The sequence below is a fragment of the Opisthocomus hoazin genome, chromosome W, assembly GCF_030867145.1.
Source record: "Opisthocomus hoazin isolate bOpiHoa1 chromosome W, bOpiHoa1.hap1, whole genome shotgun sequence".
Taxonomy (NCBI): domain Eukaryota; kingdom Metazoa; phylum Chordata; class Aves; order Opisthocomiformes; family Opisthocomidae; genus Opisthocomus; species Opisthocomus hoazin.
In genome coordinates, this window is record NC_134453.1 from 45,908,728 (window position 1) to 46,047,582 (window position 138,855).

Consider the following 138,855-nt stretch of genomic DNA (forward strand, 5'->3'; position numbering starts at 1 on the left):
CAACAATACCATTTGCTTGGGGGTAGTACGGAGTATGGAATACCCACCGAATTCCTTCTTCTTTTGCCCAGTCTTGTACCACTGTAGCTGTAAAGTGTGATCCCTTGTCACTTTGAATCTCCTCAGGAAGGGGGAGTGTGCTGAACCATTCCTTCAGGCTGTGAACTGTGTTATCTCCAGTTGCAGCCAAGACAGCTGTTGCCATGGTAATTCCTGAAACAACTTCCACCCCTTCTAATATATGTTTTTTACCCCCTGAGGGTCGCAATGGACCTATGTAATCAATTTGCCAGGTGTGCCACAGTGTTTTTTTATTTCGGATGTGCATGGGAGGTGCCTTACTTGGATGATCTTTATGAAGTCGCAGGCGACACTGTGAACAGGCAGTGACCACTTGTTCACACAGTTTTGTTGACACAGGCCATCCCCGGGCTATGCCTTCCCGATACAAATCAGCTCGGCCAGTGTGCCCTCGTTTTACATGTAACCATTCAAGTAAACGTTCCCATTCTAATTCATCACTTACAATATCAATTTTGTGTAGCCGTGCAAGGCTATCAACTTGTTGATTGAACTGGGCAGCAATAGAGGCTGATCGATCATGCCCTTTCACCCAACCAATGTGCAGTATCCTTTGTTCTCCTATTTTTAGCAATTGTTTCCAGCTGTCAGTTTGCCAGACTGGGACTCTATTTACCTGCCAGTCGTTGGCTGCCCAGTGGCTCACCCACTCGGTAGCTCCTTTAAAAACAGCATATGAGTCAGTGTAAATATAGTCAGCACCGTGTTGTGCAGCTAGTAAGACTGCCCTAAGCTCCCCCACTTGTGCACTTCCTTTACCTGTTTCGCTGACCCATTCTCCCGTGGCCACTTCCAGTGCCACTGCATTATAATTCCACTCATTATTTTGCCTGTAGGATGATGCATCAGTGAACCATACCCCTTCGAGGTTGCTGGTTTCTGTTAGAGGAAGCGCCTCCCGAATTGGAGATGGTTTGCTTGGAGGAGTTTGGAACAGCGAAGTACTATCTATATCTTTTTGCAGTTTAGACACTTTAGTGCTGCCCTCTGTAATAGGCATAATGTCATGGATGCTTTCCAGATAGGCATACCACTTACGGACCGTGGGCTTTTGGGCAATGCCAGCAGGCAGCACCGTCCCTTTACAGATCGTGTCTAGGAGGCGGAAAGGTCCTCGAATGATTACACTCTGGTTTTTTCTTATTTGTTCCACTCGCTTTACAGCTCGTACCAGAGACAATAGTCCCTTTTCCAGATCTGAGTATCGCGATTCAGTATCATTAAAGGACTTTGAACTGAACTCAAGTGGACGCTCAGGCCCTTCAGGTCCTTTTTGCCAAACATTACAGTGAGAACCGTGTTCACTAAATCCCCATTCCACATGAATTGGATCAGAGGGATGTACAGGACCTAGCTGCTGAAATAGTCTCAATTCTTTTACCAGTGTCTCCAGGGCATTAGAATGTTGATTTGTCCACTCCCATGATTTCTTTTTTCGCAGTAAATTGTAAAGGGGTCGAGCAATGATAGAAAATCCAGGGACATGTTTACGCCAGTATACTAAAGTTCCTAAAACTTGTTGCAATTCCTTAACATTAGAGGGATCCTGTCCCTGTTGTATTTTCTCCAGTGTGTCAGGAGGGATAGATAAGGCTCCTTTGATCCACCAGACCCCTAGGAATTGAACTTCCTGTGCTGGTCCCTGACACTTGGATGGGGGAATTTCCAGACCCAAGGTTGTTAATTGCAATGTCACATCATCCATAGCCTGTTTAACAGTGTCAAATTGTTCCCCTCCAATCAAAAGATCATCTATATATTGATATATAGTAACGTCTGATGGAATAGGAATTCCACTCAGTGTTTTAGCTAAAGCATTGTGAGCAATGGTGAGGGAATGTTTATATCCCTGAGGCAGCCTGTTAAAGGTGTATGGTATCCCTTTCCAGGTAAAAGCAAATTGGGCTTTATCATGTTCCTGGAGTGGAACCATAAAAAACATATCTTTTACATCTAAAGTTGCCATCCATGTGTGAGATGCTCCCTGTATCTGAGTTACTAATTCTGCAATGCTCGGTACAGCTGCAGTTAAAGGTGCAGTGTTGGCCTTTAATCGCCTGTAATCAATCATGAGTCTCCACTGCCCATTTGGTTTTTTTACTGGCCAGACAGGGGAATTATAGGGTGAGTGTGTATGAGTGATGATGCCTCGGTTTTCTAAGTCTTTTACCACCCCGTCAATACCCGATTGCGCAGCTGCTGGTAAGGTGTACTGTTTTGTGTTAGTAATTTTTGATGGTGGTAAAGATATGGACATTCCTAATAAATTAATTTTTTTAGGCTCATTCTGTTTAATTTCTCGCCCAGCAAAACTCCAAACTGAACCATCAGGGAGTTTCCACACTCTGCCATACAACAAATCAAATCCCAAAATATTAGTGTTAGCAGCACCGACCAATACTTCAGTGCGGGTTAATCTTTGTTCGCCCGGGAGCCACAGGGTAATTTTTGCTGTAGGGCATTTCCTTATGACTCCATCAATGCCTGTAACTTTTACTTTACGGCGACCAGGTTTTACATTTAAGCATGTTGCAGTCTCCTTGGTGATTACCGAAATTTGAGCACCCGTATCAATGAGAAAATCTACAAAAACTTTCTTTGGTCCCACCGGGATGGCAATGACAGGTTCGGGAGGTGTATCAGAGAGCCACTGTATAGCTAGTACCCGCCGAGGAAGGAGGCTCACAGCCCTCCCCGGGGATATGCGTTTTTTGCCTGAGGGTCTGTTAGATCAATTAGCTCCTGCTGTGAGGCAGAGGGTGCAGTGATAAAAGTTGCTTTGTTTTCTGCCGGCTGACCTGTCTTTGCTGAATTAAGCTTATGGCTTAACGACTGTACCAGAATTTTTAGGTCAGTCGTGGATATACCAATCAGTAGATGCCGTGGCACCCCAATAGCTCGAGCTTTACGCCAGAGCTCGTTACGCTCCGTATCAAATTTTAATTTGCATTCGGGCTTAGCCTTAGGGCTGTGAATCTGGTGAAGTCGCCGAGGTGGCGGATCAGATAACTGTGAGGATCTGATCCATCCCATCCTGCGCCCGTAGTTTACTATATCTTGTACAAATTCACTCCAAGTGATTACTTGATTTTGAGCTTGGTCCTGATCCTGATCCTGCCCTCGACATGGACGTCGGCCTTGTCTGGGGCGAGCGACTTGAAGTCGATCTTGTATATTGGCCACATATGTTTTTAAACTGTCTGGGAGGCCTCGGATCAGTGGAGTTAATCTTGCCGGATCTATAGAGGCTAACATTGGGGATCTTATTAACACATCCTGCTCATGCATTGCTTGTATGCAGGCAGCCTTTTGCACAGATGTCACCAAATCAGAGAACCCTGAGGTTTTTATAACAGAAGGTTCTCCTCTGTCATGTGGGTCTATGCCACCAGCCCAATAAGCAGCTCGCATAGTTAATGAATAATTATGATTACCTGGAGTGGTAGTTAGGAATACTCCAGGACCCCAGTAGCCTCCTGCTTCTTCCTCATTTAAGAGGATTCGATCTCCCCCGGTAAGGGAGTCTCAACACACATATTCCGTCTCGGATTCCTCTGGACGCCTGGAATATTTTCCCTGCAATTTTGCCAATTCAGCAGGAGACCATGGAATGGTTCGTACAGTAGTACGAGCCTGTTCTCCACCCTCATCGGTGGTTTCTGTTTTAATCAATGGTTGAATAGGTATAGGTTCTGGGGCCAAATCATAATCAGAATTTTCCTCCAGTTCACTATTGTCATCACTGTCCCAAATGTCTCCATCCCACGTCTCGGGATCCGCATATTGTGTTAATTTGTGGACTTGTTTAGCTGAGACAGAGGACGGTATCGGGTTTAATGAGAGATTTAATTTTTCTTCTAAATGTTTTTCTCGCCTATTGGCCCAAAACAATTGCGATTTAAGGTAACCGATTTCACCTTTTAGGGTGTCGATTTGTGTCTCAAATTTCTTTTGACTTTCCTTTTCAAAAGTCAGTGAAGTTTTTAACACTTCATTTTCTGATTTTAGTGCAGCATATTCTACATCTGCAATTTTTTCAGGTGGTGGGGACTCTTTCTTTCTGCGCGCAAGATAGGCAAGCCCCTAATACAGCACAAATAAATTTTTTGCCTTTAGTGCCTTTGACCTTTTGTTCACTTAAACACTGTTTTATACGTTCTACCACTTTATCCTCATCTTTCCAGAATTTCTGGGCCCATTCAATTCCTGCTTGTGAAGGTGCACACTTATATGTTTGTAGCAGTTTATCCATGGCAATCCTGCCGACTACGCCAATTTTTTTTTACTGTCGCGTTAAAGGGGGGGGGGTAAGGGGAGTCTGATATTCAACTAGCCTGCCAGAGCCCTTGCAAGGACTTTCACTGAAACAGTTTCGCAAAGTTGAAACAATAGGTAATTTATTCAAGCGACAGGTATCACAGATTGGGAATTGCCGTTGATAAATTCACTGTCTACAAAAGTCGAGCTCAAAGTAATAGTTTAGCGCTTTAGTTAACAATGTGTTCCTGGGGATACGTCTGACAAAGTCAGAGGCGCGACTCTTACCAAAAAGGCGTCCCTTCTTGGGGGGGGAAGAGAGGTTCAGGCCCGTCGACCGGTCCGTCAGGTGAGGTTCTCGCTTGGCTCCTCCTCCCAAAGAGAGTTTTCACGTGCCAATTTTTATATGTTTGGAAATCTTTTTGCGAGGTGGGACTAAGTCAATTATTGTGTATCGATTGGCTCTTGGCATGGAATGTGGTGTTGTCAGAAGCGGGACTCAGCAGTGTGACACGCCTTCAGAGCGGGCATCTTGGTATGTGTATTCGGGGGCCATCTGTGCTTTGTCCAAAGCAATCTCTGAAGCAATCTCTGGCTGCGCAGCCTCCACTGCGCCCCACAGATCACTGAGTTTACAGTGATGGGCTATCCCCCCTTACTTTTGTCTGATAAGATAAGCACCAGTTATTTACTTCCTTTGTTAGCTCTTCGGCTCTTGACAACCTCGGTCCGTTTGTCTTTTGTCTTGCATTCGACAAGTCCAGCAAGGCCATCGATTACACTGCCAAAGCAGGGTCACCTACAGCAGGCTGCACAGGACCTTGTCCGGGCGGGTCTTGAATATCTCCAGAGAAGGAGACTCCACAACCTCCCTGGGCAGCCTGTTCCAGTGCTCCGTCACCCTCAGAGGGAAGAAGTTCTTCCTCATGTTCAGACGGAACTTCCTGTGCTTCAGTTTGTGCCCACTGCCCCTTGTCCTGTCACTGGGCACCACTGAAAAGAGCTTGGCCCCATCCTCCTGACACCCACCCTTCAGATATTTGTAAGCATTTATAAGGTCCCCTTACAGCCTTCTCTTCTTCAGGCTGAACAAGCCCAGTTCCCTCAGCCTCTCCACGTAGGAGAGATGTTCCAGTCCCCTCATCATCCTTGTAGCCCTCCGCTGGACTCTCTCCAGTAGCTCTTCATCTTTCTTGAACTGGGGAGCCCAGAACTGGACACAGTACTCCAGATGAGGCCTCACCATGGCAGTGTAGAGGGGAAGGAGAACCTCCCTCGTCCTGCTGGCCACACTCTTCTTGATGCACCCCAGGATCCCATTGGCTTTCTTGGCAGCCAGGGCACACTGCTGGCTCATGGTTAACCTGTCGTCCACCAGGACACCCAGGTCCCTCTCTGCAGAGCGGCTCTCCAGCAGGTCCACCCCAAGTCTGTACTGATGCATGGGGTTGTTCCTCCCCAGGTGCAGGACCCTGCATTTGCCTTTGTTGAACCTCATCAGGTTCCTCTCTGCCCAGCTTTCCAGCCTGTCCAGGTCACGCTGAATGGCAGCACAGCCTTCCGGTGTATCTACCACTCCTCCCAGTTTGGTGTCATCACCAAACTTGCTGAGGGTACATTCTAACTCTTCATCCAGGTCATTGATGAAGAAGTTGAACAAGGCTGGGCCCAGTACTGACCCCTGGGGGACACCACTAGTTACCAGCCTCCAACTAGACTCAGTGCCACTGACGACAACCCTCTGAGTTCTGCCATTCAGCCAGTTCTCAATCCACCCCACCGACCACTCATCCAGCCCATACTTCCTGAGCTTCCCTAGGAGGATATTATGGGAGACTGTGTTGAAAGCCTTGCTGAAGTCTAGGCAGACAACATCTACAGCTCTCCCTTCATCTACCCAGCCAGTCATGCCATCGTAGAAAGCTATCAGATTGGTCAGGCATGATTTCCCCTTGGTGAATCCATGCTGACTACTCCTGATAAGCTTCTTTTCCTCCATTTGCTTGATGATGGCCTCCAGGATAAGCTGCTCCATCACCTTTCCCGGGATGGAGGTGAGGCTGACCGGCCGGTAATTCCCTGGGTCCTCCTTCTTGCCCTTTTTGAAGATTGGAGTGACATTGGCCTTTCTCCAGTCCTCGGGCACCTCTCCTGTCCTCCAGGACCTCTCAAAGATGATGGAGAGTGGCTCAGCAATGACATCCGCCAGCTCCCTCAGCACTCGTGGGTGCATTCCATCGGGGCCCATGGATTTGGGGACGTCCAGATCGCTTAAGTGATCCCTCACACAGTCCCCCTCGACCAAGGGAAAGTCATCCTCTCTGTGGGCTTCTTCTCTTACCTCCGGGGCCTGGGATTCCTGAGGGCCTGCCTTGGCACTGAAGACTGAAGCAAAGAAGGCATTCAGTAGCTCTGTCTTCTCTGCATCCTCCGTCACCAGGACACCCGCCTCATTCAGCAGCGGCCCCACATTGTCCCTAGCCTTCCTTTTGCTGCTGATGTAGTTGAAGAAGCCCTTCTTGTTGTTTTTGACATCCCTTGCCAGCTTCAATTCCAGGTGGGCCTTGGCCTTCCTCATCGCATCCCTGCATGCTCTGACCATATTTCTGTACTCTTCCCAAGTGGCCTGCCCCTCTTTCCACATTCCATGAACCTTTCTCTTCCACCTGATCTCCGCTAGAAGCTCCTTGTTCAACCATGCAGGTCTCCTGCCTCCTTTGCTCGATTTCTTTCCCAGGGGGATGCACCGCTCCTGAGCATGGAGGAAGTGATGTTTAAAGAGCGACCAGCACTCTTGGACCCCCCTGCCTTTGAGAGCCCTGGCCCATGGGATTCCTCCCAGTAGCTGCTTGAAGAGGCCAAAGTTAGCTCTCCTAAAGTCCAAGGTTGTGATACTGCTTATCGCCCTGCTTCCTCCACACAGGATCCTGAACTCGACCATTCCATGGTCACTGCAGCCGAGTCTACCTCCGACCTTCACATCCTCCACCAGTCCCTTTTTGTTTGTTAGTACAAGGTGCAGCAGGGCGCCTTTCCTTGTTGGTTCCTCCACCACTTGCATCAGAAAGTTATCATCGATGCTCTGTAGGAACCTCCTGGATTGCGCCTGCCTAGCTTTATGGTCTTCCCAGCTGATGTCAGGGTTGTTCAAGTCCCCCATGAGAACCAGGGCCTGTGACTGTGAGGCTGCTTGTAGCTGCCTGTAGAAGGCCTCATCAACCTCCGCCTCCTGGTCAGGTGGCCTGTAGTACACACCCACTGTAATGTCACCCATGTGAGCCTGTCCCTTAATTCTAACCCATAAGCTCTCAATTCGTTCCTCATTTGCCCCCAGGCCAAGCTCAATGCATTCCAGTTGCTCCCTCACATATAGAGCAACTCCACCACCTCTCCTTGTTGGCCTGTCTTTCCTAAAGAGTCTGTAGCCATCCATGACAGCATGCCAGTCATGCAAGTTGTCCCACCACGTTTCTGTGATGGCAACCAAGTCGTAGCCGTCCTGCTGTATAACGGCTTCCAGCTCCTCCTGTTTATTGCCCATGCTACGTGCGTTGGTATAGACACACTTGAGCTGGGCTGTCAGTGTCACCCCTGACCCTGGCACACCAAGCCTATGCTCATCCCTAGTGAGCTGGGCGATGTCCCCTTCCCCCTTCAAACCTAGTTTAAAGCCCTCTCAATGAGCCCTGCCAGCTCATGGCCAAGAATCCTTTTTCCCCTTTGAGATAGCTGCAATGCACCTGTCGCCAGCAGGTCTGGTGCTGTGTACACCTCCCCATGATCAAAGAAGCCAAAATTCCACTGATGGCACCAGTCCCTGAGCCACCTGTTAACCAGGTGAGTTTTCCTGCCCCTTTCAGTGCTCTTCCCTGCCACTATGACAAGTACCCTCCTTTTTTTCTTAGCCGAGGCAGTTGTAATACGTGGGGTGACTGACTAATGCTAGGCAACCCCCTGGATGGAGCTTCACCTTCACCCACATCCTCTGTGACCGGTCCCTAACATTCCAGAACCCTGTATCTGTTGCTTAAGGGCAACTGGGCAGGTGAGGGAGGCTGGGAGGGGATTCGCTTGCCACCCTGAGCAGGGACCCGTTTCCATTTCACCCCATCTCTTCGGTCCCCTCTTTCTACTCGGTGGCAAGAGGGTAGGGGGTCCTCTGCTTCTCGTGGAGCCGCTTCCTGCTGCCTCAGCCTCAGGGAGGGCAGGGTGCGGCTCCACCAGTCAATCTCCCTCTCACACTCCCAGATGCTCCTTAACCTCTCCACTTCCTCCTTCAGCTCTGCCACCAGGCTGAGCAGGTCATTCACCTGCTCGCACCGAACACAGCAGTTGTCTCTGCTGTCCTCCGATACAAGTGCCCGGCTCAGGCACTCCCTGCAGCCAGAGACCGGGACAGCTGTGTCCTTGCGTGGGGCCTCCGTCTGGTTCCCCACACTCCTTCTAGTAACAGCTTTCCCACGGGTAGCAACCATAGTTAGAATATCTCCTGGATGGGCGATGCCCGCTACTTGAGTAGCCAGAAGGGAGGGTTGCACCCTGCCCGCTCGCCTTCCCTGCGCGAACTGCCGCGCCGCTCCCTGGTTGCTGCGCTGGCTCTATTTGCCGGCTCTGTTCGCCCGCGCTCCCTGGGGGCTGCTGTTATACATGAGGGTGTTTAGCCGCTGTCACACTCGGCTCCGCCCCCGCTGAGTCAGAGCTGACGCTTGTTGGCACCTCCCGCTTTCCTGTCCGGGGGAGGGTGGGGAGGGGGCTGGAGTCTGCTCTCTCGGCGCTTTTACCGCCTCGCCGCTGCGGTTTTGCCACTGCAGAAAGGGTCCCTCGGCGTGAGCCTCTGCTCCAGAGCCCTTCACCTTCAGTAGCTTCACCCTTGAAGAGGAGCTAACAGACTGAGAAAAGGGGAACATCCAGCCCAGAAGGCACCAAAAGCTGGAGGATTGCCAAAGAAGCATGAAGTCAACAAAGATCTAGGGTAACTAGGAAAAAGGTAAAGGCGGCAGGGGGAGACCACAACCACCGACTCAATTCAGAACCAGAAAGAGTGCACCGCCCCAGCTTGTCACCGAAAATCCGGGAATAAAACCTCGTAACACAAATGTAGTGTTAAAAGGCAGGCATTCTTTATTGCAGCGCTGGATGCACGGGGGATAATTCCACCGAACGTGCATACCCCATACCTTTTCCATATAGTTTATATAGATCAAAATATACATATTTATTAGGTTACATAACTTATCCCTTTCATAGTAAAATTAGTTCATTTTCATACACTCCTCCCACCCGCGCTTGTGCAGTGCCTCTTAGTGGTGGTCGTCAGGGGTCCCAAGATGAAGGCTCGTCCTCTTCATCACAGTGTCCGCTGGTTGACCCCAGCTTCTGCAAATGCGCAGTCCTCTTCTGGCTCTTGTCCCGTAGTTAGGTCGCTGTAACTAGGTCGCTGTAGCTAGGTCGCCTTGACTGGCTCTAGGCGACCGCTAACATTCCAGGTGGGAAACATGGGACTTTTTGTTTCAGTTAATTTAGACAATAGATAAAAACCACAAACACACCTGCAACCATAGTAATGCTATTTCTATTAAAAATCCCCTTCACTTGATGTGCAGAAAGCAGACTCCACAATCTGTAAGACTGTAAAGTAGGTATGTTTATTCGGTGCCGGGCAGCATGGGGGGTAGTCCCACCAAAGTCGTGCGCGCCGAACAGCAACGTGTCTCTTCAATTTATACAATCAAATATTACATATACATTAGATTTCCCAATACACCTATACATATGCATCTATCCTCATTGCATATCAAAATCAGTTCCGAGAAATAATTTCCATAGACTCCTCCCAGTTGCACTTGCGCAGTGCCTCCTGGTGGTGGTCGTCGTGGGTCCCAAGATGAAGGCCCATCCTCTTCATCACGGTGTCTGCTGATTGATCTTTGTTTCTGCGCAAACTCAGTTCTCCCCTGGCTCCCATCCATACAGCAGGGTTGGTCTTGACCGGTTCTAGGCGACTCCCAGCCCCTATCAGGAACTAACCCCTTTGTATGGAGATGCAAGACTCTCTGCTTCAGTTAATTTAGACAATAGATAAGCACTATCAGTTTTTTAAATGCACAGCAACTATTAGGTAATGCCACTTCTATTAAAATCCCTTTTAACCCCTTCCTTCAGTCCCCCCTTTTCAAAAAAGTTAGTAAATTCTTTTACTATTCTTAATTCTATTATAGTACATCATTATTCAGCATCTTTTCAAAATACTTATTGGACTCCAGCTTTCATCGTAATTGGTTTCTTTTCCATTTACTATAAGCATCTCCCATACTCTTGCAACGCCAAAGGCTACACTTCTCGAGCTTTAGCCGTCCTGGTCAGGAATGCTTCCGGCCAACTTGAAAAGGTATCAGTTAATACCAATAGATATCGGTACCCCCCTTTTCCTGGGAGTTCAGTGAAATCAATTTGCCATTGCTGCCCCGGCCCATTACCTTTTCCAATCTGACCCATTTATGGTTTAGGGTTATTTTTCAGATTAGTCTGGAGGCAAAGATCACACTGCTGAGTCACTTGTCTCACCGTGGTGTATAAGTTTCTGGCCACGATTTCTCTAAATGTTTGTACAGAGCTTTTGTCCCCCAGTGCTTTTTTATGTTCTTTCTTTATCGAATGTCATATCAGACAGAAGGGAATGATTAGTTTTCCCTGCGGGGTTTGAGCCCACCCTTCCTCATTATATGACTCTTCTAGATCTGTGAGAAGTTTCTGGTGTTCCTCAGTACATTCTGGCTTACCTTTTAGGGAGATTCGTCCATCAGGGATTAAAGCCCTTTCAGTTCTTACCTCTGTTTTAGCCACCTGTTTTGCCTTTCTGTACACCAGCTCGTTTCCTTTTTCCAATTTTGAGCTCACTTTCTGGTGCGCCTTAATATGCATGATTGCCACTTTCTCGGGGAGTTGAACTGCCTCCAGTAGTTTCAGAATTTCTTCTGCATGTTTGATGTTTTTCCCCTGAGAGTTCAATAGTCCTTTTTTCTTCTAGATCGCTCCATGCGCATACACAACTCCAAAGGCATACCTCGAGTCTGTGTATATATTCACAACTTTGTCTTGGGCCAATTCCAAGGCACGGGTTAAAGCAATTATCTCTGCCTTTTGCGCAGAGGTGTTTATGGGAAAAGGTCTTGACTCTACTATTTCTTGACTGGTGGTAACAGCGTACCCCGCATGTCTCTTACCACTCAGAACATAGCTGCTTCCCTCTGTGAACCAGTTTTCTCCATTTTCCATACGGCTGTCTCTCAAATCCGGGCGACTTGCATAGGTTGCTTCAATGGTCTCCAAGCAGTCATGATGCACTGGTTCTCCTGTGTTTCCGCTGAGAAAGGAAGCTGGATTGACAATGTTAGTAACTATAATCTCCATATCATCCTGCTCTACCAGTATAGCCTGATATCTCAGGAATCTTTGTGGAGAAAGCCAGTGTCCTCCTTTTGCCTCCAATACTGTGGATACCGTGTGGGACACCAAGACAGTCATTTTCTGGCCCAAGGTAAATTTTCGGGCTTCCTGTATATTTAATATTAAAGCTGCAACTGCTCGCAGGCATCCAGGCCAACCCTTCGCAGTTGCATCCAGTTGTTTGGAGAGACAGGCAACTGCTCGTCGATATGGACCCAGATCTTGTGCTAGTATCCCCAGAGCAATCCCCTGCTTTTCGTGAGAGAAAAGGAAAAACGGCTTACTGACATCTGGGAGCCCTAGGGCAAGGGCCGACATCAGAGCCTTTTTCAGTAGTTCAAAGGCTTGCATGGTCTCCTTGTTCCATTTAAGGTGATTTTGTCCAGTAGCTGTTAGTGCATATAGTGGTTTAAAAAGTAGTTCATAATTATAAATCCACAGCCGGCACCACCCGGTCATTCTCAAGAAAGTCCGTAGCTCTTTCACTGTCGGAGGTCTCTGAGTTTGGCATATTGCCTCTTTACGGGCCTGTCCCAAAGTTCTTTGTCCAGCACTAATCTCATAGCCCAAGTAAATCACCTCGCGCTGCATTATCTGGGCCTTCTTTTTAGATACCCGGTACCTTTGGAGCCCCAAGAAATTTAGTAGACTCACCGTCCAAGTGATACAACCGTCTTCTGTTTTGGTGGCAATCAGGATGTCATCCACATGCTGTAGTAATTTCCCTTCTTCAGACGGTGTCGCGGAGGATGAACCGGACTCGACACGACGATCAATGTGATCAGGTACAAGCCATTTATTAGCCCCAGATAGCTCACATTTATATTCCCCATTACATACGTGGCGATCTCCCATTGGCAATAATCAAATTAAATCACATAGCAACCCGATTATGATTGGTGTGCATTACTTGTTCACGCGCTGTGCTCGTGGCCTTCTTGCAGGTGGCAAGTTCCGCTTCAGTATCCTGGACTGATTTTCTTTGCATTCATTTCCTTGTTTATACCACCGTTTGTCCTCTAGATGCCCTTGCGGCCTTATGCTAAGACTCTGCGGCCTTATGCTAAGGCTTCATGGCCTCATAGAGAAAATGCTGGATTGCTCACATGTCCCCAGTCCTTTAATGCTTCATCCTCCACAAATCCCCCTTCTTTGTTTTGAGCAATCCAGGCCTGGTTGAAGACCTTAAGCATCAATTTCTTTATACAGCTTAAAGCACAACCTACAATTCCTAAACACACAATAATTGCTACCAAAATAACAATACCTTGTTTAACTAATTCCCTTATCCTCGGCCAGCGGCTTCTCCTGAACTCTGGACTTCTCAAGCCATAGATTACGCTTCAAGAACTGCCACAATCTCCCTTTCGGCTGTCGGGAATGTATCCTCCCACCATAGCCTAACAGAGCTTCCTGTATGGGTAGAGCATGCCTCAACCACCATTCCAAATCTGCTGCTTTGACTGGTATACTGATGTCCTGCGGCTCTTCCCCTGTTATTTCCACTATCCTCGTCCTACCTTTTCTGATTAGCTCTCCCACAGCTTCTGATCGTGTCTGTGTACTAGTCTTTGGCTGCACACTTAAAAACACCCATTCTAGTATGTAAAATAGATCATCGCCCCTAATAGGCTTGTCAGTGGCAAAATCAGGACTATTCAACGATGCTGTACAGGAATGAGTCTCCCCCTTCTTGTTTTACCACTGACAAACAAGGGCATATGGTGACTCTGCAGGGTTACAAATAAGCAAGGAAACAGGTAGGGTTAGCAGTTGCCTAGCAGTCCAAGCTGTTTGAAGCTTCTGTACGATGTGTTGCAAAGCTGCTTGCTGCGTCTGTGATAGGGTGACTGCTGTGCTGGGATGCGAGCCACGTAGTAGTAATGTCAATGGTGCAATGTCAGCATTGGAAATACCAGCACAGTTGCGCACCCACTGGATATCTCCAAGTAAAGCCTGTACATCAGTCAACGTGCGCAAATTTGTCGCTAACTCCACCTTTTGTGGTTGGATCTTAGCGTCAGAGATGCGCCACCCCAAATACTTCCATGGTGCAGATTGCTGAACCTTTTCCGGGGCAATAACAAGGCCCTTGCTGTCTAAAACAGTACTCAGCTGTGTCAAGGAATCGTCATTGAACGCTTCCTGTTGACAGCAGAGGATGTCATCCATATAATGATAAATGATTGTATTCGGCCATTGCTCCCTGAGTGGAGCTAAGGCCCAAGCCACATAAAGTTGACACAGCGTGGGTGAGTTTGTCATGCCTTGTGGCAAGACAACCCACTCATATCGCTCTGAAGGTGCTGCTTTGTTGGTTACCAGTATCGAAAAGGCAAACCGTTGAGTGTCTCGCAGATGTAAAGGTATAGTGAAAAAACAGTCTTTTAGGTCAACAATGATCACGTGCCAACCCGACGGAAGCATAGCAGGTGATGGCATTCCAGGCTGTACGGCTCCCATGGGTTGCATCTGCTCATTAATCTTATGTAGGTCGTGTAAGAGGCGCCATTTGCCGCTCTTTTTCGGAATGACGAAAATGGGGGTATTCCATGGGCTGACTGAAGGCTTGATGTGGCCTGCAGCGAGTTGTTCTGCTACCAATTGCCTTGTTATTTGCAGTCGCTCTTCTGCCATGGGCCACTGGTCAACCCACACGGGTTCGTTGGAAAGCCAGGTTAGCGGTGGGTTGGGCGACTGCTCGCCAGTGCCCATAACTAAAAAGGGGTAGTAGTTAGTACAACTCCAATTTGACTCAAAATGTCGCGCCCAATTAGGGCTGAAAGAGTTTCGGGCAGCTGCATGACATAGACCTTTAAACTGACCTCCTGCCCTTCAGGAAAAGTTATTTGCACAGGGTATTGGCTCATCATGGGAGCGGAGTGTCCCCCCACACCTGCGATAGCCGTTGTGGGAACATTTAGTGGCCACTCCTCCGGCCAAACACCCGTATTTACGATTGTCATCCATTAACCTGTACCACAGGACAGGCTAAGGCTTGTGTAGCTCTCATAATGGTGGCAACGGTCCACTGTCCATCTAGGATGGCATCCCTTATAACACCGCTCCAGCGGGTAGGTGTGATCGGTGTCAGAGGCCCAGCTAAACATCTCGGAGAGGAAGCCTCATTTTCCCGGTGGGGGGGGTTGGTAACGATTGACATATGCTGGAACTGCAAGCTCATGTCTTGAAGATGCTGCAAAACTAACTGCAAAAGATCGCACGCTTTTTTTCCTTGCAATTCGCTCTGGCCGCCATCAGAGGGCGTCGGGAGTGGAGACACCTCGCTGGAAGATGGCGGGGTGGATAGAGAGGAGGGGCCGATGTTGCAGGCCGCGCCCCAGGAGGGGCCAATGTCGTAAGCCACGCCCCTTCTCCCTCCCCCTGTGGGGGTGGTACTAGCCGCAGAGGAGGGGCCGATGTTGCAGGCTGCACCCCAGGAGGGGCCGATGTTGTAAGCCGCGCCCCTTCTCCCTCCCCCTCTGGGGGTGGTACTAGCCGTTCCTCCCCTCTTCCAGAAGACAGTCACACTTCTGCACCCAACTCCTCCCCGTTCCCCGGGGGCAGTCGTACTCCCGCGTCCGGCTCGCATTTCGAGTTGATCTCTCTGGCAGCAACTTCTGGTGGGCCACCCCCATCTGCGCCCGGACCGGAACCGCACTCCGCACTCGCCTGAATCTCGGCAATTGTGTTACAAGTGATCCCAGTCATCCCTCTAACGGCAGGTAGCCCGAAAACCCGTGATAATGTCCCAGGCTTAGGCGCGTGATCTTTCCCGGGCTCCGGAGCTAGCATCTGAGCTGCAGCACACGCCACCTCTCGTTCAGCTTTCATGACTTTTAAGGTCTGTAATACTGTTCGCCAGAGCTTGCGAACGGCTTTTATCTCCTTTTCCTCCTTGTCCTCCCCCGTTATTGTCCTTTCCCACATCGTCTCTCCTAACTCTTGCCATTCCGAGACGGAAAACAGTAGCGGGGTATCCGCAAAGTGACCCCATCGTTGCCCCAGTTTAATCAACTTCATGAGTTGCTTTGCCATTGCGTCTATTCCTCTCTTAGAGAGAATACCGACTAGCAACGTTGCCGCAGCATCCACTTCCATGCCTGTGACCACGGCTTCCATGTTAAAATTTAGCTGCGCCAGGCAGCCCCAGTGTGGCTCGAAAATTCCTGGGAGTCGGCCGTCCGTGTCTGCCCTGCGCATTCGCACCCAGGCAGGACCCTCCCAGCCGTTGTTCCCACGCCCCCTCTCTAGCTGCTCACCGCAGACCGAGGGACTCCTGCAGGGAAACTGTCCATCCGCTGCTACCAAATGTTGGCGTGGGTTACGGATCTGTTGTAACGATGTGACCCCAATATGAGTGTGATCGTTCATCTTTATTAGTCAGCAAAAACAAGGTTTATATAGCAAAACTATTACAGCATCTGAATGGTTAAACCCCCAATCCATATATAGGCAAAACTACTGCAACTCGTTGCGATTGGTGCAGAGCTGCATCTCGAAGTGAAAACAGTACTGTGGCAGGAAACAACAGCGTGGCAGGAAGGAAGTGACAGTGTGGCAGGAAACGGTGATGTTCCCCCTGCTCCAGTGTCCCGAGCTCGTTGCTCTGCCTTCCCAGCAGGGTTCCGTGTCAGCCGCTCCCAAGGCTCACTTCCGGATCGGAACCTGGGTTGCTCAACGGCACCAAACTATGTCCACTCTCGTCCAGCCAGGACTCCACATGTTCCTTTTTCAGAGATGTCAGTAAAGTATAGGGATTGGCTACTACTGGGTGTATATCTTGAACTATCTGATTTATAGCTCTTAAATCCTGGACTGGTTGATATTCCTTTCCTCCAGATTTCCTTACCGGTAATATAGGAGTTTTATATTCTGACTCGCATTCTACCAAAAGTCCATACTTTAAAAATTTCGTGATTAACCCCTTCAATCCTTTTCGAGCCTCGCACTTAATAGGATATTGTTTTTGTCTTACCGGTTTGGATCCAGGTTTCAAGGTCACTTTTACCGGTTCTGCTGATTTGGACCATCCTGGAACTTCATTTGCCCAAACCAAGGGAATTACTGCATTATGCACCTCTTCTGGAATTTGCTCTTCCTTAAAAGAATCCTGTAACATAAACACTCTTGCCTCTACGGCTTTTGATTCTGGTATTAATAATTCAATTTCCCTCTTTTTAGAAGTTATTTTGTGCCTCTAATTTGCTTAATAAATCTCATCCTAACAAAGGCAACGGACATTCAGGCATATATAGAAACTGGTGAGTTACCCACTGTTTTCCCAATCTAAATTTCACCAGCTTTAAGAAAGGTTAATTTTCTTTTTACCCTGTCGCACCAACAACATCTACTGATTTATGACTACATTTCCCTTTACATGTGTTCAATACTGAATAAGTAGCCCCTGTATTTATTAAAAATTTTACTTCCTCATTCCCTAGCTTCTCGGAGAGGGGCTTGGAGGGGAGCCAGTTCAGCCACTACCCGCTCCGTTCTTCTCCGTGTCCTTCCTGAAATCGGGCTGAATCCCCCTGCCCCCCCCCCTCCCATAGGAGAAGCAGAAGGACTATCAGCCTCCAAATTTTGATCTTCTTGACCATTTCCCCATCTCCGGTGAGGCACAACCATTAGTTTAACAGCATCTTCCTCAAGTCCATATTTTAAACACCTTTTACCAATACTACAAGCAGAACAACATTTTTAAAAGTCCTCTTCAGATTTCTCTTTCTTTAAAACCATCACGCTAGCATTTTGTGGATGTATCCCACACTGCTTCTGCCACTCCGGATGATTTCTCAGTGTGAAAAACAGATCTGCATATATTATGTCATTTACCTTCCCTTTTACAAAACAACACTAATTGCAAGATGGTGTTACAACGCAGTGTCCCACTCCCTGGTCATTTTTCCCACTTTCCAATGTATACATTGGCCACCGATGATTGCAGTACTCAATCAATTGCTTCCGAGTCCCAAGGAGGGACTGGTGGAGGATGTGAAGGTCGGAGGTAGACTCGGCTGCAGTGACCATGAAATGGTCGAGTTCAGGATCCTGCGTGGAGGAAGCAGGGCGATAAGCAGGATCAAAACCTTGGACCTCAGGAGGGCTAACTTTGGCCTCTTCAAGCAGCTACTTGGAGGAATCCCGTGGGTCAGGGCTCTCGAAGGCAGGGGGGTCCAAGAGTGCTGGTCGCTCTTTAAACATCACTTCCTCCATGCTCAGGAGCGGTGCATCCCCCTGGGAAAGAAATCGAGCAAAGGAGGCAGGAGACCAGCGTGGTTAAACAAGGAGATCAGGTGAAAGAGAAAGGTCCATGGAATGTGGAAAGAGGGACAGGCCACTTGGGAAGAGTACAGCAATGTGGCCAGAGCAAGCAGAGATGCGACGAGGAAGGCCAAAGCCCACCTGGAACTGAATCTGGCAAGGGATGTCAAAAACAACAAGAAGGGCTTCTTCAACTACATCAGCAGCAAAAGGAAGGCTAGGGACAACGTGGGGCCGCTGCTGAATGAGGCGGGTGTCCTGGTGACGGAGGATGCAGAGAAGGCAGAGCTACTGAATGCCTTCTTTACTTCAGTCTTCAGTGCCAAGGCAGGCCCTCAGGAATCCCAGGCCCCGGAGGTAAGAGAAGCAGCCCACAGAGAGGATGACTTTCCCTTGGTCGAGGGGGACTGTGTGAGGGATCACTTAAGCAATCTGGACATCCACAAATCCATGGGCCCCGATGGAATGCACCCACGAGTGCTGAGGGAGCTGGCGGATGTCATTGCTGAGCCACTCTCCATCATCTTTGAGAGGTCCTGGAGGACAGGAGAGGTGCCCGAGGACTGGAGAAAGGCCAATGTCACTCCAGTCTTCAAAAAGGGCAAGAAGGAGGACCCAGGGAACTACAGGCCGGTCAGCCTCACCTCCATCCCGGGAAAGGTGATGGAGCAGCTTATCCTGGAGGCCATCATGAAGCAAGTGGAGGACAAGAAGGTTATCAGGAGTAGTCAGCATGGATTCACCAAGGGGAAATCATGCCTGACCAATCTGATAGCTTTCTACAATGACATGACTGGCTGGGTAGATGAAGGGAGAGCCGTGGATGTTGTCTGCCTAGACTTCAGCAAGGCTTTCGACACAGTCTCCCATAATATCCTCCTAGGGAAGCTGAGGAAGTATGAGCTAGATGAGTGGTCGGTGGGGTGGATTGAGAACTGGCTGAATGGCAGAGCTCAGAGGGTTGTCATCAGCGGCGCTGAGTCTAGTTGCAGGCTGGTAACAAGTGGTGTCCCCCAGGGGTCAGTACTGGGCCCAGCCTTGTTCAACTTCTTCATCAATGACCTGGATGAAGAGTTAGAATGTACCCTCAGCAAGTTTGCTGATGACACCAAACTGGGAGGAGTGGTGGATACACCGGAAGGCTGTGCTGCCATTCAGCGTGACCTGGACAGGCTGGAAAGTTGGGCAGAGAGAAACCTGATGAGGTTCAACAAAGGCAAATGCAGGGTCCTGCACCTGGGGAGGAACAACCTCATGCACCAGTACAGGCTTGGGGCGGACCTGCTGGGAAGTAGCTCTGCGGAGAGGGACCTGGGGGTCCTGGTGGATGACAGATTAACCATGGGCCAGCAGTGTGCCCTGGCTGCCAAGAAGGCCAATGGGATCCTGGGGTGCATCAAGAAGAGTGTGGCCAGCAGGACAAGGGAGGTTCTCCTTCCCCTCTACACTGCCCTGGTGAGGCCTCATCTGGAGTACTGTGTCCAGTTCTGGGCTCCCCAGTTCAAGAAAGATGAAGAGCTACTGGAGAGAGTCCAGTGGAGGGCTACAAGGATGGTGAGGGGACTGGAGCATCTCCCCTACGAGGAGAGGCTGAGGGAGCTGGGCTTGTTCAGCCTGAAGAAGAGAAGGCTGAGAGGGGACCTAATGAATGCTTATAAATATCTGAAGGGTGGGTGTCAGGAGGATGGGGCCAAGCTCTTTTCAGTGGTGCCCAGCGACAGGACAAGGGGCAATGGGCACAAACTGAGGCACAGGAAGTTCCGTCTGAACATGAGGAAGAACTTCTTCCCTCTGAGGGTGATGGAGCACTGGAACAGGCTGCCCAGGGAGGTTGTGGAGTCTCCTTCTCTGGAGATATTCATGTTAACATGGCATAAATATCTAGTAAGATATTGTACCACCCCCAGAGGGGGAGGGAGAAGGGGCGCGGCTTACAACATCGGCCCCTCCTGGGGCGCAGCCTGCAGCATCGGCCCCTCCTCTGCGGCTAGTACCACCCTCACAGGGGGAGGGAGAAGGGGCGGGGCTTACAACATCGGCCCCTCCTGGGGCGTGGCCTGCAACATCGGCCCCTCCTCTCTATCCACCCCTGCCGTCTTCCAGTGAGGCGTCTCCACTCCCAATGCCCTCTGATGGCAGCCAGAATGAATTGCAAGGAAAAAAAAGCATGCGATCTGTTGCAGTCAGTTTTGCAGCATCTTCAAGACAAGAGCTTGCAGTTCCAGCATATGTCAATCGTTACCAACCCCCCCCACCGGGAAAATGAGGCTTCCTCTCCGAGATGTTTAGCTGGGCCTCTGGCACGGATCACACCTGCCCGCTGGAGCGGTGTTATAAGGGATGCCATCCTAGATGGACAGTGGAACGTTGCCACCATTATGAGAGCTACACAAGCCTTAGCCTGTCCTGTGGTACAGGTTAATGGATGACAATCGTAAATACGGGTGATTGGCCGGAGGAGTGGCAACTAAGTTACCACCTGAAGAAAGCCGTGAGCAGGGGCTGGGTCCAACAGACCCTGAGCAGGAATCAGGTCTGTTTCCCCCCCCCGGCTCGCTGGAGAATGGGACAGTCACTGAGAAAAGGAGCGAAGGCTCCATTAAAGAATTTTTTACAGTGAAGTTTGAAAGAACAAAGTCTTGCAGTTTAAAATCCCTGAGGAAATCATTACTTGGAAATCAGTGCATACAGCTTTAAATGCTCTAAAACTTACAGAGACTATCTTAGAAGCAGCTGTTATTCCTCTGTCCTTATCTCAAAAGCAAGGACAGAGCAGCAGTCTGTTGAAATTTAACCCTACATACGACGAAATTCCTACCGAACATGAGAAATGCGGGAAGTAAATCTGCCAGAACCTGACGGTCCTTTGAATCCAGGGGAGTGGGAAGTGGGGTGTAAAAATCCGGCATCCCGAAAGTGCACGACAGGGTCTCTCGACAGCAATTGGTGTACCCGACCTGAGATCAAAACGAGGTGAATTCCAACATAAAAATGCACAGTCCCTCAGACGCTGTACAGCCACCGCGCCAGCAGTCACCGCATCGGACGGGTCAGCAAGCCTTACACCCGGTGGGGCACATGGCTCCCCCCGGGCAACCGGCGGCACGGTTCCCCCCCACCCTCCCCCTTTCCTCCCCCCCCCTTCCCTTGATCCCAGCGCACCGGCCCGTCCCGGCCAGCCCAGAAGCGGCGCGGCGAGAACCATCTTTCTGACATTCAAGGACTTGGTTAGAAAAAATGTATACAATTCAATTACTGCAGTAGAATTCCTTGTGAACAAACAGCTGGACTTTATTATCTTTCCAAGGTTCAGATGGTCTATCTAGATGATGTTATTCACTCTGCTGAAAGGTGAAAATATTGACTTTACAGCTGAAGATTTGTCCCCTCTATTTACTTTGTTAAAAGGGACTCAGATTTATTATTTTCCTGAAGATCAATGACAAAAGCAAAAACTGTTTTACAAAAGATTTCAGATAGAATTGCAATTGCCTTTACCTCCAGAATTAATGTCGAATTGCCAACAAATTTGTATATCATTTATGAAGGTTTTGTTTTACAGCCTTACCCTCTTTTCGATCAGTGGTGTGTTAACACGCAGGAGTTGAAGATTCTGGAATGAATCTTTTTGTCTCATACTCCCATGAAAACATTGACTTCAAAGGTACACATCATAGTGTCCTTAATAGCACAAGGTTGGAATCACTGTCAGCAAGTTGATACTGTTTGCCTGCTGCTGGCTAAAGATGACTTTGTGGCATTAAACAGTGAATCCTTATCACTGCAAACCGCTCTAGCTGATTATTTAAATAACATACGTTATACCCTTCCACAACATAAGCTGTTACATGCCCTCTCTCAAATTTCCTTGCAGCCAAAAAACCGATGTGTTTCTGTTCCTATTAAAGGAGCATGAACAGTGTTTCGGAAACAAACAAATTCATCAGATTAGCAATCATCTATTTTAGTCGCTGAAGGATCCACACAAATTTTTAAGCTATCAGCGGCCTTGCACGTCTTTGAATTGTTTTCGACTGAACCACTCAATGTTGTCACAGATTCTGCATATGTTGTGAATATTGTTCAACACATTGCAGATGCAATTGCTATTGAAATTAGAAAATCGTGTACGTGCATATTTTATAATGCATATATAGTTACATACTACTCTACTAAAACCAATAACTGAAGAAAAAGTTGTAGCAGATAAATTGACAATGGCAGCAGTACTGCCACACAGTTTCAAGCAAGCCCGATTATCTCATGACTTCTTTCATCAAAATGCCTCTTCCTTGCATAAACAATTTGCTTTGCCCCAGGGGCAAGCCACAGAAAATGTTCATGCATGTCCTGACTGTCAATGTATTACACCCGTACCATCGTGTGCAGGAGTGAACCCTCGTGGTTTACGAGCTGATGAGTTGTGGCAAAGTGATGTTACACATATATCAACATTTGGTCGACTGCATTGTGTACATGTTAATGTGGATACTTTCTCAGGATTTCTGGTAGCCACGGCACATACGGGAGAAAAGGAACGTTTCACGGACAGTTTCTGTTTTCCGACAGGACTGGGGTATACAACATGTTACAGGTATACAACATTCTTCTACTGCACAAGCCATTGTCGAAAGTGTCCACGGGACCCTCAAAGCTATGCTAAATAAACAAAAAAGGGGGAATCCTATGGGCAGTGTTACCCCACAGGAACAGTTAATGTACTTAATTTTTAAAATCGTTCTGATGATCAATGATTTACAACAGCAGCTGACCGTCAATTCGGGATGGTCCCTCCATTTGTGGTTCGACCAAAGGTATGGTATAAAGAATTTGGGGAATCGCAATGGACAAGTCCTGTAGAACTAATAACGTGGGGAAGAGGGTATGCGTGTGTCCTTCTTTCAACAGGCCCTCGATGGTTACCGGCAAAATATGTGAAGCTATATCATGAGCTGAAAGAACGTAACACAGAATCCGATGCCAGAGGTGACCACGCTCACTCTCAGGGAGCAACCTCTGACATGGAAGCAGAAGAGATCCACTCTGGATGATCCTATTACACAGGGAACACTGAAAAAATTGCAGCAAATGCAAGTACTCTGATGGCTGCAGTGGGTGCACCACCCACACCAATTAATACATTCCTTGCATATTTGGCAATTATCTCCCACAACAGCTTTTGTATAACGAAGCAATCTTGGAGGACACGGTATACGTGATTTTAGAACTGCGTCTGCACAAGAGCAAAGGTCAACTAGCAGACACCGTGAGGAAAAGTACAAACCTTCATCTGAGGGCTCCTGACAACTGCCTAGAGGTGCCAATATGCATGTACAAAAGACATTAATATATATATAAAAAAAAAAAAAGGGAGAAATGGAGAATGATAAGTACTTTGCAGAAATGTAGTGATTATGTATGTTAACATGGCATAAATATCTAGTAAGAGAGTCTTTTCGGTACACACATTTGAGTAGAACTATTCCCTGTGCATTCAGTACTGCAGTAAAGAATGCCTGCTTTCTAGAACTCCAACATTAAGTTTTAGAAAGTTAATTATTTTGCTGCTTTCTAGTAATAGATTTTGGGTACCCAGGTAGGATGCTGCTCTTGAACTTCAATGGTCCGAGGGATTGCAGGACCTCCAGCCGGCACCGAGGGATTCTCGGGGAGAACCTCTGATCACTGGACCAAAAAGTTCTGAGCATGAACAATTAATAAGGCAAAGGCATTCTTCCAGTATTGTTTCTTGTTGCCTATTTGTTAGTCATAGTAAAAGTTTCACAGCATTGAGCTATATCCCTCATGAGAAGGGAAAGCTTCCTTTCTAATCCTGAATTGAAAAGAGAGTACTCTTCCTGAAACTGAAGCTTGGGAATTTGTCTGTTAAATGTTGAATATTATTGTAAGTCCTGTCTTTGCAATATTTGGATTTATGCTGAAAACTTGGTGTGCCTGTGTGTGTGTGTGTGGTCGCGACCATGGACGTGTGATTTTATGTTACTGTGTTTGTATTTCTGTGATCTGATGGATTTATTTGGTTTCTGTGATCTAACAGATTTGTCTGGACTAAGTAACTGCTTTGTGTCTCTGGTTTGCTAAGTTCTGCAGGTATTGACTATTTCTGGTTTTTGACTTTAGATTTTTGTATTTGGACTCTGATTTATCAGGATTTCGGAAGCATTTGGTGCAGCAGGGTATAGATGTGGTGATGTTTGCAGCTTTATGCTTTTATGTACATTAATTTTAGCCTATATAGTTAATGAGTCATAGTTGTAGATACATTGATCTTAACCTAGGTGATTAATATCAATAGCCAATACTAAATGTTATGGATGTTTGTATAGGTGATAAGTATACCTATAACCCAAGTGCAAATTTACTGAGCTCATATTATTGATACACTGCTATTTCGATGCCTAACGCGATGAGATGCATCCCCTCCCATTGACAATAATGATACGTTGTGGTCAAGCGGTACTTTAGTCCCACCATCCACACAGGAAGAAAATTGGATACAAGTAAATCCAGCAAGAAAATAGAATACAAGTAAATCAATCTACACCCATATGCTAGGTAACAGATTTACCATCAGTATGTATCATTCTCAAGTTAATTTAATCTTTCTTTATATCCAGCAGGTTGTGGTATGCACTTCACATCTCTATGTCTTCAATTAGCATTTGTGTTCTTATATCTGTTAGTATTGTAGTTTGTGTGGGCCTCTGAAAAAGTGGTAGCAAGCTGAAGACCAAAATTATGTCAGCTCTCATCATCAGCAGCAACCTCATCAACTATACCTGGCTTGCTCAAAAAAACAAAAAGGGGGAATTGTGGAGTCCTGGCTGGACGAGAGGGGACATAGTTTGGTGCTGTTGAGCAACCCAGGCTTGGTAATGGAGATAGACCTTGAAAGTAGCGAACACGGAACACTGCTACAGAAGTAGAGTGGCGAACACGGAACGCTGGGCAGAGAAGCAAGCCAGTGTTACCACAAAAGTCTTGCAATCCCTGCTAGAAGATCAGAGTAGTCTACGACATGCAGTATTGCAAAATAGAGCCACAATTGATTTTTTACTGCTGGCCCAGGGACATGGCTGTGAAGATTTTGAAGGCATGTGCTGTATGAACTTGTCCGATCATAGTAAGTCCATCCACAAGCAATTACAATGGCTCGAACAGCACGCCAATCAAATACAACAAAACCAGGGATTTTTTGATGGATTTCTCACCTTGCTCTTTGGTAATCTGCCTGCTTGGCTTAACAGTTTAATTGTAGAAATTTTGCGCATATGTATCGTGTTACTTGCTGTTGGAGTTATAATATGTATTTGCTTTAGCTGTCTTAAAAGGGCTCTCTCCAAGATGACGAAGCAAACCTGGCTTGCTCAAAAACAAGAAGGGGGAATTGTGGAGTCCTGGCTGGACGAGAGGGGACATAATTTGGTGCGTTGAGCAACCCAGGTTCCGATCCGGAAGTGAGCCTTGGGAGCGGCTGATACGGAACCCTGCTGGGAAGGCAGAGCGACGAGCTCGGGACACTGGAGCAGGGGGAACATCACCGTTTCCTGCCACACTGTCACTTCCTTCCTGCCACGTTGTTGTTTCCTGCCACAGTACTGTTTTCACTTCGAGATGCAGCTCTGCACCAATCGCAACGAGTTGCAGTAGTTTTGCCTATATATGGATTGGGGGTTTAACCATTCAGATGCTGTAATAGTTTTGCTATATAAACCTTGTTTTTGCTGACTAATAAAGGTGAACGATCATACTCATATTGGGGTCACATCGTTACAACGGATCCGTAACCCACGCCAACAGCTTGTAACCTACCTTTCATTAATTCTATCAATTTATTTAGGACGCAAGGTCCAAAGGTTAGAGTATTAACAAGATCAAAGGTCCAGCAATGGTTGATAGCAGTGTAGTCAACCAAGGAGAATAACTGAACCACGACTCATACCACCCTTGTTGAGCTTCTCTTTCCCTCTTGCGTTTCTCAAGACCTTCCCGCAGTTTAGCCATAGTGTCTCGTACTACCCCTGTGTGGTCAGCATAAAAGCAGCACTCTTCCCCTACAGCAGCACAGAGTCCCCCTTGCTGTAGAAAAAGAATATCCATTCCCCTTCTATTTTGTAACACTACCTCTGATAGTGAAGTTAGAGACTTTTCTAATGCGGTAATTGACTTTTCTATTCGTTCCAAATCCTCGTCTACCGCTGCTCTCAGGGAGTTGAAACCTTGTTGTTGTTGGATAAGAGACGTTATTCCCATCCCCGCCCCCACTGCCCCAATACCCAACAATGTCGCTATTGTAATAGCAGTTATGGGCTCCCTCTTTATGATAGGATGTACTTGTACATCCCAATGATCATAAACTACTTTCTCTGAATGATATAATATTCTTGGGACAATGATAACTTGGATGCAATATTCGCTAGAAGCATTAAACACCTTTAGGGATACACACGGAGTAAGGCCTGTTCTTGAGCATATCCACCAGGTCCCTTCCGAGGGAATGACCCACATCTCACTAGTTTTCCCTGTTGTGGGAAGGAAAGAGCTGCAAAGTCTTCGTTTTGGTCCCCGTATGTTGCCTATGCAGGCTCCTGTTCCAGAGACGTGTTGCATGGCTATTCCCTTCTTCCTGTCTCCCCAGGAGCACTGGGGAGGTGCGTTTTTAGTGCTAAAATTATATGTACTATTTACCCCTATTGCCTCATAGAAAGGGGGTTCTATATCATAACATAACCAGCACTTATCAGTTAATTCAGGATTGGTTCTATTCAGGGTATCATATGTAGCTTGCATTACTTTCCAAAGAGGAGGGTCCTCCTTCCCACCGGTAGGGGGTGTTATAGAAAAGTATGCTGGGAGGTTACAATAACCTCTCCCTGGGTTGGAACTTGGACACCAATAATTAGCCCTTACATTGGGTAATAACATCCCCCCATAATGTGGGTACGACTGGATGCATCGTTCTCCTAAAGTAGGCCCTAATAAGTTGCAGTTTGTGACAACAAATGTGGGAGCTCAAGGGGTGGTATTTGTATGAATAACTTTTGAGTCTTCCATACGGGCTAAAGTCCATCGAAAAGGTTGGTGACCAGCCCCTGATCTTACAACAATAAACTTACATCCAAATAAGAGCAATGTTACCCAAATATGGACTGCTGGTGGGGGCCTTGGGGAAGTCCAAATCTGGAAGGAGGCCAATTCCCTTGTACTTGCGGCTTGGGGCGCGGTAGAGTGGTTTAGACTCCTTCCCTTTCTGTCCCTTATAGGGTCACCCTGTGAGGGACCGGTTCCACATCCCACCTTACATGCATCTCTGCCTCCTTCGCCTACTCCAGTGCCTGGAGCAGCGAGGTTAGTCATCTTCTCGGCAGCAGCCGCAGTCTTCAGGAATGGGTTTTCCGGACCTCCTGGGGCCTGAACAGGTCCACACGCTTTTGTCAGCAGGGCCCTGAGGACAATAAACGAAATCCGGGAAAATGGAGCTCTAGGGTTGTTGGATCCACCCCTGCCCTTTTGGGTTCCTCTCGAATAGGAGGTGTAATAACAATTCCCCAGTGAATGCTCCCACCCTTGATCTTACCTCAGTTAGTCCCTTCTCCCCTGTGGTTGTTCCCACTAGCAGTCTCCTTTAAATAGTCTTAATACTCCGCTTGGCTTGCTTCCACACGAACCTGGCAGTACATTTATTACACAGGCTGTAAAGATTTCAGAAACAACAGCATTTTGTCATGCAGTACAAGTTACAAATTGCTTACAGAAGTGTGTGCATAAGCCCTAAGTGAGGAGGCTTGCTATTCCATCTAATGTGGATAAATGAGGAAACATTTACACTTTATATTTTATCAAAACTACTAATTGCCTACTGTGTTGAGAAAGCAGACAGCAACCCTTAGCTTTCCATTAGTTGGAGGTTATGTAATTATGTAAATATTTACAATATTACCTTCATAATCAAACTGTTTATTAACAGAAATAATGTCATTTCAGAAAGTGTTGAAACTTCCATACAATAGTCAGCCATTTCGGCGAAGCCACTGAAGGCGAAGGGCTCTGGAGCAGAGGCTCGCAGCGAAGGACCCTTTCTGAAGTGGCAAAACCGCAGCGGCGAGGACACAAAAGCACCAGGAGAGAGGAGACCCCAGACCCTCCCCCTCCCAAGCAGGAAAGAGGGAGGTGCCAACGAGCGGCAGCTCTGACTCAGCGTGGGCGGGGTCAAGTGTGACAGTGGCCAAACCCCCTCACGTACAAGAACAGCCCCTAGGGAGCGTGGGGGAACAGGGCCGTTAAACAGGGGCAGCGCATCAGCCAAGGAGCGGCGCAGCAGTTTGCGCGGCAGTTCACGCAGGGAACGCGTGCAGGGAAGGCGTGCGGGCAGGGTGCAGTCCCCCGTCCTGGCTACTCAAGTAGTGGGCATCGGCCTTCCAGGAGATATTCTAGCCATGGTTTCCACCCACGGGAAAGCTGTTGCCAGAAGGAGCGTGGGGACCCAGACAGAGGTCCTGCACAAGCACACAGGTGCCCAGGTCTCTGGCTGCAGAGAGTGCCTGAGCCTGGCGCTCATACCGGCGGACAGCAGAGACAACGGCTGTGTTCGGTGCGAGCAGGTGAATAACCTGCTCAGCCTGGTGGCAGAGCTGAAAGAGGAAGTGGAGAGGTTAAGGAATATCAGGGAGTGGTGAGAGGGAGATCGACTGGTGAAGCCACACCCTGCCCTCCCTGAGGCAGAGGCAGCAGGAGGCGGGGGCTCCACAAGAAGCAGAGGACCCCCTACCCTCGTGCCAAAAAGCAGAAAGAGAGGACCTGACAGACAGGGGGGAATGGAAATGGGTCCCTGCTTGGGGGGGCAAGCGAATCCCTTCCCGGCCTCCCTCACCTGCCCACTTGTCCTTAAGCAACAGATACGGGGCTCTGGAATGTGAGGGACTGGCAAATGAGGATGTGGGTGAAGGTCCATCCAGGGGGTTGCCTAGGACGAGTCATTCAGCCCCACGTATTACGACTGCCTCGGCTAAGAAAAAAAGGAGGGTAATTGTCATAGGTGATTCCCTTCTGAGGGGAACAGAGGGCCCGACATGCCGACCGCACCCATCCCACAGGGAAGTCTGCTGCCTCCCTGGGGCCCGGGTTAGGGATGTTGCTAGGAAGCTCCCTGGTCTGGTGCGGCCTTCTGATTATTACCCACTGTTGGTAATGCAGGTTGGCAGTGATGAGATCACAGAGAGAAGTCCCAAGGCCATCAAAAGGGGCTTCAGGGCACTGGGGTGACTGGTTAAAGGATCAGGGGCGCAGGTGGTGTTTTCCTCCATCCCATCAGTGGCAGGGAACAGCACTGAAAGGGGCAGGAAAACTCACCTGGTCAACAGGTGGCTCAGGGACTGGTGCCATCAGTGGAATTTTGGTTTCTTTGATCATGGGGAGGTGTATACAGCACCGGGCCTGCTGGCGACAGACGGAGTCCAGCTGTCTCAAAGGGGAAAAAGGATTCTTGGCCACGAGCTGGCGGGGCTCATTGAGAGGGCTTTAAACTAGGTTTGAAGGGGGAAGGGGACATCGCCCAGCTCACTAGGGATGAGCCCAGGCTTGGCGTGCCAGGGTCAGGGGGGAGATCGACAGCCCAGCTCAAGTGCATCTACACCAATGCATGTAGCATGGGCAATAAACAGGAGGAGCTGGAAACCATTGTACAGCAGGATAGCTACGACTTGGTTGCCATCACAGAAATGTGGTGGGACAGCTCGCATGACTGGCATGCTGTCATGGATGGCTACAGACTCTTTAGGAAAGACAGGCCAACAAGGAGAGGTGGTGGAGTTGCTCTATATGTGAGGGAGCAACTGGAATGCATTGAGCTTGGCCTGGGGGCAGATGAGGAACGAATTGAGAGCTTATGGGTTAGAATTAAGGGACAGCCTCATATGGGTGATGTTATTGTGGGTGTGTACTGCAGGCCACCTGACCAGGAGGAGGAAGTTGATGAGGCCTTCTGCAAGCAGCTGCAAGCAGCCTCACAGTCACAGGCCCTGGTTCTCATGGGGGACTTGAACCACCCTGACATCAGCTGGGAAGACCATACAGCTAGGCAGGCGCAATCCAGGAGGTTCCTGCAGAGCATCGATGATAACTTTCTAATGCAAGTGGTGGAGGAACCAACAAGGAGAGGTGCTTTGCTGGACCTTGTAATAACAAACAAGGAGGGACTGGTGGAGGATGTGAAGGTCGGAGGTAGACTCGGCTACAGTGACCATGAAATGGTCGAGTTCAGGATCCTGCGTGGAGGAAGCAGGGCGACAAGTAGGATCACAACCTTGGACTTTAGGAGAGCTAACTTTGGCCTCTTCAAGCAGCTACTTGGAGGAATCCCGTGGGTCAGGGCTCTCGAAGGCAGGAGGGTCCAAGAGTGCTGGTCGCTCTTTAAACATCGCTTCCTCCACGCTCAGGATCTGTGCATCCCCCTGAGAAAGAAATCCAGAAAAGGAGGCAGGAGACCTGCATGGATGAACAAGGAGCTTCTAGCGGAGATCAGGTGGAAGAGAAAGGTCCATGGAATGTGGAAAGAGGGCCAGGCCACTTGGGAAGAGTACAGGAATGTGGTCAGAGCATGCAGGGATGCAACGAGGAAGGCCAAGGCCCACCTGGAGTTGAAGCTGGCAAGGGATGTCAAAGACAACAAGAAGGGCTTCTTCAACTACATCAGCAGCAAACAGAAGACTAGGGATAATGTGGGGACCACTGCTGAATGAGGCGGGTGTCCTGGTGACGGAGGATGCAGAGAAGGCAGAGCTACTGAATGCCGCCTCTGCTTCAGTCTTCAGTGCCAAGGCAGGCCCTTAGGAATCCCAGGCCCTGGAGGTAAGAGAGGAATCCCACAGAGAGGATGACTTTCCCTTGGTCGAGGAGGACTGCGTGAGGGATCGCTTAAGCAATCTGGATGCCCACAAATCCATGGGCCTCGATGGAACATCCTCCTTGGGAAGCTCAGGAAGTGTGGGCTGGATGAGTGGTCAGTGAGTTGGACTGAGAACTGGCTGAATGGCAGAGCTCAGAGGGTTACCATCAGCGGCACTGAGTCTAGTTGGAGGCCTGTAACTAGTGGTGTCCCCCAGGGGTCAGTACTGGGCCCAGTCTTGTTCAACTTCTTCATCAATGACCTGGATGAAGAGTTAGAATGTACCCTCAGCAAGTCTGCTTATGACACAAAACTGGGAGGAGTGGTGATAGAGTGGACTGTAAGAAACATGAAACTATAACAAAAAAGCTTTAATATTTTCTATTTTTTTGTAGTCTTTAGTACTTTAACTTGTATTCCTGCATGCATAGTGATCCAACAATGTAACTGTTACACTAATCCCTGTTTTCTTATTAAGGAATGTAGTGGAAGGACATGGGCACATGCTATCACTTAGTCGTTAGACAAAATAATTAAGTGAAACAAAAGTGGTCTTGATTCTCAGAAAATAATTGGGATAAGTGTGGGATAAAAGAGACTCCTAAATAATTCTACTCCAGACAGCTTGGCCTTGGTGAAGGAAGGGGTTAAAAGGGATATTAACAGAAGTGGCATTACCTAATAGTTGCTGTGCATTTAAAAAACTGATAGTGCTTATCTATTGTCTAAATTAACTGAAGCAGAGAGTCTTGCATCTCCATACAAAGGGGTTAGTTCCTGATAGGGGCTGGGAGTCGCCTAGAACCGGTCAAGACCGACCTTGCTGTATGGATGGGAGCCAGGAGAGAACTGAGTTTGCACAGAAACAAAGGTCAATCAGCGGACACCGTGATGAAGAGGATGGGCCTTCATCTTGGGACCCACGACGACCACCACTAGGAGGCACTGCGCAAGTGCAACTGGGAGGAGTCTATGGAAATGGAACTGATTTTGATATGCAATGAGGATAGATGCATGTGTATAGGTGTATTGGGAAATCTAATGTATATGTAATATTTGATTGTATAAATTGAAGAGACACGTTGCTGCTTGGCGCGCACGACTTTGGTGGGACTACCCCCCCGTGCTGCCCGGCGCCGAATAAACATACCTACTTTACAATCTTACAGATTGTGGAGTCTGCTTTCCGCATGTCATTGGGAGGGCAAATGCGCCAAGCTACAGAGATAAGGAGGCACCAAGAGAGCAACAAGAGTAGAGCCAAACAACCTGAAGGACGTGATATACGTGATCCTAGAACTCACTTTGCGCAGAAACAAACATCAATCAGTGAACAGCGTGATGAAGAGGATGGGCCTTCATCTTGGGACCCCCGAAGACCATCCAAAGATGCTAACAGACATGCGTGAAAGATATTTACATATGCTAATTAGTTCTTAGAAATATAATGAATATTTACATATGTGATTGTATTTAACCTGAAGCAACAGGGTGTCTGGTGCGCATGTTTGGAGGAGAAATCCCCCGTGTGCCCGGTGCCACAATAAAGAATACCTGCTTAACAGTATACATTGTACTGTTAGGTTTTTCCTACCGGATCTTCGAATCAGTGGTGGATACAGCAGAAGGCTGTGCTGCCATTCAGTGAGACCTGGACAGGCTGGAGAGTTGGGCGCAGAGGAACCTGATGAAGTTCAACAAGGGCAAGTGCAGGGTCCTGCACCTGGGGAGGAACAACCCCATGCACCAGTACAGGCTTGGGGCAGACCTGCTGGAGAGCAGCTCTGCAGAGAGGGACCTGGGTGTCCTGGTGGACGACAAGTTGACCATGAGCCAGCAGTGTGCCCTGGCTGCCAAGAAGGCTAATGGGATCCTGGGGTGCATTAGGAGGAGTGTGGCCAGCAGGACGAGGGAGGTTCTCCTTCCCCTCTACTCTGCCCTGGTGAGGCCCCATCTGGAGTACTCTGTCCAGTTCTGGGCTCCCCAGTTCAAGAAGGATGAAGAGCTACTGGAGAGAGTCCAGCGGAGGGCTACAAGGATGATGAGGGGACTGAAACATCTCCCCTACGAGGAGAGGCTAAGGGAGCTGGGCTTGTTCAGCCTGAAGAAGAGAAGGCTGCGAGGGGACCTTATAAATGCCTACAAATATCTGAAGGGTGGGTGTCAGGAGGATGGGGCCAGACTTTTTTCAGTGGTGCCCAGTGACAGGACAAGGGGCAATGGGCACAAACTGAGGCACAGGAAGTTCCATCTGAACATGAGGAAGAACGTCTTCCCTCTGAGGGTGACGGAGCCCTGGAACAGGCTGCCCAGGGAGGTTGTGGAGTCTCCTTCTCTGGAGATATTCAAGACCTGCCTGAACAAGGTCCTGTGCAGCCTGCTGTAAGTGACCCTGCTTTGGCAGGGGGGTTGGACTAGATGACCCACAGAGGTCCCTTCCAACCCCTAACATACTGTGATACCGTGATACTGTAAATGAATTAAGAAAAATTTGGAACTTGACTAAATAAAAGTGCTGTGACATAAGTCACTTCACTTTATGAATGTATCATTTTTAAAACAATGAGTACAGCATGTATGTGGTGGGTTGACCTTGGGTGGATACCAGTCGCCTATCAAGCTGCTCTATCACTCTCCCTCCTCAAATGGACAAGGTGAGAAAAATACAACAAACGGCCTGTGGGTCGAGAGAAAGACAGGGAGATCACTTGCCAATTACTGTCATGGGCAAAACAGACTTGACTTGGGGAAATTAGTTTAATTTATTACCAATCAAATCAGAGTAGGATAATGAGAAATAAAACCAAGTCTTAAAACACCTTCCCCCAACCCCTCCCTTCTTCCCGGGCTCAACTTCACTCCTGATTTTCTCTACCTCCTCCCCTTTCAAGCAGCACAGTGGGACAGGGAATGGGCTGTTGCGTCCTGCCTATGGGGGAGGGGGGGAAATGATTCAGATTTTGTGAATCCCCTCAGGCTAAATTAAGGTGAAATTACACCAAATGATCAATTCAAGCATTTTATTTATAGCAGAGATAGCTTGGAAAACATGGAAAGCATTGTCAACATGGGTTCTTATAAAAAATGTCTATCTATAAGAGAGAGAGTAAAGAAAAGAGAAGAAAAGAAAGAGGGACAAGAAAAAAGGTATATCACTACCCTAGGATCCCGTGATGACGACAGGCGTGGCATCCTCTGGTGGCGGACGTGCCAGGCTCTTTGCATGTGTGTCTTTTATCACCCAAACTCCGCCCTTAGTGACACCTCTTAACGACTCATATGGCAATTCTTCTAGAAAGTTCATGATCTTCTGTGCAGGCACCAGTGGGGGGAAGACAGCCCGATGGGTCTCTTAGGTCTCAAGCCCCTTCCTCAAATGCACTTTATATGACCTCTGCCCATATTTGGGTAAGGCAGATCATAACACAGAACTGCGCATCCTCCGATCCGCCCTCCCCATCCTGTGTTACCTTCCTCCTTTGCAGCATGCTGTTGCTGGGCAGACCCCCCACTGCAGGTGGGTGCTGTCCTGCCTGCTCAGGACAGTCATTTGAAGGACTACCCTGGGGCTGTGGCAGCTATTTTACCATAGTGTTTGAGGCATTAATACATATTAACCCTTTCAGTCTCTGACATGGGGGTTGCAGTCAGTTCATCTCACGTTCTTTCTGCTGCTTCTTCCTCCTCACACTCTTCCCTTGCTCCAGCATGGGGTCCCTCCCACGGGAGAAAGTCCTCCATGAACTTCTCCTACGTGGTCTTTCCCATGGGCTGAAGTTCTTCATGAACTGCTCCAGGGTCGGTCCTTTCTAAGTGTCCTTTCCACAGGGTGCAGTTCTTCAGGAACAGACTGCTCCAGCATGGGTCCCCCACAGGGTCACAAGTCCTGCCAGAAGCCTGCTCCAGTGTGGGCTCACCATGGGGTCACAGCCTCCTTTGGGTATCGCCCTGCTCCAGCGTGGGGTCCTCCACAGACTGCAGGTGGATATCTGCTCCACCATGGACCTCCATGGGCTGCAGGGGGACAGCCTGCCTCACCATGGTCTTTACCAGGGGCTGCAGGGGAATCTCTGCTCCTGTGCCTGGAGCACCTCCTCCCCCTCCTTCTTCATTGACCTTGGTGGCTGCAGAGTTGTTTCTCACATATTCTCACTCCTCTCATCTGGCTCCTGTTGCGCAGCAGTTTTTTCCCCTTCTTAACTATGTTATCACATAGGCGGTACCACTGTCACTGATGGGCTCGGTCTTGGCCAGCGGTGGGTCCGTCTTGGAGCTGGCTGGCACTGGCTCTATTGGACACAGGGGAAGCCTCTAGCAGCTTCTCACAGAAGCCACCCCTGCAGTCCCCCCACTACCAAAACTTTGCCATGCAAACCCAGGAAAATGTAACATACTCCGTTGTTTGTGGGGGATTTGATAGCATGTTATGAGCCAGCAGATTTGATATTGTCTTGAAATTGTCCAACGGAGATTTTAAGATACCATGTCTGTCATCTTTTCTTCTGCTTTCTTTTAAATGCAGGAGCAGTTGCTAAAAGTTTTGGTTGAGATTATTAATTTTTTTTTCCTGTGCTGCTTTTTTGTTAAATTCTATTCAACAAATAGGTTTTCTTCAACTGCTGTATTTTGATTTTTTTTCTAATCATAAAGCAATGCAAAAATTAAGACATCAATGAATTATTTCTGGGTTATTGAAACCCTGTTTTTTCAAACAGAGGAAATAGATAGATCTTGCTTACTAGTTAAAAGGAAGTTTAACTAGTGACCTTCTTGTGAAATACTCACATTTTTATAATGCCAAAGTACAGGCAGAGTTGGCCAGTTGGCTGGAATTATCTGGGTATGAGTTATATTATGCTAGTGAGAATGTCAAAATACAAGGAAACATGTCTAAGCTAAGATTCACTGAACTGTGTTAACGATATATTCCATGTTGGCTTATTCAGTTAAAGAAAAAAAAAACCCCACCACCTCACAACCCCTCCCCCCAAAACTCAACCCCCCCAAACCCTAAAAACCCCACTCTAGCAATTTATTCTCCAATCTGCATATAAAGCAGTGCATTATTAAAAAAAAACACCAAAACACTCTTTTTGTCATGTTCTGTGATGCAAATTCTTTATTATGCAAAAATTTCCTATTTTGCAAACACATAATTCCTTAAAATATTCAGACTTAGCTTTTGAGTCAGCTGCATAGTAACTGTCAATAGCATAATATGACAGTAAGAAAACTTGCTCTTTGCACAACCTGTTTCCTTGCACAACTTGGTTATGGGCACTCAGTTGTGCTTTGGATTCATGTGATTCATCTGTTGTCAGTTCCCAGTTGTGACATTTAGCAGAAAGCTGCATCTCCTACTGCTACTTGGTATGTTGCGATTACTTTGTATAACCAAGACTCCCTTGAGGTTTGAGCAGTTTGATTCAACGAACATTTTTATAATTTTAAGGTCAAGTGGACCTAAATTCTTTCCTGCTTCGTCTTTCTTAAGTGTAACATGTATTGAGTCTTTTGTTCACATATGCATCTGAGTGTTCACAAAGGTGCTTTAAATTTTGCTAGTGATCAAAAAAGGCAGGTGTTTTGCTTACCAAAGAGTTCTCTGAACTTGATTGACAGTGTGCAGAACAGAAATGCTTGTGTTCAGTTCAGGTTCTTCCAAAACCTATTGCAGAGTGCTGGGTGGTATTTGTGCCTTTTTCATTTTTCCTTCTTTAAACTTCAGAGATTAATTCTTCTCAAATATTTGGTTGTTTTCTTGGTTTTAAATTATAATGTTTATGTTGTGAGTATTGGAGGCCGAAGTGAGCCTAACTGGGAATGAGTGGCAAAAGCACCCCATCGTGACTGCTTTACTTTGCTTTATGCATGCATCTTTTGCAATGAATCACATGCTCGCTGGTGGGGTGGTGTGAGAAGCAGAAAAGGCCTTGGCTCTGTGTAAGCACTGCTCAGCAATAACAAAAACATCCCTGTGTTATCAGCACTGTTTTCAGCACAAATCCAAAACATAACCCCATACTAGCTACTATGAAGAAAACTCTATCCAAGCCAAAACCAGCACAGATATATATTATATGAAAAGTTCTTATTTGTTCATATTAATCACTTTTAAAATGTTAGTTTCTTAATTTTCTTTCAGTTATCTTTGTGGTTTTGAATAATCAAGAGATGAGGAAAAATTTAAGTCTACAGTTTTTACTATTCAGAACAAAGAAATGCTTTGATATTTGAGTGAAAGGCTATTGGTATGTATTAATCAGGAGGAGAATAATATTGTGTCTTTGCATTCATTATCACCCTTACATTATACTGTTTGTTATTAGAGGAGTGTTGTGGTTTAATCCCAGCTGGCAACTACGACCACGCAGCCGCTCGCTCGCTCCTCCTTACCTCCCAGTGGGATGGGGAGGAGAATAGAAAAAAAAAACCAGACAACTTGTGGGTTGAGATAAAGACAGTTTAATAGGAAAGCAAAGGCTGAGATGATGATGATGATGATAATAATAATAATAATAATATATAAAACATGTGATGTACAATGCAATTGCTCACCACCCAATGAACGATACCCAGCTCGTCCTCGAGCGGCAGTCACTGCCCCCCAGGCCAACTCCCCCAGCTTATATACTGAGCATGATGTCATATGGAATAGAATATCCCCTTTGGCCAGTTTGGGTCAGCTGTCCTGTCTGTGTCCCCTCCCAGCTTCCCATGCACCTGGCAGGCCAGGCCAGTATGAGAAGCTGAAAAGTCCTTCACTGCCTAGCAAAAACTATCAACATTGTTTTCATCCCAAATCCAAAACACATCACTATACCAGCTACCAGAAAGAAAATTAACTGTATACCAGCCGAAACCAGGACAAGGAGAATATCTGAAAGAAATTTGAAATGCAGCTCAGACCACTGTGCAAATCTTTTCAAACCTTCACAGAATCACAGAATCACAGAATCACAGAATCACAGAATAGTAGGGGTTGGAAGGGACCTCTGTGGGTCATCTAGTCCAACCCCCCCGCCGAAGCAGGGTCACCTACAGCAGGCTGCACAGGACCTTGTCCAGGCGGGTCTTGAATATCTCCAGAGAAGGAGACTCCACAACCTCCCTGGGCAGCCTGTTCCAGTGCTCCGTCACCCTCAGAGAGAAGAAGTTCCTCCTCATGTTCAGACGGAACTTCCTGTGCCTCAGTTTGTGCCCATTACCCCTTGTCCTGTCACTGGGCACCACTGAAAAGAGCTTGGCCCCATCCTCCTGACACCCACCCTTCAGATATTTGTAGGCATTTATAAGGTCCCCTCGCAGCCTTCTCTTCTTCAGGCTGAACAAGCCCAGTTCCCTCAACCTCTCCTCGTAGTGGAGATGCTCCAGTCCCCTCACCATCCTTGTAGCCCTCCGCTGGACTCTCTCCAGTAGCTCTTCATCCTTCTTGAACTGGGGAGCCCAGAACTGGACACAGTACTCCAGATGGGGCCTCACCAGGGCAGTGTAGAGGGGAAGGAGAACCTCCCTTGTCCTGCTGGCCACACTCTTCTTGATGCACCCCAGGATCCCATTGGCCTTCTTGGCAGCCAGGGCACACTGCTGGCTCATAGTTAACCTGTCGTCCACCAGGACACCCAGGTCCCTCTCCGCAGAGCGGCTCTCCAGCAGGTCCACCCCAAGCCTGTACTGGTGCATGAGGTTGTTCCTCCCCAGGTGCAGGACCCTGCACTTGCCCTTGTTGAACCTCATCAGGTTCCTCTCTGCCCAACTCTCCAGCCTATCCAGGTCACGCTGAATGGCAGCACAGCCTTCTGGTGTATCTACCACAGCTCCCAGTTTGGTGTCGTCAGCAAACTTGCTGAGGGTACATTCTAACTCTTCATCCAGGTCGTTGATGAAGAAGTTAAACAAGACTGGGCCCAGTACTGACCCCTGGGGGACACCACTTGTCACCAGCCTCCAACTAGACTCAGCGCCGCTGATGACAACCCTCTGAGTTCTGCCATTCAGCCAGTTCTCTATCCACTTCACCGACCACTCATCCAGCCCACACTTCCTGAGCTTCCCCAGGAGGATATCATGGGAGACTGTGTCGAAAGCCTTGCTGAAGTCAAGGTAGATAACATCCACAGCTCTCCCTTCGTCTACCCAGCCAGTCATGTCATCGTAGAAAGCTATCAGATTGGTCAGGCATGATTTCCCCTTGGTGAATCCATGCTGACTACTCCTGATAACCTTCTTTTCTTCCATAAGTATTTTTTCTGTCTGTATTCTTTTATAGAATTTTCCCCCCTTTGTTGTCATCTTTGTAGAACTTTATTTTTCATTGTCTTCCTTTCTACACATACCTGTATACAGCCTCTCTCTGCAAGTATGGTCTCCTACATATATAGGTATTGTAGTATATGTGTCCATAGGAAATCAGTATCAATATGGCATGGATGTTGCTTATGTTTATTAATATTACTTAGATCAGCTTTCGTTTCATCCTAAAATTATTAACAAACTGAGAGACAACCATACATGCAGACAGATGTGTGTTGTATTGAAATGTAGACCCTTTTGCAAAACTGATGGTGATAATACTATGTAAATTAAAAAAAAAAAGTAGGCATTATGTCCATTGTAGGTGCTTTTGCTTTGTTTTTGCAGTGTTAGAATTGTACAAATGGGATTATTTCAACTTGAAATTATAACGTTGCTCAAATCCTTGTTGTTTCTGCTGACATCTTGAAAATGATGTGCTTTTTTGCTCAAGTACATGCTTCAAAACCTGCAAAAGTGTTCCAGATATCATATATACTTTCCTAAGTTGTGCATCAAATGTGGTTTGTTTTATTATCCCTTTATTTTTATCTTTAAGGCTCAAGAGCGATCAGAGAGTGGAGAACTGGCATTTATTAAGCAACTAGTCCAAAAATTCCTAATAGTTATTGCTCGTCCTGCTTGCTTACTGGAATGCCTGGTAAGTCCATGCTTACTTTAAGTAGGTTTTTCACTTGTTAGTGTAGGAAAATTTCTGGGTTAGCATTCAAAGCCCTTTACAATTGTTTTTTTGAACCATGTCAAACAACTGGGCAGGGCTTCACTGTTGGTAGGATCATTTTTGCTTTTATTTTAGGAACATGGGACTGGCAGGGAACCTCCTGCAGTTGTGTTTGGTTCCCTGCTGTTGCAAATACTATGTTATAGGATCTCTTTCATCAACTGAGGAAGCTGCAGTTTGAAACCAGTTGGGTTTTCCTGTTGTTTTGTTAGACTTTGCTATTGTCTTGGGAAGACTGCTCCGTAATCGTAATTGCTTGATGGTTTTCCTGTTGTTGTTGTTGTTGTTGTTCTTCTTCTTCTTCCAAGTTTCATAATTTGTGATGCTTCGTCCTTCCCTTCCATGCTTGATAGCTCTCTCCCACCCACTCCTGCCCTCAGTCTCATCATTGTCTGTCTTTTAGCCTCGTAATTCAGGTTCTCTCCTGGTGACCTATTTGCACATTAGTTCATTCTCCCTAAGTACTGTTTTATAGCTACCTAGTCCAAATCTTCATTCACTTAGTTCCCATTTTCTGCCCCTGGGATTTTATCCTAGGTTACTTCTTCTGCCTTATCGTGCTTCAAGTAGAGCTGCTGTGCATCCTGTATCCCTCCTTTTGCTGGGCCTGCTGATGCGAGTGGAAGGACAGTATTGCGAAGCCAGGAGATGAGCTCTGTCTCTTAGTGTTCTGGTGTTTAGTTGCTTCCAGCTGTTTAGCTTTACAGAGCAGCAATTGCAGAGAAAGCCAGCACAGCTGCCTTGGAGTGTTCTTACTTCATATGGGATTTTTAAGAGATTTATGCTGGAATATAACAACTCTGTACAGTACATTTCTTCAGAGGCAGGTAACTTGAACAAATTTAGGCAGATTGTCACAAAAGAACACATTTCTCATGCAAGAAAGTGTTAAGCCTGCCCCATAAAGGTCACTGGAATAATTTGATCTTACAGAAACAATATTGTTGTCTTTCCATAGCTTCCCCCTGGAAACTTTTGAATAATATTGGCTGATATTTTAGAATGTCTGTCTGAAATAGATACTAGGTATGGAAAACTTCAGCCTCTTTAAGAAACTTTGTAGCATTATTCATCTGAATAAAGCTTTTGCAGTTTCATATGTGCCAAGAGCTACTGCCAAATATTGAAAGATTTTCTCCATTTGCACATGGAAAATGAAACGCAAAGTTGGAAAATAAATTCTTTGTTTCTAATTATTTGCATGTGTGTGTATATATGCATATGTGCATATATACACACACATATTCATATGAATAAAAGCATCTGTTTTGAAATTACCTTGACTTTACTAGCAAGTGGAGGAGAAGCTGTATATCTGCCACTGCTGCAGGTAAGATGATGATGTTTTCGTGATGAAGGCGGATAGGAAGTCTTGACACACATAATCACATTGTTGTGTTCTTCAGTGCCAAGGAGTAATATATAAGAGATACAGCTAGGAACAGCATGTCAGATGAGGAGAGTAAGGCTAAAACAGCATATAATGCCTAGTTACTGAATACAGATTTTTAGGCAGTTTAGCAACATCCTGAGACTTTGGGCTAAACAAGAAAGTTTGGGCAGTTCACAGGTTTGTGGTAAATCCATTGGAGTAGGCCGGAGATGATGAAAATTGTTTCATGATGTTGAATTCCCAAGTCCTGGGTAACCTGAGGAGCTAGGACAGGAGCCTTGTGACCTAGCAGGCAGACTAAAGCCCCAGGGAATTATAGCAGGCCAAGAAATGATCTGCAGGGAAGCTAACCATCTTAGCAGCCTTGCCTGGCTTCTGCGGAAATTTTTGACAGAACTGACTTGCTCCAGAAAAAAGTCTGTTTTGTTGCATCAGTGTTTCATAACTCTGACTGGCTCTCCTTCTATTAAACATTGGACCTGTTGTGATCTATGGTTGGCAAGAATATCTTGAAGAATGTAATGGCCATGTGAGAGATGTTTTGGTATAAATTCATACCAGAAGATAGAGAAAGTCTGTTTTCAAAAAAAACAACCAACAAACAACAAACCTTTTAATCTTTCTTGTTCCTTTCAATGCTTTCCTATTTTTATCATTTGTTAAGGTAGTAAAATAAACTTATTTCCAAGGGACTTAAAGGATAGGCAGGGCTTTGAGATGCGGGGTTTTTTTGTTTTGTTTTGTTTGGGGTTTTTTACCTCTTTGAGGCTTGCCTTTTAGGCATGGTGTAAATGATAACATTTGAACTTCGTTGCTCCAATTGTTCCAAATCTAGAAATGAAACATCCTCCTTTGGGAATCAGAAAATGGGAACTAAGTGAATGAAGATTTGGACTAGGTAGCTATAAAACAGTACTTAGGGAGAATGAACTAATGCGCAAATAGGTCACCAGGAGAGAACCTGAATTACGAGGCTAAAAGACAGACAACCCGCTTAAGTTGTATTTTTGGCAATACAGATTTGTTGGTATTGAACTCGGATATCGGATATCTTGGATACTGGCTTGTTAACATACCCATCAGGCATCATAAAACTGACAAATGAGTGTGAATGTAAGTTAACTGGTGAATGAATGAGTTACTGAAAGGCGGTGTAGTTGAAAAGTGGGGGTGAGAGGGGAAAAAAAACAAAAAAAAACCCAAAACACCAAAACCTTGACAACTGCACATTTCACCATGAACATCTTCTTCTCCTAAATTCCTTTATCTGCGACCAGAATATTAATTGTGACATTTGTGGAACTGGTCAGAGCGGGACAGAAGGGGACGACAGGTTAAAATTGTTAAGGTAATCTGTAGAAAGCTAACATAAGTATAGAATCAACAAAGTAAAACGAGGGACATTCTGGCTGAATGGCAGAACTCAGAGGGTTGTCATCAGCGGCTCTGAGTCTAGTTGGAGGCTGGTAATAAGTGGTGTCCCCCAGGGGTCAGTACTGGGCCCAGTCTTGTTCAACTTCTTCATCAACGACCTGGATGAAGAGTTAGAATGTACCCTCAGCAAGTTTGCTGATGACACCAAACTGGGAGGTGTGGTGGATACACCGGAAGGCTGTGCTGCCACTCAGCGTGACCTGGATAGGCTGGAAAGCTGGGCAGAGAGGAACCTGATGAGGTTCAACAAAGGCAAATGCAGGGTCCTGCACCTGGGGAGGAACAACCTCATGCACCAGTACAGGCTTGGGGCGGACCTGCTGGAGTGCAGCTCTGCGGAGAGGGACCTGGGTGTCCTGGTGGACGACAGGTTAACCATGAGCCAGCAGTGTGCCCTGGCTGCCAAGAAAGCCAATGGGATCCTGGGGTGCATCAAGAAGAGTGTGGCCAGCAGGACAAGGGAGGTTCTCCTTCCCCTCTACACTGCCCTGGTGAGGCCCCATCTGGAGTACTGTGTCCAGTTCTGGGCTCCCCAGTTCAAGAAAGATGAAGAGCTACTGGAGAGAGTCCAGCGGAGGGCTACAAGGATGATGAGGGGACTGGAACATCTCTCCTACGAGGAGAGGCTGAGGGAGCTGGGCTTGTTCAGCCTGAAGAAGAGAAGGCTGCGAGGGGACCTAATAAATGCTTATAAATATCTGAAGGGTGGGTGTCAGGAGGATGGGGCCAAGCTCTTTTCAGTGGTGCCCAGTGACAGGACAAGGGGTAATGGGCACAAACTGAAGCACAGGAAGTTCCATCTGAACATGAGGAAGAACTTCTTCCCTCTGAGGGTGACGGAGCACTGGAACAGGCTGCCCAGGGAGGTTGTGGAGTCTTCTTCTCTGGAGATATTCAAGACCCGCCTGGACAAGGTCCTGTGCAGCCTGCTGTAGGTGACCCTGCTTCGTCAGGAGGGTTGGACTAGATGACCCACAGAGGTCCTTTCCAACCCCTACTATTCTGTGATTCTGTGATTCTGTGAAGCAGTGGTATTTTAAAGAAAAGCCCCTTAGGATATATCCTAGCACATTGGAAAGATTGTATGACTGTGTATGAAACCTCTGTGTGAGTGATAAACAAGTCAAAAAAAAAAAAAAAAGGATAAAAAAGAAAAAAAACACGTATGTTTGGTACATTCTGCTTATTTCTGGTTTTTGACTTGGGACTGTTATATTTAAACTCTGATTCATCGGGGCTGTGCTTTATGATTTCTTAAGTATCAGTGCAGGGTCTTCCCGGGGGGGGGGGGGGGGGGGGGGAATTTTGAGAAAGTCTCTCCTGGGATGTATATTGAAACATTGGGAAAAGTAGGGGGAGACCTCCACTCGACAACAGCTTAATACTGTATGGGGTTTGATTTGTTTAAAGAAACATTAGCATGATTTAGGAATTGAATTGGGAATTCGGGAATTGGTTTTTAAAATATTGTGAGGTTACAAGTTCTCTAGTTATTTGGCATTGATCAATCATTTCTGGACTCTGGTTTTGGTGTATGTATTAAATATACTGTATATATTGTTTAAAATGAGCTCTATGTGTATATATATATATAAACATTAGCTGAAGTAGTTTGCCTGTATATATTGTTGTATTGGAGTGATACACAGTTTGTAAACAGAAGGCTTTTAAAAGATCCCTTCTAGGATGCGTGTGCGTGTGTGTTGTGTTAACCAATTGATGGAAAAGTTGAGAAGTTATTTTATTGTAACATGAGCTTCGGAGGGAGGTGATCCCCTCACAAGGAAACAATTGAATTATGATACACTGTTACAATTGATGCGGTTTTGTAGACAATCAGAAAGTATAGGAGATGAAAAGTTTAACGTGGTATTGAGGAAAAAAAAACAAAGGAAAACCCCTCTGGATTTTATGAAGGGTTGTGTAAAGTGATTAGAACAGAAAGGTATCAGGTTACAAGCTTCTTTGCTAGCTGCTACTCTAAATGAAGAAAGAAAAAATGAAAAAAAAAAAGCAAAAGAGTTCTTAGAAGTTGAGAGACAGAAAGATGGAATGAAAAAGGGGGGAAACAAGGTAACTTTTTACAGTATGGACTACTAGTGTAATGTGAGTCAGAATACAATACTCCTATATCACAGGTAAAAAAAAAAAAAAAACAACAAAAAAAACCCTGATGGAACTTATCGGACAGCACAGGATTTAAGAAAAGTGAATAAGATTGTTAAGGACATACACCCTGTGGTAGCTAATCCCTATACTTTACTTACTAAATTACAAGATAATCAAGTATGGTTTACAATATTGGATTTAAAGGATGCATTCTTCTGTCTGCCTTTAGCCAAAGAAAGTCAGAATTTATTTGCATTTGAGTGGGAAAATCCTACCACGGGTAGAAAAACCCAGCTTGCCTGGACAGTGTTACCCCAAGGTTTTAAGAATAGCCCAACAATCTTTGGAAATCAACTAGCACAAGAACTTGAAGCATGGAACCCTCCCTCCAGAGATGGAACCCTTTTACAGTATGTAGATGATTTATTAATAGCAACTGAAACAAAAGCTGACTGTATACAGAGGACTATCAGTTTGTTAAAGTTTTTGGGATTAAATGGGTATCGAGTCTCTCAACAGAAAGCTCAGATGGTGCGGCAACGGGTAACCTACCTTGGATACAAGCTGTCTGGAGGACAAAGAGAACTAGGAACAGAACGGAAAGAGGCCATCTGCAGGACTCCCCTCCCTCAGATGGTAAAAGAGCTCAGGACCTTTCTGGGAATGACAGGTTGGTGCCAGTTATGGATTTATAATTACGGAATAATAGTGAGACCCTTGTATGAACTTTTGAAAGACAACCCCACTCGACTGATCTGGTCCAAAGAAGCTGAAAATGCATTTAAGACACTTAAGAAAGAACTAATGAAGGCCCCAGCTCTGGGCCTGCCCGATGTTACTAAACCCTTCTGGCTGTTTTCTTATGAGAGACAAGGCATAGCTCTGGGGGTCCTAGCTCAACGGCTGGGACCCTACAAAAGAGCTATGGCCTATTTTTCTAAACATCTGGATGAAGTAGGCAAAGGATGGCCAGGATGTCTGTGAGCTGTGGCAGTGGTGGTCTTGAATATTCAGGAAGCCCGAAAATTTACCTTGGGCCAAAAGATCACAGTGCTGGTCTCACACACGGAGTATCAGCTGTACTGGAACAAAAAGGGAAACACTGGCCTTCCCTGTCCCGATTTCTGCAACACCAGGCCATTTTGATTGAATCAGATGATATTAATATTGTAGTAACTAATATTACGAACCCAGCTTCTTTTCTCAGCAGGTCAATCTCTGAACCATTGGTACATGATTGCTTGGAAAACATAGAGACTGTGTACTCCAGCAGACCAGATTTGAAAGAGGAACCCCTGGAACATGCACAGGACTCCTGGTTCACAGATGGAAGAGGCTTTGTCCGACAAGGTATTCGAAAGGCCAGGTACGCAGTGACAACAACAGACGAAGTAGTTGAGTCTCAATCACTACCTCCTGGAACATCAGCTCAAAAGGCTGAAATTATTGCCCTAACTAAAGCTCTGGAGTTAACGAAAGAAAAAAGGATAAATATACGGACAGATTCCAAATATGCTTTTGGACTTGTCCGTGCTCATGAGACAATTTGGAAGGAGCGAGGACTACTAACTGCGCAAGGGAAGCAGATTAAATACACTGAGGAAATCCTTCGCCTATCAGAAGCTGTTCAACTACCAATGAAAGTTGCCATCATGCCCTGCCGAGGACACCTGAAGGGTAACACTGACCAGGAAAGAGGTAACAGGTTGGCTGACTATGAAGCTAAACAGGCAGCAGAGAGAATGCAAGAGATTTTGGCCCCAATTGCAGATAATAGAAATAGAAACCTGAATGACCAAAAAATATTGAGTATTCTAAAGCTGATGAAGAATTAATAGAGGGATTAGGAGGACAAGTTCCATCCCAGGGATGGGCTTACTCAAGTGATGGCAGAATTATAATCCCTGCTAAACAGATATGGGGGGTGGTTAAAGAAGAACACAATAGGACACATTGGGGAGCGGACTCCCTGTATACCTTTTTAAATCAGAAATTAATAGGGAAAAATTTGTATACTACAGTCTGACAAATAACCCAACAATGTGAAACATGTTTAAAAACTAACCCAAATACAGGTAACTGGGTACAATTAGGAAGTATTGGGAAAGGAAGTGTACCGGGAGACCATTGTTTCTCTGAACTGCCAAGAAATGGAGGGTACAAGTACTTATCAGTACTTACGGATACCTTTTCAGGTTGGCCAGAAGCATTCCCTTGTAGAACAAACAAAGCAAGGGAAGTAACTAAGGTATTATTAAATGAAATAATACCTTGATTTGGTGTACCAACAATTATCTCCTCAGATAGGGGGACACATTTTTGTGCAGAAGTAGTGCAACAGGTCAGCAAACTGTTAGGAATCGGTTGGAAGTTACATATGCCCTACAGACCACAAGCCAGTGGGCAAGTAGAAAAGAGGAACCACATGATAAAACAACAGATAGCAAAAATATGCTTAGGATATGCCAGCAGGCTCCCCTCGCTCGGCAACCGGTGGCACAGCCCATCCCCGCCGTCCCCACCCCCGGCGCACCCACCCCACCTGGCCCAACCCAGAAGCGGCTCAGCGAGAACCATCTTCCTTACATTCAAGCCCTTGGTTGGAAAAAGTGTATACAGCTCAATTACTGCAGTAGAATTCCTTGTGGACAAACAGCTGGACTTTATTATCTTTCCAGGGTTCAGATGACCTTTCTAGATGATGTTGTTCACTCGTTGAAAGGTGAAAATATTGGCATCATGACTGAAGAGTTGTCCCCTCTATTTACCTTGTTAAAAGGGGACTCAGATTTGTTATTTTCCCAAATATTGACGCCAAAAGCAAAAACTGTCTTACAAAAAGTTTCAGATAAAATTGCAATTGCCTTTACCTCCAGAATTAATGTGAAGTTACCAATAAATCTGTATATAATGTATATTTTTTTCCAGCTCTGTGCTCTTTTAGGTCAGTTGTGTGATAACGCGCAGGAGTTGAAGACTGGAATGGGTCTTTTTGTCTCATACGTCCATGAAAACATTAACCACAAAGGTAGACATGATAGTGTCCTTAATAGCACAAGGTCAGAATCATTGTCAGCAATTGACAGGACGTGATCCTGATGCTATTTACCTGCCGCTGGCTACAGACGACTTTGTGGTATTAACTAGAGAAACCTTATCGCTGAAAGCCACTCTAGCTGATTATGATACTAATATATGCTAATGAGTTCTCAAAAAAAAAAAAGGGAATGATACGGTACACACATTTAGGTGGAACTGTCCCATGTGCATCTGGCGCTGCAGTAGCGAGTGCCTGCTTTCTAGGGCTCCAGGGTTAAGTTTTGGAGAGTGAATTATTTTGCTGCTTTCTGGTAATAGATTTTGGGTACCCAGGTAGGACCCTGCTCTTGAACATCAATGGTCCGAAGGATTGCAGGACCTCTGGCTGGCACCGAGGGATTCTCGGGGAGAACCTCCGATCCCTGGACCGAAAAGTTCTGAGCAGGGACCATTAATAAGGTATAGGCACTCTTCCATTGTTGTTTCTTGCTGCCTGCCAGTTAGTTGTGGCGAAGGCTTCGTGGTGTTGGGCTGGGTCCCCGGGGACAGGGGAAAGTGCCCTTCCTAAAACAGAACTGAAAAGAAAGTACTCTTCCTGAAACCGAGGCTCGGGAATTTGTCTGTTAGATGTTGAATATTATTGTAAGTCCTTTTCTGTTCATAAGTCTTTGTAATATTTGGATATATGTTGAAAACTCAGTGTGCCTGTGCGTGTGCGGTCACAACTATAATGTGTGGTTTTATGTGTTTGTTGTCATAGTGTTTGTATTTCTGTGATCTGATGGATTTATTTGGTTTCTGTGATCTAACAGATGTGTCTGGACTAAGCAACTGTTTTGTGTCTTCTGGTTTGGTAAGTTCTGCAGGTATTGATTATTTCTGGTTTTTGACTTCAGACTGTTGTATTTGGACTCTGATTTCTCGGGGCTGCGGAATATATGGGGTGATGTTTGCAGACTTATGCTTTTATGTACATTGATTTTAGCCTATATAGTTAATGAGTCATGCTTCTAGATACATTGATCTTAGCCTAGGTGATTAATATGAATAGCAAATACTAACTGTTATGGATGCTTGTATGTGTGATGAGTATACCTATAACCCAAGTGCAAATTTATTGAGCTTATATCATTGATCCACCATTATTTTGACCCCTGACATGGTGGGATGCATCCCCTCCAATTGGCAATAATGATATGTTGTGGTCAGGCGGTGCTTGGGTCCCACCATCCACACAGGAAGAAAACTGGATGCAAGTAAATCAATCTACACCCATATGTTAGATAACAGATTTGCCATCAATATGTACCATACTCAGTCTAATTTGACCCTTCTTTACACTCAGCAGGTTATGGTATGCACTTCACATCTATATGTCTCTTCATTATCATTTGTGTTCTTATGTTTGTTTTTAGTGTTGCACTGTGGCGGGGCTGTTACTTGACCACAATGCCAATAGTGATGCTTACGCATGTCAATGTAGCGCTTGCTTTAAATTCATTAAATAAGAACAGGGAAGATGTAGAGGAATGGGACAAAAGCAGATTGCTGTAATAAACAGAAGAGAAAAATGCTGAAGTAAACAGGACTTGTGGATGTGCTGAAAGAGCTGAGTACATGATAAGGAGCTAAAAAACAGAGGTTGTGTACTGTCAGCCAGTGCATGGACAGTGCGTGATAAGCAACCTTATTGGCTGACCTGGCGTATGATATGACTACGGATTGGACAGAAGTAGAATAGAGACCCTCGTGCAAATAGCTGCCTTACCGGGATAGAAATTTCCCAGGGAACTAACGTCCGGGTAAAGATATATAAAGCACTGCTTGCAAAATAAACTTTGTCTCACTTGCACCACAAGCTGAGTTCGTGCCATCATATGCCACACTTGGAGATGCCTTAAAAGTTATTAGACAAGTACTACAGATGGGACAGCATGTTTAACTATTCCAGAAAATTGTCACCTCTCAGGTTTCCTGTTCTTCATTTAGTTTTGTTCTTATGATAGTTTAAAATGAAATTTTAAATCTTTGTTTCTAGAAATAGCTCAGCTAGCTAACTGTTACGATGGGACAGCAGAAACTCTGGAAATGGATGAATCAATAAGTGTAAGTTTTACTGTTATGGTACTGCTTTTGCTGAATATGAGCAAGGAAAAATAAATGTGTTGGGTGTCTCCCATCCATCATCGTCCATCCATCCCTCCCCCCCGCCTTGTATTTTCTCTCAATATGTGTAAATGGATTGAATGGAACAGTGGTTAATCCTCAGACTAACACCATGGTGCTCAGCAGACAGAAGGCTTGCAGAAAAAATTATAACAAAACTTTCCTACATATTGCAATATCTTAAGCTTCCATGAAGTTAGTGTTCACCATGTGGAGAATGTTTTGCCACAAATTCTACCACTTCTTCCTTTATTTCTGTTTAATTAATGTATTTTCATTTTAGAAGGACATTGAAATCCTTTAATAAAAAATAAAGTATTTTAAACAGATTTTAAGACAGTCCATTTACAGAGGCAGCTAATGATCAAATTAAGAGTTTGAACAGATCCAGTGAAGAGATGAGGAAGAAATGAGCAAGTTAGCAAATAGCCTGGATTCAGAAAGTTAGTTTGCTATCTGGAGGATTGTGCATTGTTCTTCTTAATCTGTGTTTGGAAATATTTTACTACAGTAATGGGTATCATACAGTAATATTTTGTCAGACGCTTGTTCAGGTTGGCAAAAGAAAAATGAGTTGGAGGAGTTGATTAGGCTGAATACTGTAGGCTTAAATGCCCTCGATTTAAATTCTTGTTTTTAAAAGTTGATTCTTATACACTGGATTTCAGTCAGCAGAGTAAATGCAGTTCTGTCAATTCAGTGTCAATTCTCAGTGCAAGTGGATAGAAAAAGCAAGTGCAATTTTGGTGGATGCATAGGTAATTCAGTGGTGCTTTACAGGCATTTACAAATGTTGGTAGAGTTTAAAATATAAGCATGGAGTATCTGTTAAACTACTTTTGATATGCTAAAAAAAACAAAAAAAAAAGACATCATCCTCTGGTAAATGTCATATTATCTTGACATAATTTCTGATTTTCTGGAAAAATGTCACCTATAAAGGCTTCCAGAGTTGTGACATGAAGGATGTTTCTTACTCTGCTGCTTTCGTTCATCTGCATTTAAAATACTGTATTAGGCCTGAGTGTTATTTAGTGGAAGGATACTGACAAATTGGAGAAAAGTCAGAAAGAATAACTAAGAGGCTTAATGGAAGTGCTGAAGTGCTTAGGAGAATCTAAGGTGGAAAATGGCTTAGCAATAGCTTAAGAAACTGTAACTGTAAAGTCATTTGTGTTGTACAAATGTTGAAGAAATAAAGGAAGGATAATGCAGTGTAATAAAGGAACATAACTGGGGGAGGTGATGAAATTAAATTGGTAAAGAAAAATATAGGATGAATATTTGGAAACATTTTCTCATAAGTGTAGTTATGGAATAAATACACATGGGAAGTTGCAGGAAGCATAACTTAAAAGTAAAGCAAAGGACCATTCAAAATCATCATAAATATGCAATTAGGAAGAAATGGCAGGCAAGTGGGCTAAGCAATTTAATAAATCTCTCTGCTCCTGTGTAATTCATTCCATTGACCTATTCACTAATCTTCTTGCACCGAATTATTTCTTTAGCAAGCATTTCATTGAAAATGTTCCAACCAGGACTACTTTCAACCTTAACTATTACCAAAGTGCCTAGAAAGGATCACAGAACTTTTCGAAGATTTGGAAAACATCTTGAAAAGGATCTTGTGGGTTTGGAATACTGAATTTGGAAGTCCCATCCCCTCATCAGTCATCCCCCCTCCCCACCCCTCAATTCTATTTTGCACTTAGATCTTCAACATTAATTAAAAATTAAAGCTAGCAAAATGTTGTACAGTACTCAGGACAACTCCATTTTGAAAATATGCTGGTATACAAGTAGGTGAATGTGGCCTCTGTAATGGTACAATTATTGTATTTTTATCTTCCATATTTTTCTCTTTCATTTTGTGTCTCTTTTCACAGTTCATCCTAAGTTATATCACAGTCTATCCTAACATTAGTTAGAAATGTACAAAATTTTATTTGAATGAACGAGAGCTTATCTACACTTTGTTACTACCAGGCTGTACTGACAGAGTCATGGGAAAATGGGAAAGCAATGCCCAATGAATGCCTGGTGGGATTCACAGAAGTGCATAACTCTATATAGGAATTGCCAGTAACTCCTTTACCAGAAGCCTTTGTCTCTGCTGTAACCCTAACATGTAGATGAGTGGACAGATAGTTATGGTATAACAGATATCTTTTTGATGAAAAAGTAGCTTTGCTTCCTGAACTCCTTTGGTCCCTCACTGTGCTAGCTGTGTGGCTAACTGGCTAGAGTTTTTAGCTGGTTCATCAGGGTGTGACAGCCTGGTGATAGCTGGTTTTTTTTGTTTGTTTTTTATTTTTCCCTGACTTTGAAAAAAATACTGTATTAATTTGTTCTTTCTCCTCTTTTACTTTGCAGAGCTCAAATACCTCACTGAAGCTGCAGAGGAAACCTCAGGAAAGTGATTTTGAAACAATTAAACTGATTAGTAATGGAGCTTATGGGTGAGTAATCCATGAGTGCAACAGCTCTTTTGCATTTTATTTTTGCATAACTTCCCATTGTTTCTTATTGCAGGGATGATTACGTGAGGGAGTTTGTTTTCACTGCTGCTTCTTTAATTCTGCTTTCCTGTTTTGTTGCTAAGACTTGAAGTTCACAAGAAAAACTTTTTGGAAAGCCTGTTAGCCAATAATGAATTACTGTGTACTGTATTAAATTAAAATACTAAATATTACATCATACAGATTTTTCAGAAGTAGGTATCATGTAATGCCAAAGATGAAATCTGAATAAACCAAAAGGCATATTTAAAGCCACCTTTATAATACTGGAAGCAGCCTATGTTTGTGGAAATATGAAACAGAACAAAACTGCATCTGTAGGGAGACAGACTGTTAAAAATGAGTGCTTACTTGACCTAAAAATAATAGTGAAATGGAAACAAATCTCCTTAAGTAGGGCTGCACTCTTTTGTTGCTTCTCCATGGACACTCTTCTATCCTCAAATTTTACCCAGTTATCTTTTAAGGAATTGCTGTTCCTTGGCTAGTTTCCGAGTACTTGGAAAGCATGCAACGTACTGCCCAGTGGTTTGTGAGTCATCTGGAGATATCATGGAAGACCAAAAGAAAATTGTGTTAGCCCAGGCCTTAAGTGAACATGAAATGTTTTCTGGAAGTACTGAACAGGGATTGTGTCTACCAGCAGACACAAGTCTGTCTTCAGTCTCCTTTTCTGATCATATACTATCTATTAGACCCTTGATTGGCTCCTTATCTGCACTGAAATGTATTAAGACAGGAACTGTTGATCTAACCTGCAGGACGAGGAGAAATGTATTGGTTCAAAAAAGAGGGGTTTCCATCTTGAGGTGAGGAGCCCATCACCAAATGAGGCTGTGTCACAGCACAGCAGTGAAGGAGAGGGCTGTGCTGCTTTCCAGCACGGACCCCATTAGACTGACTCAACTCTGCGCTGCCTCTGCTAGAGGTAGGTAGCAGCAGCAACCTGATAGGACTAAGCACTTTTTGAAGAGACCCTGGACATGGAAGAGAAAGCACCTCCAATCTACCCACTGGAGTTTTGTATGCCTTTTTAATGGCCTGAGGATGATGGGCACATTAATGTCTCCTCTGATCAGATTTAGTTAAAGGTAACCCTGAGCTCTTGATGGAACAGGAGGCATTTAGTACTGCCTGGTATTGTTGGTCATGATAGCTTGTGTACAGGCTATTACTTGTGTCCAGACCTGCTTACATAGCTCAGCAAAAAGCCTGAAGGAAATAGTATAATTTGCATTAAAGTTATGTAAATATCCAAATACAACTTCTCAGTATTCAACCTCTCCACAATTCATTTTCTCAGAATTTCTCTCTAGGCAAACTCATTACTTACCATATGCCAGCTTCTCCCAATTACCCCAGGACTTGAAAAGTCTTTCTTCCAACAGTAGCTGCTGCTCCCCTCCCTGGCTGCATCCCTTTCTCCTTCCCTTGGCAGATGCTTAGTCCCTTCCCTTCTCCCTTTCATCTCCTACCCAGTTTCCTCTGTCTTACTGGAGGAGGATAAGAACTGTGTGGGCTCAGTCCCTGTCAGAGAAAAGGGTGTATGAGTCAGTGCACCTGCCCAGCTTCCCAGAAGTTTGAGTATGCTGGGGGATGGGGAAAGGAGGGAGTGGCTGCAGAAGGGCATGCTGCAACCAGCAGCACGAGGCCAGCTACCAGAAGTCAGAGGTGTCGCCTTCGTTGGCGTGGCGACCTGGTTCAGGGACGGCTCGGCGACCCACCCCTCGGCCGCTCGGGTCATCAGCACGCAGACACCAATGTGGTGGACGGCAAATGGCGTTTATTGATAAATAACACAGCGTTATATAGCCTAGGTTTACAGCATCTCTTCCGTCTGCTTACTTCACGGGTTAAACGCTATTGGCTATTAGGACGGGGGGGGGACACTACCTTTCCGTACAGCGCGACATCTTCAGACCACCAAGCCTTAACTACCCACACAGAGGTTCAGTAGGCCTGTGGTTCTTGCTCCATAGGTATTACAACCAAAAGGAGCCCTGATGAGCCATGTCAGGGTTTAGCCCCGGCCGGCAACAAAGAACCACATGGCCGCTCTATCACCCCTCCCCCCGATGGGGCAGGGAGGAGAATTGGAAGAAAAAGGCAAAACTCATGGGTGGGGATAAGGGCAGTTTAAAAGAACAGCAAAGGAAGTGAACAGTAACAACAATAATACTGATAGAAAGAATATTCAAAAGCAAGGGAATACATAGGGCAATTTTCTCACTGCCCAACGCACTCCTGAGCAATGATTAACCTCCTCCTGGCCAGCTCCCCCCTTCAAAACTGAGCATGATGTCACATGATATCAAATACCCTGTTTGTCTGGCCAGTTTGGGTCAGCCTTCTCAGCTGTGTCCCCCTCCTGGCTTCTTGTGAAAATTAACCCTATCTCAGCTGAACCCAGGAAAAGCCATTAGGAAATATAGACTGGAGACAACTATCCATTTGAAACAAGAGACAAGTAAGGATCTGAAAAGGTAGAAAAGAAAGGATGAAAAGCGAAGGCCTTCTATGGTATGTATGATGTAGTCATGTAGGATTTTTTTCTCAAAAAATAAAGTTTAAAAGGGAACACATCATGACTCCCTAAATACTTTTTAATCCAACTACAAAATAGAGTACAATTAAGTAATAATAGCTGTTCCATCTGTGAATAAAAAGCAGTAAACTGCCCCATAGGCGTTTATTGCAAGTATAAGCAGCTGAAATAAAAGTTATTTTTGTTATGCTACAAGGATTTTTTTTTCCTCTTCCATGTTTTTCTAGGCCATTAATTTTTTGAAATAACTTAAACATGTGAATTCTGCCTGTGCTTCTTTGATTTATTCTCACAAATACATCAGTGGGCATATTTTGTGCTCCGACTTATTAAAGATTTAGTATGCTATTGTAATATTTTATTTATTTTGAGGATATAATGGAGGGTTTCATTCTGAACCAATTTAAAAAAAAACCCATACATTCTGATGTCTGATTTTGCTGTGGTGTTTTTGTCTTCGTTAGTGAAATGGAAAGCTTTGCTTGACAGGGTAATTGCTGGTCTTGGCATGCTGTAGCATAGAGTGTTCAGATATGTTAAACTTGATAAGTTTAAATATAAACTGTTGGTTTTGTGAAGGTTTGAGTAAATATCTTAGCAGTTCTCTGCTTTTAATTGGTTGAGTAAACTCATTTGTAGTGCAATGAAATGACTATGTGGTAGATGACATGGTAGGCTTTTGGGAGTGGCTAGGAATATACAATAAGTTTAACAAGCTGTGAATTGGTGAACATGTAGGATGCTGGCCAAGTCATTAATGGTTTCACAAGCTGTCTATCTGTCTTCTTTCAGCCAGCCAAAACTTTTCATACTTCCCAAATGTTAAACTTTTACTGGAATCACAGCAACATTTTTCCATATCGCAGCTTCCAAGTGGTAGCAGGTAGTAGTAGTCCATCTCTTCAAGTTGGCATCAGCCTGCTTTCTTGAACCAGCCCAACAAAATAAAGATTACATTTGATTTCAGGGGAGCAAGTGATGTTAGTTCAGTTGTTCTTCACTAAGGTGTAGCTAACTATCTGCTTAAAGCAAATACATAATACCACTTTTGCATCTGCCTGGAATGCTTTTAGTTCTACAAAGATGGTAATGTCAATGTGTACATGTCATACTGGCTAATGGTGTCATGTGATAAATTTAATAACTCTCAGAGGCAGCGTTGGCTTGAGCACATGCTGTCCCTAACCTGTGAGTACTCATTGCTGTCCCTTCTCCACCTGACTGACAGTACTTGCTCCTGTGTAGTTGCATTGGGAATGGGACTAAGAAAGTTACCCAGCTGCAGAATAAAACCCTGTCAATCAATCAGATTAATTCTTAATCAGCCTGGAAACCACCAGTTCAGAAGTGGAAGGGGTTGGGGAGAGCAGCTTTATAGGTTCACTTAAGTAGCACCACCTCTGGTCAAATAAACTGCATTCCTTCTTTTCCGTTTACTCTTGTGGGGGACTGGTCTATACAGAGTAAGGCTTTGATTCCTAGAAGCCTATGACTTTAAAGACTGGCTTAAAAAGTAGAGGCTGGCAATTTCTGTGCTAGGGAATATATATTTATCATTCATTGTGGACTTAATCAAAATGGTGAACTTTGAACTCATGGACTTTATTGCCCTTAGTGAGCCTCCCTTTCCAGTACAGCGCAGGCCTAGTTCCTTATCTTTCTTCTGTAGCTAATATATGTGTGAGGATCTAATATTTGCAGCTAATGCAATCCTCTCGGTGGTAGAGAAAGGTTGTTACTGTGTTGAAAGTCTCAAATTCTGTCCTTCCTGAATGTACAGCATGCTACAAACTGGTGAGGAACTCAATTTCTCAAGTGTTTCTTTTGAAAATATGGAACAGTTCTTACTGAGTTTCCCATAGGAAATCCGGACAGCAGTTTCATCATTTTGCACCTGTGTTTACTAGCTGCTGTAAAGATAGAAGTTGCTACTGTTAGATATGGAGAAGTGGTTTTATTCGCCAAAATCTATGTGAAGTACTGAAACAACTAGGGCTAGTACCAGTTGTGAGAGAAGAATCATGGCCATCATGTTTTCTTCATATGGCCAGCATCTCATTTGCTGCTAGGCAGACTAGGATAAGTCTGAAATGTTGCTGAGAGGAGGCTGTGTGCATTGTCCTGGGGCTCAGAAGACCCCACACTGCACTGGATGCTCATGTTAGGAGTGCTGCAGTGCTTTAGACAGCATTTCCCCCACCCGCAAATCTGATCTGGTCATGGGCATTGTCTAGCTAGGAGGTGGTGCAGTGTTGCTTGTAAATTCTGATCTTAAATAACTATCTGTAAACTTTACCATATTTCCATAACATAAATTACAGCCTTGAAAATGGCTCACTACACTGGAGACAACATTAGACATAACTCCAGGGCAGTACAGAATTCAGCAGTCTCTTCTCAGGAAATTGCTTGTGAAAATGAAGCATCTTCCTGGTTAGCTGCTGTAGCTTTTAAACAGCAAGTACAGTACCTACATTTCCACAAGAAGTTCAAGGTCCTTTGACAAACTAGAGAATTGGGTCAAAGCAAGCAACACAGCTGGATTAGCCTGAATGTAGACTAGATTGTAAAATGGCTCTAAAAGTTGAAGTTACTGAAGAGCTGTACACTAGGCCTGAAGCCTGTAAGTAACTTAGAGAAAAAATAGGAATCTTGGTTGAGGGACAGATTGCATAACAGTTAAGTTGGAGCAATTCAGGAACCCAGTTAAATGTTTTCGCATTTTTTTTTTTGGTCATCTTAACACGTGTGTTGCGGCGGGATCTAGGACTCGACCAATATGATCCATAACAGTCAACTTTATTAGCAGAGAATCTGGATTATATAGACAGCACTCGGTACAGCACTCGGTTATGATTGGTCACTATTCATAGAGCATCTATTGATAGAACACCTGTTTACCCGCAGCTGGCCTTGGAGCATCTGTTTATCCACAGCCGGCCTCTTGATGGCCTTGAGGCCTGTGCTGCTACAGACCGATCAAGTCCATATTCAGAGTGTCTGGGTTGCTCACAATATGTCCCTGTTCTTCCAGAAATCCCACACATGTGCACAGTGTTTTGTATTTGTGCTTAGCTAAAGGTATTTTAGAGATACTTTTTCAAGTTGAGATTTATGTTGGAAGTGGAAGAAGGTGATGTTTGGATAATGCCTTAGTTTATGATTTTCTTTATTTGTCTTGAAAAGTAAACTTGCTTTGTTGAAATACAGCATCCATACAATATAGAACACTTGTGCACCTGTTGAGATCCATACAGTAAAATCAGAGGATGTTTTGGAAATCTCTTGTTGCCATGTTATGAAAACAGAAAGGGGGAGGTAGGAAAGCAAATTCTTTTTTTGAAAACATAGGAGGTTGCAGCAACACCACTCTGTGTCTTTGCAGGCAGGGAGGGCATAGCACTGTCATTGAATGGATTGACAGGGCAATCAGATGTTCTGGATGTTCTTAACACATTGCTTTTGTGTTAAATGAATCCTCAAATTTATGATTGTCTTTATAATGTACTGAAAATCGTAAGCTGCATTTGAAGATCAAGGCCAAGAAACTGGTAGTGAGGTATTGTGCTCTCTTAAAAGCACGTATAAAACAGAGATAAACTTCCGCCTAATGCTCTAGCTGTAACATTCTGTAAAGTAAAGAACAGAGAGAGATGTGGGAAAGTGGACCTGTAGGGGAAAAAGAAAAGGTGCAAGTTCAATGCCAGGATTAGGAGAATGTAGCAAGATGACAGCTTTGAGAAGAAGAGTGAAGGGAAACTGGAAGGCCATCACAATCTACATGATAATTTATTATACAATAACAAACAGAAGCATACTTCAAAGATGGCAAATTGGGGTTCAAAATTACCCAAGACAAAGTTATTATGCGCCAGAGCTCACTGAGGTTGTTCCCATAATTTTCCTTCAAAGTTCAGCCTCTTCAGTGTCTCAGCAGATGTGAGCTTTACTCCAGGTTTTCCATTTAGATTAAGTTGAAGCCCCACTTCTGTGCAGAAACATGGAAGATTTCCTGTTTCTCTCTTCTTTTTTTTTTTTTTTTTTAAATGTCTAGGCAATTTACATCTTTCTTTAACTGTTTCTCTTTGGGAAGATTTCCTTTTCTATCTATAAATTCTAATATGATCTTTCGAATTGTGGAAGCTGAGAACACAAGTGTCGCAGGCAGTCCTGGGCGCAGTTGTTGCAATGTGCTTAGTTTAGTGTACTGGTAGGCTGGGGAAATGGCATCACTGCTGCAAACTGGGAGCGTCCTGGAGGACGAAAGGAGGTCTTCTGCAGGAATAATGTGCTGCTGTCTAGGACATAGGGTTTTTTCTAAAGCATAAATGCTTTTTGCTCAGGTTACTGTGATATACAGCAGAGGATGTGAATAAGTAATGATAGACATTTTTATACATTGAAGATAATTTAAAATCACTTTGTATAGTGCAGTGTATGCATCTATAAACATGAGAGAGACAATTGTATTGCAGTTGTCTTGTGAGTTTGGTACACTTGAACTAAACAATTTTTTTCTGAGGAATTGTGGATAACTGAATCCTAGTGAAAATTTATACAATTACCTGCCTGTGACTATAAGACTGGAGAATACAGCTTAAAGAGCTGGGGAAACATAACCAGCATGTCCCACGTATTTACTGGATTGGATAGTTCTTAGAACTTACTAGTTCTTCATCTTTAAATAAGGTAGTAATGACCTTACAGATCCACGTGATCGTGCTGTAATAATATCCTCTGGTTAATATCTGCCTTTCAAGAGTTCATCTTGACATGCTCTCCAAATTAAAACTCTGAGAAAGATCCACATACCAAATGCTCGGCCAGTCCTCAGTTCATTCATATAACTTTTTTTTTTTTTTTTTTTTTTAAAGATTGAAGCTTTAGGCACCTGAAGGGCTGAAGGGCTTCCTTTTCTGCATGCCAGGAGCGTACAAGGGGACTGAAATAAGGAAAAGAAAAGATGAGATTAAGAAGCTAAGACTGACTGACAGGAGATAGCAACAAGAGAGGGGAAAACCAGAATGTAAAGGAAAGAAAAGCAAAGGAAAAAAGTTGTAAGGAAGGGGTGAAGAGAGAAATGAGTACGAGGGGAGCAGAAGGAAGAGGTGCAGGATGAAAGGTGTGAAACCAGCAGGGAGGAGTAATGGAGCTGAATAACTCTGTCTTTATTCCAGCTTGGGAGGGGCAAGAGGGAGTGAGACTTAGTAGGATGTACTAAGGGTGGGGTTTGTCTTTGGGTTTTGCCCAAGGTGGTTTTTCCCCTACTTTCATAATGGTGTAATGTCTCTTACCTGCCCTACCCTCAGACAAGAACAAAGGATTAATGAAAGCTTTTGGAATCAGTAAGAGAAACTTTCTTGTCTAGAAAAAGTTTTCCTCCACAAAGGAAAGCAGAAACAGTATTGATGTTTTTTGGTGTCTGTAACTTCGGTAGCTGTGTGAAGACCTTCATAAAAACGGTAAGGCAAGAACTGCTTTTTGTGTTTAAATAATTGTATGCTGATAATAGGACCTCATGGGGGCAACAAATTGAATTTAAAAACTACATAATTGAGTCCCATTTTTTTCCCTTCTATTTTCTCCTTTTTGTCCCTTCTTTCCATAAACACTCACTACTGTGGTAATTATATACTGGAGATGCTATAAGCATTAAATGCTACAAAGTAGATTTCAAGCGAGGCAAACATTTTCAGGATTTGCCACAAGGGATTTTGAGAAATGCAGCAGTCATGTCCTGTGTCAGTGTTTCGTGGCAGAGTGATTCTTTCTCCTGAGCCTTGAAAGTAAGAAGGCTTGCCCACATGAGGTTTTCTTTCACTTTGCTTCCCCCACTGCCTTGACTTATCTAACCAAGCTTATAGGAAACTTTGTACCCGGTACACCAGTGGAAATTCTGCATGTCAAGATACATCTTAATCCCACATTACGACGCAGTTAATGCAGTGGTCTTTGTTTCGGATTACCTACTGGTGACCTATGCCTGATATGGATCAGTGTTGATGTCAGGTACTGCACAAGTATAGAAAATTTTGTACCTGACAATGAGGGAGCCACCCCATTGAGCAACCTCTGAACAACCTTCATGAGAAATCTGTGACGTTTTAAAATCCCCTGGACCAGAGTCTGAGTCATAATTACCTGACAGCACACTTACAGAACAAACATTTGTCAGAATGATTTATAACACTGTGCCATAGCTGGGGTTTGCATTTAAATCTGTGCCGATGGATACGTCCAAAATCGGTCTGAGCTGAGAGAGTTTGCTGTATCTGTTGGAGGGGGCATTTGCTAACATTTGTTTGTTTTGGTTTTTGGAGGGAGGGAGGCTGGTTTTTTTTCTAATTTGTGTACTAATTTGTTTTGACTCAGACTTATCCGGGTTATGAAACAAAATGAGGTCTGGAGCCATTCTCTAATGTGAAAGACTGGTCAACTACATTAGATTAAACCCAAGTCTTTTGTATAATATTTGTACAGTGTTTTTTATTGATATATTTATTTATTTGTTAAAAAAGTATTTTAAAACATTTTTAAATACAGTTATTCAGTCCTTTTTCTTTTTATCTCCCATTTCAACTTATTCAGTGCAGTTTATTTTGTGAGACATAAAGAAACCAGACAAAGATTTTCCATGAAGAAAATTAATAAGCAGAATCTCATCCTCCAAAATCAAATTCAACAGGCCTTTGTCGAGCGCGATATCCTGACGTTTACGGAAAATCCATTTGTTGTCAGCATGTATTGCTCCTTTGAAACAAGATGTCATTTATGCATGGTCATGGAATATGTAGAAGGTAAAGTGTTTGTTCTTTTTTACAGAGGAAAAAGAGGGTTTTCTTACACCAAGAAAGAAAAATAAGCTCTATGGTATTTGCATTAGAAAGGCCCTCCTCTGTACTCTAGCAATACAGATTTAGGATCTAAATCCAACAACAGGGTGGCTTTTTTCCCAGTTGTCATCTACTGGTGAGAGCTTGTACAACACTTGTGCTCCACCTATAATGGGAAATAATTGCTCTTTGAATAAGTTCCTCATAGACTGTTGTTGCGGCGGGATCTAGGACTCGACCAATATGATCCATAACAGTCAACTTTATTAGCAGAGAATCTGGATTATATAGACAGCACTCGGTACAGCACTCGGTTATGATTGGTCACTATTCATAGAGCATCTATTGATAGAACACCTGTTTACCCGCAGCTGGCCTTGGAGCATCTGTTTATCCACAGCCGGCCTCTTGATGGCCTTGAGGCCTGTGCTGCTACAGACCGATCAAGTCCATATTCAGAGTGTCTGGGTTGCTCACAATATGTCCCTGTTCTTCTAGAAATCCCACAAATTCCCCTTTTTGTTTTTGAGCAACCCAGATACCGTTAAATGTCTTCTTAACCATATTTATAGCACAACTTATCAAACATCCAAAAATGCCTAGCATGATCAGAATCATAACCAACATCGCTATTCCCTGTTTGACCAGACCTGACAACCACCCACGGATGCTCAGGTGACTAAGCCAGTCTGTCAACCCCGACTCTACCTTAATAGCGTTCAGATTTTGTTGTATCTCTGCTTGTGGATCAATTTTGAGTGGTCCGACAGATTCATGCAACACATTCCTTCAAAATCTTCACACCTATGTCCTTGTGCTAAAGGTAAAAATCAATTGCTGCATGATTTTGTGAAGTCATGTGTCTAACCAAATCAACATCTAAAAACAAATTACTTAAGGCCTGAGAAGCAGCATTAGTCTTCTTGGTTAACCAACATCCCAATTTCTTCGGGGTAGCTAGAGCCTGAAAGGCTGCAATCCTGGGAGCTAAAAATGATGCAGAGATTATTTCACCACTATTACAAAATCTGATGTTGCCTTTGCAATTTGAGGTAAAAGCATGAATTGCTCTTTTCCCTCAGTACCGTGTATTTCGGTGGCTAATTACCATGATTTGATTTGGTGTTAAAAGCGTTAATCTCCCTAGACTACAGGGACCTTCCTTTATACGGGATGGGATGGACGGCTAAGCATGGTCCCTACAAATGATAAATACTCTATGGGGTAAAGAAAGTGGTTGATTAATCGATTTAGATATGTTCAATGTATTAACGCTCCATATATGTGTTTGATTTCTCCCTGTATAGTTAAAAAACAAACAAAAGTCCTTTGGTATAGAGTCAAATAACTCTATATCTCCTGAGGCTCTAAGTGGGCCAATGGCAGTTGAACAGTCCATAGGTCCCTCATATCAGTGACTGTGCCGTTGTTCGGGGGGACCACACTAGTCAGTGCCGATGGTATGGGCCATGCATCCAAAGGGACACCAAGAAGGCATGTTGAAAAAGGGGTTCCCTGGAGATGCAATGGACAGGTAAATTGAATCTTGTCCTGTTAGATTCACTAGCATGACCCACACATTTGTTTTTGGTTGCGGTGGCACCCATATTGCTTGCATACACCCCATCAAGCTTAAGAGGATCATTATCATTTCCATCTTATATACTGGTCTGTGTTACAGCAAAAACAGCGGATTGAAAAGATCTTACTTACGGTATCGATTCTTTTACAGCGAATGCACAATGGTGTTAAGGTGCGATTCAGATAAATGTGTTGATTACCATTAAAATAAATCAAATACCTTTTGCGAAATATACAATGGGTGATAATATATCCACAACAGTGCTTACAGACTAAACATGTAGACACCTGCAGCCTAGTGAGGCCTGATACACAACTCCTTACAGTCTCAAACCAATCACTTGCCATCAAACAGTGTGTTATCACTCAAAAATGTCTTCTGATGCTTCATCAGGCGCTTCAGGGTCTTTTGTGGTTGCCTGTTGCTTGTCTAGCGCCGGCTTAATGCACTTCGCTGGGAACCATTTAGGTCCTACATCTGTGGAAACACAAGCATACCCGCACCCCCACATTAATAGTTCCCATGGCACTGTCCAGGCTCCTGATTGCAAATCCCATGCCAGCACCTTTGCCTTAGGCCGTATATCAGCATTCTGTAAAGACAGAAAATGAGTTAGGACAGGAGACGATTTTCGAGATGCTGGAAGCGTTAGGTGGTTCCCGCTGAACACGGTTTTGTGCAGACGATCATGTACCCGGACATTAGTTCCTGGGAACTTTCTGTCCCAATCAGGCAGCTATTTGCACGAGGGTTTCTGTTCTACTTCTGTCCAATCTGTAGTCATATTACACGCCAGGTCAACCGATGAGGTTGCTGCTGCTGCTGATGATGATGAGGTTGCGCTGCCCATGCACTGGCTGGCAGTACACAACCGCTGTTTTTTAACTCCTGATCATGTAGTCGGCTCCTTCAGCACATCCACAAGTCCTGTTCACTTCAGCATTTTTCTCTTCTGTTTGTTACAGCAATCTGCTTTTGTCCCATTCCTCTACATCTCCCCCATTTTTATTTAATGAATTTAAAGCAAGCGCTAAATTGACATGCGTAAGCATCATTATTGGCATTATGGTTCAGTAATAGCCCTGCTACAGTGCAATACTAAAAATAAACCTAAGAACACAAATGCTAATAAAAAGACATATAGATGTGAAGTGCATACCATAACCTGTATTCATAGTAATCACCTAGGCTAAAATCAATGTATCTAGAACTTATGACTCATTAACAATATAGGCTAAAATTAATGTACATAAAAGCATAAATCTGCAGACACCACCACATCTATTCCCTGCTGCATCAAATGCTTCCAAAGTCCTGATAAATCAGAGTCCAAATACACCAGTCTGAAGTCAAAAACCAGAAATAATCAATACCTGCAGAACTTACCAAACCAGAAGACACAAAAGCAGTTACTTCGTCCAGACAAATCTGTTAGATCACAGAAACCAAATAAATCCATCAGATCACAGAAATACAAACACTATGACAACAAACACATAAAACCACACAATCATAGTCATGACCACACACGCACAGGTACACCAAGTTTTCAACATAAATCCAAATATTGCAAAGACTTATGAACAGACAAGGACTTACAGTAACATTCAACACTTAACAGACAAATTCCCAAGCCTCGGTTTCAGGAAGAGTACTCTCTTTTCAGTTCTGTTTTAGGAAGGGCACTTTCCCTTCTCCCCAGGGATGTAGCCCAATGCTGTGAAGCTTTCACTATGACTAACAGGCAGGCAACAAGAAACAATACTGGAAGAATGCCTTTGTCTTATTAATGGTCCGTGCTCAGAACTTTTTGGTCCAGGGATCAGAGGTTCTCCCCGAGAATCCCTCGGTGCCGGCTGGAGGCCCTGCGATCCCTCGGACCATTGATGTTCAAGAGTAGGGTCCTACCTGGTTACCAAAATATATTACTAGAAAGCAGCAAAATAATTCACTCTCTAAAACTTAATGTTGGAGTTCTAGAAAGCAGGCATTCTTTACTGCAGTACTGAATGCACAGGGGATAGTTCTACTAAAATGTGTGTATCGAAAAGACACTCCTACTAGATATTTATGCCATGTTAACATACATAATCATTACATTTCTGAGAAGTGGTTAATGTTTTCGTGGCCGTATGGTACTAAAAGATCCATTCCAGAGTCTTCAACTCCTGCGCATTAACACACCACCGACCTAAAAGAGCAAAAGGCTGGGAGAAAAAACAACCCATATGCCGAGTTTCAGCATCCATGCAGGGACAGGAATGACTCTCACACATTGATACAATGAACAGCCAATTCGATTTATTGGTCTGCTTGCGTGGTTATATACATTTTTCATATCTACACACGCGATCGCGCTTATTCGGATAGGCTACAGACATAAATCACGCGCTGTTCACGCACCCCATATTCCCTTATGATTGGTAACTATGCACTAACGCCAAGAGCAACAGACTGCCTCCACGTCCTTGAACACATCTTGTTTTTGCTAACCCACATCATGTACACTCTCAGAACTTACTCAATTGCTATTCTTAACTGTCCTTTCCAGCGGCCTGTTCAGTTATGCTGTTTTACTTAAACGGCCTAGTCGTGCTAATTCTCAAGCTACATCAACCCCAACATCTCCCCCTTTTTCTTTTCAAAAAAAGCTAAGCTATCTTATCATTGCCTTAAAAACATTTGCTCAATTGGTGTTAGTTGCATCACAAAAATTTTCTTCACAGTTACCTCTAGTGCCTTTTGTGTTATGCGTATTATACACGGGACCAATATAATCACTGCTTCCTCTACATCTCCCCCTTTTTTATTTAATGAATTTAAAGCAAGTGCTACATTGGCACACCTAAGCATCACTATTGGCATTGTGGTCCAGTAACAGCCTCGCTACAGTGCAATACTAAAAACAAACAGAAGAACAAAAATGCTAATAAAAAAGATATATAGATGTGAAGTGCATACTATAACCTGTATTCATATTAATCACCTAGGCTAAAATCAATGTATCTAAGGGTATAACTCATTAACTATATACAATACCTGCAGAACTCACCAAACCAAAGACGCAAAGGCAGTTACTTAGTCCAGACAAATCCGTTAGATCACAGAAACCAAATAAATCCATCAGATCACAGAAATACAAACACTATGACAACAAACACATAAAACCACACATTATAGTCGTGACCGCACACTCACAAGCACACCAAGTTTTCAACATAAATCCAAATATTGCAAAGACTTATGATTTTTTTTTTTTTCAATGCAAAGACTTATGAACAGACAAGGACTTACAATAACATTCAACACTTAACAGACAAATTCCCAAGCCTCAGTTTCAGGAAGAGTACTCTCTTTTCAATTCTGTTTTAGGAAGGGCACTTTCACTTCTCCCCAGGGATGTAGCCCAATGCCGTGAAGCTTTCACTATAACTAGCAGGCAACTAACAGGCAGGCAACAAGAAACAATACTGGAAGAATGCCTTTGTCTTATTAATGGTTCGTGCTCAGAACTTTTTGGTCCAGGGATCAGAGGTTCTCCCAAAGAATCCCTTGGTGCCGGCTGGAGGTCCTGCAATCCCTCGGACCATTGATGTTCAAGAGCAGGGTCCTACCTGGTTACCAAAATATATTACTAGAAAGCAGCAAAATAATTCACTCTCCAAAACTTAACTCCGGAGCTCCAGAAAGCAGGCATTCTCGAGAACTCATTAGTATACATTAATATCATAATCAGCTAGAACAGTTTGCAGTGATAAGGATACAAGGAATTCTGCTGCAGTAATTGAATTATACACACTTTTTCCAACCAAGTCCTTGAATATCAGGAAGATGGTTCTTGCCGCGCTGCTTCTGGGCTGGCTGAGACGGGCCGGCGCGCTGGGATTGGGGGGGGGGGGGGGGGGGGGCCGGGGGGGGGGGGTCCAGGCCGCGCCACGCTGCCGGTTGCCCGGGGGGGGGGGCCGTGTGTCCCACCAGCTGTAAGGTTCGCTGACCCATCTGGTGTGGTGGTTGCTGGCGCTGCGGGCTGTGCTGTGTCGGAGGGACTGCACGGTTTTATGCTGGAATTCACCCTGCTTTGATCTCAGGTCGGGTACGCCAATTGCTGTAGAGGGACCCTGTTGTACACTTTCGGGGTGCTGGATTTTGCACCCCACTTCCCATTTCTCTGGATTTAAACGATCGTCAGGTTCTGGCAGATTTACCTCGCGCATTTCTCGTGTTGGGGTAGGAATTTCATCGTTTGTAGGGTTAAATTTCAAAAGACTGCAGCTCTGTCCTTGCTTTGGAGATAACGGTGGAGGAGTAGCAGCCGCTTCTAAGATAGTTTCTACGAGTTTTAGAGCATTTAAAGCTGTATGCACTGATTTCCAAGTAATGATTTCCTCAGGGATTTTAAACTGCAAGACTTTGTTCTTTCAAAATTCTCTGTAAAATCTTTCAATTGAGCTTTCATTCCTTTCAGCTGATCATGCTTTTGACAGCTCGAAAAACAGGGGCTAATAATCGCTCCTCTTTGTTGCCGACCTGCACAAAGACCCCGATTCTCTGCCACACAACCAAGTCAAACAACCGATCTGTCGTTGTTATCAGCTTTCGTCGGCGGTATCACAATAATAGACCCGATATCTCTCCTTCAGTTAACTTCACCTTGGCTCAATCCACCAATTCCGGCAGGCTTTTCTGCGCCGCCTTTTCCAACACTGATACAGTGGAACCCATACTGCCAATATTCACGCCCCCCCGGCATGCCGCGGATCCGCTCCTGCCTCTCTCGGGCAGCCCGGCTTACCTCGCCGGTCGGCAGTCCCCTGCCTTCTTTGGCTGCGGTATCACGTCGGGGTCACCACAATGCCGAGTTTCAGCATCCATGCAGGGACAGGAATGACTCTCACACATTGATACAATGAACAGCCAATTCGATTTATTGGTCTGCTTGTGTAGTTATATACATTTTTCATATCTGCACACGCGATCACGCTTATTCAGATAGGCTACAGACATAAATCACGCGCTGTTCACGCACCCCATATTCCCTTATGATTGGTAACTATGCACTAACGCCAAGAGCAACAGACTGCCTCCACGTCCTTGAACACATCTTGTTTTTGCTAACCCACATCATGTACACTCTCAGAACTTACTCAATTGCTATTCTTAACTGTCCTTTCCAGCGGCCTGTTCAGTTATGCTGTTTTACTTAAACGGCCTAGTCGTGCTAATTCTCAAGCTACATCAACCCCAACACCCATAAATTATATACAAGTTTGTTGGTAAATTAACATTAATTCTGGAGGTAAAGGCAATTGCAATTTTATCCGAAACTTTTTGTAAGACAGTTTTTGCTTTTGGCATCAATCTTCGGGAAAATAACAAATCTGAGTCCTTTTTAACAAAGTAAATAGAGGGGACAACTCTTTACTCGTGATGTAAATATTTTCACCTTTCAACAGAGTGAACAACATCATCTATAAAGGCCATCTGAATCATGGAAAGACAACAAAGTCCAGCCACTTAAGATGGTTCTCGCCGTGCAGCTTCTGGGTTGGGCCGGGCCAGGCCGGTGCGCTGGGATTGGGGGCGGAGGGGGGGGGGCCGGTCTGCACCGCCGGTTGCCCGGGGGGGCCGTGTGCCCCGCCAGGTGTAAGGTTCGCTGACCCGTTTGATGTGGTGGTTGCTGGCGCTGCGGGCTGTGCTGTTTCTGAGGGACTGGGCGATTTTATGCTGGAATTCACCCTGCTTTGTTCTCAGGTCGGGTACGCCAATTGCTGTAGAGGGACCCTGTTGTACACTTTCGGGGTGCCGGATTTTGCACCCCACTTCCCATTTCTCTGGATTTAAAGGATCGTCAGGTTCTGGCAGATTTACCTCGCGCATTTCTCGTGTTGGGTTAGGAATTTCACCGTATGTGGGGTTAAATTTCAAAAGACTGCTGCTCTGTCCTTGCTTTTGAGGGAATGGTGGAGAAGTAGCAGCCGCTTCTAAGATAGTTTCTACGAGTTTTAGAGCATTTAAAGCGGTATGCACTGATTTCCAAGTAATGATTTCCTCAGGGATTTTAAGCTGCAAGACTTTGTTCTTACAAAACTTTCTGTAAAATCTTTTAATGGAGCTTTGGTTCCTTTGTAGCTAATCATGCTTTTGACAGTTCGAAAATCAGGGGCTAAATATCGCTCCTCTTTGTTGCCGACCTGCATGCACAGAGTCCCCAGTTCTCTGCCACACATCCAAGTCGAACAACTGATCTGTTTCCTGATTTTCTGCATTCGCTGGTATTGTGGTTATCCCGCTTATAGTTCACACACCACTTTCTTCCCCCCTGGCTAACTGGTCCTTTGACTCCACATTCTTTTCTGTTTTGCGACCAACGGTCGCACCGCCACCCCAACTGCAGCTGCCATCACTGTAGCTATCCCTCTCCAACGTACCCCCGACCCTCCCCCAGTTCCCGACCCCCCATCCCACGGCACGGCGCAAGGTGGGGCTGGAAGAGAAAATGGGTTATATGGGTTAGGGACTGGTGGCTCCGGCAGCGAAATGTCCGTAACCTTCTCGGGAGACTGGTCCAGGTGCACCTGCAGTTTCTCTAACTTAGTTATCAGCTCTCTCAGTTGGTCCTCTCGCACTTCCCGGGCAGCAGCCTTCTCGTCTGTGCAACGATTCACTGGAGTCCCGGGAGACAGTGGCGTAGGTGGAGGAAGTGGAGGATACCGCGGTACAGGATTTGGGGACATGGGACGATCGGAAGGGGCAGAGGCACCTCAGCGCACCCCTCTCCGCGGCGCCGTGGTGGTGGCAGCGATTCTGGCGGTGGGGGTGGAAACTCCTGTGCCAGCGGGTCGCCCCGCGCGTGCTCCTTCTCCTAGACCACAGGTTCCCCTGCTTTCACGGACCGCCGACTCTGACCCCCTCCTGCTTCCACAGGCAGCGCAGAGATACTAGGACCCTGGAACAGCAGACTAGCCGCCAAGCAGGACCCTCCCTCGGGTGTTAACGCAGCGAAAACAGAGGCAGCGGCTCTCCTCTCAGCTCTCATAGCTTTTAAAGTCTCATAGTTCAACCTCCACAAAGTGGAGAATTTGCTCGCTTCCTTGGATCCCATACTAATTTCTTCCCACAGTTTCGCTCCTATATCAGCCCATGTCTGAACTTCAAAGGCAGTGTTAACACAGGGGATTAAGTCATTTCTCCATGCCCAAAGCAGCAGAGACTTCAAGGTAGCCGAGTCATATTGTAACCCTCTCACGGAGAGGATAGGTTGGAGGAGCTTAACCACTGCTGACTCTTCCTTTGTCAGTGTGGACCCCATCTCCTCCCCGGCCACCTGCTTGATCAGGGCAGGATTTCCAGCATTTCTTTTCCCGATTTGTGCGCTAGTGACTCCCAAGTGCCGGGGCAGCACTCACCTTCGGCCGGTGTCCACTCCCTCAGACTTCGGTCTTCCTGGAAAAATCACCTGTCGATGCTAATGCTGATCTGAGGGTCCCTGTTCGGGCGCCACTTGTTGCGGCGGGATCAAAGACTCGACCAATATGATCCATAACAGTCAACTTTATTAGCAGAGAATCTGGATTATATAGACAGCACTCGGTACAGCACTCGGTTATGATTGGTCACTATTCATAGAGCATCTATTGATAGAACACCTGTTTACCCGCAGCCGGCCTTGGGGCATCTGTTTATCCACAGCCGGCCTCTCGATGGCCTTGAGGCCTGTGCTGCTACAGACAGATCAAGTCCATATTCAGAGTGTCTGGGTTGCTCACAATATGTCCCTGTTCTTCTAGAAATCCCACAGACTGCAATTTAAGTGTCCTAGCATTCAAAGTTCATGTGGAAATGCTGTTTGCTTTTCTGGAGTTCAAATTTTCATTAGCATATGTTGGGGTATTTGTAATAGTTATTTTTATAAAGAAAGAGGGAAGAGGAAACAATTTGAAATGGTGCTAATGCTGAAGGAAGACAGTGGACAGAGACAGTGCAAGATGAGATACCCAGACTACGGTTGTGTGTGGGGAGGTGTTTGCTTTTTTTAGATTTTTTTTTAAAGTAGCAACACAGGCTTTATTAGTTTCCAGCTGAACCCTTGTACTGCTCACTCCCAGCCTTCACACTGTTTTTCCAGTACAGTAGTTGGTGTGATGTTCAATTGAATCATCTGACTGGAAAATAAACATTTATGACTATGATTTGTGTCTACTTCTGCAACTTGTATGGATTATACTGATACATCTCAGAATTTATAGTGTCATCTGGAACATTTGTCCTGTTTTCACAGGTGGAGACTGTGCTACTTTGATTAAGAATTTGGGTCCCTTAACTGTAGACATGGCAAGGATGTACTTTGCAGAAACTGTTCTGGCCTTGGAATACCTTCATAATTATGGAATTGTACACAGGGATTTGAAACCAGACAAGTATTTATATAGAATATAACCACAAGAGGACTTTGAAATTGTTAGATAAAATATGAAAGGTGTAAATTTGCTGTGTATGAAATGTTTTTGTTATCATGAATATTATGTAGATTCACAATTTCTGCACAACATGTGAATTTTCATTACCTGCAGTTACAGAGAACCTGCTTTTTCCAAAAGTGCTCTTTAAAATCCTTTAAGATGAGAGAGGCTATCAAAGCAGCTAAAGAAAAATGTACTTACTCTTCTGGCTGAAATGGAGGGAAATGCATTTTGGTCATTAAGGAAAAGATCTTTCAAAGTATGCTTAAAATACTGTTTAATACAAAGTATCACCACCTTGCAGATATTTGCATATACAAAGATAAGTTTGACCAGACAGGTAATATTTCGTTTCATTTTTTTTCAATATTTAGAAATACGGTATATCTCCTATACATGTAAATAACATTACAGCAAGTAGCTGTAGTGAAAAGTATGACTGTTGTATCTCTGTTAATCTTTTCACTGTTTCATATTAAAAAAAAAAGGAATTGGAGTCACATCTGTTGAGTGACAATACCTTCATAGCATGATAACCTCAGGCCAGTGTAGTATTAGTTACCAGCTAACTTAATACCTGAGTTTTTTTCCAAATGAATGACCCAGTTTGTTACAGACAGAAAATGCCTACCTCACTTCAAAAGCTAAATTTATTCTATTCTAGATCTTTCAGAATGATGACTCTTTCTTTTTGTTTGAAGCATCTAACATTCAACTCTCAACACTTGTATGGTTCTATAAGATGATGTGCAATTGCATATTAAAAGTTTGTTTACATCTGGTAGTAATAGTAACAAATGTAAGACTGTCAGATTTTTTAACCTGTTTATTTTGTACCTGGTTAAATTACTTTTTAATCTGCCTTTATATTTTTGCCCTCCTGAGGAAACATTTTCCTCCAAGAATAACAATAATAATAAGCACATCATGTTGAATTATATCACAGTAACTTCAGATCATTTTAATTTTTAGTTTATTGGTAACATCCATGGGCCATATAAAGCTTACAGACGTTGGCCTGTCAAAGGTGGGCCTAATGAGTTTGACTACCAATCTGTATGAGGGTCACATTGAGAAGGATGCCAGAGAATTCCTTGACAAACAAGTAAAACACAGCTTTTTTCATTTCTACGTCAAGTGTTCAAATGAAGTGATGTTTTGCCAGCAGAATGTACTGTAATAATATATAAACTGTTGTTATTTCTGCATTGGTGTTCCAATTGTGTATGTCAGTTACTTTTACTGATTCCCTGCAGATTATTTTAGATTTTTTTTTTCTATATTAGGATCTATTAGTAAGATGAACAACCTAATTGTGTGCAAGTGGATCTCTGAGAGACACAAATGGAAAACTGTTTTTATAAGAAATTCAGAAGTCTCAGCAGAGTACTTGTGGAGCTCATGATGCATTGTACAACCAAGGGTGCTAAAATCCTTGCTATAGCCTATTTCCCTTTAAGCATGCCTCATTACTATTGCTCACAATCTGTTCACTGTAAAAGTTACTTAAGATAAAACTGTCACAGCTTTCATGTAAAGATAAGGATATGTTTAAGTTAAATAAAATATTTGCTGTGATGGACTCCCATGTATGAAAAGCAAACTGTCCTTTGCATGACAGACATGCAAATGTGATTATGATGCCTGTAAATGTTAGGTAGGTCATTCTAAAAGCATTAGATGTTATGCAAACTCAGCAGACTAAAACCTATGGAATTCCATTTTTCCATGTTTCCATATTATTTTACATTTCAAGAATTATAAATTGTATTGTATATCTAGTAACACTAGACTTATTTTACCATCATGCTTATTTTCTTTCTTTGAGGTCTGTGGTACACCTGAATACATAGCTCCTGAAGTGATACTGAGACAGGGTTATGGAAAACCAGTGGACTGGTGGGCTATGGTGTCGGGGCGAAGTTCTACCCCAAGGGTTGCTGTCCTGGAGAGACGGCGGAAGAATGCAGCCGACTCAATGTGAGTGATAAGCAAGCTTCGTTTATTACAGTTTGGTTACACAATTTATAGAGTGATTAATTAGCTACTACATATTGCAAAGTTAGAGCTCATTATTGGCTAGCCAGCTAAATGTCAACTCCGCCCATACTCCCTCATTCTTCTCCAGCTGCAACCTGTTTTTCACATTCTTGCTAACCGCAGAGTTGATTTGTTAAATTCCTTGTTCTGTCAAGGACACCGTGTGCTAAGCTTAAAATGGATTTTCTACAACAAGCAATTCGGTCGAGCCTTGCCATCCCCCCACACTTCCCCCTTTTTCTTTTTAAATTGCGATAGGGCTCCTAATAGATGAGAATTTGTTAAAAATACACAAAGGTCAATAGGGAGGTCGGGGTCACGACGGTGGACGAAACGTGAGGCAATCTGGTCAGCAATTTGAGAGAGGATACGCTGCTGTTCCGACGTAAGTTGCACCGGTGTGGTTGGGTCTGTCCCACGTAGTAACGGTCGAAGGCTGTCCAACTGTGCGTTGGATATTCCGACGACAGGACGGATCCATTGGATGTCTCCCATCAGCCTCTGGGCATCATGTAGCGTGTTGATTGACGTGTTGAGTTGTAGTTTTTGTGGTTGAATCTGAGAGTCAGCAATCTTCCAGCCTAGATATAGCCATGGCGCTTTCGTTTGAATTTTTTCAACAGCTATTATTAAGCCATTCTCTCTCAGTGTCGTATGTAATAGCTGAACTTGTTCGGCGCTGAACTCCGACTCCTGCGCGAGCAGGATATCATCCATATAATGATAAATTAACGTGTGTGGCCATAATTTCCTTAAGGGTTGTAGTGCATTGTCCACATACAACTGGCACAGCGTGGGACTATTCTTCATCCCTTGTGGTAATACTGTCCATTCAAAACGCTGTGCTGGCGCCTCTTTGTTAACAGAGGGCAAAGTAAACGCGAAGCGTTGCATATCTTGCTCGTGTAATGCAATAGTAAAAAAGCAATCTTTTAAGTCCACTATCAACAGTCTCCAATGCTCTGGTAACATAGCGGGGTTAGGTAGTCCTGGCTGCAGCGCTCCCATCGATTGCATTTGAGTGTTAACTGCCCTTAAGTCATGTACTAGCCTAAATTTTCCAGATTTTTTCTTGATCACAAAAATTGGGGTATTCCAAGGGCTTGTCGATAACCGCAGATGTTTTTGGTCTAGTTGTTCTTGCACTATTTGATGAGCGGCGGCGAGGCTTTCCTGCTTTAACGGCCACTGCTCGACCCACACTGGTTCGTTCGTTATCCACTGCAATGGGATCGGGAAAGCCCAGGTTGCAGTGACCGTTACTGAAAAACCTTCTCGGTGGTTAGCACCACCCCCAATTGGTCAAGAACATCTCTTCCAATTAGACCATTCACTCCAGTCGGGAGGGGCATGACAGTGACTGGCACGGTCGCATGTCTGTTGTCTATGATTATCAAAATACGGTCCACGCTCCGTTGTACCGGAGTGTATCCTCCCACTCCTTCAACTCCTCGCTCCATTGGTTTCGTAGGCCATGTTTTAGGCCAGACCCCTTCTTCTACAATAGTTAAGTCAGCACCTGTATCCAACAGCAGCGAGAGGTGGATCTGTTGACCCCGGGCCTCTAGCGTAGCCATCGTAGTCGGTCGATGGTTCATAGACATGGTCAGAAATACTCCTGCTCCCGTTGAGCCAAATCCTCGGTCCTCCCGGGGGGTGGTGATTTCCGGGGAAATACCCGCAGTCAGGTGCGGCAGCGGTACCAATTGGGCAATTTTGCTGCCTGTTGGAATATGTATTGGCGGAAACGATGTCTGGACAATGATGCTAATAGTCCCGGTAAAATCGGCGTCAATGAGTCTTGGGATGACCGTCAAACCTTTTAGGCTTGTTGACGAGCGGCCGAGTAATAACGTTTCACATGCTTGTTTATTAATAATCACTGGTCCCTTTACATTGCTTGGTACTCGTTGGGGTCTTTGATCCTATAAGGTGACAGCTACTGCCGTTGCCACATCCATTCCGAGGCTGCCGGCTGTAGCTGGTTGTAACTGGCTGCTGATGTCGCTGTGGGCGTTTGTAAGTTGGCAGTCACTTGCTGCACTGCTGGAGCTGCTACTTGTGTCGGGGCGCGGCGACTCGACGCGCTCATCCGACCGTTTCCCGACTTGAGGCATATCTCGGTATTGTGATTATTCGTACGACAGTTCTCACACCACACCCTCGTGGCTTGACAATTTCGCCTCATATGTCCTTCTCGCCCACATCGGTAACATTTAAAGCTTCGTGGCGGCTTCGGTCGTGCCTCCGCAGCATTAACTCGAAGGGGTTGCAGAGCGGCGAACACTTGCTGTTGGAATTGCTGTTGGGCTGTGAAGGCCTGTTGTTGGGCTTGAAGGATATCGCTTCCTAACTGTTTCATAGCCTCGACCAACATAGCTTGTGGTCCTACCGGTACCCTACTCATTCTATCCAACATCAGTTCTACTGTGACATCAGCGGGTAAAGAACTTATGATGTTTCTGGTTTGAGTATTCGAATTCTGAATAACACACTGCCTTAGCAAAGCTGCCCTCATCCACTCCGGTACATCTGACTGTTCTATGGCACTAGTGAGGCGATCAATAAAGCGAGCAAAAGTTTCCTCCCTTCCTTGCTTAATGCCCATATAGGACGGCGAGGGCTGTGCGGTTTTAACGTGTTCAAGAGCAGCTCTAGCCGTACGCATAGCCTCCAAGCATCGCTGCGGCCCCATCTGCAGTTGTGCCCTGATTGTGACAAAAGGACCTGCCCCCATCAGTTGTTCTACTGTTACGCCTCGCAGCGGATCGCCCTGCTCCTGCGGCGTTTGAGCGGACGCTTCACAATATCGCTGCCAATGGGCCTGCCACAACAATAACTGCGACTGAGTCATAATCATTCGCATAATAACCTTAATATCCTCAGGACAAAGCACAGCACCCCCCCATATATAATTCAACATCTGCTTAGATGGCTCGCCGTGCAAACCTGATTCATTCACCGTGTTCCGTAACTGTGACAACAATTTCCAGCCTAACGGAGCATGATTACCATGATAATCCCCATGCGCATCTTCTTCAAACGCTACCGGAAAGGCCAAGGGGAGAAATTCCCCTGCCTCAGACGCTTCGTCTGCCACCTTCCTCCAATTAATACCCATCGGTCTCCTACAGGTCCCACTATCCTTTCCCGTTTCTTTATTCCCTTGCTCCCCCTTTCCTTGCTCCATCCCTTGCTGCTCCACCTTCCGCCCTATCCCTAACTCCTTTTCTTCCTCAGCCTCTTGATTGTTACTAGACCCTTCCATCGTCACCTTCACTTTTTCCCAGCACGGAGGCTCCGGGACCTTACTTGTACTAAATAATAAGGCATTGTCTCCAGGGGGTGCCGTGGTTCCACTAGAAAACAAGGAACATCCCGCCTCCGGCGGGGGGGCTGACGGCTCTACCTTTTCCAACTTCTGAGTAACAACGGCCGCAAGGTTTTTCTCAACTTTATACCTCTTAATGCAATTGATAACCTCCCGCCACGGCTTCATTAACTTTTTACCTATCTTGTCATCATCAATCACCATATCCCATAACACGTCTCCAAAATCCCTCCACTCCTTCTCCTCAAATAACGAATCTGGAGTCTTAAAAAACCCCTTGAGCTTACCGGTTGCCACTAGTCCCGCTAGCTGTTTAATACAACCAAGCTCTACTCCCCGCTTTTCTAAAAAGCGCTGTAATAACTCTAGGGCTACTTCCTTATCCATACCTTTAACAATAAGCCTTTATCCTTTAACAACAATTAAAAACATATACCTGCCGAAGCGATATCCTTGCAGCCCTTAACCTGTAGCCCTTGCGGTGGCGAGCGTACGCAAAATCACGTAGTCAGGCTCCTAAGTCGACACACCACAGCGCAGTGTTCGGTCGCTTCTGCCCCCTGGTCGCTGCTCCCAGTGCCCCGCTCCTTGCCGCTGCTCCAGGTCCCTGTTCGGGCGCCAAATGTCGGGGCGAAGTTCTACCCCGAGGGTTGCTGTCCTGGAGAGACGGCGGAAGAATGCAGCCGACTCAATGTGAGTGATAAGCAAGCTTCGTTTATTACAGTTTGGTTACACAATTTATAGAGTGATTAATTAGCTACTACATATTGCAAAGTTAGAGCTCATTATTGGCTAGCCAGCTAAATGTCAACTCCGCCCATACTCCCTCATTCTTCTCCAGCTGCAACCTGTTTTTCACATTCTTGCTAACCGCAGAGTTGATTTGTTAAATTCCTTGTTCTGTCAAGGACACCGTGTGCTAAGCTTAAAATGGATTTTCTACAACAAGCAATTCGGTCGAGCCTTGCCATCCCCCCACACTATGGGAATTATACTTTATGAATATCTTGTTGGGTGCGTGCCATTCTTCGGAGATACACCAGGAGAGCTGTTTGGCCAAGTAATCAGTGGTGAGGATCATCACAAAAACCCAGATTTCTTAGCTTACTGTGAAACATTTCAATTTGTGTTAATTGTAAAGATATTCATAACTTTACTGATACACTAGGTTTTCAAGCTAGTTTTGCTCAAAAAACCCCACACCATTATTGTAATATTGTAATATACAATTTTCTGTCAAAGCAATAAGAATAAATTTTGATTAAAAGCTGAACTTACTGTCCACTACTTCTGTGGACAATCTGTTCCAGTGTTTCAGCACCCTTATTGTAAAAAATTTCTTCCCTATATATATAGTTTAAATCTACCCTCTCTTAGTTTAAAGCCATTACTCCTTGTCCGATCACAACAAGCCCTGCTGACAATTTTTTCCCCATCTTCCTATAGGTGCCCCCTTCAGGTACTGAAAGGCTGCTATAAGGTCTCCCCACAGCCTTCTCTTCTCCAGGCTGAACAGCCCCAGCGCTCTCAGCCTGTCCTCATAGGAGAGGTGCTCCAGCCCTCGGATCATCTTTGTGGCCCTCCTCTAGGCCCCGCTCCAACAGCTCCATGTCCGTCTTGTGCTAGGGGCTCCAGAGCTGGATGCGGGACTCCCAGTGGGGTCTCACCAGAGCAGAGTAGAGGGGCAAAATCTCCTCCCTTGACCTGCTGGCCATGCTTCTCTTGATGCAGCCCGGGATACAGTTGGCCTTCTGGGCTGTGAGCGTACATTGCCGGCTCATGTTGAGCTTTTCATCCACCAGTACCCCCAAGTCCTTCTTGGCAGGGCTGCTCTCAATCCCTTCATCCCCCAGCCTGCACTGATACTGGGGATTGCCCTGACCCAGGTGCAGGACCTCATGAGGTTCACACAGGCCCACTTCTCCAGCTTGTTCAGGTCCCTCTGGATGGCATCCCTTCCCTCCAGTGTGTCAACCACACCACTCAGCTTGGTGTCATCTGCAAAATTGCTGAGGGTGCACTTGATCCCACTGTTTATGTCATTGATGAAGATTTTAAACAGTATTGGTCCCAGTACGGACCCCTGACGGACACCACTTGTCACTGATCTCCATCTGGACATCGAGCTGTTGACCACTACCATCTGGATGCAACCCTCCAGCCAATTCCTCATCCACTAAACAAACCACCCATCAAATCCATATCTCCCCAATTTAGAGAGAAGGCTGTTGTAGGGGACCATGTCAAAGGCCTTATGGAAGTTTAGATAGACAACGACAATAGTCCACTCCATAACAGAAGGCCACTAGGTTGGTGAGGCAGGACTTGCCCTTGGTGAAGCCGTGCTGGCTGTCTCGAATCACCTCCCTGGCCTCCATGTGCCTTAGCATATGTCACCGTTTAGAGCAGGGTGTCAATAAACTGAGTGACAGACGCTCTCTATTAACCCCCACCCTCCCACCAGAGGAAGGGAAAAAGGAGGAAAAGGGAGAGAGACTTACAAATTGAATATAAAACAGCTTTAATAATAACACTAATAATACTAATAATATTAACAATGAGATAAATAAAAGAAAACATACAAAACCAATACTGAGTTTCTCGGAGTTGGGTGCCGGGGCGCTGGCATCCCACCAGAAGCTACCAGGCAGGCAGCAGGAGGTCTCAGACTGGCCTCAGCAGTAGATGGGAACAGGACTCAGGAATGCATGGATCAGAATCTGGATCAGGATCACTGGCAGAACAAGGAGCAGGGTCCTGTTCAGAAGCCGGCCATAGAATCACAGAATCACAGAATGTTAGGGGTTGGAAGGGACCTCTGTGGGTCATCTAGTCCAACCACCCTGTCAAAGCAGGGTCACCTACAGCAGGCTGCACAGGACCCCGTCCAGGCGGGTCTTGAATATCTTCAGAGAAGGAGACTCCACAACCTCCCTGGGCAGCCTGTTCCAGTGCTCCATCACCCTCAGAGGGAAGAAGTTCTTCCTCATGTTCAGACGGAACTTCCTGTGCTTCAGTTTGTGCCCATTGCCCCTTGTCCTGTCACTGGGCACCACTGAAAAGAGTTTGGCCCCATCCTCCTGACACCCACCCTTCAGATATTTGTATGCATTTATAAGGTCCCCTCGCAGCCTTCTCTTCTTCAGGCTGAACAAGCCCAGTTCCCTCAACCTCTCCACGTAGGAGAGATGCTCCAGTCCCCTCACCATCCTCGTAGCCCTCCGCTGGACTCTGTCCAGTAGCTCCTCATCTTTCTTGAACTGGGGAGCCCAGAACTGGACAGAATATTCCAGATGGGGCCTCACTAGGGCAGAGTAGAGGGGAAGGAGAACCTCCGTCGACCTGCTGGCCACACTCCTCCTAATGCACCCCAGGATGCCATTGGCCTTCTTGGCAGCCAGGGCACACTGCTGGCTCATGGTTAACCTGTCGTCCACCAGGACACCCAGGTCCCTCTCCACAGAGCTGCTCTCCAGCAGGTCCGCCCCAAGCCTGTACTGATGCATGGGGTTGTTCCTCCCCAGGTGCAGGACCCTGAAACGATGGACGAAGAGAGTGAGACCCTCGTGATCCCCCATCTTTAAACTGAGTCTGACATGCATGCCATGGAATACCTCATAGGTCAATATCGGGTCCCCTGTTCTGTCCGCCCCTCCCTGCAAATGCGACCCTTTACAACTCCTCATTTGTGGGACCTAAGAGGTCTATCAGTGACCTTGACTGCTATAGTAATAATTATAAACAGGGGCCTTTTTCTGCCTTCCATTCCTACCATTAGCTCAGTGTAACTATAAACATTAGGTGTTATCAGCTTTGGAGCGGACAGTGTCTGTAAAATATGCAGCCAGCTTCAGAAAAATGCAGATACTTAGAAGAACTTAGCTGAAAGGAAGATTCACTAAAAGCGAATTGGTTCTGTTTAAACCAAAATCAGGACAGCATAGCTTCTAGAAGGATCTGTTCCATGATCTTCGCAGGCAGAGAGGTGAGACTGACAGGTCGATAGTTCCCAGGGTCCTCCTTTCTACCCTTTTTAAAAATGTGCACAATGTTTCCCTTCTTCCAGTCACCAGGGACTTCACCTGACTGCCATGACCTTTCAGATGTTATGGAGAGTGGCTTGGCAACTCCATCAACCGTTGCCAATTCCCTCAGGACTCTGGGATGCATCTCATCAGGTCCCATAGACTTATGTATGTTCAGGTTCCTCAGGTGGTCACAAGCCTGATCTTTTCTTACAGTGGGAGGGACTTTGCTTCCCCATTCTCCAGCACGGTGAGCTGAAGACAATCTAGGAGACTCCTGGAGTGTATGGAGGATAACTTCTTAGGCCAGGTGCTACTTTTCCAGCAATTGTCGGGGTGGTTGAAGTCCCCCAGCAGGACAAGACCCTGCAAGTGTGATGCCTCCTGTAGCTGGAGTAAGAATGCTTTGTCAGTAGGGTCCCCTTGATCAGGCAGCCTGTAGTAGACACCAACCACAAGGTTCCCTTTGTTGCCTCAGTCTCTGATTCTTACCCATAAGCTTTCTACCTGCTTTTGACTATTCTTCAGAAACAGCTCTTCACAATCTATCCATTTCTTGACACAGAGGGCAATGCATCTGCCCTTCCTTCCTCACCTGTCCCTTCTGAACAGCCTGTAGCCATTGATGGCACCGCTCCAGTCATAGGATTGGTCCCACCAAGTTTCAATAAGGGCAACTAGGTTACAGCTTTCTAGCAGCACAGTGCATTCCAACTCCTGTTTGTTGCCCATTCTGCATAGCAGATTGCAAATTCTGCCTCTGTTTTGCTACAGCTGGTTGAGAAAGTGAATTAGCTAGAATGAGGCTGGCTTAAGTCCTGTAATGGTCAGTGCTGCCACATGGAGCATCTGTGCAGTTTGTTTACAGGCTGATTTCTTTCACTGTTCGTAGTTTCTCAAGAGCTGGCAGTCTGAAGAAGGCAATTGGGCAGCCATTTCTTTGAAGCACAGAGTGGTGTTTAGAAAATGCAACAAAGTTTTTTAAATGTCAGAAGCAGCTCACAGAAATGGAGGCTGCAAAATGACAGTTCCCACAGGGGCACTGGAAAATAGCATGGTTTATCCCAGTTCCAACACGCATTTCAAATGACAGTCCTATATAATACGTATTAGCTAGCTGCATAACACTCCATGAAAATTGTAATCATATATTTGCTCAGGAGATCCGAGTAGCATAGTCAAGCTGAAAGAAAGTGGGATAGATAGATATTTAGATGCTACAATTTTTTTGAAGAAAGAAAATGACAGAAAAAAGAACTCCATGGGTTTTTGAAGTGTCTGATACCTAGTCAAGAATTATAAAATACTGCCGTAGTGTTCCATTACTGTGTTCAGAGAAATGTTCACTCCTTGGCTAGTGACTTACAGTTAGGGTTTTTTTGTTTTCTTTGGGAAGATTTGGCTTTTATGAATTTTTCCCTGGTACAGTAAGAAAAGCAAAGAACCCAACCTACAAACAAATCTTGACACTGACTTAGACACCAATGCTGAAGACTTCATGCTTTTTCTATGGCTCTCTCCTGACTAAGCTTTGATATAGGAAAGCCACTGAAGGTGAAGGGCTCTGGAGCAGAGGCTCGCGCCGAGGGACTCCTTCTGAAGTGGCAAAACCGCAGCGGCAAGGACGCAAAAGCGCCAGGAGAGAGAGGAGACCCCAGGCCCTCCCCCTCCCAAGCAGGAGAGCGGGAGGTGCCAACGAGCGGCAGCTCTGACTCAGCGTGGGCGGGGTCAAGTGTGACAGCGGCCAAACCCCCTCACGGATAAGAGCAGCCACTAGGGAGCGCAAGCGACCAAGAGCGTGGGAGAATAGAGTCGGCAAACGGGCGGCGCATCAACCAGGGAGCGATGCGGCAGTTCGCGCAGGGAAGGCGTGCAGGGAAGGCGTGCGGGCAGGGTGCAGTCCCCCGTCCTGGCTACTCAAGTAGTAGACATCGACCTTTCGGGAGATATTCTAGCCATGGTTACCACCCGCGGGAAAGCTGTTGCCAGAAGGAGCGTGGGGACCCAGACGGAGGCCCCGTGCAAGTACACAGGTGTCCAGGTCTCTGGCTTCAGGGAGTGCCTGAGCCTGGCGCTCGTACCGGCGGACAGCAGAGACAACTGCTGTGTTCGGTGCGAGCAGGTGAATGACCTGCTCAGCCTGGTGGCAGAGCTGAAGGAGGAAGTGGAGAGGCTGAGGAGCATCCGGGAGTGTGAGAGGGAGATCGACTGGTGGGGCCGCACCCTGCCCTCCCTGAGGCCGAGGCAGCAGGAGGCGGGGGCTCCACAAGAAGCAGAGGACCCCCTACCCTCATGCCAAAAAGCAGAAAGAGAGGACCTGACAGACAGGGGGGAATGGAAATGGGTCCCTGCTTGGGGGGGCAAGCGAATCCCTTCCCGGCCTCCCTCACCTGCCCACTTGTCCTTAAGCAACAGATACGGGGCTCTGGAATGTGAGGGACTGGCAAATGAGGATGTGGGTGAAGGTCCATCCAGGGGGGTTGCCTAGGACGAGTCAGTCAGCCCCACACATTACGACTGCCTCGGCTAAGAAAAAAAGGAGGGTAATTGTCATAGGTGATTCCCTTCTGAGGGGAACAGAGGGCCCAATATGCCGACCGGACCCATCCCACAGGGAAGTCTGCTGCCTCCCTGGGGCCTGGGCTAGGGATGTTGCTAGGAAGCTCCCTGGTCTGGTGCGGCCTTCTGATTATTACCCCCTCTTGGTAATGCAGGTTGGCAGTGATGAGATCACAGAGAGAAGTCCCAAGGCCATCAAAAGGGGCTTCAGGGCACTGGGGTGACTGGTTAAAGGATCAGGGGTGCAGGTGGTGTTTTCCTCAGTCCCATCAGTGGCAGGGAACAACACTGAAAGGGGCAGGAAAACTCACCTGGTTAACAGGTGGCTCAGGGACTGGTGCCATCAGTGGAATTTTGGTTTCTTTGATCATGGGCAGGCGTACACAGCACCGGGCCTGCTGGTGACAGATGGAGTCCAGCTGTCTCAAAGGGGAAAAAGGATTCTTGGCCACGAGCTGGCGGGGCTCATTGAGAGGGCTTTAAACTAGGTTCGAAGGGGGAAGGGGACATTGCCCAGCTCACTAGGGATGAGCCCAGGCATGGCATGCCAGGGTCAGGGGTGAGATCGACAGCCCAGCTCAAGTGCATCTACACCAATGCATGTAGCAGGGGCAATAAACAGGAGGAGCTGGAAGCCATTATACAGCAGGACGGCTACGACTTGGTTGCCATCACAAAAACGTGGTGGGACAGCTCGCATGACTGGCATGCTGTCATGGATGGCTACAGACTCTTTAGGAAAGACAGGCCAACAAGGAGAGGTGGTGGATTTGCTCTGTATGTGAGGGAGCAACTGGAATGCATTGAGCTTGGCCTGGGGGCAGATGAGGAACGAATTGAGAGCTTATGGGTTAAAATTAAGGGACAGCCTCATATGGGTGATGTTATTGTGGGTGTGTACTACAGGCCACCTGACCAGGAGGAGGAGGTTGATGAGGCCTTCTGCAAGCAGCTGCAAGTAACCTCACAGTCACAGGCCCTGTTCTGGTGGGGGACCTCAACCACCCTGACATCAGCTGGGAAGAGCACACAGCCAGGCACAGGTAATCCAGGAGGTTCGTTCAGAGCATTGATAACTTTCTGATGCAAGTGGTGGAGGAACCAACAAGGAGAGGTGCTTTGCTGGACCTTGTACTAACAAACAAGGAGGGACAGGTTGACGATGTGAAGGTCGGAGGTAGACTCGGCTGCAGTGACCATGAAATGGTGGAGTTCAGGATCCCGCGTGGAGGAAGCAGGGTGATAAGTAGGATCAAAACCTACTTTTGAGGAAGGTCCATGGAATGTGGAAAGAGAGACAGGCCACTTGGGAAGAGTACAGGAATGTTGTCAGAGCATGCAGGGATGCAATGAGGAAGTCTAAGGCCCACCTGGAATTGAATCTGTCAAGTGATGTCAAAGACAACAAGAAGGACTTCTTCAACTACATCAGCAGCTAACGGAAGATTAGGGACAATGTGGGGCTGCTGCTGAATGAGGTGGGTGTCCTGGTGCTTAAGCAATCTGGATGCCCACAAATCCATGGGCCCCGATGGAATGCACCCACGAGTGCTGAGGGAGCTGGTGGATGTCATTTCTGAGCCACTCTCCATCATCTTTGAGAGGTCCCAAGCACAAATACTGACTGGGCAGAGAATGGACCGAGAGCAGCCTTGCCAAGAAGGACTTGGGGGTGCTGGTTGATGAGAAGCTCAGCATGACCTGACAATGTGCACTTGCAGCCCAGAAAGCCAACTGTATCCTGGGCTGCATTAAGAGAAGCATGGCCAGCAGGGCGAGGGAGGGTATTCTGCCCCTTTACTCCACTCTCATGAGACCCCACCTGGAGTACTGCATCCAGCTCTGGAGCCCCCAGCATAGGAAGGACATGGATGTGGTGGAGCGGGTCCAGAGGAGGGCCACAAAGATGATCAGAGGGCTGGAGTACCTCTCCTATGAGGAAAGGCTGAGAGAGTTGGGGCTGTTCAGCCTAGAGGAGAGAAGGCTGCAGGGAGACCTTATTGCAGCCTTCCAGTACCTGAAGGGGGCCTACAAGAAAGCTGGAGAGAGGGACTTTTCACAAGGGTGTGTAGTGATAGGACAAGGGGTAATGGCTTTAAATAAGAAGAGGGTAGATTTGTATTAGATATAAGAAAGAAATTCTTTCCTGTGAGGGTGGTGAGGCCCTGGAACAGGTTGCCCAGAGAACTTGTGGGTGCCCCCCCACTCCCTGGCAGTGTTCAAGGCCAGGTTGGATGGGGCTTTGAGCAACCTGGTCTAGTGGAAGGTGTCCCTGCCCGTGGCAGGGGTGTTTGAACTAGATGATCTTTAAGGTCCCTTCCAACCCAAACCATTCTACGATTCTATGATATTTTCTGTAGAAAATTAGTGATAGCATACAAGAAATTTTAGGGAAACTGTGCTTTTAAATGCTAATGCATGTTCCTTATGTTGGTTTTCTTTGTACTTAGTTTGCATGTGGCTCTATTTGTGCCCTGGGTATCTTGCAGGCAATGGCATAATAAAGATTACAGTACTATCCTGTAGTAGAGATGAATTAAATGACATTAGACTGTAAGGAAAAAGCAAAGTAGTGGTTAGCATGTGATTTGGTCAAGGAGAAATGTGAATTTGAGGGAGTGATTTCAGTGCTGTGAATTGAAGGTAAGGTAAAGCTGACTGTCGAATCAAAGGATACTGTAGTAGTTGAGATGAGAGCTAGTTGTTGCTGGACAAGGGACGCCAGTAGGAGCAGAGTGGACATGCTCAGGAAATACTGTGGAGGAAAATCTGTCAGGAAATAATGGATTAAGAAGCGGAATACCTAATCAGTGTGCATAGTCTTACATAGTAGGCAGCAGTGATTTTTCAAAAGCTTTCTATTGAAAAAGTTTCTTTAACCTACACTAAGTCTGTGTTTATGTCTTTTTTTGTCCTGGCTTAATTGGTGGATTTTATACTGACTCTGCAATACCACATATGTATTGTATTTGTGATAGCATGGAGGAGCAGAGACAGAAACTGTGGATGTAGTTTTCCTCATTCTATGTAAACTCCTTATTTCGTCTTGGTGGCATGTTTCAAATTCAGATACTGGTAAATGATGCAGTCTCTTTGGAGATAACTTGGATGAGAGGCAATGGGCACAAACTGAAACTCAGGAAGTTCTATCTGAAGATAATAGAATAGACTATTTCAGTTGGAAGGGACCTACAATGATCATCTAGTCCAACTGTCTGACCACTTCAGGGCTGACCAAAAGTTAAAACCTATCATTTAAGGGCATTGTCCAAATCCGTCTTAAACACTGACTGGCTTGGGGCATTGACCACCTCTCTAGGAAGCCTGTTCTAGTGTTTGACTACCCTCTTGGTAAAGAAATGTTTCCTAATGCCCAGTCTGAACCTCCCCTGGTGCAGCTTTGAACCATTCCCATGTGTCCTATCACTGGATACCAGGGAGAAGAGATCAGCACCTCCCTCTCCACTTCCCCTCCTCATGTGTTGCGAATGAATGGTTAGGTCGCTTAAAGAATCACCATCAGAGGCAATTGCAAGAAAAGATTTTACTAAAAATTTATAAAATGTGATTTTACAAAGTTGTTGGCGTGGGTTACGGATCCGTTGTAACGATGTCACCCCAATGTGAGTATTGATCGTTCAGCCTTTATTAGTCAGCAAAACAAGGTTTATATAGCAAAGCAATTATAGCATCTGATTGGCTAGACCCCTAACCATATATAGGCAAAACTGCTGCAACTCGCTGTGATTGGTGCAGAGCTGCAGCTCGATGCGGAAGCAGTGCTGTGGCAGGAAACGACAGCGTGGCAGGAAGTGACAGTGCGGCAGGAAATGGCGACGTGACGGTCCCCCTGCTCCAGTGTCCCGAGCTCGTCGCTCTACCTTCCCAACAGGGTTCCGTGTTCGCCGCTCTCAAGGCTCACCTCCGGATCGGAACCTGGGTTGCTCAACGGCACCAAGCTATGTCCCCTCTCGTCCAGCCAGGACTCCACACAAAGTTCGTTGGCAAGGTTCACTCTATTACTTTCTGAACTCCTCAGAGAGGAGCCTAGGTGCAGCTGGATCTAGCCAGCCTCAGACAACAACGGTTTATGTCTAAAGGAGATGTCTAGTAGCAATTCAAGGTGTGCTCACAGAGAGAGAGAGAGAGAGTTCAGTGAAATACTCACTTCAAATCAAATTATTTTCTCAACCGGTGAAGGTCAAGTCTCAAGGAGTGAGGGATCCCTGTAGTTCAGCCCAATTAACTTCGAACTTCAGAGCTCAAAGTGCTCTGAGAGGCATCCCACTCAGAGGGAGATACTGGGCACAGCCCTTTGCGGTCCAGGAGAGCTCAAAGGGCCTCACTTGGTACCGCTGTTTATAGGGTCTCAAGATGATTGACTTTAAGCATCAGTAAATTTTGACCCTGGCCACAATCCCCGTGATGTAATCCTGGTATCTTGACAGCAACCATACAATTCCAGTACTTCCCAGAATGTACAGTTCTGACATTCACCAGGCAGATGTGACTCCAGGCATCAGGAGTTCCAGGTGTGGTCAGGGAGGGCCTGATTGCCCCAACTCACTGCTCTTGTACAAAGACAAGGAAAGTGCCAAGTCATCCCGATTCACTGCTCTCATTCAAAGGCAAGACAAATGGCCAGTCACACCAGCTAACTATTCTTGCAGTGCAACTCCAGTTGGCTGGTTCTGATATTGCCAGATGTGAGGGGGGGTTGCACCACCACATCAGGAAGCTGGAGAGAGCAATGAGGTCACCCCTCAGACTCCTTTTCTCCAAACTAGACAACCCCAGAGTCCTTAGCCACTCCTCATAGGACATGCCTTCTAGCCCTTTCACCAGCTTTGTTGCCCTCTTCTGGATGCATTCAAGGACCTTCACATCCTTCTTAAATTGTAGGGCCCAGAACTGCGCACAGTACTCAAGGTGAAGCTGCACTAATGCTGAATACAGCGGGATAATCACCTCTTTTGACTGGCTGGTTATACTGTGTTTGATGCACCCCAGGATGTGGTTTGCCCTCTTGGCTGCCAGGGCATGCTGCTGACTCATATTGAGCCTGCTGTCGACTAGCACCCCCAGATCCCTTTCTGCAGGGCTGCTCTCCAGCCACTCCTCTCCCAATTTATACTTCTGTCTGGCATTACTGTTTCCCAGGTGCAGAATCTGGCATTTGTTCTTGTAAATTTCATGCCATTGACTATTGCCCAGTGCTCCAATCTACCTAGATCCCTCTGCAAGGCCTTTTGTCCCTCAAGAGAGTCAGCAGCACCTCCCAGTTTGGTATCATCAGCAAGCTTGCTATGGTGCATTCAACTCCTGCATCCAGATCACTGATAAATATACTGAACAAAACTGGCCCTAGACTTGAGCCCTGAGGAACACCACTGGTGACCGGTCCCCAGCCAGATGCAGCCCCATTCACTACAACCCTTTGAGCTCTGCCCTTCAGCCAGTTCTTCACCCATTGCACCGTGATCCTGTTCATCCCACAGTTGGACAACATGTCCAGAAGGATGCTGTGAGGCACAATATCAAAAGCCTTACTAAAATCCAGAAAAACTGCATCCCTTCATCCACTAGGCGGGTCACCTTGTCATAGAAGGATATCAAATTAGTTAGACAGGACTTTCCTTTTGTGAACCCATGTTGACTGTGCCTGATGATTGCATTGTTCTTTAAATGCCTTTCAATAGCACCCAGTATAATCTGCTCCATAATTTTTCCAGGAACTAAGGTTAAACTAACAGGTCTGTAGTTTCCTGGGTCTTCCCTCATGCCCTTCTTGTAAAGTGGGATAACATTGACTGGTTTCCAGTCAGCAGGCACTTGGAAAGAAGGAAACACTTTTTTACTGTGAGGGTTATCAAGAACTAGCGCAGGATGTCCAGAGAGTTTGTGGAGTCTCCATCCTTGGAGATCTTCAAAAGCTGTCTGGACATGGTCCTGGGCAACCAGCTCTAGGTGACCCTTCTTGAGCAGGGGGGTTGGACTAGATGACCTGCAGAAGTGCCTTCTGACTTCATTCTGTGATTCTGTGAACTTCTGTTCTTTTGAAAGCTCTGTACCACAGTAATAGTTTGGTTTGTTAATGTCATTATGTCATTGCATCTCTATCTGTGCCTCCCAGGCTGTAGAATATACAGCTGACAGTTTCTGTATGTGATTTTTCAGCTAAGCAAACAACAGACTTCCAAAGATCAGAGTTTGTTTTTTTCTAAATCCATAAGCCAAGTAATTTATTCTTAACTTCAAAGTCAATTCAGATTCATTTTTCTGCTTTCCACACCTGACTGGTAGATATTAAATCAGTATCTTAGGGTTAAGTTGTTGGGTTTTTTTCTTGCTTGACTTTATGATTGTGAATTAATACAAGATGTGCATTGATCCTGTGACCTAGTGCCCCCAAGGCTATGGATTTTGTTTGTAGTCTTGTGGTTCACACAGTGAAATGGGGAGAAAGTTGATGAATTCGTAACAAGAAGAGATGTTATTCATGATCCTTTATGTGAGGAGCCAAGAGAGCAAAATAGGAAATCATTTTAAGAACACAAACTCTTGGAAATTTGAAAAGGCTCAAGAAGTTTGAAGTATACACTCTGAAATACAGTATAAGCATTTAGAACATGCAGAGTACCACCTGAAATATACTTTCCTATGTATCTTTTTATATCAAATATGTTTGTGATGAGTTGGGGTTTTTGTTGTTTTTTGTATATGTGATAGGTTTTTAGTAGTATAGATCGAGTCACTCAAACACAAGGTGAAGGAAAGGAAGACGCAGGAGATAAACCAAAAAGTGTAACATTACCTTCTGTGGAATCTTTAAGCTTGAGTTCAGAATATTCTGAAATGTAAGTAGAATGAGGTGCTTGAAGTGGTCCACATCCTGCTTGTCAGGTAGCAGGCCTCTTCTTCTCAATAACTGCATGAGAGTTTGCTTATTTTTAATGCAGACAACAAATATCTACATCCATCTCCTCTGACACTGAGAGTACCAGGCAGCAACACAGTTCTGGTTTGCTTCCGAAGTTGGCTATATCAGCCAAAGGAGAACAGGATGATTCCACCTTCTTAGTAGGACCTCGAGAGGAACAGGAAAAGCCTGCATTTGTGAGTGAGGAAATAGTGCAAGAAAAACCTGAAGTAACCACTCCAGCAAGTACGATCAGCAGCTCCACATTATCAGGTAATTCACAGTGGGTCTCTTGAATGATGATGTTAGAAACAGTTGTGGATCTTCTTTGTTTAGCAGTAGTATTCATGGATTTAGAAGTCCTGCATTTCAGAACTGCTTTAAAAAAGAAAACATCCCCAAAGGGGGTCTGGTTTGGGCTCAAACTAATAAAATCTCATAAATATATGTATAGGAAAGTGTCAGCATTTTTGGAAATGCCAACATTTGATGTTACTTCACTGACTCTGGAAGGTTGCTAGGCAAGTGAATAAAATTATGACTTTGGCCATAGAGCTGTTGCAGGATCCTTCTGTGGATCCCTTGAGCACTTAAAGCACTATTTTTATACCTTCCCTCGATGAACTTGATGATTTTAAAAAAACTTTTTTTTTATCGATCATCCTGGAGTCATTCCAACTGATCTGTATTGCTGTTTTCTGACACTCTGTGCTGTACCATTGTGTGTTTTTAATTAAGACATCTCAATGATGTATACCTTTCAGAATTGGCAGGGCTGTTTTTGACTTGTGGAAGTCACTTGTGTCATTAGAAATCTAGGAGGGAATGTTGTAAATAATTCCCTACTTGAATAATTTATTTCCTTTATGCATCCACCTCCCAACACAAGTATTTTCATGCATTTCAGTAGGATCCAGGGCCCTGGTATCTTGCTTGTTTTGTACTTTCAGAGAAGAGTTTTGTATAACTGTGGGAAGACCTGATATTTAACACAGGTCTAGGCCTATATCAGTCTCACATACAGGTTCCAGTTACCTCCTCTCCATATATACCTGTCTCCAGCTTATTATATCTCTTGTACCTCACTGAGTTGTCTCAAGATACCCCTTATATCTCCTTTCTACCCCCATACCCTTAATTGCCACTGTAGTCTGCATTTTCCTCAAGCCCATCCAGCTGTACAACAATTTCCATTTCCTTCCCTTGTCAAAAACCTTGACTGTGCTGTATCCTGAGTCCTGCTCACCCCCCCCCCCCAGCCCCATGTTGTGGTGTTGGCAGTAGCACAGCAGTCACAGTCATAACTCAAAGCATCTGTTCCTCTCTTGTCACTTATCAATTACACTTAAGAAAAATTTCATTTTTTCTGTGGTCCATTAGCAACAGGATATTCAGTGACCTTAAAGAAATACTATGAATTACTGCTGTGTCTTTAAACAGGTGACCTACTTTGGTGCTTGTTTCATAAGGTCATATAACTTTCATGTGACATCTTTGAATCTTTGAAGATATCATTTGCAGGTTGTTCACATGACACAAGGCCTTTATGATTTTTTTCATTGTTTGAAATGCTGCTGTTCTTCCTTACATTCAGTATTGTGGAAGTTCATTACCTATGACAGCCTAATACTAATGTGATTTTAATATTGAGTTTTGTCATACCAGGTGTCTTTCTCCTCATGGGTGTTGTAGAAAACCACCCAAAAATAAAAGCAAAAGATAATAATTACAAATAAAATTGTACTTAGTGTTTTAATGATTTTGGAAAAGTTGTTAAGCTGATAGCAACTTATGTAGGATTGGAGCCTCTCATTTGCTTTAGGAGGAGTTCACATGAAAAATAAATGTATGATTAAGTTCTCTGAGTGCTGCATATTGAGATACCAAACTTGCTTTAGCTTTTGTCTACATTTTACTTTAGTCAGTGACTACGTAAACTGTTGCTTCAATTCATTCTGTTAACATTAATGCATTCTGTAAGTCTGGAAGAATTACTCAGATTTCTGTAATGTTGTTTTATGAACTTGTGGACAGAAAGAAAAATTCCTATCTCACAATTGTACCGTTTCCCCTCCCTGACCCACAGTTTTCCCTCAGTGTGTTTATCCCTTCTTTGTACAGCTGGAAGTTTTTCAGAGCACTTAGATCAAATAATTGGAAGAAGAGAGAGTGTGGACAGTACAGATAACTCCTCAAAGCCACCCAGTGAAGTTGCATCTCACATGGCTCGTCAGCGATTAGAAAGCACAGAGATAAAGATCATCTCTGGAAAAATCACAAAGTCCCTTTCTGCGAGTGCTTTGTCCCTCATGACTCCAGGAGGCAGAGAAAACTGTTTTTGTTTGAAATGTGATTTGTGCATACTTGATGGTTTCCAACATAAATGCAAGATTTTGGAGAGTCTGGAATAGATTCTGTTACCTGGGTTTTTTGTTTCTCTTGTTGTTCATGTGTGTTACTAGATGGTCACATCTTGTCAGCCAGTTACAGTGGTCACATCACAGCTGAGAGACCTTCTCTGACAGGCGAAACTGTAGCTTAGTGGTGACTACTTTGTGTTCGACCCTGTGCATGCACAGCAGGATGTAGGCTTCAGTCCTGGCCCATCCTACAGTAGGGTTGTATCTTCAGTTCTAAGCAGCTCACTAGGTACATCTTCACAAAGAGCTGTTTATTACAGCAGCACACTGTAACAACACTAGCCTGACTAGTTCTCTCCCATCTCCCATAAGAAAAGGTGGTAAGGCAGAGAAGTGTCACAAAAGTGGAAATAGCCTGTAGGCTCCTGTTTGTACTATATTGGCTTACATGGCGTATTCAAAATGTGAAGCCGGAAATATTGCTGTAAATAAGTGGAAGTATAATAGTAGTATTGAGTGTTTCCAGATGAAGCATTGGTGCTTTGCTTTGTAATGGTTCAGAATCAAAGTCCAAATTTCCCAAATTTAGAGGGATTTTTTCCAAAAGTGGGATTATGTCTCAACTTTGCACACTGGCCATATGTTGCTTTTAGACCTTAGGTGTAATATTTAAGTATCTGCTGGTCTGATAACATAACCCTGCACTTGCTTCATGTGTTCAAAGGTGGCTTTGACAGTAACTTCTGCAGGTTGCTTTGAGTCTTCAAGCTTGTGGAGAATTGCATGCAGTGTTGAAGAGTTGGTTCTGGCTCTCTGAGGTGGAGAGTTGACATCTTAGACTTCACCTATCTGTGGGTTGTAAAGCACGTGTGCCCTATTTGCTCCATAATACTTTGGTGAGCAAACACAGTGCTATTGTGCATGTGTTTTGGAAACATTGGAGAGGTGTAAGGCCCATCTCATTCACCTCATCTTTTCTACCTTTCTTCGTAATACAGTTTAAAGAACAGCATAGGCTTCCTATACAATACCTGTAATTCTACCAGCTAACCATAAGTATTGTTTAATGAGATAAGTGAAGAGGAAAATGTTGAGTTTCAATTAAAGAGGAATATTTTGCCCCTGCTTGAATGAGGACAGCCAGATGGCAATGAAAAGAATACTTTGCATTTCTGTGATGCTGTCCGAATGTGAATGGTCTTTCTCACAAAACATGTGTGAGAGATGAATATGGCTTTATTTTTACAATGAGAAAGGTAGTGACCATGTGCTCAGCCTGTTCAGGGCATTGTCAACACTGTAAACTGCGAGTGGCTTGCAAACACTCTGGGCTTGTTCCTTGTATAGACTCTTTCTTCCAAATAATATTTCTCTCTCAAATGTCATAAGTGAGTTTTTTGTATACCTCTGTAACAGCACTATGGTTATTTTTTCTGCTTGTAGAGTGCCTGCAGTGCATGCTAATGACTGAGATTAGCTATCACAAGAGCATGATATATACACAGATCATTACACAGCCAAGTAATACTCAGTTATTCATCAGTTTATATTATAGCAGTTCTTTCACAGCTGTCGGGTAAGACTTAAGTTACTGTGCTTATTAAACTACATTTAAACTACTCCTCGAATTAAGAAAATAAGCTATAGGGAAAGAAATTTAGTTCTAAGATCTGGTTGTTGGTCAAACTTCTCATTCACTAAGATTCACACCGAGTGAGGAGGAGAGAGTGTTTATGCAAATACAATGATATATCTTGACACAAAGGTGTCATAAAACTTTAAGCGAATCCCTGTTCTCTGTCTGTGTTTCTGTATGCTCAGAATGTACTCTAATAGGCAGATGTTTTTTTCCAGATGTGTTTGGTTTCTCTCCTTTCGGAAGTCCTATGTCTCTTCATTCCATATCATCTGATCTTTTGTCCTCACGAGATTCATCCCCCAGCCATGATTCTTCGATTGCTGCTGCAAATCTTTATCAGCCAATACTAATTCACAGTTCAGGAAAAAAGTATGGCTTCACCATCCGAGCAATCAGGGTTTACGTAGGTGACAGCAATATCTACGCTGTGCACCATATTGTTTGGGTAAGATAATTTTTTTTTTTTGCTTATATACAGGCACAGAAAACTGTAATGATGTATTTGCTTTTGATCTTTTGTACCCATGGTATCTGTTTCTTGACAGTTACTGTGTAAATTGTGATGTTGTGCCAAATATGTGCCATGTGACTGATAATGGAATAAATAAAAAAATTGGACTTTTTGCCACTGGCGTAGCATCACATCAGTGAAAGGAAGACAAATAATGGTACACTGCAGTAAAAGTGAAACCTTGGCTTATTTGAAAATGCTATAGGTATTTATTTTTTTAGCTCTGTAAACATGTAGGCTTCAGTAGTGGATGCATGACTTAAAATTCTTCAAAAGCTCATTTTTTTAATATAATAAATTACTTAATCATTTGCAGTTCAATTTGTTTTGGTACTGCATCACCTTTGTTCCCTCTAATGGGCAGCCTGGTAAATTCAAACCAAATACAAACAGTCCTTAACTATATGGTGGAGTTAAAATTTTGTATCATGATTAGGGTACTGCATGTGACCACTGCCTTAATCATGCAAGTATTTCTAAGTGTCAGATGTTAAAAATCTTCATTCAAATATGAAATTTTGCTGTGGGGAGTGAATCAAACCTTTTTTATTGTGCATGAAAACTGCCCTGCTATACAGAGCTTACTTAATACCAGTGGCAACAAGCAGTGGTTCAGTGATCTTTGAAACCATTCCAGGCCCCGTGTAAGCATAAAGTTCAAGTAAGTAGTTGATGGTGAAATGGCTGGTCTGATTTTCTCTCTTCCTTCATAGAACTTAATATCTGTAAGGTTTCTTTGTTGCCAACTGGCTTTATAGTTCTTTAAACAAAGCCTACTCTTGGAAGTACAAGGTTTATTTAACACAAGTCCATTTTGTGTATATTCTCTTCATCTCTGGTTTCCAGGATCTGGAAGAAGGAGGTGCAGCATACCAAGCAGGTTTAAAAGCTGGAGGCCTGATTGCTCATATCAATGGAGAGCCAGTGCATGGTCTTGTTCATGCAGAAGTCATTAAGTTGTTATTAAAGGTAAGTCTTGGACAACTGGGGTGCAAAACACTTGCTGTTTTCACCAAGGATTTGAGGGATTATGTTTGTTTCCTTCAGAGATTAGTTATCAGGTTTTTTGGTTGTTCAAGTACAAACTCTAAGCTACTATTGCACAGATCTGGAGAAAGGTCAATGACTTCATATATCCTGTTATGATTTTAGTTTCTCTGCAATAAACTGACACTGCTGCTGAGATAGCTAAAGTACATTTGGGGCATTGACACAAAGAGATGTCTCTGTCTCTCAAAAAATTTGACATTTTCAAGTGCTTTCTTGAATTCCTGTCTTCATCAGGTAATTAAAGCTTTTGATGATTATGCTACTTCTCATTTTCTCCTTTTAAAATGAAATCAATGAAGAAAAGTGGAAACAAAGATCTGTACAGAAACTTGCCTTTCATAATCTTAAGGCCCAAAAGGTTTTTGTCTTGTACATAGCCAGGCATGTCCCACAAAGCTTCTTTGCTTAATGAAGTTCTGATCCTGCAGTTGGACTTCTATGAATAATCTCTCACATTTTTCTCTTGTGGTGTGACCAGTACCCTCTGCTCCTGACGTGGAGTTTTCTGAGATCTGTCCTATTAGAAAATCATACATATTTTTTTTCTTAAACAAACAAACAAAAAATCACAACTTTTTTTAATGAATGGTAGTGTCTTAGCTATTCACTGTAGCTCCTCATATTGCAGTTTTTTCTGTAAACTTTGCAGCACAGACTAAAGTAGGTCAGAATTATTTTAGACAGTTGTATATTTGCTTCCTATATTATTAACAATTTCATGGTGTTATATGTAGAGCTTTGCCTATCAAAGGGAGTAGTCAGTTATGAAAGAAGATTGGAAAGCAATAAAGTATTGGGAAATATAAAGAGCTGAGGAAAGATGCAAAATACACTGTTCCTTAAATCTTTATTTTCCTTCTCTGAAACCAAGAGGAATTTCCAAGTTTTCCAGTTTTGCAAGAAATGTATAAGAGAAAATTTGGTAATTTTAGGCAGTTGGGTGTGCAGTTGTTTTCTGCATCACATACAGAAAAACTGCGGAAAAAGAGAAACATGGCAGCCCTGCACACTGCTTACAAGAGTAAACTCAACACAAGAGATCATTGTTTATCCTAATGTGATGTATCATAAATTAATTTGGGTTATTTGAATTCCTTTGAAAAGAAGTTCACTATAGTACTATACAGTGCTGAGTAGAAGTTATGGATTTTTAAAACATAAGATATTTATTTCCAGTTGGTTTTGTTTATTGAGCAGCTGTCATTTGTTCATGCAAACAGTCCTAAAAATCTTAACTTAATTATATTTGTTATCTCTTTTGAACAAGCTAAAAGGATTGTTTGGGACTGATAATGAAGATTAAGTTTTCTCGTCCGTTTCATCATTGTAACAGTCTGTATCCTGAGAAGTGACTGGCCAGTGAATGGACCACTGCACAGTGGCAGCTGTTCTTTGTGGGAAAATAAGATGTTTCTATAGAAATTTTCTTCTTGAAAATTGTGGTCTTGGTCAGTCTTTGGTCTCCTTCTGTCTAACTACAATTACTGGAATTTCTTCTTGCCCTGAAGCTGGTTCTTGGAATGGAGGAAGTTTAGGAAATTTGACAGCAGTTTGAGAATTTTCCAGTTATTGTTTATCTGACATAAATTAGCCTGACAACATCTGCACAGGGTTCCCTACACTGCCAGCTCTTACTTTGATGCTGGAGTTCTGTCTTGTTGCATTTGCATGTGTAGTGTAACTTCAGTTTAAAGCAAAGTGGTCTTGTACTGCTCACGCCTAAAGGTTCCTCCTTCATTTTGGCAGAGTGGTAACAAAGTGTCAATAACAGCAACTCCTTTTGAAAATACTTCCATCAAGACAGGACCTGCTAGGAAAAACAGCTACAGGAGCCAAATGGTCAGGCACAGTAAGAAAACCAAGAAGAAAGAGAGTTTAGAGAGGTGAGTAATCCTTTTGTTTTATGGTGAACATGTTTCCTTGTGTGTGTATGTGTACACAATAACAATCCATTTTTAAAAATAAGTGAATACAGTTCTCTCTCTTGCCTTCTACACTTCTTTTTACCTTCTTCTATGAGATCCTAGATTAATTAAACTTTCTACTGCTAAGTCTATGTGCATTTTTAGTTCGATGCTAAGTTTATGTGCATTTTGTAAATAAATTGCTAGCACTGTACAGATATTCCTTCAGGTTTGATCGGCTTTTAAATTAGGAAAATGAAGATTTATACTCATAAGAAGCTAACAGTTCCTCTGAAATGCAGTGAATAAGTTTTAGTACAAATAGATTTAGTTACAATATATATCCTACCTATTAGCAAATCAGTACATTTTCTAGACTTCATACTCTGCAGTGTGGTTTGCTTTCATGTAAACATAATTTAATATTTGCTTTTCTGAGGGTAATGGGAGAGTGAAACAATGTCAGCCACAAGAGCTTTGCCTGTGGTAACACTATCTTTTGTACATCTTTTAGCTTCTGATTAATGCTGTGCTCTTCTCATCCTAGGAGGAGATCTCTCTTTAAAAAGCTGGCCAAGCAACCCTCTCCTCTTCTTCACACCAGCAGAAGTTTCTCCTGCCTGAATCGATCATTTTCTCCAGGGGAGAGCTTGCCTGGATCGCCAACCCACAGCTTGTCTCCCAGATCACCTACCCCAAGCTACCGGTCCACTTCTGATTTTCCATCTGGTGAGTGTGAAGGAGTGGAGGGCAGAGGAAAAGGACTTGAAGTATATTGTACTTCTTGTGAGCCCCTCAGATCTGTTATACTCTCCTGAGAGTAGTCATCTCTGACAAGCATAATCACTGAACAGCTGATTTCTGTCTGGAAAAGGTAAAAAGATTCCTAATGCAAAATCAAAGGTGTTTTCATGTTACAGAAGCACCTAAAAGGAAACTGTTTGCTAGGTTTGTCCCAGAGTTTAAATCCAAGTCTGATGAATATAAGTTGAGTAATAAACGATCCAGGTTTAGAGTATAAGGTAGAATCGAGCCTAGGAGAGACTGATTGATAAAAGAATGAAACTGGAGCGCGGGCGAACAGAGCCGGCAAACAGAGGCGGCGCAGCAGCCCGGGAGTGGCGAAGCAGTTTGCGCGGCAGTTCGCACAGGCAGGGCGAGCGGGGAAGGCGACAGGCAGGGTGCAGCCGCCACTCCTAGCAACTCAAGTAGTGGGCATCGCTCTTCCAGGAGATATTCTAGCCATGGTTACCACCCGTGGTAAAGCTCTTGCTCGAAGGAGTGTGGGGACCCAGACGGAGGCCCCACGCAAGAACGCGGGTGTCCAGGTCTCTGGCTGCAGGGAGTGCCTGAGCCTGGCACTCGTACCGGAGGACAGCAGAGACAACTGCTGTGTTCGGTGCGAGCAGGTGAATGACCTGCTCAGCCTGGTGGCAGAGCAGAAGGAGGAAGTGGAGAGGCTGAGGAGCATCCGGGAGTGTGAGAGGGAGATCGACTGGTGGGGCAGCACCCTGCCCTCCCTGAGGCCGAGGCAGCAGGAGGCGGCTCCACAGAAAGCAGAGAACCCCCTACCCTCTTGCCACCGAGCAGAAAGAGGTGGCCTAAGAGATGGGGGGGAATGGAAACAGGTCCCTGCTCGGGGGGGGCAAGCGAATCTCCCCCCGGCCTCCCTCACCTGCCCAGTTGCCCTTAAGCAACAGATACGGGGCTCTGGAATGTGAGGGACCGGTCACAGAGGATGTGGGTGAAGGTGAGGCTCCATCCAGGGGGTTGCCTAGAACGAATCAGACAGCCCCAAGAATTACGACTGCCTCAACTAAGAAAAAAAGGAGGGTCATTGTCATAGGTGATTCCCTTCTGAGGGGAACAGAGGGCCCGACATGCCGACCGCACCCATCCCATAGGGAAGTCTGCTGCCTCCCTGGGGCCTGGGCTAGGGATGTTGCTAAGAAGCTCCCTGGTCTGGTGTGGCCTTCTGATTACTACCCCTCTTGGTAATGCAGGTTGGCGGGGACGAGGTAGCAGAAAGCAGTCCCAAGGCCAGCAAAAGCAACTTCAGGGCACTGGGGCGACTGGTTGAGGGATCAGGGGCGCAGGTGGTGTTTTCCTCCATCCCTTCAGTGGCAGGGAACAGCACTGAAAGGGGCAGGAAAACTCACCTGGTTAACAGGTGAATCAGAGACTGGTGCCATCGGTCAAATTTTGGCTTTTTTGATCATGGGGAGGTGTATACAGCACCGGGCCTGCTGGCGACAGGTGCAACTCAGCTATCTCAAAGGGGAAAAAGCATTCTTGGCCATGAGCTGGCAGGGCTCATTGAGAGGGCTTTAAACTAGGTTCGAAGGGGGAAGGGGACATCACCCAGCTCACTAGGGATGAGCCCAGGCTTGGCGTGCCAAGGCCAGGGGTGAGATTGACAGCCCAGCTCAAGTGTGTTTACACCAATGCATGTAGCATGGGCAATAAACAGGAGGAGCTGGAAGCCATTATACAGCAGGACGGCTACGACTTGGTTGCCATCACAGAAACGTGGTGGGACAACTTGCATGACTGGCATGCTGTCATGGATGGCTACAGACTCTTTAGGAAAGACAGGCCAACAAGGAGAGGTGGTGGAGTTGCTCTGTATGTGAGGGAGCAACTGGAATGCATTGAGCTTGGCCTGGGGGCAAATGAGGAACGAGTTGAAAGCTTGTGGGTTAGAATTAAGGGACAGGCTCATAAGGGTGACATTACAGTGGGTGTGTACTACAGGCCACCTGACCAGGAGGAGGTTGATGAGGCCTTCTACAGGCAGCTGCAAGTAGCCTCACAGTCACAGGCCCTGATTCTCATGGGGGACTTGAACCACCCTGACATCAGCTGGGAAGACCATACAGCTAGGCAGGCGCAATCCAGGAGGTTCATACAGAGCATCGATGATAACTTTCTGATGCAAGTGGTGGAGGAACCAACAAGGAAAGGTGCCCTGCTGGACCTTGTGTTAACAAACAAGGAGGGACTGGTGGAGGATGTGAAGGTCGGAGGTAGACTTGGCTACAGTGACCATGAAATGGTCGAGTTCAGGATCCTGGGTGGAGGAAGCAGGGCGATAAGCAGGATCAAAACCTTGGACTTCAGGAGAGCTAACTTTGGCCTCTTCAAGGAGCTACTGGGAGGAATCCCGTGGGCCAGGGCTCTCGAAGGCAGGGGGGTCCATGAGTGCTGGTCGCTCTTTAAACATCGCTTCCTCCACGCTCAGGATCTGTGCATCCCCCTGAGAAAGAAATCGAGCAAAGGAGGCAGGAGACCTGCATGGTTGAACAAGGAGCTTCTAGCGGAGATCAGGTGGAAGAGAAAGGTCCATGGAATGTGGAAAGAGGGCCAGGCCACTTGGGAAGAGTACAGAAACGTGGTGAGAGCATGCAGGGATGCGACGAGGAAGGCCAAGGCCCACCTGGAATTGAAGCTGGCAAGGAATGTCAAAAACAACAAGAAGGGCTTCTTCAACTACATCAGCAGCAAAAGGAAGGCTAGGGACAACGTGGGGCCACTGCTGAATGAGGCGGGTGTCCTGGTGACGGAGGATGCAGAGAAGGCAGAGCTACTGAATGCCTTCTTTGCTTCAGTCTTCAGTGCCAAGGCAGGCCCTCAGGAATCCCAGGCCCCGGAGGTAAGAGAAGAAGCCTACAGAGAGGACGACTTTCCCTTGGTCGAGGAGGACTGTGTGAGGGATCACTTAAGCGATCTGGACGTCCACAAATCCATGGGCCCCGATGGAATGCACCCACGAGTGCTGAGGGAGCTGGCGGATGTCGTTGCCGAGCCACTCTCCATCATCTTTGAGAGGTCCTGGAGGACAGGAGAGGTGCCCGAGGACTGGAGAAAGGCCAATGTCACTCCAATCTTCAAAAAGGGCAAGAAGGAGGACCCAGGGAACTACAGGCCGGTCAGCCTCACCTCCATCCCGGGAAAGGTGATGGAGCAGCTTATCCTGGAGGCCATCATCAAGCAAGTGGAAGAAAAGAAGGTTATCAGGAGTAGCCAGCATGGATTCACCAAGGGGAAATCATGCCTGACCAATCTGATAGCTTTCTACGATGACATGACTGGCTGGGTAGATGAAGGGAGAGCCGTAGATGTTGTCTACCTAGACTTCAGCAAGGCTTTCGACACAGTCTCCCATAATATCCTCCTAGGGAAGCTGAGGAAGTGTGGGCTGGATGAGTGGTCAGTGAGGTGGATAGAGAACTGGCTGAATGGCAGAACTCAGAGGGTTGTCGTCAGCGGCGCTGAGTCTAGTTGGAGGCTGGTAACAAGTGGTGTCCCCCAGGGGTCAGTACTGGGCCCAGTCTTGTTTAACTTCTTCATCAACGACCTGGATGAAGAGTTAGAATGTACCCTCAGCAAGTTTGCTGATGGCACAAAACTGGGAGGAGTGGTAGACACATCGGAAGGCTGTGCTGCCATTCAGCGTGACCTGGATAGGCTGGAAAGTTGGGCAGAGAGGAACCTGATGAGGTTCAACAAAGGCAAAGGCAGGGTCCTGCACCTGGGGAGGAACAACCCCATGCACCAGTACAGGCTTGGGGTGGACCTGCTGGAGAGCAGCTCTATGGAGAGGGACCTGGGTGTCCTGGTGGACGACAGGTTAACCATGAGCCAGCAGTGTGCCCTGGCTGCCAAGAAGGCCAATGGGATCCTGGGATGCATTAAGAGGAGTGTGGCCAGCAGGACGAGGGAGGTTCTCATTCCCCTCTACACTGCCCTGGTGAGGCCTCATCTGGAGTACTGTGTCCAGTTCTGGGCTCCCCAGTTCAAGAAAGATGAAGAGCTACTGGAGAGAGTCCAGCGGAGGGCTACAAGGATGGTGAGGGGACTGGAGCATCTCTCCTATGAGTAAAGGCTGAGGGAGCTGGGCTTGTTCAGCCTGGAGAAGGCTGTGAGGGGACCTAATGAATGCTTATAAATATCTGAAGGGTGGGTGTCAGGAGGATGGGGCCAAGGTCTTTTCAGTGGTGCCCAGTGACAGGAGGAAGAACTTCTTCCCTCTGAGGGTGACGGAGCACTGGAACAGGCTGCCCAGGGAGGTTGTGGAGTCTCCTTCTCTGGAGATATTCAAGACCCGCCTGGACAAGGTCCTGTGCAGCCTGCTGTAGGTGACCCTGCTTCGTCAGGAGGGTTGGACTAGATGACCCACAGAGGTCCCTTCCCACCCCTACCATTCTGTGATTCTGTGATTCTGTGATTCTCATCCAGCAGTACCCCCAAGTCCTTCCCCTCAGGGCTGCTCTCAAGCCATTCTCCACCCAGCCTGTACTTGTGTTTGGGATTGCCCCGGCCCAGGTGCAGGACCTTGCACTTGGCCTTGTTGAACTTCATGCGGTTCATGCAGGCCCACCTCTCCAGCCTGTCCAGGTCCCTCTGGATGGCATCCCTTCCCTCCAGTGTATCACCCGCACCACACAGCTTGTTGCCATCTGCAAACTTGCTGAGGGTGCACTCAGTCCCACTGTCCATGTCACTGACAAAGATATTAAACAGCACTGGTCCCAGTACCGACCCCTGAGGCACACCCCTCGTCACTTGTCTCCACCTGGACATCGAGCCATTGACCACAACTCTTTTAGTGCAACCATCCAGCCAGTTCCTTATCCAATGAATGGTCCATCTTTCAAATCCATGTCTCTCCAATTTAGAGACAAGGACATCATGCGGGACAGCGGCAAATGCCTTGCACAAGTCCAGGTAGACAATGTAAGTTGCCTGCCCTTTGTCCACCAACGCTGTAACCCCATCATAGAAGGCTACCAAGTTGGTTATGCACGATTTGCCCTTGGGGAAGCCATGTTGGCTGTCCCCAGTCACCTCCTTGTTGTCCATGTGCCTTAGCATGGTTTCGAGGAGGATCTGCTCCATCATCTTGCCAGGCACAGAGGTGAGGCTGACTGGCCTGTAGTTCCCTGGGTCTTCCTTTTTGCCCTTTTTAAAAATGGGGGTGATGGTGCCCCTTCTCCAGTCGGTGGGGACCTCCCCAGACCGCCATGACCTCTCAAATATGATGGAGAGTGGTTTGGCAACTTCGTCCGCCAGTTCCCTCAGGACCCGCAGATGCATTTCATCAGGCCCCATGGACTTGTGCACCTTCAGGTTCCTTGGGCAGTCTCGAACCTGGTCTTCTCCTACAGTGGGTGGTTCTTCATTCTCCCAGTCCCCGCCTTTGCCTTCTGCAACTTGGGCAGTGTGGCTAGAGCACTTGCTATTGAAGACTGAGGCAAAAAAGTCGTTCAGCACCTCAGCTTTCTCCACATCCTGGGTAACCAGGTCTTCAGCTTCCTTCCGGAGAGGGCCCACATTTTCCCTAGTCTTCCTTCTATCACTGACATACCTATAGAAGGCTTTCTTGTTCCCTTTGACATCCCTGGCCAGATTTAATTCTGTCAGGCTTTAGCTTTCCTAACTTGCTCCCTGGCTACTCGGATGATTTCTCTGTATTCCTCCCAAGCTACCTGTCCTTGCTTCCATCCTCTCTAGGCCTCCTTTTTCTGCTTGAGTTTGGCCAGGAGCTCTTTGTTCATCCATGTAGGCCTCCTGGCATTTCTGCCTGACTTCCTCTTTGTTGGGATGCATTGCTCCTGAGCTTGGAGGAGGTGATCTTTGAATACTGACCAGCTTTCTTGGGCCCCTCTTCCCTCTAGGGCTTTATCCCATGGTATTCTACCAAGCAGATCCCCGAGGAGGCCAAAGTCTGCTCTCCTGAAGTTCAGGGTAGTGAGCTTGCTGCGCACCCTCCTCGTTGCCCTAAGGATCTTGAACTCCACCATTTCATGGTCATTGCAGCCAAGGCTGCCCTTGACTTTCACATTCCCCACCGGCCCCTCCTTGTTGGTGAGAACAAGGTCCAGCATCGCACCTCTCCTCTTGGGCTCCTCTATCACTTGGAGGAGGAAGTTGTCCTCAATGTGTTCCAGGAACCTCCTGGATTTCCTGTGCCCTGCTGTGTTGTCCTGACAACAGATGTTGGGGGGGTGGTTGAAGTCCCCCATGAGGACCAGGGCTTGTGAATGTGAGGTTTCTCCTGTCTGCCTATAGAGGGCCTCATGCACTCGGTCTTCCTGGTCGGGTGGCCTGTAGCAAACTCCCACTGTAATGTTGCCAGTCCCTGCTCTGCCTTTAATCTTGACCCATAAGCTGTCCATGGGCTCCTCATCCATTCCCAGGAGGAGCTCCATGCACTCCAGCTGCTTTTTGACATAGAGGGTGACATCTCCTCCTCATCTCCCCTGCCTGTCTTTCCTAAAGAGCCTGTATCCTCCCATCCCAACACTCCAGGCATAGGAGCTGTCCCACCACATCTCCATGATGCCGATGATATCATAGCCCCACAGATGTGCGCACGTCTCTAGCTCCTCTTGTTTATTCCCCATGCTATGTGTATTTGCATAAAGGCATTTGAGCTGAGCCCCCAATGAAGCTGCACCGTTGCTGCCGCACAGCCCCCTGTTCCGTACCCTCACTGACTCAGCAGACTGAACGTCCTCACTAGCACACCGTCCACTAACAGCTGAGTTGCCACCCCCAGGCTTTTGACTAGCTAGCCTGGTTTTATCCCCTTCCCCCTTCCAATCTAGTTTAAAGCCCTGTTAATGAGCCCTGCTAACTCCTGAGCTAGGATCCTCTTCCCCTTTTGCGACAGGTGTACTCCATCTTTTGCCAGCATGCCTGGTGCCATGTAAACTGACCCATGATCAAAGAACCCCAAATTTTGCCTGTGACACCAGGCTTGGAGCCAGGTATTGATCTGTTGACTCCTCCTGTTTCTTCCCTCATCTTCCCCTGCAACTGGAGGGATAGAGGAGAACACTACTTGCTGAGTTTCAGCATGCGTGAAAGGACGGGAACGACTCTCACATGCATTGGTACGATGCACAGTCGGATTCTTTATTCTTCTGCTTGTGCGGTTATATACATTTACCATATCTGTGCACACGATTACGCTTATATTGGATAGGCTACAGACATAAATCACACGCTGTTCACATGCCCCACATGCTCTTATGATTGGTAACTATGCACTAACGCCAATAGCAACAGACTGCCTCCACGTCCTTGAACACATCTTGTTTTTGCTAACCCACACTGTGTGCACTATCAGAACTTTCTCAATGGCTATTCTTGGCTGTCTTTACCAGCAGCCTGTTCAATTATGCTGTTTTGCTTAAGCGGCCTAGTCGTGCTAATTCTCAAGCTACATCGACCTCAACAACTACTTTTGCTCCTGATCCCTTAGCCTGTTGCCCCAGAGCCCTGAAGTCCCTTTTGACGTCCCGTGCACTTTTGTCCCTAACCTCATCACTGCCAACCTGAACAACGAAGAGTGGGTAATAGTCAGAGGGCCCTACCAGACCGGAGTTTCCTAGTGACATCTCTCACTTGGGCCCCAGGGAGGCAGCAGACTTTCCTGTGGGATGGGTCCGGTCGGCATATTGGGCCTTCTGTTCCCTTCAGAAGGGAATCACCTATGACAATTACCCTTCTTTTTTTCTTCGTGGAGGCAGTTGTGATGCATGGGGCTGACTGCCTAGCTCTGGGCAACCCCATGCGTGGGCCTTCGTCCATCTCATCATTTGCCTGGCCCTCCAGTTCCAGAGCCTCATACCTATTGCATAGGGGCACCTGGGGTGGAGAGGGAGGTCAGGAGGGGATTCGCGTGCCACCCCAAGCAGGGACCCGTTTCCATTCCTCCCTGTCTCTCAGGTCCTCTCCTTCTGCCTGGTGGCGAGAGGGCAGGGGATCTTCTGCTTCTTGTGGAGCATCCATCCTCTGCGCTTGTTTCGGAGATGGCAGGGCATGGCTCCACCAGTCTATTATTTCCCTCTCGCACTCCCTGATGCTCCTTAACCTTTCTGCCTCCTCTTTGAGCTCTGTCACCAGGATGAGCAGATCATCCACCTGGTCACAGCGCACACAGGCATTCTGTCTGCTGCCCTCCGATACCACTGACAGGCTCAGGCACTCCCTGCAGCCAGAGACCTGCACAGCTGCCTGTTTATGCGGGAGCTCTGTCTGAGTCGCCACATTCTGCCTGGTGACGGCTTTCAACCGAGTGGAGACCATAGCTTGATGTCTCCTAGCTGAGCAAGCAATGACCACCAGTTGAATTTACCCGGGGAGCTGCCTGAGCCTCAGGGCCCTGCCTGCACGAACTGCCGCGCAAACTGCTGTGCCACGCCCTGGCTGACATGCCATGCCCTGTTTGCCCATCCTGTTCGCCACACTCCTGGTTGCTTGCGCTCCCCAGGGGCTGCTTTTGTGAGGGGGGAGGGTGCCATCGTCACTCTTGACCCCGCCCATGCTGAGTCAGAGCTGCCACTCATCAGGGCTCAGCAATACCCACTCTTGACGGGGGGGGGGAACGGACGGACGGACGACACACACACTCTCTCCCTGGGCACCTGTCTCGGCAGTTCTGCCGCTTAGAAAAGGTTCCCCCAGTGCAATCCCTCGCTCCAGAGCCCTTCACCACGTGGTCTTCAAGTCATCATCAAGTCCAACCATCAACCCAACACCATAATGCCTACTAAACCATGTCCCAAAGTGCCATACAGTACAGGGGTCTCATTAGGTCATGCAGAGACGAAATTAGAAAGGCAAAAGCCCAGCTAGAACTCAGGCTGGCCACTGTTGTAAGGGACAACAAAAAATGTTTTTACAAATACATCAACAACAAAAAGAGGGCCAAGGAGAGTCTCCATCCCTTATTGGATGCGGGAAGGAATATTGCCACCAAAGATGAGGAAAAGGCTGAGGTACTTAATGCCTTCTTTGCCTCAATCTTTAATAGTCAGACTGGTTATTCCAAGGGTAGTCAGCCCCCAGTGCTGGAATGTAGGGAAGGAGTGCAGAATAAACCTCCCATAATCCAGGAGGAAGTGGTTAATGACCTGCTAGGCCACCTGGACACTTGCAAGTCTATGGGGCTGGATGGGATCCACCCAAGAGTGCTGAGGGAGCTGACGGAGGAGCTGGCTAAGCCACACTCTCCATCATCTATCAGCAGTCCTGGCTAACAGGGGAGGTCCCTGATGACTGGAGGATCGCCAATGTAACACCCATCTCCAAGAAGGGCCGGAAAGAGGATCCCGGGAACTACAGAACTGTCAGCCTGATCTCACTGCTGGGGAAGATTATGGAGCGATTCATCCTGAGTGCGCTCACCGGGCATGTGAAGGACAGCCAGGGGATCAGGCCCAGCCAGCATGGGTTCATGAAAGGCAGGTCCTGCTTGACCAACCTGATCTCCTTCTGTGACCAGGTGACCTGCCTAGTGGATGAGGGAAAGGCTGTGGATGTCATCTACCTGGACTTTAGTAAGGCCTTTGACACTGTTCCCCACAGCATCCTCCTGGAGAAACTAGCTGCCCATGGTTTGGATGGGTGTACTCTTCGCTGGATAAAGAACTGGCTAAAGGGCCGAGCCCAGAGAGTAGCAGTGAATGGAGTCAAATCCAGCTGGTGGCCGGTCACGAGTGGTGTTCCCCAGGGCTCAGTTTTGGGGCCAGTCTTGGTTAGTATCTTTATCAATGATCTGGACAAGGGGATTGAGTGCTCCCTCAGTAAGTTTGCAGATGACACCAAGTTGGGTGGGAGTGTTGATCTGCTCGAGGGTAGGAAGGCTCTGCAGAGGGAACTGGACAGACTGGATCGATGGGCTGAGGTCAGTTGTATGAGGTTCAACAAGGCCAAATGCTGGGTCCTGCACTTGGGTCACAACAATCCCATGCAATGCTACAGGCTTGGGGAGGAGTGGCTGGAAAGCTGCCCAGCGGAAAAGGACCTTGGGGTGCTGGTCGACAGCCGGATGAACATGAGCCAGCAGTGTGCCCAGGTGGCCAAGAAGGCCAATGGCATCCTGGCCTGTATCAGGAATAGTGTGGCCAGCAGGAGGAGGGAGGTGATCGTGTCCCTGTATTCGGCACTGGTGAGGCCATATTTCGAGTATTGTGTTCACTTTTGGGCCCCTCACTACAAGAAAGACATTGAGGTGCTGGAGCATGTCCAGAGAAGGGCAACGAGGCTGGTGAGGGGTCTAGAGCACAAGTCTAATGAGGAGCGGCTGAGGGAGCTGGGGCTGTTTAGTCTGGAGAAGAGGAGGCTGAGGGGGGACCTTATTGCTCTCTACAACTACCTGAAAGGAGGTTGTAGTGAGGCAGGTGTTGGTCTCTTCTCCCAGGTAACTAGTGATAGGATGAGAGGCAATGGCCTCAAGTTGCGTCAGGGGAGGTTTAGATTGGATATTAGGAAAAATTTCTTTACTGGATGAGTGGTCAGACGTTGGAATAGACTTCCCAGGGAAGTTGTTGAGTTGCCATCCCTGGAGGTGTTTAAAAAACGTGTAGATGTGGCACTTTGGGATATGGTTTAGTAGGCATGGTGGTGTTGAATTGACGTTTGGACTTGATGATCTTAAAGGACTTTTCCAACCTATGATTCTATGATATTTATTTCAGAATGTCATTCTTTCATACCTTACTACAAATGCTTCACTCTGAAACTGTCCTGAAGCCATTGACCTGTGAGTCAAAGAACTTGAATTCAAGAAATCTGCATGGTAACTATTTATCTAGGATACCTGCCATTTCAAGAGCTGTCTATAAGAAACCTGGCACTCAGCAGTATGTGGAAAGGCTATGCGCATTGAAATGCCATCAAGACTTCAGTCTTCATATAGCCCCCATATGGAGCAACAGCACTAGAAGGAAGAGTAGTAGCCTTTGCTCTCCAAGAGCATGTCTGTCTGCAGAATGCTGCCTGGTTTGTGTCTACCACGTGTATTAAACATCCAGTAAATTTGGCAGGATTTACGATAACTTATCTTGGCATTTGGTGACTTCAAGATGAATTCATGTTAGTTTGTCGTCCCTTCTGAATAGCTGTCAGTTCTTGGATACGGTTCCATCTTTTGTAGATACTTTGCAAGAGGATACCTATATTCCATAAGTGACGGGGACCACTTTGTTTCCAATCATTTTCCTTTCTGACTAGTGAATTTCTGAATGAAAATTAGATAGGATTTAATTCGAATTAGTTGTAATTTTGCTTTTCCATCATTCAAATAAAACTGTATGATTACTGGGGAATTGCCTACAACAATACAATCAATGAAAATGAGATAGGAAAGAGATCTCAAGAGATTATTTAGTTGAATACTTTGCTTCAAAGCAGGAAAAACATGGGCTCATTGTCAGATGTTTGTCTTCCATGTTCAGTAAAATTCATGGTGGGATAAGACTTTAGGGAGAATGGCAAAAAGAAATGCTCTTAGATGCTGTCCAAGAACTGAATTACAGGATGCACTCCACTACAAATTCTACTCTTTGTAGATGACTATATAGTGAAACATGAAGTTCATCTCTCAATGTTAACTGTCTTGCAGTGCTTCTTTGATCCATTTCTTTCACACTCAAAATTATTCATTGCTGAAGATGAGGCCCAGTTTCTCCACTTCTTTGCACTTTTCTGAGCAAAGGTTATGTGATATTCACTATATAGATAAATACAGAAATTGAAAGACAGGAAAAACGGGCCTTGAAGATTTTAAGTTCAAAGGGGAAGAAGAAAGTCCCAAGGCCCTTTTTTCTGAATCTGTTTGTGGGGAGTAGGACAGGAAGGAAATGTTCATTTTGTTCATTTCATCCTTTTCATTCAGAAGATAAACAGCTGTGTTAGCTGTGGCTACATTCAGCTTGAGAGCAGCATGCTTCATTGGTTGGCATGTTACTACCTCTAGGAAAACTTTCCTCACAGTCTACTATTTCGGGCCTTCTGGTCCTTCTCCCTGGGCTCAGAAGTAGGTTTCCTACGGTGTGTTCCACACCCTATATTATTTAAGCCCTACAATTTAATCAATACCAAAAAAATAATGCACCAAGCTTTCTGAAACTTGTCTCTCTGACACTGTGTTTTTGAAGTTAGCCATGCACATGTAAAAATCTAAAGCTGCTAAAAAGATTGCATTGCCTTTAATCAGCAAGCTAATAGTAATATGAGTTGTGCTCCCACAGAATCCAAACAAAAGTTGCACACATTTCTTTTTCTTCATGGGAGATCATATATAGTTGTTAATTGTTTATACATCAAACGTTTATGGCTTACTAGCTGTGGGTCGACGGCTTTGCTGGACTTGTCAATGACATGCTTGGACTCAGGCGCCAAGAGCTGAGGAGTTAACAAATGGAGAACCTGACTTGTGCTTATCTTATCAGACAGAAGTAAGGGGGGATAGCTCATCACTGTAAATCAAGTGATCTGTGGGGCACGGCAGACTCCACGCAGCCAGAGGTTGCTTAAACAGATGGCCCTCTTGAGCACATACCAAGATGCCCACTCCGGAGGCATGTCAAACTGCCAAGTCCCGCTTGTGACGACACAACATTCCATGCCAAGAGCCAATCGACACATAATAATTGATTTAGTCCCACCTCGTAAAAAGATTTCCAAACATATAAAAACTGGCACTTGAAAACTCTCTTTGGGAGGAGGAGCCAAGTGAGAACCTTACCTGATGGACAGGTCGACGGGCCTGAACCTCTCTTCCCCTCTCCTTTTTGGTAAGAGTCGCGCCTCTGACTTTGTCAGACATATCCCCGGGAACACATTGTTAACTAAAGCACTAAACCATTACTTTGAGCTCAACTTCTGTAGACAGTGCATTTATCAACGGCAATTCCCAATCTGTGATACCTGTCGCTTGAATAAATTACCTATTGCTTCACCTTTGTGAAACTGTTTCAGTGAAAGTCCTTGGAGGGGCTCTGACAGGCAAGTTGACTCTGATAAGTGGCTACACACTTAACCCTTTAGACATAAACCGTTGACCAAGTCTGGGCCTAGGAGTAGATCCAGCCGCACCTAGACTCCTCTCTGAGAGAGAGTTTAGAACGCAAGGGGGTCTGCTCTGAACCTCATGACTAAACGGGAGGGCTCTCCTTTTGCCACTTATAAGATTCTCTTACCCCCTTTTAACGCGACACTAGCCAAAATGCAGTATTATAACAGTCAGATAGCTTACCTCTTACTATAAGGTTTACCTCTAATTAGAAAATCAAGTGTGTTGTGATAAGTCTCCCCCATGTCATATGACCGGACTGGTAGAGAATCATAGAATCATAGAACTTGCTAAGCTGCCTGTTTTCTGGAAATACAATACTTTTGATGAACTTTATTTCACCTGTGTCTAGCATTTGCGTGCACAAGTGATATGCAGGAACCCATTTGCACTTAAATATGTAGAATATGACATTTGAAAAACTGTCTCCTAGAAGCATTCATAGAATAGAATCATACAATAGTTTGGGTTGAAAGGGACCTTTAAAGGTGTTGTGGGTTTGCGTGGCAAGGTTTTCGTAGTAGGGGGGCTATAGGGGTGGCTTCTGTGAGAAGCTGCGAGAAGCTTCCCCCATGTCTAATAGAGCCAATGCCAGCTGGCTCTAAGACGGACCCGCTGCTGGCCAAGGCCAAGACAATCAGCGATGTTGGTAGCACCTCTGTGATAACATATTTAAGAAGGGGAAAAAAACCTGCGGTAAAATGGCAGTCCAGAGGGAGGAGTGAGACTACGTGAGAGAAACAACTCTGCAGGCACTAAGGTCAGTAAAGAATGAGGGGGAGGAGGTTCTCGAGATGCCAGAGCAGAGAGTCTTCCCTTGCAGCCCGTGATGAAGACCATGGTGAAGCAGGCTGTCCCCCTGCAGCCCATGGAGGTCCACAATGGAGCAGATATCCACCTGTAGCCCGTGGAAGGGACCCCATGCTGGAGCAGGCAGATGCTTGAAGAAGGCTGTGACCCTGTGGGGAGCCTGTGCTGGAGCAGGCTCCTGACAAGACCTGCGGACCTATGGAGAGAGGAGCCCACGCTGGAGCAGGTTTTGACGTGCGGAAAACAGACTCCACAATCTGTAAGACTGTAAAGTAGGTATGTTTATTCGGCGCCGGGTGGCATGGGGGGTAGTCCCACCAAAGTCGTGCGCGCCGAGCAGCAGCTTGTCTCTTCAACTTATACAATCAAGTATTACATATACATTAGATTTACCAATACGCCTATACATATGCAAAACCTATCCCCGCTTCATATTAAAATCAGTTCCAAGAAGTAATTTCCATATTAAAATTAGTTCCAAGAAGTAATTTCCATAGACTCCTCCCAGCTGCGCTTGCGCAGTGCCTCCTAGTGGTGGTCGTTGGGGGGTCCCAAGATGAAGGCCCATCCTCTTCATCACAGTGTCCGCTGATCGACCTTTGTTTCTGCACAAACTCAGTTCTCTCCTGGCTCCCATCCATACAGCAGGGTCGGTCTTAGCCGGTTCTAGGCGACTCCCAGCCCCTATCAGGAACTAACCCCTTTGTATGGAGATGCAAGACTCTCTGCTTCAGTTAATTTAGACAGTAGATAAGGACTATCAGGTTTTTTTTAAATGCACAGCAACTATTAGGTAATGCCACTTCTACTAAAATCCCTTTTAACCCCTTCCTTCAGTTTGCTGGCAGGACTTGTGACCCCGAGGGGGACCCACGCTGGAGCAATCTGTTCCTGAAGGACTGCACCCCGTGGAATGGACCCATGCTGGGGCAGTTCGTGAAGAGCTGCAGCCCTTGGGAAGGACTCACATTGGAGAAGTTTGTGGAGAACTGTCTCCCGTGAGCGGGACCTCACACTGGAGCCGGGGAAGAGTGTGAGGAGTCCTCCCCCTGAGGAGGAAGGAGTGGCAGAGACAGCGTGTGATGAACTGATGACAACCCACATTCCTTGTCCCCCTTCACCGCTCAGGGGGAGGAGGCAGAGAAATGGGAATGAAGTTGAGCCTGGGAAGAAGGGAGGGGTGTGGGGAAGGTGTTTTAAGATCTAGTTTTATTTCTCATTATCCTACTCTGATTTGACTGGTGATAAATAAAACTTTTTTTTCCTTCCCAAGTTCAATCTGCTTTTTCCATGATGGTAATTGGTGAGTGATGTCTCCCTGTCCTTGTCTCGACCATCGAGCCTTTCATCATATTTCCTCTCCCCTGTCCAGCTGAGGAGGGGGAGTGATAGAGCAGTTTTGGTGGGCACCTGGCATTTATCCAGGCCAAACAAAAAATAAGGTCATCTAGCCCAATCCCCCTGCAGTGAGCAGGGACATCTTCAAGTAGATCAGGTTGCTCAGAGCCCCGTCCAACCTGGCCTTGAATGTTTCCAGGGATGGGGCCTCCACCACTTCTCTGGGCAACCTGTTCCAGTGTTCACCACCCTCACTGTAAAAAATTTCTTCCTTATATCCAGTCTAAATCTACCCTCCCTTAGTTTAAAACCATTACCCCTTGTCCTGTTGCAACAGGCCCTGCTAAAAAGCTTGTCACCATTCCTTCTGTGAATGTTATGCAGCTATCTGTACAAAAGTAGCAACCAAATACTTCGCCATCAGTAGTGTTAGCCTTTCAGATATGATTGGTTGAGAGGGCGTGTTTTTTGTCCAAACTTCACTTCAACAGAAAAGTGTTTTTTCAACTAATCGAATTTTTCAACACAATGTTAAATATGTTGTAAATTTTCAGCTGAATCCTTCCTTTTCTCACCATTGCCAAATTTGATTGATGTGATAGATGCTAAGCATGTTCATGCCCTGGGACTTCGGTTTTCTCTGTGGTATTATAATCAGGGATTCTTGTGACACATCCTAGCAGCTCAGCAAGAGAATTGTGATCTCCTGAGGGACTGTATCTTACAAAAAGAAACATTACCTCAGACAGCACCACAGCATTTTTGGGGAAAAAAATCAAGGTTCTTTTTCTTACCCCACTTCCAAAAGCATTAAAAAAATCAAACAAGGAAAGAATTTTCTTTCCAGTCCATTTTCAGTGAATCTGAAAGTCCAAACTTGCCACAGTGGTGCATCACCCTTCCAAGTTTCAGGACAAAGGTCTTTTTTTAGAGAAAATCATTTTGACAAATTGTCAAACGAATTTCTTTGCATGAAGATCAATGTAAAGGCAGCTGCTCAAACCAGGTATAAACTGCTTAGCACTCTGTTTTAAATGAAGTATGTTGCCACTTGATCAATGGAGTGGGTGGACAAATACCCAATGAGAGAGGCATGAAGGCCAGGACCTCGGACGATGAGAACCACATGTGAAATACACGGGTCATGCACTATGCAAAATGCTCAGTATGCTAAATCTTTCAGGGGCTATACTGTTGAAACTTTGCAGTATGCCCAGTTACAGATATTAAATATGCATGCTGCATGTTAGATTACATCTGACTCAAATAACCTAAACACAGGTGGTGGCCAATGGGAGAACCCATCACAGAGTCATGAAAACAACAATGTGGCGATTTTCCAAGATATGCTGAAATAGCACACATACCAGGACAGGTGTTCTCTACCTCTGCACGCTATGCCAGAGAAGTTAATTAGAAAAATGGAAGTGTGACTCCCATTTGTCATATTAATATGTGTAAATACTCATTCCATTTTATCCTTCCTCAGTATTTTACATGAGACTGAGATCATGTGTGTGTAGAGGAACGGGACAAAAGCAGATTGCTGTAATAAACAGAAGAGAAAAATGCTGAAGTAAACAGGACTTGTGGATGTGCTGAAGGAGCCGACTACATGATAAGGAGCTAAAAAACAGAGGTTGTGTACTGTCAGCCAGCGCATGGACAGCACATGATCAGCAACCTCATTGGCTGACCTGGCGTGTGATATGGCTACAGATTGGACAGAAGTAGAATAGAGAAACCTGTGCAAATAGCTGCCTTATCGGGATAGAAAGTTCCTAGGGAACTAATGTCCAGGTAAAGATGTATAAAGCACTGCTTGCAAAATAAACTTTGTCTCACTTGCACCACAAGCTGAGTCCGAGCTGTCATATGCCATATGTGTGTACACATATACACAGATCAGAGACATGGATGGGATTTTTTTAATGAAACATAATCACGTTTATATTCTTTCAGTCTTCTGCTTGCAAAAAAAAAATAGAATAAGAAGGCCTTTTACACTTTATCTATATATTTGTTGCGTTAATTTGGCAGAAAATAAACCCCCTTGCTTTCTAATGCTCTTCACCAAAGTGGGAGGCTGGGTGCGGCTAGGTTTAAATTCTGAGTGATATCCAATTTGCCACTACCAGTCCAGTTGCGTTTAATACGTATATGAAACTACCACGATTCTGGATACACTAATAGCGGTCTGCACCTTCAGTCCAGTCGTGCTCATGAACTAGCACAGCTGCGTTTGGTCACGTTCAGTGAGAAACTGTGACAACTGGCTACTTAAACAGTGCAGTTTTATTTGTGCAACAGGTATATAGGTTTTTTGAATTGCCGGTGATAGTGACTGTCTGCAAGAAAGCACGTGCAAATATAAAACACGTGAAAAGATTATAAGTAATACAGCCTGGCTATAAACATTAGGGAGTAACTATTCCCGAGAAAAGCGCTTAGTTTAAGTCTCACCCAAGGCGTCCCAAGGGGGGAAAAAGCAAGGCTCAGCCCGTCGGCCAATTCCGGCTGTCAGAGGCAGTCTGAGGTGGAGTTTCCCTTGACTTGCTCACAGTGTTATCTTCTTCTCCGAAAATCCCCTATTTCCCTGGCTATTTTTATATCTTTTCTACATTTAAGGTGGAGTTTGAGTGACTGTAGTCATACATACCTTTTATCATGATTGGTGTAAAATTCTCTCGCTTCACGTTTAAAGGTATAGTTTACAAAAAATCGAGAGTGCAGACTCGAAGAGGGGTGGTCGCACCTTGGAGGTGGGTAGCCTTCGGGACCGGAGGTGCGTTTTGGTATTAAAATGATATTAAAACGAGCAAAGTTCACGAGAGGATAGCACTTTGGCAAGGCTTTGAAAACCTGTTGGCTCAGGGGGCCAGATGAGCTGCTTATCAGTTCTAGAGAACCATTTCTTCCCGCTTTATCATCACGGAGCATGGCCACGGAGTCTCCACTCCGTGGCATCCTCTATGGTACATTGCAGGGAGTTGCTGTGTTAGTGGATTCCTCGCATGCCTGCTGCAGCTGTGTTCCATCCTCAGAGCTCCTTTTGATTTCATGCTTTTCCTCAATGGGTGAACACTGCTAAGTTTTTCATATAAACCTTAATTCTCAGATGTAAAACCTTAATTTTACTAATAATTCCACAATATTTAGCCCAATTTTTTCTCTTAGCTAAATAAATACTGGTATCATTTGAACCAAACAGACTTCTATCCATGAAACTAAAAAAAAAAAAAAATTACTCTTCCTAAGGAAATGTTGCTGCAAACCAACACCTTTTAGAAAGAAATGTTGCATTAGAGTTTACTTGTAAAACATCTCCAGAGAGCCAAGGTGCCTGACAAAGTCTGTGCTCCCTTTAGGAGGAGGTATTTCAAATTTTCCATTTTTTCTCCTCCCTTTCCTTCACATCTTGCCTTGTTCTTTACAAGAACACCGAATGCAGGAATAAAGCATTCTTATCCCACTTTGTTAATGCTTTATTCTCCCATCCTACTTTCATAGTGGTTTATACACACTTTCTGATACAGTGAATTATTGCACAGGATGCAAGATGATGACAAATCAGGATCTAGAAGCCGGTGGACTTAGGATTTTGTTTTGCATGTTTGAAAAATGTATTTTGGTGCGCAGTCCTCAGCTAACAGCTGAAGCCAGTCAGCAGTGCTGTGTTGTTGCTACCAGAAACCTTTCTGAGTCAGGTTTTAGGGAAAAAGGACATCAGGTAGGTGACAGTTTTTATGAAATACATGTTTAAAATCATTTCCCCCTCTCCAGGCTGACATCTATTTCCATACAAACGGAGGTGGAAATGGACCATTAGCATCCACCAGTCGATTTAAGTTACTAGAGGTCAATTTCTATCACTGAAAAAGACCTTGAGTTAGTAAAAATGGGAGTTTTAAAATGACCCTTAAAAAAATCTTTTAATGTATTTTTCTACACTAGCCAGGCTCGTCCTCTAGGGAAGAGTCACAAAGGCACTCAGAGTCACTGGTGAAGCAGAGGAGGAGGATGAGAAATCCAGATCTCATGCAAGAGCTGGAAGTAAAAAGAAAAACAAAAGACAGCTGAAACTTTGGGGTTGTAAAGCCCCAAAACAAAAATGCTAATTTAAAATTGCATAGATTTATTTTTTAAACAGTGACCTTTTAATATCTTTGAAAACTAAATTCTCAAGTCCCTTTAACAAATGCAACTATACTATTCAGCAATTCACTTTCCTTGGAAAGGTACAATTAGAGGAAAGAAGAAGCTATCTAGGTCACGGGAATATTTAGTTACTAATCATATATATTGTGATACATTGTTTTACCAGTGCAGTCTACCTCCAAAAACATGAAAAAAGCAATTCCGAAGTATCTTTTGCTATGTAACTGCAGAATGCTGAGCTCTAAGACTGCTAGACTCGAGATCTCTTGAGATTATGGTCTAGCAGCATGGTACAGACACCGAACCTCACATTTATTGTAGTGAAGCTCCATTGCCAACTCCCATAATCCAGGAGGAAGTGGTTAATGACCTGCTAGGCCACCTGGACACTTGCAAGTCTATGGGGCTGGATGGGATCCACCCAAGAGTGCTGAGGGAGCTGGCGGAGGAGCTGGCTAAGCCACTCTCCATCATCTATCAGCAGTCCTGGCTAACAGGGGAGGTCCCAGATGACTGGAGGATCGCCAATGTAACACCCATCTCCAAGAAGGGCCGGAAAGAGGATCCCGGGAACTACAGAACTGTCAGCCTGATCTCACTGCTGGGGAAGATTATGGAGCGATTCATCCTGAGTGCGCTCACCGGGCATGTGAAGGACAATGAGGGGATCAGGCCCAGCCAGCATGGCTTCATGAAAGGCAGGTCCTGCTTGACCAACCTGATCTCCTTCTGTGACCAGGTGACCTGCCTAGTGGATGAGGGAAAGGCTGTGGATGTCATCTACCTGGACTTTAGTAAGGCCTTTGACACTGTTCCCCACAGCATCCTCCTGGAGAAACTAGCTGCCCATGGTTTGGATGGGTGTACTCTTCGCTGGATAAAGAACTGGCTAAAGGGCCGAGCCCAGAGAGTAGCAGTGAATGGAGTCAAATCCAGCTGGTGGCCGGTCACGAGTGGTGTTCCCCAGGGCTCAGTTTTGGGGCCAGTCTTGGTTAGTATCTTTATCAATGATCTGGATGAGGGGATTGAGTGCTCCCTCAGTAAGTTTGCAGATGACACCAAGTTGGGTGGGAGTGTTGATCTGCTTGAGGGTAGGAAGGCTCTGCAGAGGGAACTGGACAGACTGGATCGATGGGCTGAGGTCAGTTGTATGAGGTTCAACAAGGCCAAATGCTGGGTCCTGCACTTGGGTCACAAGAACCCCATGCAATGCTACAGGCTTGGGGAAGACTGGCTGGAAAGCTGCCCAGCGGAAAAGGACCTTGGGGTGCTGGTCGACAGCCGGATGAACATGAGCCAGCAGTGTGCCCAGGTGGCCAAGAAGGCCAATGGCATCCTGGCTTGTATCAGGAATAGTGTGGCCAGCAGGAGGAGGGAGGTGATCGTGTCCCTGTATTCGGCACTGGTGAGGCCATATTTCGAGTATTGTGTTCACTTTTGGACCCCTCACTACAAGAAAGACATTGAGGTGCTGGAGCATGTCCAGAGAAGGGCAACGAGGCTGGTGAGGGGTCTAGAGCACAAGTCTAATGAGGAGCGGCTGAAGGAACTGGGGTTGTTTGGCCTACGTTGCAAGAATACTAATTTTAAAAATTTACAATTGTTTGTTTTTTTTTTAATGTGTGCTAGATAGGATGATTCATTGCGAGACATCTTTGATTTTATTGATGTTTAGAGCCTCATCCAGTTCCCAGTGAAGTCAATGGGTATCTTTCCAGTCCTTATAGCAGGACTTGGATGAATCTCTAAGTGGGAAGAACTGTCACCTATTTTTCCCACTGAGACATTCAAAAGATCATCAGCCCCCTATTTTGTAACATTGGATAATGGCATTTATCCTGGAATTTAAAGAAATTGCATGATCTTCAAAGGTAGCTATCAAATTAAAGGTAGTATCTGACTTAAACTAACACATTCCCCAACATTAACACTCTCACGGAAACATCAATACTAATGGCATTATATTGTTTGGGTTTTTTCCAGAAATAATGTATGCCTTTTAGAATCCTAAGTCTTGCTCCCTGAACATGGCGGCTTGTCTGGGTGAAGGAAGTGCACAAACAAGCGTTAGGTGTCTAGTCTAAAATACTATGATGTGATTTCACTTGTAGAGTTTTTATAACAGTGGAAGCAGGCATAAGTCAACCATAAAATGTTTTGATCAGTTTAATGTTTGAAACTATTTCAGACTGAACATTTCAGTTTATAGAGCATATAAACAGACTTCTGAAACTCAGCATTTGCAAAGGTGAAATCATAAGCTGGAAGACTCCAAACCCAGATGACATTTGAGTCTGTAGCCAACAACAGCATCCACTCTGCAAGTAAAAGCAACAGGGGAGCAGCAATGTTAGTATACATACCGGTATGCATATGTTAGTATATAAGCACAAAAAGCATGTATACTTCACATGCTCTGATGCCATTTTTCTGGTGTTTCCCAAAGAGAAAACAAAAACGTCAGTCATAGAAAGCTGATGAGATCATGCTGCCTTAAATAAAATGAGAAGTGAAGGCCAAAACTAGGAAAAACAATAGCCCAAGACCCCTGGACGAGTTTCTTTTAAGACAGCTTTGAGTCACACAAGGATGTTAAACCTGGTTTCCCTTTGTCTTACTTTGCCTTTGCTTTCCTTGCTCCCAACACACTCATCTCCATTCCCACCCTTGCCCCACCCGAACAAAAGAACAAGGCTGTAATGAGAAGGACCAAGAAATAACTTTTCACGAACCACTGCATCTGGAGATCTGCAAAGTCTGGATTTTGTCACTATACCAGGAATGCAAAAATTGAAAAGAACAGAAATCTATCTCAGCTACAGGAATTAGTCCAGTGGCTAGCTAAGGTAGCAATCATTGTTTATTTATACTACAATATCATCCAGAAGGCTTGTGCAAACCAAAGTTTTCTAATCTTAGGTGCTATGTAAGCACAAAGAAAGGCATCCTCTCTTTGGGGCAGGAACTGTAAAGTGAGTGTCCTGAGAATTTGGTAAGCAGTGAGGTGAAAGAGAAGAACAGGGAGGCAGCAGCTAGAACAAATGCCAAAGAAAGGGGCTAACAAACAGGTCTTAAGTCACTATTTCTGCCTAAGACAATAATGACCACTTCACTTTGACAGCTGATACTGTCCATGGGCTTAGCAGCACATTTAGTCATTTCACTTCCTTGTCTGGAGAAAAGAGTGACTTATACAGGGGGAGAATCTGAGCACGAAAACTGCAGACTGTGAAAGCAATGCAGATAGTGTGCATGCGCTTATGTGTGAGGGGGAGGTCATGTCGTCTTTCTCGGTTTTTGTTAGGAAGGTTTCTTTGCTGTTCCCTGCATTTATTTACTGACCACTATCTCACCAACAGTAGTGCAAAAAGTCTATGAGGGACAGTATTTTAAATTCATTAGCCTCTGTATGCTGTGTTTCACTGGGTGAGTTAGATAGTAGATCCAGTACCAACAGGCTTTATTTATTTCTTGGAAATGCACATGTGGGGGAGTGGTTCTGGGCTGCACACCTGGCAAAAAGAGGGCTGAGACTGCTGAACTGACCAGGGCTTCATTCTTCTTTTCTGCCTACCAACTACACTTAGGAAACTACACCTATGAAAAGGGAGGCTGCATAAAAATATCTTGAAAACATTACACCAGGGAGTGCTACTGGTGATGACAGAGCATTGATTTGCCCCTGCAGTCACCAGGTCTGCACTTACAGTCACACTGCTGATCTTTAAATGGAAGCATGAACCCAACTGCAGGACAAATGGAAATGGCCCCAGAATGTGATAAGACAACCGGCTCCTGTGAAACCTAACTGAAGTTGTGGTGACACTGATATTGATCATTAAATTCCCTTTTTAGGAATATTTATGAAAAATGAGCCAAATTTCTGTCTTAGCCGATTTGTAACAATGGACTTTTGAATCCTCTAACAGAAGGTGATAAATGCTCAATAAATGAATGGTTACATTTCTGAAATAATATTAGGTTCCATATGGGCTAACAATTTGCTTGGAAAGAGGAAATCGTAACTAGTTCCTTGCTCAATTATTTTTATTTTCAGTGCTGCCTCAGATAATATTCATACATTGCCCACTGAAGAATTTCAGGTCTCGTTCTCAGAGATAAGCATACCCGCAGCCAATATGTTCTCATAAAAGATTAAAATTCCTTCCCTTATCAACAAGAAATTAATCATTCATTTTTACACTGTTGCACTCTGGAATCAGAAAAATATAAATTATTAAGTATTCTTATACTCCATTTACAAAAGCAACTATTTTAGTTAATTGCTAATTTGAGCATGGCTTAAAAACAAATGAGAAAATGTACTGTAAATGTTAGCACTCAAATATATAAAGTGGATTCTACCAGGAACAATATTAGCACTTATCAGGGAGATTTGGGGAATAATTCTTTATAGGAATAACTCTTAACACAAACAAAGATTTGCTGAAGACTTCATTTTCCTACATGGTATTATAAAAATGAATCAAGGTATTTGGGATACTATTTCTGTGTTATGTGTCACTTATAACTAAGACTGTATTTTCTTCCCTCCTATAGTGGAGAGTACTTTTATTGGAAGATACAGGAATATGGTTACATGCACTTGTGACTATTTAAGAAACCTTTGTAGTAACCTAATGATAAAATCCAATGAAATCTTATCTATTGACAAGACGAAAAATTATGACAAGAATATGTAATACTTTAACTTCATAATATTCCAGAAAGGGAATCCTTTAGACAGATCTGTCTGCATTACACCCTTTTACTAGCAATGAACACAGATACATAAATAACCCAGTGGCATAAATAAATACATGCTGGTTCACCTCAGGTGAGGACTGACAAGCAGGACTAAGCAGTATTCGACACAAGGACATGGGACTATGTGCTTTGGTTCCTTTGTGGGACTGGGTATGACAATGGTTTTCTAAGCAATAAAATGTCTTTTCACACAGTTAGGGTAGGTCCTGATTTATAAGGAATGTTCAGTGGAATGTATTCTACCCAGAGTTATCATCCAAAGTAGTGGACACATGTAAATAAAATATCAGTCAGCGATATAGAGACATGACATAAAGGGCTGTGCGTTCCTCTTGAAGCATCAGTTCTATGAATTAAAAATTATATTCAAACATTAAAGCCATCCTAGAGAAAATTTTTTTTCTTATTCATGAATCAAACTCCCACTGCACTGAGTTGGTGTGCTGGTTTTGGCTGGGATAGAGTTAATTTTCTTCATAGTAGCTAGTGTGGGGCTATATTTTGGATTTGTGCTGAAAACAGTGTGGATAACACAGGGATGCTTTAGTTACTGCTGAGCAGTGCTTACACAGAGTCAAGGCCTTTTCTGCTTCTCACACCACCCCACCTGTGAGTAGGCTGGGGGTGCACAAGAAGTTGGGAGGGGACACAGCTGGGACAGCTGACCCCAACTGACCAAAGGGATATTCCATGACATATGACGTCATGCTCAGCAATAAAACTGGGGAGGAGGTCGGGGGGGGGGCCTCTGCTTAGGGTCTGGCTGGGCATCATTTGGTTGGTGGTAATTGTTCTCATTTGCATCACTTGTCTTTCTTGGGTTTTATGTCTCTTTTTCTTTTCATTACATTTTTTAATTATTATCATTATTATTATTATTCTATTTTATTCTAATTGTTAAACTGTCTTTATCTCAACCCATGAGCTTTTTCCCTTTTACCCTTCCGATTTTCTCCCCCTATCCCACTGAGGGGGAGTGAGCGAGCATCCATGTGGTACTAGTTGCCAGCTGGGATTACACCATGACAGTTGGTGATCCATCATTGCCCCACCAGGATCTTTTCCAGCCCTTCTGCAGATGAGAAGGCTCCAGCACACAGGCTGTGGCCAAGTGAGTTGGACAGAACAGACTGCAAGTACAGTCCTTTGCACTTTCAGACTACAGTATAAACAAAGGCTGGTGAAAAGCCAGGAACATTGAATTAGCAAAGATGTAGACCCACCACCCCAGGCCTATGTTCCATGGGCACATATGGGAAGAAAGAAGTTGTATACTTATTCCACTGCTATGGACCAGGTGCAGGATAAAGTGAGTATGCAAAGTGTGAGCTCACCTGCCACAGACCAGGCTATGAAGACTCCTAGCAGGTTTTTCAGCTTTGTGCTGCTCTCCTCCAGTGGATCTGTGTGTTGCTGGATGCATTATGGAACAGAAGTTACTGTCACTAGCTAGAGTCTAACTGCAGGGAAAGCACTGAGACTCAGGCTCTTCATTCTGGAAGTCCTCAGCTTGATCCTAAGCCCGTCTGTCCACTCCTAGCAACAACCCTGAGGGCTACAACACTTCCCTGCTCTACCAAACTGCACCACTGAATCAAGGTCACGTTTGCAAGTCAACCCCAACAGTGCTTACCAGGGAGAACAAAGCCTCCAAAGGAAATAGGACTGCAGTAGTTTCCAGGACTGGGCACGGACATGGGCAGTTTCTGTACTGGGCACAGAGGGAGGAAATGGTTGACCTAAGCCCTTTGCCTACCTCTCATCACAGAGCTCTCCAGAGTGGGCCTGTTTTTGCAATACCTGCTCCAAAGATAAGCACATCTTTCTAGATGTCTCTCGAGAAAAAAATACATGATGCACATCCTGTAAATCTGCATACTCTAAATGGCCATGGAAAGGAATAACAAGATAGTTGTGGACAGCACAAACTTAAAAAAAAAAAAAAAAGATGAAGCAGTGCAATTCTCCCTTTGTGTTATGATGCAACACATGCTTTAAGATACGGTGGGTTTGTTTTATTGTGGAAGCGAGTAAATGAGTCTCTGAGTCAGGTAAGTAATAAGCAGCTGCATAGAAAGAAAACAGGTTTGGAAGAGGAGCTTGAATTAGGAAAGGATAAGACATGGCATTGCATGTCAAATCAGGAGGGGCATGACAAACACAAAGCTCAGAGAAAGCTTCCATTCCTGGACTCCCTGAGATTGTTAGTTCTAGGGCATTATTAATTTGAATTCCTTGATATCTCAACTGTGGAGGCCCTTATTTCCCATTTGAATGTCTAATCCTTTTCTGAAGTTTACAAAGCTGGCCTCAGAAGCAATCCCATGGCAAAGATTTCTTCCTACTATCTATACCCTATGAAATGAGTTGTTAAGCTGGGATGATTTTCAATAGCATTAAAATAGGGTGTATAGCAAAAATGTATACAATTTTTGTATGGTGTGTTTGCTTTTGAGAGTTTTTTTGATACATTTCAAAGAGAATATAAATTGCAAGCATGTTTTTATTGCTCAGAGCCATGCACTGTTTGGTTTGGGTTCTGTTGGTCAGGTTTTGGAGTGTTACTAGCTCTATCTGCTGAAGTGTTTTATCTTATGCAAGTGTGTTTTGTTGCTACACTGTGGGAAGGCACTGCTGCCAGGCACTGGAAGGACAGAGGCACAAGTACTTTTGTCTGAGGAAATGTTAAGAGTCAAAATGGGGATGCAGGGACAGGGGTGATTATCTATGGTAGTGAGCTGGAAGATAGAAAACAAATAGATCCATGTGTATGAGGAACTGCCACTTGTTACTGCCATATGCTGCTGTATGTTGGCTGAAATACAGTTTTGCCATCACCAAGATGGGGAGGAGAGCTTATGAGAGCGTGCAGGGGAACAGCTCCTGGCCCAGAATAGACACAGCCATCCTGTCCATGCAACTGCATCTGTGACACCAAGGGCCTGGTGCAGCACTGTTGTTTCTGTGGATAATCCTTTTGCCAATCCCAAATGCCCTCAAGTGAATAGGACTCTGTTCAGAGAGAGCATTGCACTGCAGAATTATGGCCAGACTCAGATTTATGTCTAACCACATTACACCATTTTGTCAGTGCCAGCAGGTCAAACAAGTGGGTATAAATGGGAATCAGCATCTGAGGCATCTCTAAAAAAAAAAAAAAAAAAAGAAAGCTCTGGCAGCTGAGCAATGATTATTTGGGTGGCAGTATTTTCTTTTCTTTATTTTCATTGGCACATTGTGTAATTTATGTGGCAGCTTGAGTGTTTGTGGTGCTTTGTAACAAATATAACATTCTACTAACCATGAAGGGAAATAAGACATTGTAGCCAATGGACTTGCTGGACTTGTCAATGCAAGACAAGACATGCTCGGACTAAGGCGTCAAGAGACGAACAGTTAACAAATGGGGCAATTGACTTGCGCTTACCTTATCAGACGGAAGTAAGGGGGAATAGCCCATCACTGTAAATCAAGTGATCTGTGGGGCACGGCAGACTCCACGCAGCCAGAGGTTGCTGCAGATGAAGAACACATGACCCACTTGAGCACATACCAAGATGCCCACTCCGGAGGCATGTCAAACTGCCAAGTCCCGCTTGTGACGACACAACATTCCATGCCAAGAGCCAATCAACACATAATAATTGACTTAGTCTCACCTCGTAAAAAGATTTCCAAACATATAAAAACTGGCACTTGAAAACTCTCTTTGGGAGGAGGAGCCAAGCGAGAACCTTACGTGATGGATGGTCGATGGGCCTGAACCTCTCTTCCCCCCCCCCAAGAAGGGACGCCTTTTTGGTAAGAGACTTTGTAAGATATATCCCCAGGAACACATTGTAAACTAAATCGCTAAACCGTTACTTTGAGCTCAACTTTTGTAGACAGTGCATTTCTCAATGGCAGTCATATTCAGCCAGTGCAATACCAGGCGCCGGAATTGTTCTTCCACTCACAGGTTTGAGTATAGGGGTAATAATTGGACCGTTGCAGGAAAAATGTTTCATTTTTGTTTGACCAGTATCCTTTAAATCCCCAATTGCACCCGACTTTGTTAAGCCACATCCATATGTGGGCACCTCTATCTTTATCAACTAACTTACGAGTGAGTGTCCATTTGCACTTGCTCTCCCCAACATTGATCTCTCCCTTCTGAGTATGATTTAAACAATATTGCCTGACAGCTGGAAATTGAAATGTCCACGTTCTGCTATCGCCCCAAGTGTCGTTCGTGGTCTCACTATAATTGCTCACAATCTGGGCTGGGGTGAGGGGTGTAGACATCCATGGCCAACTTGATAACCCCAGACCCCAGGGATCCTCCGCAAACCCAGCAGTGACTCAGATTAAAGGTTCGACTTACAGCTTTGGCTAAAAACACAAATTCATTGTCCTTAAAGGGATCATATGGGTCAGTGGGAGGTGAGGGAAACTAGTCTTCCATCACTTTCATAGATACATCCCTGAATTAGTATGATCAGAAATAACATGTGCATTCTGATTAAGTCGCAATCTGTGTCTGTTTTACTTTCTCCGAGAGAAAGTATCCGGGTCGGTTGTTCCTTTCTGGAAAATAAGTACAGAAACAAACTCGCTTCTCGGGTCAGAAGGAAGGAATAATAAACCACCTGCTAGGCCTCCCACAAACCCTTTCCTTCTCTCAAGTGCAGGGGGTTGTTTTCCAGGGGGTGTCTGCCCAAACGGACACGACATTGTTCACAAGAGGATATTGCATTCCTCTCTGGTAACCGGCCACCCTTGAGCTTGCGCCTCACGAAATAAATCATTGATCCCTGAATGTTTCCATTTTATATGCAGCCATTTTAATAAATGTTATCAATTTTCTGTTATTTGGGTGCTCTGTAGGTCCCCTTCAGTAATGATTTGTTCCTTAGTGCATTTATCAACAGCAATCCCGAATCTGTGATACCTGTCGCTTGAATAAATTACCTATTGCTTCAACTTTGCAAAACTGTTTCAGTGAAAGACCTTGGAAGGGCTCTGGCAGGCAAGTTGAATCTGAGAAGTGGCTACACACTTAACCCTTTAGACATAAACCATTGACCAAGTCTGGGCCTAGGAGTTGATCCAGCCGCACCTAGACTCCTCTCTGAGAGAGAATTTAGAACGCAAGGGGGTCTGCTCTGAACCTTGTGACTCAACGGGAGGGCTTTCCTTTTGCTGCTTATATCAGACTCCTTTACCCTCTTTTAACGCAACAGACACGAAGAGAAAGAACTTTGCAGGTGGAGAGGATGCTTCAAACGTATAGAAAAGAGAAAAAAGAAAGCCACTGAAGAAATTAAAGAAGGTATTCAGTTGTGTGGGAAGTCGAAAGGCAGCAACACTGGGACAGGATGAAGGACAGAAGTGCAAGAGAGGGAAGACTGGAAACAAAGGAGTATTACCTTGGCAGCAAACATAGAAAGGGAGAGGGAAATGCAGGGTAGCAAATAATTTGGGAGGGAATTGGCAGCAGTAGCTGCCAACACTAAGGAGAGGCTGTCAGTGATGGGCTCATTATTGGATTTGTGGACACACTGCCTACAAACATTTACCGGCAGAATGGTCAGGGACTTGTTACTTAGGGATTATCCAGCCCTTGTTTTTCCTCCTTCTGGAGATGGGCGGTCCTCATTTGGGGATTAGACTATATGATGATCTAGAGGACAGAAGGGTTGCCCGTAAGGCGCGTTCTATTGAGGTTAACCTGGATGGAACGCAAAAATGGGGAGACAGTGAGTGGCCTCCTGAGCAGATAATTCAACATTACGGACCCGCCACCTGGAACCCCAATGAACCAATATCGGGGGCAAGTGAACCAATTTACAATTTACATCAGATTGCAAGCGGCTCTAGAAATTGTCACTAATAAAACCGCTGATGTCATAGACCTTTTAGCTCGGCAGTCTTAACAGATGCACATGGCAGTCCTTCAACATCGTATGGTCCTGGATTACCTATTAGCTGAAGAGGGGTGTGTATGTGGGATACTAAATATTTCTAACTGTTGCTTGGAGATAGACAACGTGGGCGAAGTGGTCCTCCAGCTGACCAAAGACATCAGAAGAATCGCTCATGTTCCCGTCCAAACCTGGAACAGTTGGACTGGTGATTTGTGGTCCTGGTTACCAGGGACACAATGGGTAAAACAATTGCTACCTATCCTTGTTATGCGTGGTTGCTGCTTTAATGTTTTTACCTTGTATTATCCCTTGTTTTTTTCAGTTAATCCGACATGTGGTATCCAATATGCAATTCATACCCATCACATCACCTGATGGCTTAAGACAGATCCATGTCATTCGTCAACCAAAACTGACCACTGTACACATCATTTAGACCCTTCAAAACTCTCAAATCGTGAAAGGAAAGAATTGCATACCTATACCCATGTCACACCCACCCTGATGTTCTGTTTGTTATCGTAAAAGACTATCTCATACTTACCTGATTCATTAGATCCGTTCTGTGAAGTTAAATGTTAATATGTTCAGGAAGGTTCTAAGAAATGATGTCTCATATTGGATAATGTTCCTGTTTGTTTGTAATTTAATGTTTTCCTGCCATACCTCCTCTTGTCCCCATTTCTGTCCCCATTTTCCGTTCCTGCTCCTACTTTGCTATGACTCTTGTTTTCCTCATTACCTTTCCTTCTCTCTCTCCCCCTCTCCCTTTTTCCTTCCTTCTCTGACTCTGCAAAACTGCAATGTCAAGCCACGGGGTGGTGTAGCAGACCATTATGAAATTAGATTTGTCTCAACATTACCATTTTGCCACAGCCATCACTTCCTGACTTGGATATCCTGCCCCTGGAGAAGCTACCATACCAAGCTCCGGACAACTATCCCGGTGCCCCTGCGCTGGGGCCGAGGTGCGAAGAGGCAAGGGGAGCTGGCCTTAGGAGATCACGGACTACACATACACATGTACACATGGGCTCACTGCGCATGAGCGTGGACCAGTATAAAAGGGATTGCGCGCACTTTTCGAAAGAGGCTTTTCCTCCATCCTGTGCGCCTGCTGGAACCCGCCCGTGTGACATCTCGACATTGAGGGAGAAGGACCCCATCTACTGGACCTCACCGGACTTGTGGCAGCAGCTGGTAGTTCCCTATACCCCCCCCCCCCTCAATTTTCTTTGTCTCTCTCTCTCTCGCTTCCTCCTTCTGTCCTCTCTCTGTTATCTCCTTGTCCCACGTTCAAGGTATGGTTTGTTGGAATAAAACTTGAAGGGTTGTAAGGCATCTGACCTTGTTTGTGTCTCAATCTCGTCCCCTGGGATCGCATCGAAACCCTTCCAACATTGGATCGGGACATATACCTATGCCTAAACCACCTTCTCCTCTTTCACAGCAACGCCTACAAGGACTGAGACTGGCTTCGAAGCCACTGAAGGCGAAGGGCTCTGGAGCGCGGGTTTGCGCTGAGCAACCCTTCCTAAAGTGGCAAAACCGTGGTGGCAAGGCGGCAAAAGCGCCGGGAGGGAGAGGAGACCCCAGCCCCACCTCCCACACACACCCCCCCCGAGCGGGAAAGAGGGCGCTGCTAACGAGCGGCAGCTCTGACAGCGTGGGCGGGGTCGAGTGTGACAGTGGCCAAACCCCCTCACGTACAAGAACAGCCCCTAGGGAGCGCGGGGGAACAGGGCTGGCAAACAGGGTGCAGGGCATCAGCCAAGGAGCGGCGCGGCAGTTCACGCAGGGAACGCGTGCAGGGAAGGCGTGCGGGCAGGGCGCAGTCGCCCTGCTGGCAACTCAACTAGTGGACGTGGCCCTCCCAGGAGACGTCCTAGCCATGGTTTCCACTCGCGCAAAAGCTGTCACCAGGAGCATGGCGACCCAGACGGAGATCCCACACAAACACACAGCTGTCCAGGTCTCTGGCTGCAGGGAGTGCCTGAGCCTGGCACTCGTACCGGAGGACAGCAGAGACAACTGCTGTGTTCGGTGCGAGCAGGTGAATGACCTGCTCAGCCTGGTGGCAGAGCTGAAAGAGGAAGTGGAGAGGCTGAGGAGCATCCGGGAGTGTGAGAGGGAGATCGACTGGTGGAGCCGCACCCTGTCCTCCCTGAGGCCGAGGCAGCAGGAGGCGGCTCCACGAGAAGCAGAGAACAACCTACCCTCTTGCCACCGAGCAGAAAGAGGGGACCTGAGAGATGGGGGGGAATGGAAATGGGTCCCTGCTCGGGGGGGCAAGCGAATCCCCTCCCGGCCTCCCTCACCTGCCCAGTTGCCCTTAAGCAACAGATATGGGGCTCTGGAACGTGAGGGACCGGCCACAGAGGAAGTGGGTGAAGGTGAAGCTCCATCCAGGGGGTTGCCCAGGACGAGTCAGTCAGCCCCACGTATCATGACTGCCTCGGCTAAGAAAAAAAGGAGGGTCATTGCCATAGGCGATTCCCTTCTGAGGGGAACAGAGGGCCCGACATGCCGACCGCACCCATCCCACAGGGAAGTCTGCTGCCTCCCTGGGGCCCGGGTTAGGGATGTTGCTAGGAAGCTCCCTGGTCTGGTGCGGCCTTCTGATTATTACCCCCTCTTGGTAATGCAGGTTGGCGGTGATGAGATCACAGAGAGAAGTCCCAAGGCCATCAAAAGGGACTTCAGGGCACTGGGGAGACTGGTTGAGGGGTCAGGGGCGCAGGTGGTGTTTTCCTCCATCCCATCAGTGGCAGGGAACAGCACTGAAAGGGGCAGGAAAACTCACCTGGTTAACAGGTGGCTCAGGGACTGGTGCCATCGGTCAAATTTTGGCTTCTTTGATCATGGGGAGGTGTACACAGCACCGGGCCTGCTGGTGACAGACGGAGTCCAGCTGTCTCAAAGGGGAAAAAGGATTCTTGGCCACGAGCTGGCGGGGCTCATTGAGAGGGCTTTAAACTAGGTTCGAAGGGGGAAGTGGTCATAGACCACCTCACTAGGGATGAGCCCAGGCTTGGTGTGCCAGGGTCAGGGGTGACACTGACAGCCCAGCTCAAGTGTGTCTACACCAATGCATGCAGCATGGGCAATAAACAGGAGGAGCTGGAAGCCATTGTGCACCAGGACAGATATGACTTGGTCGCCATCACAGAAACGTGGTGGGATGACTCTCATGACTGGAGTGCTGCAATGGATGGCTATAAGCTCTTCAGAAGGGAGAGGCGAGGAAAGAGAGGCAGTGGGGTGGCTCTGTATGTTATGCTTTGATTGTATAGAGCTCAGCGATTGTGATGACAAGGTCGAATGCTTATGGGTAAACATGAGGGGGAAAGCCAACAAGGCAGACATCCTGCTGGGGGTCTGTTATAGACCACCCAACCAGGATGAAGAGGCAGATGAAGTTTTCTACAAGAGGCTGGCAGAAGTCTCACAATTCCTAGCCCTTGTTCTCGTGGGGGACTTTAACTTACCAGACATCTGCTGGAAATACAACACAGCAGAGAGGAAGCAGTCCAGGAGGTTCCTGGAGTGTGTGGAAGATAACTTCCTGAGGCAGCTGGTAAGTGAGCCTACCAGGGGAGGTGCCTCGCTTGACCTGCTGTTTACTAACAGAGAAGGACTGGTGGGAGATGTGGTGGTCGGAGGCCGTCTTGGGCTTAGCTGTCGGAAACAGTATAACTTGAGACAGAACAGCACTGTCTCATGACCCTGAAGGATCAGCGCATCCTGTTCCTCCCTTTGCTGTTCTCAGGAGCTGTTTTCACACATCCAGCTGCAAAAGATTCTGGAAAACAGCAACCGTGAACTGGCATTCGCAAAGCCACGAATCCAAAGCTGATTGGCTCTAGTAACTATTGTATTAGTATATAAGGTATTCACTTGAGCAATAAAGGGATTCTGATTGAGCACAGACTGGGGTCCATGCAACTGATCACCACACTTAGCAACGATGAAATTATAGAGTTCTTGGTTCATGGTGAAGTTAAGAGGGGAGTCAGCAAAACCATCACCATGGACTTTCGGAGGGAAGACTTCGGCCTGTTCAGGATGCTGGTTGAGAGGGTCCCTTGGGAGAGAGTCCTGAAGGGCAAAGGGGTTCAGGAAGGCTGGATGTTCTTCAAGGAGGAAGTCTTAAAGACACAGGAGCAGGCTGTCCCCATGTGCTGCAAGACGAACCGGTGGGTAAGACGACCTGCCTGGCTGAACACTTACAAGTCTATGGGGCTGGATGGGATCCACACAAGAGTGCTGAGGGAGCTGGCGGAGGAGCTGGCCAAGCCACTCTCCATCATCTATCAGCAGTCCTGGCTAACAGGGGAGGTCCCAGATGACTGGAGGATCACCAGTGTAACACCCATCTCCAAGAAGGGCCGGAAGGAGGATCCCGGGAACTACAGGCCTGTCAGCCTGACCTCGGTGCCAGGGAAGATTATGGCGCGATTCATCCTGAGTACGCTCACCGGGCATGTGAAGGACAATGAGGGGATCAGGCCCAGCCAGCATGGGTTCATGAAAGGCAGGTCCTGCTTGACCAACCTGATCTCCTTCTATGACCAGGTGACCCACCTAGTGGATGAGGGAAAGGCTGTGGATGTCATCTACCTGGACTTTAGTAAGGCCTTTGACACTGTTCCCCACAGCATCCTCCTGGAGAAACTAGCTGCCCATGGTTTGGATGGGTGTACTCTTTGCTGGATAAAGAACTGGCTAAAGGGCCGAGCTCAGAGAGTGGTGGTGAATGGAGTTAAATCCATTGTCTTGGTTAGTATCTTTATCAATGATCTGGATGAGGGGACTGAGTGCTCCCTCAGAAAGTTTGCAGATGACACCAAGCTGGGTGGGAGTGTCGATCTGCTTGAGGGTAGGAAGGCTCTGCAGAGGGATCTGGACAGACTGGATCGATGGGCTGAGGCCAACTGTATGAGTTTCAACAAGGCCAAGTGCCGGGTCCTGCACTTGGGTCACAACAACCCCATGCAATGCTACAGGCCCTGGGAGGAGTGGCTGGAAAGCTGCCCAGCGGAAAAGGACCTTGGGGTGCTGGTCGACAGCCGGATGAACATGAGCCAGCAGTGTGCCCAGGTGGCCAAGAAGGCCAACGGCATCCTGGCTTGTATCAGGAATAGTGTGGCCAGCAGGAGGAGGGAGGTGATCGTGCCCCTGTACTCAGCCCTGGTGAGGCCGCACCTCGAGTGCTGTGTTCACTTTTGGGCCCCTCACTACAAGAAAGACATTGAGGTGCTAGAGCGTGTCCAGAGAAGGGCAATGAGGCTGGTGAGGGGTCTAGAGAACAAGTCTAATGAGGAGCGGCTGAGGGAACTGGCTTTGTTTAGTCTGGAGAAGAGGAGGCTGAGGAGAGACCTTATTGCTCTCTACAATTACCTGAAAGGAGGTTGTAGTGAGGCAGGTGTTGGTCTCTTCTCCCAGGTAACTAGCAATAGGACAAGAGGCAAAGGCCTCAAGTTGCGTCAGGGGTGATTAAGATGAGATATTAGGAAAAATTGCTTCACAGAAAGAGTGGTCAGGCATTGGAATAGGCTGCCCAGGGCAGTGGTGGAGTCCCCATCCCTGGAGGTGTTCAAAAAACGTGTAGATGTGGCACTTTGGGACATGTTTTAGTAGGCATGGTGGTATTGGGGTGACAGTTGGACTTGATGATCTTAGAGATCTTTTCCAAGCTATGATTCTATGATTCTGTAGTAACATATTGTCACGTTAATTTGGCAGAAAATAAACCCCCTTGCGTTCTAACTCTCTTCACCGAAGTGAGAGGCTAGGTGCAGCTAGGTTTAAATTCTGAGTGATGTCCAATTTGCCACTACCAGTCCAGTCGCGTTTAATATGTATATTAAACTGCCACAATTCTGGATACACTAATAGCGGTCTGCATGTTCAGTCCAGTCGTGCTCATGAACTAGCACGGCCGCGTTTGGTTACATTCAGTGAGAAACTGTGACAACTGGCTACTTAAACAGTGCAGTTTTATTTGTGCAACAGGTATATAGGTTTTTTGAATTGCCGGTGATAGTGACTGTCTGCAAGAAAGCACGTGCAAATATAAAACGCGTGAAAAGGTTATAAATAATACAGCCTGGCTATAGACATTAGGGAGTAACTCTCTAGAGAGATTTCTAAGATTCCCAAGAAAAGCGCTTAGTTTAAGTCTCACCCAAGGCGTCCCAAGGGGGGAAGAAGCAAGGCTCAGCCCGTCGGCCAATCCTGGCTGTTGGAGGCAGTCTGAGGTGGAGTTTCCCTTGACTTGCTCATGGTGTTATCTTCTTCTCCGAAAATCTACGTTGTTATCTTCTTCTCCCAAAATCCCCTATTTCCCTGGCTATTTTTATATCTTTTCTACCTTTAAGGTGGAGTTTGAGTGACTGTAGTCATACATACCTTTTATCACGATTGGTGTAAAATTCTCTCGCTTCACGTTTAAAGGTATAGTTTACGAAAAATCGAGAGCGCAGACTCAAAGAGGGGTGGTCGCACCTCGGAGGCAGGTAGCCTTCGGGATGGAGGTGTGTTTTGGTATTAAAATGATATTAAAACGAGCAAAGTTCACGAGAGGATAGCACTTTGGCAAGGCTTCGAAAACCTGTTGGCTCAGGGGGCCAGATGAGCTGCTTATCAGTTCTAGAGGACCATCTCTTCCCGCTTTATCATCACGGAGCATGGCCGTGTGTGGAGGAATGGCTAGCGAAGCAGGGGCATTTTGACATAGAAATGCTAAGTCATCAGGATCTCAAGAAGTATCGAAAGCAACTAGTTTAGGAACCAATCAGGGACAAGGTCAGACTGTCCTTGTTTACCAGATAGGCACGGTATCAGGAACTTGTGGTTACGAAGTTATGAGAAGAATCCGTTAGAACAGGATGTCGAGGCGGGACTTGACTTTTGGACTAACAGCCAATAAGGAGCTTAGCTTTTGCAATATGTATGAGCTAGTTAAGACTGCTATAAATTGTGTAACCAAACTGCAATAAACGAAGCTTGCTGATCTCTCATATTGAGCGACTGCTTCTTCCCTCCGTTCCGGCAAATGGCACGACAAATTGGCGCCCGAACAGGGACCCCGGCGACCCGATAGCGGAGTCCGGGAGCCACGGTCGGCGGAGAAGTTCCGTGCGGTCCTGTAAGCAGCGCAGGAAGCGAAAGGGATACCCTCCCCGCGCTCGGGAGCACCTAGAGAGGCTGTCCCGCCAGCCACGCGCCGCCGGAGTCTTGCAAAGGCTGCAACAGCGCGCTGATTGAGGTATGAATAGACAAGCGGCGTATAATCTGCTCAAATGCTTCTTAGAGAAGCGGAGCATTGATAGAATAGATTTGAAAAAGGAACTTCCTGATCTGTTAGATTATGGCGTACTTAGGGGGGTCTTTACCGACCCCAATACGGTCTTCGAGGAGGAGGAGTGGCGAAAGCTAGGGAATAAGTTGTTTGATGCCGTTATTAACGAAGAAAAGGCAGCGAAAAAATTGATGAAACCATGGCGAGCAGTAACAAATACTCTCACCATGCATAAAGCTGAACAGCGAGTCGCTGCCGCTGCGGCTGAAAGGTGGAGTAGTGCGGCCCCTGCTGGAGTGTCCTCCACACAGCCAACGGCCCCTGATTGTCCCTTGCCCCCTTCGGTACGGACCGTAGTCGTCCCGCAGAGCTCCTCCGCTGGGGCTTGGGACTTGTCCCGTCTGGGCTCTGCGTTGGAGGGCAATTCGGCGGAGCCTCCGCCGTCAGAACGGGTGACCCAGGGGGAAACAGCTGCGGCGGACCTTCCTGCAGACACGAGCAGGGCGATGAAGCCAGGGCCGGATGCTGATACCCCGGTGTCCGAGCGTGGACACAATCCTTTTTGAGCCATAGGACAGCGGATTTAGTTTCTGAGTGCCAACGGTGTTGGCAAAAGGTTGCAGAGGCTGCTATGAGCGAGGGGGACCGAGAGGTTGCAATCAGCCTCATGAGTGAGGCAGGGGCGTTTCCCGTCATATATCAACCAAATGAACAGGGCAATTTAGTGGCCACCCTCCAGAATCTAGACTGGAAATTGCTTTCACAGCTACGTGCTACGGTTAATGAGTCAGGGGTAAAAGGGGAGCCTACACAGCAGATGCTAGACTATCTCTGGGGAACTAATATTTTACTCCTGGGGGATATACGGAGCATTATGAAATTAATCCTTACTCAGCATCAGCAGCTACTGTTTAATGCACATTGGCAAGCAGCTTGCATGAGGTCTGTGGCCACGGCTAGACAACCAGGTGACCCCTTACATGGAGTCACACTCGATGAGCTTATGGGTTTTGGCGCGTATCTCCGTTTAGAAGCTCAGGTATTAATAGGCCCAGATAAAGCCAAAGAAGCAATGTTGCTTGCGCGACAAGCTTTTAACCAGCTCAAAGAACCAGGGGGAATTCCTTCTTATATGGGAATTAAACAAGGTAGGGAGGAGCCTTTTGGGTTATTTATCGACAGAGTAGCTGGTGCCATACAGGCGGCAGGTGTTCCTGAATATTTGAAGGGTTCCATTCTAAAGCAGTGTGCAATTCAAAATTGCAATCCTGCCACCCGAAATATCCTAGCTACTCTTCCTGGAACTTGGACTATTGAAGAGGCCTTGGAGCGGATGGCACAGGTGCCAGTAGGCCCACAAGCCATGTTAGTAGAAGCAGTGAGAGAGTTAGGGAAAACTTTACAGGAGCATACCCAAGCATCGCACAGCCAAATTATGGCAGCCCTTGCACCTTTGCAAACTCCGGTGGCTCGTACGGCGCCCCGCCGACCAACCCGCCTCCGATGTTTCCGCTGTGGTTTGGCCGGACACTTGAGAAGAGAATGCAAGGCGGGACCGGTCTGGTGTAAGCGGTGCAATTCTGGCTCACACGCCGAGACAATCTGTCGACGAGGCGGATCGGGAAACGGGGTGAACAGCGGGAAGAGCCGCCCCGCGTCGACACAAAATGCGGCCGCTTACCCAGTCGCCAACAACAACAACCCTTTTCTCTCCAACCCGCCACCAGCGGAAGCCTCGGGTTGGACTTGGCAACAGCAATAGACTGCACCCTTTTGGATTCCAAGCCCGCACAAGTTGCAACTGGTGTACAAGGACCCATCAGAGTGAACGACCAGGCCGTCGGAGCATTATTAATTGGTCGCTCCTCTGCTACAATGCTCGGTCTCACCGTATTGGTAGGCCTAATCAATAAAGACTATCATGGGGAAATACAAATAATGGTTCAAACGCTGTTTCCGCCCTTATTTGTTCCCAAAGGATCGAAGATTGCACAGTTAATCCCCATACCCCACTTAACTGAAAATGTTGCCCCCATGCAAGTGACGCCGAGAGGCAGTGGGGCTTTCGGGTCAACGGACCAAATGGCTTTTTTAACCATCGGACTGAGACAACAACCCCGACGAACAATCACCGTGCAATATGCGGGACAAACCATCACCCTCTTTGCGCTACTAGATACTGGTGCAGATGTCTCTATCATTAGTGAGCATCATTGGCCACCTAACTGGCCGTCCCGCACTACTGGAGCCACTGTAGCCGGAGTCGGAGGGCTTACTCTGGCTCGCAAATCACCCCT

General features: G+C 45.8%; 1 protein-coding gene across 1 annotated transcript; it reads left to right on the forward strand.

The window, feature by feature from the left end:
- The first annotated feature begins 39,901 nt into the window (after positions 1-39,901).
- On the forward strand, positions 39,902-99,430 carry LOC142365520 (microtubule-associated serine/threonine-protein kinase 4-like). Its single transcript, XM_075446334.1, has 23 exons — positions 39,902-39,908; positions 50,003-50,070; positions 50,774-50,926; positions 52,507-52,592; positions 61,786-61,994; positions 71,891-72,029; positions 73,044-73,176; positions 73,900-73,975; positions 78,423-78,512; positions 78,889-78,901; positions 88,929-88,955; positions 89,482-89,550; positions 89,848-89,923; positions 90,204-90,263; positions 90,756-90,883; positions 90,986-91,218; positions 93,067-93,174; positions 94,749-94,881; positions 95,188-95,389; positions 96,302-96,424; positions 98,252-98,388; positions 98,957-99,138; positions 99,330-99,430. The coding sequence occupies exons 1-23, from the start codon at positions 39,902-39,904 to the stop codon at positions 99,428-99,430; spliced, it is 2,553 nt and encodes an 850-aa protein (XP_075302449.1).
- The last annotated feature ends 39,425 nt before the right edge of the window (positions 99,431-138,855 follow it).

What these genes read in the sequence shown, in the direction of transcription:
- LOC142365520 (XM_075446334.1), top strand. An exon ending in ACAGGCATTTACAAATGTTG is followed by an intron (nt 50,927 to 52,506) that starts GTAGAGTTTAAA and finishes TTTACTTTGCAG; the next exon opens with AGCTCAAATACCTCACTGAA. An exon ending in AACATGTCCAGAAGGATGCT is followed by an intron (nt 89,551 to 89,847) that starts GTGAGGCACAAT and finishes ACTGGTTTCCAG; the next exon opens with TCAGCAGGCACTTGGAAAGA.